At 64.5% G+C, this 104,041-nt stretch overlaps 2 protein-coding genes across 4 annotated transcripts; one reads left to right on the top strand and one right to left on the bottom strand.

Annotated features, from left to right (window-relative positions):
• On the top strand, positions 24,534 to 52,426 carry MUC6 (mucin 6, oligomeric mucus/gel-forming). The gene is given in 48 exon segments (XM_021082474.1): positions 24,534 to 24,682; positions 27,310 to 27,372; positions 27,689 to 27,929; positions 27,999 to 28,125; positions 28,391 to 28,481; positions 28,557 to 28,666; positions 28,833 to 29,040; positions 29,225 to 29,347; positions 29,578 to 29,698; positions 29,796 to 29,934; positions 30,029 to 30,133; positions 30,212 to 30,284; positions 30,369 to 30,506; positions 30,716 to 30,877; positions 30,951 to 31,045; positions 31,121 to 31,253; positions 31,330 to 31,579; positions 31,662 to 31,714; positions 31,811 to 31,920; positions 32,318 to 32,469; positions 32,564 to 32,705; positions 32,779 to 32,889; positions 33,218 to 33,403; positions 33,487 to 33,726; positions 33,860 to 34,016; positions 34,158 to 34,301; positions 34,510 to 34,572; positions 34,976 to 35,008; positions 35,335 to 35,520; positions 35,612 to 35,824; positions 36,408 to 36,680; positions 36,766 to 37,439; positions 37,714 to 37,944; positions 38,013 to 38,483; positions 38,485 to 39,610; positions 39,781 to 40,046; positions 40,245 to 40,595; positions 40,752 to 41,102; positions 41,259 to 41,616; positions 41,766 to 41,995; positions 42,064 to 44,646; positions 44,803 to 45,153; positions 45,310 to 45,540; positions 45,609 to 48,698; positions 48,852 to 49,082; positions 49,626 to 49,857; positions 51,946 to 52,048; positions 52,249 to 52,426. Coding segments are annotated over 48 exon segments (15,357 nt in total). The 5' UTR covers positions 24,534 to 24,624.
• AP2A2 (adaptor related protein complex 2 alpha 2 subunit) lies at positions 54,403 to 102,332 on the bottom strand. 3 transcript variants are annotated; one of them, XM_021082580.1, is made up of 22 exons: positions 102,071 to 102,293; positions 88,042 to 88,110; positions 78,992 to 79,134; positions 77,332 to 77,525; positions 75,535 to 75,664; positions 72,109 to 72,210; positions 71,149 to 71,257; positions 70,116 to 70,266; positions 69,521 to 69,689; positions 68,047 to 68,184; positions 65,281 to 65,463; positions 64,685 to 64,782; positions 64,170 to 64,401; positions 63,920 to 64,093; positions 60,801 to 60,961; positions 58,767 to 58,849; positions 58,101 to 58,190; positions 57,425 to 57,548; positions 55,717 to 55,833; positions 55,564 to 55,633; positions 55,338 to 55,472; positions 54,403 to 54,779 (listed from the first exon to the last, which is right to left on the bottom strand). In XM_021082580.1, the coding sequence occupies exons 1-22, from the start codon at positions 102,135 to 102,137 to the stop codon at positions 54,702 to 54,704; spliced, it is 2,817 nt and encodes a 938-aa protein (XP_020938239.1). In that variant the 5' UTR covers positions 102,138 to 102,293; the 3' UTR covers positions 54,403 to 54,701. The 3 variants fall into 3 exon arrangements, with proteins under 3 accessions (XP_020938239.1, XP_020938241.1, XP_020938240.1); XM_021082581.1 differs by having other exon boundaries at positions 54,406 to 54,779; positions 70,116 to 70,263; positions 102,071 to 102,332; XM_021082582.1 differs by having other exon boundaries at positions 77,332 to 82,274; positions 102,071 to 102,288.

Raw genomic sequence — 104,041 nt, 5'->3', positions numbered from 1 at the left:
GAGCTCCCTGAGCTTGCCCAGCCAGAGACCACTCACAGCGACCCCAGGAGTTCTCTCGATCCCACCCCAGGCTGCCCATCACTTGACGATGGCTCTTTGTCATAGAAGCATGACTGTACTTTTTGGGGAACCCAGTATGAGTAACAGAAAATCAGGTCCCTGGAGTTCCCATTGTGCCTCAGTGGTAACGAATCCGACTAGGAACCATGAGGTTGTGGGCTCGATCCCTGGCCGCGCTCAGTGTGTTAAGGATCCGGCGTTGCCGTGAGCTGTGGTGCAGGTCACAGACACGGCTCACATCTGGCCTTGCTGTGGCTCTGGTGTAGGCCGATAGCTGTAGCTCTGATTTGACCCCTAGTCTGGGAACCTCCATATGCTGCGGGTATGGCCCTAGAAAAGGCAAAACAAAAGAAAAGAAAATCGGGAGCCTGGTTGGTGTCACAGCCCCAGTGGAGGAATCCGCTTCTTCTCCTTCCTGGGGTTCCCTGAGGCCAGAGCCCCTTCCACCTGCACCCCTAGCAAAGCTGCCTCTTCCATCTCCGGTACAGTTAGGCTGTTTTGTCACATTTCTGCAGTCATCCTGGGATCCCCTGGCCTCCAAATTAACTCTTGTGTTTTGCATATACTAACGTTCACTCTCTGTGCTGCAAAGCCCTGCAGGTTTTGACAAGTGCAGGGTGTCATGTGGCCCCCTGACCGTGTCACAGGACCTCCTTGGCCCTAAACCCTCTGCTCTCAGCCCTCAGCATTGACTGATCTTTTTTTACCATCATCATGGTTTTAGCTTGAATATGTTTTTATGATTAATTTTGTCTCTAATTGCTAAGATAATTCTAGAATATCATGAAGCCACTATAAATGATGGCTATGATTTTACGTTGCAATAAGGAAAACATTAGGATTCACTGGGGTGGAAAATACAGGACAGGGAGTTCCCACTGAGTGCAGCCGGTTAAGGATCTAGCCCTGCCACAAGTGTAGCTTGGATTCGATCCCTGGCCCAGGGATTTCCACGCTGCAGGTGCAGTTTAAAAAAAAATTTACTGAGGTGTCATTGATGCAAAATAAACTGCACATGTTTGAGTTGGTTTGATCGGTTTTGACTTAAATACATAGCACACACTGAACCCCAGGCCACCCCCGGGACAGTGAGTGTGTATCACCGAGGAGAGCTCAGGCTCGTCCCCACTGCCCTGCTTCCTGTCCCTGCAGGTTAGTTTGCATTTTCTGGGATTTTATGGAAATGGATCTTTGTGTCTGGCTTCCTTCACTCAGCTTAAAGGCAGCGAGGTCCATCCACCTTGTCGCATATGCGTCGGAGCTCATTCCTTTCCATGCGTCAGTTTCCTTTGTGTGGAAAGAAAACAGTAGGCTCAGCCCCTCACCCGCTGCCCGTCTGGGCTGTTTCCAGCCAGAGGCTGTCACAAGAAACGCGCCAGGAACCCGTGTGCAGTAGTCCTTGTCCGGACGTGTTCACTGGGAGCCGAGGGTCTGGGCCACACAGCAGGTGTCTGCTCCGCGTTCTCAGCAAGCGCCAGGCTGTCTTCCAAGGGGGTCGAGCGCCCGCCACGCAGTGATGGATAGGCCTTCTCGCCACCGGCCGGCTAAGGAAGTCGAGGCTCTCGGGTGCGTTTCTCTGCTTTGGGGAAGTGTTTGCTCACATCTTTTGCCCCTGTGTATCGGGTTATTTGGGTGGGTTTTTATTGGGCTTCGAGAGTTGTTTCTATAGTCTAGGTTCAGTCCCACAGCAGAGCTGCACTTGGCAAATGTGTTCTCTCTGCTGGGGACCTGGCTCAGATCGTCCGTGTCGGGAAATCAGACACAGGCACGCGGGGAGGTCTCGACAAGGCTCTTGCCTCCTGCGAAGGGCGCGGGGGCTCAAAAAGCAAAGAAGCAAAGACCCTCCCTGTTGATCCCTAGCGCCAGGGATGGAGCTGTCCCCTTCCCACGGGTCGGGTCAGGGCACACATTCCTCTCCCTTGGCTCATTTGAAACTCATTGTTCCTGGGAGAAGAGGGAACGAGGAGGGGGTGGCAGGAGGGTGTCTCGGCTGAAAGGGGAGCAAAGTGGAGTCGCCAGGATCTCCTTTGATGGAAAAGACATGAGGCACCGTCCGCAGATCTCTGCGGCTTGTTGTGTCCTTCTCCTAACAGCCTCTTGCAAAGCAGAAGGGTTTCGCCTTGATGAGGTGCAAATGGATTAGAGGGCACAGGTAGGAAACCTTTGCCTCGCCTGGGGTCACGCACATTGCCGCCCACACCTTCCGCTAAACGGATGAATTTGAGGTTTCCACCGTATCCATCCTGGGACCCTTTGGCTTGTGGTGCGAGGCATGGCCTGAAGCTTCCTTTACCACTCAAGGGCAGCCCGTTGTTGCAGCTCCTTCTGTGACCAGGCTCTCGTGGGTCACGGCTCAGCTCCCGTCTAAAAATTTACTTGTTTATCTAGCAGGCGTTTATTCCTGGGCTCTCCTTTCTGTTCCCTTGATCTCCTTGTCCGTCTTCGTGCTCCCACCGCACGGCTGTTTACTGCAGCTTTATAACAACTGCAGTATCACCTGAGGCTCTGACTTCTTTCCTCTTTTCCAGAGTCGGGTGGCGACTCTCCGTCCTGCGCCTGCCCTCGCTCAGGATTAAGGATCCAGCGTTGCCGCAAAGCTGCAGCATAGGTCACAGACACGGCTCAGATCCCGCGTGGCTGTGGCCGTGGGGTAGGCCAGCAGCTGCAGCTCCGATTCGACCCCCAGCCTGGGGACTTCCCTGTGCTGCAGGTGCGGCCCTGAAAGACCAAACAAAACAAAACGAAACCCCCCAAAAGCCTGCTGGTATTTTGGCAGAGATTGCGTCGAGTGTATAGACCAGTAGAGACCGGCTTGGGAAGAGTTAGATCTCAGCCACCCTGGCTCCTCCAAACCGTGAACGAGGCCTCTCGCCTTGTGTTTAGATCTTTAATTTCTCTCAGCAACATTTCAGTTTCACCGTCGGGTCTTTCCTGCCTTTTTTCTCTAAGGGTTTCGGTTTTTAGGCTGTTGTAAGTGGTCCCTTTCCATCAGTCGCTGAAAATAAAATCGATTTTTAGGTACTGACCTTATTGGCCTTTACAACCCCGACGAACTCACCCGCTAATCATAGTAGCTTTCTGGAAAATTCCAGATCTTCTCCGCAGACGGTCCTGTGACCTGTGCTTTAAGGCAGCTTCTCGTCCTCTTTTCCTGTCTGGATTCTTGTCTTCGATTCTGTGTCTTCGTGGCTGCACTGGCAGCGATTTCCAGCACGAGGTGGATCCAAGTGTAGCGTGGACACGCTCGGCGTGTGGCCACTTCAGGGAAAGGCAGGGGGCTCCGAGGGGGATGCTGCCGCGGGCAGGACGCGTAGACGGCCTCTCCCGGGCTGAGGATGTGCCCTACCGTGTGTCGTTTGCTGGGAGATTGTGTCGGGCAGCGGTGGTGAATCTTGTGCCTTTTTCGGCATCTGTTGGGATGACGGTACAGTTTCTCTTCTTTAATCTGGGAATACTGTGAATTATATTGACTTATGAATATTAAACCCACCACGTACTCCGGGGCGGGGGGGGGGACATTTAGTTATGATCTTCATACACTGCTGGACTCGATTTGCTGAAATTTAGTTTTGACTTTCCGCCTCTGGGTTCCGGGTATGAGCCTGGAGCTGTGTGCTGCCTGCGTGGTGCGGGCGCCAGGGGAACGCTGCTCTCACAGAAAGAGCTGAAGACACGCCTCCGTTTCGGTCTTTCTGGAAGAGTCTGGCGGAGTCGGTGTTCCTCCATCCTTAGGTGCTTGATGGAATCACCCTGAGGCCGGCCGGCCTGGCGATTCCCTGCGCCGAGGTTTTTGGCTTTGTTTTGTTCCTGTTTCTTTACTATATCAGGCTATTTGCTCATTCCTGCTTCTTGAGTAAATGCTGCCTTTCGCGGAATTGGCCCATTTCATCCGAGGTGCTAAACGCATTCGCAGAAAACTAAGCCTAGTGTTCCCTCGTTGCCCACACTCCACATCTGCGGCGCCTGCGGCGACATCACCCCTCTCGTTCCCCACGTGGGTCATCTGCATCTCTGCTTTGCTCCGACGGTACCGACCTTCCCAAGGAAACAGCTTCTGGGGTTGCTGCTTTTTTCTCCAGTGCTTTGTTTTCTGCCTCGTCTTGTTAAGAATAACATTCCTTTCCTCTGCCTGCCTTGAACTCCATGTTCTCTTTTTCTTTTGTGATTTTTCCGAAGATGCGATCTCTCCTGTTGTAGCTGCGTAGTGCCTGAGGGGACCCCAAACACCACCGCTCCTCCCCGAGGCTCTGTCTCCGGGGCCCCCAAAGGCCAGCTCATGCCACCTGCTCTCCAGGCTCTTTCTGGCCTTTGGACCCCAGACAGACCTCGGAAACCCGCCCTGTACCAATTCCTGACCCAGCAGAAAAAGGCAAAACGCAGAGGGCTTCAGCTCAGGGCTGGTCACACAGGTGCTGGAGGCCCTGAGGGGCAGGAAGGGGCTTCCGCCCCCAGGCCTGGGGGGAGCTCAAGGGGAGAGGGCCAGGCTGCCCAACGGAGCCTGGAGGGGGCGGTCGGGAGGGTGGGCACAGCCAGGGGTGGGGCTGCGCACGAGCCGCAGTGCCAGCAGGGACTCTGCCACAAGCTGGAGGGGGCTCAGAAGTGCCTCCTCCCTCTCCCCCCTCTCCACAGTGCTAGCCAGGGAGCCAGCGGGCCCCAAACCTGGTGGGTTCAAACCACAGCCCTGGAGAGATGACGGATGATACACAGACAAAGAGCTGTGATAACAGATGACAAACAGATCGACGGGACGGTAGACAGACAGTAGAAGGATGTATACACGGACGGATGTTCGGATGGACAGATGAGATGTGTGTGCAGCTGGCTCTTCCCAACACTGTCCACCAAGACGGCCTGCAGACAGGACGCCTCCAGGCAAGGATCATGCCCCGGGCCGGGGACTTGGTTCTCAGCACCAGCCTCCAGCCTCCAGCAGCCCGGGCTCCCTGGAGAAGCAGCTGAGCCTCTGGGCAAGAGCGCTGCGACTACCTGGAGCCGCATTTTGAGGTGTCGGACAGTAAGGCCGTGGTCAAACCGGGTGCAGATCTGTCAACCCACAGAGGGGCGCCGCTGGCGGCCGCGACAAGCCTTGGAGCCGCAGAATCGGAAACTGTGACACGGGATCCTAACCCGCGGAGTAAAACGAATATCGAGGCCATACGAATACACACCGTTGAATGAAGGGGAAGGACCATCTCATTCTTACAGAAAAACTGCAATCGATTTGTGTAGAGGAAGAGACGGAGAGAGAATTCCCCAGAGAAGAGCGGGGGAGCCGCTGCTCGCGCGGCCGCTGGCGCTGCGGTCAGGAGGCGGGCGTGCGAACGGAGAAGCATCTTCCTGCGGGTGCTCGCTAGCTGCTCAGTGGGAAGGCGGTAGCTGCAAGGAGGAACTGGCAGGCACCCCTTAACCGAGTGCGGGTGGTTCTCACCACACCAGCGGCAGGACCGGAGGCCACCCACCCCCCACCCCCGTACGATGCCCTGAGGGAGCGCCCCCTCCAAACCTTCCCTCCCAATCTCAGCAAGCACCCGGCTTGCAAAACGCCCTCCACGGCCCCTCTCAGGGTCGGGGCCCGGAGCCAGGAGAGAAGGGCTGGCGTCTCGGGTGGGCGGGGCCCGAGGACGCACACCCCTCCCACCCACTGGGAGGGTCCTGACGGCGTCCCCGCCACCCCCCGGGGAGTCCAGCACCTCCACTGGTCGCAGCCTCGGGGGGCGCTGTTCCCTGCCGTCCAGTCCTCCTGGCGGGAGTTGTGGTCGCGCGTGGGGTCGCTGGACCCGGGGTGGCCCAATTGGAGGCTCTCACCGCCAAAGGAAGGTGGCCTGGGGACGGACTGGACGGCAGAGCCGAGGCGGCGGTCAGGTTATAGGACGTGCACCTGCTGACCCTGCTGCTCTGAGACCGGAAGTGGGCTGGACCCCCGCGGAGTTCTCGCTTCATCTGGACAAGGGAGGGGTCCCAGGCGCGGTGAACAGACGTCTAACCAGAATCGGAACAGCAGAGGGTCTCGGCCCCTCATTCCGTCCAGCTCAGACCAGTTCTCAGACCCAGAGCCCCAAAGAAAGGGCGGCCGGGGCCCCTGAGGAGGGGCCCTGGGGCGTCGCCGGACGTGGATGCCGTGGGTGCTGTGGGCCTTCCTCCAGCCTCCCTGGGGGCCCTGCAGCCACGGACTGGCACCTGCACTCTGGGGAAGGGGGTAGTGAGACTTGCTAGGGACTGCTGGACACGGCTCTGAACTGGCACCATTTCCAGGAGACCCCAAAAGTCCCCGTGGCCCGCCTGTCAGACGGGGTCTCCTGGAGGCCAGTGGGTGGGGCAGCTCCAGCTCAGGTCCACCCACAGTGCCCACTGGACCCTGACCTCACCAGCTCCTGAATGGAGGGTGGGACTCACTTCCTGGGCCTCCCTGAATGTCACCTGTCACAGAGGGCAAGGGGCAGCAACAAACACGCCCACACCGAGAGCCCGCCTCCCAGAAGGACGCAGGACAGTGAGACCTAGTGTTTGCCTCAAGTTGGCAGTTGCTTTAGAGGAGGGCGTTTCCAGAGTCCCGGGCAGGGGTGCAGCAGTGAGCCTGGCTGGCAGAGGGAGGGGACTGAGTGTGGGGGCCCCAGGCTGCAGACACAGCCCTGCCCTCCCAGCTGGTCCTCTCTAAGCTGCCACCACCAGGAAGCTCTCGGCTGCTGTCCCACGAACGGGGCCTGGATGGGTGAAGGGTCGTGGGGCTAGGCTGTGCCGCCCCGTGACCATGGCCATTCAAAACTAAGCTCCTGAGAGCCCCCGTCGTGGCTCAGCAGTAATGAACCCAGCTAGGGTCCCTGAGGAGGTGGGTTTGATCCCTGGCCTCGCTCAGTGAGCATTGCCATGAATAAGCTGTGGTGTAGGTTGAAGACTCAACTCTGATCCCACGTTGCTGTGGCTGTGGGGTAGGCCGGCCGCTGCAGCTCCAATTCAACCCCGAGCCCGGGAACCTCCATGTGCTGCAGGTGTGGCCAAAAACAAACAAAAAAAACAAGCTGCCAGTGCATATTTAATGTTTAATTACATGTCCCCAGTATACCATGAGAGAAACGAGGCCACAAAGCACGCTCGGGTGGCATAGCCAGGGCGAGGGAGGTGCGCCCGGCAGGCCCGGTGGCGCCACGAGACCTGCGAACACCCTTTAAAGCTCGCCCCGACCCCGGGAGGGCATCGCCAGCCCACCTGAGCCAGCCACCATGCCTCCAGGAGGCCAGTCCGCGTCAGCCCGCCCGCCAGCGGGCAGACCCTGGCCTGCAGCTCCAACGCCAGGGCTCTGTCCCCACACGGCCAGATGGCAGGCACTCCCTCTCCGAGGAGCCCCGCGGGCGGCCAGTGGTCCCTCTTCATCCCGCTGCCCCCCATTTTTCAGCTCATTGCAAGGGACACAGAGGTGGGCTCAGGGCTCCGGGGCAGGTGCAGAGGGGCCCTCCACCCTCAGTGGGGACGGTGACAGGCGACCAGGCGGCTGACGGTTCAGAGAGATAACGGTACTGAGTAACGAGAATCGGATCAGCCGTCCCTGAGGCGTCCAGGCACAGCAGAGCCAGGAGGCAGCACGTCAGAGCCCTGGACGGCGGTCCGTGTCTCGGCTTCTGTGCTGAGCGCGCAGGGCCTAGCGTCCCTCCAGGTTCCTGCCGCATGAGTCGGGTGAGGAGCGAGCCTGGGCAGGATGACATTTCAAAGACGCAAAGGGCCAGGCCGGCTGCGGCTCGCCCAAGGCCATAAACGCCTGCTTCCTGTCCTGGCTCTGGTACCAGCCTGATGCCATCACACAGCACAGAGAAGACGGCAGTGTCAGCCCCAGCTCGGGCGGGGCAGGGAGGCCTGGTCCCCAATCCCCGCCAGCTCTCCAAGTCCTGGAGAAGCTCTGGGCACCCTCCTAGGGCCAGAAGACCCCAGGACTCCCCGTCCTGGCAGGTCCCTGGGGCCTCTGACCAGTGAGGGCCGCAGGAGCCTGGGTGGGAGGCTCAGGCAGGGGAGGGGCCTGGTCTGAGAACCAACCACAGGCTCTGCGGCCTCCAGGCCAAGCCCCCGGCTGGCCAAGAACGGACTCAGGCCAGAGGCCAGGGCCGCACAGCCACCAGGCTGGCCGTTGTCCAAAGGACAGACGAGAACAGGCATTGGCGAGAGAGTGCGGAGAAGCTGGAAGCCTGTGAGCCGCTGGGGGATCGTGAGACGGCGCGGCCGCTGTGGCAAAGCGCGGGATGGCGCCTCAGAACCTTTAAAATACAGCTGCCCGTGGACCTGGCATCTCCACTGTGGGGTACATCCCAAGAGAATTGAAGCACAGACTCAAATAGGTCCCGGCACGCCCATGCTCACTCAGCATCCTTCACAGCAGCTAAAGTGTGGCAGCAGCCAAGGGTCCGCCACCCACGAGAGAACACGCAAGAGGAGGAGACTGACCAGCTACAGCGCGGATGGACTCGGGGACACTGCGCTCACAAAAGGACAACCACAAAAGGACAGCTCCTGTCTGCCTCCACTCACGAGAGGTCCCCAGAGGCGTCAGATCCACAGAGACAGGGCAGAGGCTGGGGGAGGGGATGGAGTGAGAGTTTAATGGGGCAGAGGAGTTCCCGTCATGGCGCAGTGGTAACAACCCAGCTAGGATCCTTTAGGACTCAGGTTCGATCCCTGGCCTCGCTCAGTGGGTTAAGGATCCGGCGTTGCCGTGAGCTGTGGTGTAGGTCGCAGGCAAGGCTCGGATCTGGCGTGGCTGGGGCTGTGGCGTAGGCCGGTGGCTGCGGCTCCAATTCAACCCCTAGCCTGGGAACTTCCATAAGCCGCGGGTGCAGCCCTAGAACACACCAAAAATTAACGATAATAATAATAATAATAATAATAATAATAATACACTACATGTAACATAAATACAGTTTTACCCCCAAAGACTGTATCTTCCAAGCCAAAAAAAATTCAGAGAGAAGAGTGGATGAATGCACGTGTCTGCAAACATCCCGCCATCAGGCTTCCCCGCCGCCGCCTCTGCCACTGCGCCGCCTTCGGGCTGCCGGACGCGCCGGGGCTGAGGTGTCCGGAGACCTGTGTCACACAGGTTGGCAGCGGGAAAGGCGGGAGCAGGAGAACAGCCTTTTGGGGAAGCGTGGCCCCTCCTGTGATCCACACCAGAGCCTGCAGGCCCAGGCCCTGCTCGTGGAGCCCTCGGGCCGGCCGCCTGCCCCGCCAGCGCCAGCGGGTCTCCAGCCGCGAGGTCGCTGTCGCATCGCGCCCCCGCCGTTTGGAAAGCACGGTCTCTCGTTCGGCATCCACGTGGGCCTCACGCTCTGCACCGGTGCTCGCTCTCGCAGGAAGGTCTTCACCGTGAGAAGCTGACCCGCTGACGGTGGCGGGTTCCAGAATTCTCATTCCCACCAGGGCTGGAATTTACCGCAGCGCCGGGGACCCACCGTCTGCTGCTTGGCTTGGTTTGAGGAAATCGGCTGCCAGGAAGCCAGGTGCGCACGATGGGCGGTGGTCTGTCCCGCCGCAGCTGGGCTCGCCCGGAGCCCCTCGCCCTCCCGGAGCCCCTCGCCCGGAGCCAGCACAGCGGGATGCCGGCAGGTCCCCAGGCCTCGAGCTCCAGGCCCGGACTGGACCCAGCTCAGCTGGGAAGCTCTGCCGGCTCATCCTGAGTTCCCGCGGCGCCGCCTTCCGCCCGGGCCACGCGGGGACCCTTGCCAAGGGGCCCACAGCTCACCACTGCGGCCTGTGCACCACCCGTGCCAACCCGAGCCCAGCAAAAAAGACAAGTTCCTTCTCAGCCTAGTGATGAAAATAGTTTAGCGCTCTCAGCCTCCCCCGCAAATGTCCTGGGGACCCCAAGGGGCTCGTGGGCCAGCGTGGAGCCGGAGACACTGTGCGGCCTGACCCAATCGCGAGAACCACGGGGGTTGAACACGGCACCTCCCCTCCCCCACCGGCCCCGTCAACACTAACACGCCCAGCGGTCAAGTCTGACCAGCGCCCTCCCCCACGCAGGCCAGGGCCCTGACAGCTGGCTGGACTCGCGCCAACCCTGCTTTTTCAGGCCTCAGTTTCCTGCCCGGTCACCGCTGGCCTCTCCAGGCCTGTGCCACACTGTTGGGTGGGGTGGGCGCTGCACCTGCAGCCCCAGGAGCCCAGCCCCCACCTGTCCCTTCCCCAAGCCCGCGGTGAAGCCTGCCACCCTCGCACTCAACGGACAAACAAAGGTGCCCGTTCCCGGGAGCCTGACAGCTGGAGGCTAGGCCGGAAGGCAAGTGGGCCAGGGAGGGGCCCTGTCCACGCCGCAGCCCCCGCCCTGCCCAGTTTATGGCCAGGTCCTGTTGGGGCCCTTCCTCCTCCCGGACCTTCTGGGAATCAGCCAGGGAGCCCAGCGGCCAGGAGGGCACCTGCTTCTCGCTTCCCTGGCCAGGCATGGAAACAGGAGCAGGGGGGTCCCCCCTGCGGTGCGGGGTGGATGCGGGGAGTGGAACCCAGGGCGAGGCGCACACAAGCACACACTGGGATGCGGCCTCAGTGGGGACCCACCTGCCCCCCTCGAGCCTCCCCAGTGTCACATCAGCTGAGACTAAAGACGAGATGGGTGGGGCGAGGGGTGGGGGCCACCCAGAGGGATCCGGGGCTGCAGGGAGGGAGGTTAGGGTGGGCCTACTGTGGGGGGCCCAGGGCTGGGTCTGTGGGCCAGACTGGTGGCAGGAATTGGGGCCAAAGGTAGGACGGGGAATCGCATGAGGGAGGGGCGTTTGGGTGAGGAGCCCGGGACCACCGTCAGCCACCAAACACTGGGACACGCTGCCACAGCAGCCCCCTCCCCAGGGTGCCCACCCCACTGGTCAGCTGGGGGCGCCCTCCAGGAGGTGGGGGAACACAGGCCACATCCAGCCGACCACTCCCTCCCTCTGTCAGGGCCCAGGGAACCACCAGGGGGACCGGCTGCCCTCAGGCCCAGAGCTGGGTGGGGCCCTCAGGCATCTCCTTAACAGCTGAGCTGATCCTGGGTGCCCCAGGGAAGGCCCGAGATGCAGAGACTGGGGGCACCCAGTCTCTCCAGCCACAGGTAAGAGCCCCTGGGAACTCGTTTCCTCCAGACCCATCTTTGCACGGGGGGGGGGGCAGTGTCCACACCCCCCACCTCCCACAAGCCTCTGCAAGTAGCTCAGCGGCGGCCAACCTGGGGGCACCGAACTGCTGGGCTCCTTGGAGGGAGGGAGGAGGAGCCCTGCCCAGGCGCCCCCAGGTGAGGAGTGAATGTTCCTGGGGGGTCCTCGAGGCCAGCGCAGGGCTTGCTCCGGGTCCCTCCCTCCCTCTGTGTGCCCTGCAAACAGCTGGCACTCAATAAGCTTGCAGTTTCAATGGCAGAAGGCGGCCACTGCGGCATTTCCATGCCCCTGTGTGACTGTCACCTCCTGCCCCAACTTGTGGCCTCTAGTCAGCAAGTGCCCTTAGGAGTGGGCAAGCTGCAGGGAGGGCACAGGGTCCTGGCGGGGGGGAGGCGGCAGGAGGAGAACTGGCCTCCGGTGTCTGGGGTCCCCAACAGGAGCTGCCCCTTCTGCACAGTTACAGGACAGGGGGTCTCGGACAACTTGGGCCCACAGGGTCCCTCAGGTCCAGCTGAGGGCCACCTTCTACCCTGGAACCCCATACAGGCCCAGCCAGGCCCAAAGGTCCCAGGAGCCCTGGCCCCCGGCTCCCCGCCCCCCTGTGCAAACCCTGTCGTCCGCCCACCTCAGTGTTCCCTCTGGGCCCTGGGGGCTCCTGCAGCCAGACGTGCAGGGAACTCGGCCCTACGCAGCCCCGGGTGTGCCTGCAGGGTCTCAGCGGCCAGTGCAGGTCCACACCTCCGCCCACTGGTCTGGCCCGGCGGATGGAAGGCTCCAGGAGGGAGGCACTAGCGATGCAGATGGTCTCCAGCAGGTGGCGCCCAGCGCCCGCACATTTTCCTGGAGGGGCGCCTGCGCCTGCGCACACATGTACCTGCCGCCGGCGTGCTTCTGAGCCCTGGGCGGGCGTGGGCGCGAACACCCCCACTGGGAGGGTGTGTGGGCGTGGCTTGCGCGGGCTGCGCCCACGCCGAGGTCCGTCTGCGTCTGTCCGTCTGCGCCCCTCGACCTGGTTTGGGGACTGGGGGTCAGAGGACACCCTGCAGTCACCTGACTCCACCAGTCTCGAGCCCCAGGCCCCATGACTGAGGCGCCAACTGCTGCCGGGTCTGCTGCGTCCTGCACGCGGGGCAGGCGCATAGGCTGAGCCCCTGGCTTCCTCCTGTAAGGCCTCTCCCCGCACGGCCTTGGACCGGTTCCCGGTCTTGCTCATTTGCACGCTGGCCCTCAGCACAGTAAGGGCCAGGAAGCATGGTTGGCTCTAAGCGCCCTACGCAGTGGGGACTCCTCCCCAGCTGGTCTGACGGCCCTGCCCTGGTTGTGGCCCGGGCCTTCCCCGGCTTGCCCTGCGGCAAGAAGGGCCGCCCATCTCTGACCCTGTCCTGGGGGACCGGGGCGGCAACAAGCAGGTGCAGCAGAAACTCCTAACATCTGGCCAGATGAGCCCACGGAAGGCCAGTGGGCGTCTGGCGGCCTCTCTCCTGCAGAGAGGGGCCCTGTGGGACCCAGACACCCTGGGGCCTCTGCCTGCAGCCCCATTGGGAGGGTCATGGCTCTGAGATCTCAGCCCCCGCTCTAGAAGTGTCTTCATGGACTAGGCTACCCGGACGTGGCTGGCCTGGGCCGCTCCCAGGCAAGCCACAGGGGCAGGGTGAGGGTAGAAGGGTCCACACTGGCAGTCAGCTCCTGGGGCAGGGGACGTGTGTGGGTTCAGAAGTGCCCAGAACCACCGCCTGAGCTCTAGGGGTGGGAAGAGGTGGGACCCTGCCTGGAGTCGGCCATGCAGCGCCACCCCCTGGCCAGGCACTGAAGCTGGAGTCTGCCTGCCTTCTGGAAAGGGGGCCTGTCCTCCCAGGTATGGCCACGCCCAGCCTGGGCACAGTGAGAGTACAGGAGAGCCTCTGACGTGCCCATCTTCCTGCAGAAGGAGGCACCCAGCTGGGGGGTGTACCCATCTGTGGTGACCACCCCCCCCGCCAAGGAGGGGCCAGGGCCCCACGCAGCAGACCCAGAGCCGGTCCTGGAGCCAGGCCTAGTGACGCAGTGCGGCTAGAGCAGGGAGGTTCCTTGTGCGCAGGCTTTGAGGAAGCGGATGTGGCCTTTGCACCAGCAGATTACAGAGCAGGCCGAGCGGGAGAGTCAACAGAAATCGCTCAAGGAGCAGCTGGGGGGACCTGCCGTGCCCATCACCCCTGGGTCAGCGTGACCCCGCAGGCTGCAGCACCGGCCAGGGCTCCCCCACCAGTTGCAGACCTGAGGAGGGCAGAGCCCAGTGCTGGCCTGTAGATGGGCTACAGTAGCGGCTGGTATCATGTCCAGGCTGTTATCTTTGCCCGGAAGCCCACCCTTGTTCTGCAAGCCGTGAGTGTCCAGTGAGGCTGCAGCCAGAGGACTGGGGGCCGACTCGGGCCAGCAAGGCCCAGGCCTGGGGGTGCCACGTTCATCTCAGTGGTGCACAGGAGGAGAGGGGAGACGCCTACCCTGCGGGTGGTCCCCCAGCAGGAGGGGGCCTAGGGCGAGAGGTCCCTCTGGAGGCCCCCAGCAACATCCTGGCAGGACCCCCTGAGATGGCTTCTCCTTTGGGATGCTCGTCCAGGACGTTTGCAGGATGCAGAGTGTGGACAGAGCCTCGGGAGGGGCAGGCCTGCCCCACCCGCTCCCCACAGAGACGAATGAGACGCACCACAAGGTAACCCCCAGAAGAGTCTCCAAAGGGCAGAGAGGCCCCTGCACGTGGCCTCCCGTGGGCACCCACAGATTCGCAGGTCAAAGTCCTGACCGCCCACGTCTCAGACCTGACTTGCAAGTAGGGTCCTGGCAGATAAGTAACTGCTTGAGATGAGGTCGCCCTGGAGCAGGGTGTGCCCTGATCTAATATAACTGGTGTCCTTAAAAAAGAGGGAACGTTTGAGGCAGACACCCGCACAGGGAGAACACCATGTAAAGATGGAGGCAGAGTTGGGGAGGTGCGTCCGCAGACCAGGGGACACTGGAAGTGGGACGGAAGCACCAGCCTTGAGGGTCAGTTGGGAGAGACCCTCCTCCCAGCCTCACGGGACCAACTCTGATGACACCTGGATCTCAGGCTTCAGCCTCTAGAACTGGGAGAAAAGAAAGTCCAGGTGCTCGAACCACCCATCCTGGGGCAGGTCCTCTGCCCTGGAAAAGCAGAACTCTGCCAGAGGAGTGCGACCTGCCGGGACACGGGGGAAACAGCAGGAGACGCCCTGAAGGGCCAGTGGCCAACAGGCTGTGGGTTTGGACGCAGGGGTCCATGGGGCAGCGTTTGTCTTCTAGCTGCTTTTCCACACCTTCCCGCATTTTATTACTGACCATGAACCACATTGGAATGTTCTGAGATTCTGTCTCATCAGGTTCTTCCAATTTCCAAAAAGAGCAGCACAGACTGGATTCGCTCTTGCCTGGAACGACTAAAAGATGGAATGGGATACGTGAGACAGCAGTCGTCAAGACACTGGAGGTCAGGCAGGGAAGAATGGGAATCACGGAGGAGATGGGACCTGCACCCGGGGAGCCCTACGAGTTCCTGGATCGCTGCCCTGAGATGGTTCAGAACAAGGTGCAGGGAGGGGACCAGGAGGGGCTCTGCTGAGACCTTGGAGATCAAGGCAGCTGGAGTTCAGGGGATGCTGGAGAGAACGGGGCCGCACAGAGTGAGCCCTGGGTGGGCAGAAGCCCCCAAGTCCCGCCGGGCAGGCCCTGCAGGTGAGGAACAAACCTGAGCTGGGAGGAGCCACCTGCAGGGACTGGGGGAGCAGCAGCTGGGTCCCCACGGGCAGGGCACAGCTGTCCCCCACGCCTTGCTGGGGATCACAGCGCAGGGCATAGAAGGCTTGCCAGCCTTGCCTGGACTGGGCACTGCTCCAGCCCCATCTGAGAGGTCACAAAAGTAAGACCCAAAAGACAAACTGTACCCATGTAGTTAACTGTGTCCAGAACAAAAACCTCAAGAAGCTTTAGAGGAAGACAAAAATATCCAGCTCCAACAAGGTAAGATTCGCAATGTCTGACACCCAATCCCAAAGTACCAGGAAGACAGAGAAAAAGGACTGTTCAACCCACAATCAGGAGAAAAGCCAGTCATTCCAAACCAGCCTGACTCCAGCATGGGTGTTAGAATTAGCAGACAAGGACATTAAAACAGTCAGTATAAATGTTTGGGGTTTGTTTCTTTAGGGCTGCACATACAGCATATGGAGGTTCCCAGGCTAGGGTCTAACCAGAGCTGCAGCTGCCAGCCTACGCCACAACCACAGCAACGTGGGATCTGAGTCACATCTGTGACCTACACCACAGCTCCCAGCAACACTGGATGCTTACCCCACTGAGCAAGGCTAGAGATCAAACCTGCGTTCTCATTGGTACTAGTCAGGTTCATTACCACCGAGCCACAATGGCAACTCCTAAAACAGGCACCACAACTGTATTCCCTGTGTTCAAAAATCCAGAGGTCCGACTATGCTTGACTGTGTTTAAGCAGAGACATGGAAGACATTTTTTAAAAAATCCAAGTTACAGTTCTCTTGATGAAAATCACAACCCCATAGGAGAAGAAAAATGCCCCAGAGAGGTTAACATCCAGTTAGACTCTACAGAAGAGGAGGTTAGTGAACGTGAAGACACAGCCATAGAACCCATCCGAAACAAATCCCACAAAGACAAAAGAACCCAGAGATAAACAGGTCATGAGTGAGCAGTGGGGACACTTTAAGTGGTTTAATTTACATGTAACTGGTTCCACAAAGGAGAAGAAAGACAGAAAATAGACTGAAGAAATCATGGCCAAAATTTGCTCCAACTTAACCAGAGCCAGAAACCCTCAACAGCCCTAAGGTCAAGAAACATGAGACAAATCATCACGTTGCCCAAAAGAAAACAGGGAATCTTAAAATAAGCTGGAGGGGAGAGTGTCTGGCAAAGGGGAGCACACCTGATGGTGGAAACTGGCAGAGCAACAGGAAAAGGAACCTTCCAAAAACAGAGGCAAAGCGAGCACGTCCTCGGACATGCCGCCTGGCCAAGGAGGCCCCAGCTGGTCCTTCCCCAGGTGGTGGTAGCACGGGGTCCCACACAGACACGGAAGCATCTGAAAGGCATTTTCACAGATCAACCTACACGAGGTTTTGCTTGTTATTTAAATCTCTTTAAAAGATAACTGAGCGTTCCCGTGTGGCTCAGCAGAAACGAATCTGGCTAGGATCCATGAAGATGCATGTCTGATCCCTGGCCTCGCTCAGTGGTTAAGGATCCAGCCATGTGCTGTGGCATAGGTCGCAGACGCAGCTCAGATCTGGTGTGGCTGTGGCTGTGGCGTAGGCTGGCAACTGCAGCTCCAATTTGACCCCAGGCCTGGGAAACTCCATGTGCTGCGGGTGCAGCCCTTAAAAAGGACAACAACAATACAAAAAACGGACTGGAGTTCCCACCGTGGCTCAGCGGTGACAAACCTGACTAGCATCCATGAGGATGCAGGTTTGATCCCTGGCCTCGTTCAGTTTAAAGATCTGGTGTTGCCGTGAGCTACAGTGCAGATCACAGGTGCAGCTAGGATCCTGTGTTGCTGTGGCTGTGGTGTAGACCGGCAGCTGCAGCTCCAATTCGACCCCGAGCCTGGGACCCTCCATATGCTGCAAAATGCAGCCCTAAAAAGACAAAAAGGGGAGTTCCCGTTGTGGCGCAGTGGTTAACGAATCCGACTAGGAACCATGAGGTTGCAGGTTCGATCCCTGGCCTGGCTCAGTGGGTTAAGGATCCGGCGTTGCTGTGAGCTGTGGTGTAGGCCGTCAGCTACAGCTCCGATGAGACCCCTCGCCTGGGAACTTCCATATGCCACAGGAGCGGCCCTAGAAAAGGCGAAAAAAAATTTTTTTAATAAAAATAAATAAATAAAAAGAGAAAAAAAGACAGAAAGACAGACAGACAGACAGAAAAAGCGGGAGGGAGAAAAAAAGATACCGGGTAAACAAAGATAAGCTCAGCATGGCTGGTGAGGGTCTATTACTGTGGAAGTAAAGAGCCCACGGAGGGCGCAGGGGACACACCCGCCTGGCATCTCTGAAGGTGGCAAATGCTGCAAACATGAAACCACTCAGATGCCAAGAGGAAGGCTTATGGTGACTATAAGGTAGCAAAGGAGGTAGTTGAATCCTGACACCTGCTCAGTGGATCCACGGGATGGAAGGCAGACGGGATGGAAGAAATAAAACACAAATAGCCCGACAGTGGTTTTAACCAAACCGTCTCAATGATGGGGTCAGAGGAAGCCTCCGAAACTCCAGGAAGAAGCCCTGGATGGTCCGGCTGCAGGAGAAAGCAAGACGCCTCCCTTGAGCGCCTGAAGAAACCTCCCTAAACACAAAGGGCCACATCGGCCCTTCGTAGAGGGGGCGGAAACAGACGAACACCTGCAGGGAAGCGGGTGTAGCCCTGTTCACACGAGACGGGGTATCGCCAGGGGTAAGGAGGCCCCTGTGAAGTGATAAAGTCTGATCCGTCTTAGACGCAAACTCCAACAGCACCATCCAAAACTGAGCAGCAGGCAAATCATCCGATTTTTATCATTATTTTTACTATTTGTTCCAGTACAGCGGGTTTACAGTATTCTGTCGGTTTTCTTCTGTGCAGCTTGGGGACCCAGTGACACGTGCATGTACACATTCTATTTCTCCCATTATCAGACGCCATCGTAAGAGACTAGACGTAGTTCCCAGTGCTGCACAGCAGGGCCTCAGTGCTCACGCACTCCAGAGCGTGCATCCATGAACCCCAAATTCCCAATCCCTCCCACTCCCTCCCCTGCCTCCTTGGCAACCACGAGCCTATTCTCCAAGTCCATGCTTTTCTTCTCTGTGGAAAGGTTCCTTTGTGCTGTATATTGGATTCCAGGTATAAGTGATATCATATGGTATTTGTCTTTCTCTTTCTGACTCACTTCACTCAGGATGAGATTCTCTAGTTCCATCCATGTTGCTGCAGATGGCATTATGTTATTCTTTTTTATGGCCGAGTAGTATTCCATTATGTATATATACACCACAGCTTCCTAATCCAATCGTCTGTCCATGGACATTTGGGTTGTTTCCATGTCTTGGCTACTGTGAATAGTGCTGCAGTGAACATGCGGGTGACTGTGTCTTTTTCAAGGAAAGTTTTGGCTGGGTACATGCCCAAGGGTGGGACTGCTGGGTCATGTGGTAAACCATCCAGTTTTTAAAATGTGCAAAGATTTGAACACGTGACCAAAGACGACACACGCATGGTGACGAAGCTCAGGTATGTGAGATGCCACCCCCTGTACAGATGGCTAAAACTTGAGACTGACCTGCCAGGATGTGGGGAAACCAGAAGTCTCATCTGCAGATGGCGGGGTTGCAAATGGCCTGGTGACTCAAAAGCAGTTTGGTTCAAAAAGCCAGACGGCAGCTGTGCGGTCCAGCCACGCTGCACCCAGGCACTTCCCCGAGAGACACAAAAGCATGCGCTCACGTGAGGTTTACACACCAGCTCCGGCAGCTCAGTAGGTGAAAGTCCCAAACCGGAAACACCCCAATGGCCACCAGTAGGTGAATGGAGGGGCAGACTGGCTAACCCAACCGGGAGGTGCTGCTCGGCCATAGAATGGAAAGAACAACCGGGTCAAAATCTAACATGGATGAGGGAGTTCCCTGGTGGCCTAGTGGTTGAGGATCCAGTGTTGTCCCTGCAGCAGCTCGGGTCGCTGCTGTGGCGCAGGTTCAATCCCTGGCCTGGGACCTTCCGCATGCATGGCCACGGAAAAAAGAACCCCCCCCCAAAAAAATGGATGAATCTCAAGAGTAATTTCACTCAAAAAGCTGAATGGAAGAAGGTAGGCCAAAAAAGGACCTGTTGCGTGACTATTTATACAAAATTCTGGAAAACGCAAACAGGTCTGCAGCTGCTGTGCGTGGTGGAGAGGTTGCTGCCAAGGGGGACAGGACACTCTGGCGGAGGGAGAAGGGGTGGCCGTCCCGAAGGAGGTGACGACGTTTGGGTTAAGGCTGATCAGACGGAACTCGTTTATTGCTCTGCACGTATCGCAGGTTTTACAAACTGCAGGTTTGCAGGGACTCTGCGCTGGCAGCCATTCTCCCAACAGCATGTGCACTTCGTGTCTCCGTGTCACATCCTGGTAATTCTCACGCCAGTCCAGGCTTTCTCACCATGATTCTATCTGCAGCGACCCGTGACCAGTGGTCTTTGCTGAGGGCCCCAGTGAGGGTTAGTATTTATTAGCAAGAAAACATTTTTAGATTTAGGGTGTGTGTGTGTGTGTGTGTGTGTTAAAGAAATATTGCTATTGCACTTGTAATGGACTCCAGTAGAGGGAACATAACTTCTACACAAGCTGGGAAACAAAGTGACACGTGACTGGACACATAGTGACACCTGCTGTGAGGCCATGTCTGGATCAGAGCCCGCCATCACCTCCCAGTTGTGCCCATATCTGCTGATTTTTGTGTGTCTGTTACACGCTGGTAAAGCTGTTAAAACAAAATTACACTTTGGCCACTGGACAGAGGAGAAGCAGGAGTGGGCGAGAGAAGGAAGGCTCCATCCTGTGTCTCTGGGCCCCGACGGCGCCCCTGAGCCCTAAGGATCACGGGGACCCGGGACCCCGCTCTGCGCCTGGAGAAGGCGGGGCAGCAGCGGAGGGCGGGCTTCTGCAGAGGGGGTGGACGGGGTGCCGGGCAGCATCTCACATCCTCCAGGCGGCGTCCGGCCCCCACCACTGGCCCGAGCCCCTCCCGCGTGTGGCCTCCATCGGAACCTCTGTGGAGTGAGCAGGCGTCAGCACCAGGCTCTGGAGCCCCCGCAGCGGTCGCTGCACGGGCAGCCCTGTGGCTCCTCGCTGTCCTAGGCCTGCAGGTACCCATGCGACACCGCGCATGGAGGCCAGCGAGATACTGTGGCCTCTGGTCGGCAAGTCTGGGCCCAAAGGCTCCCCGGGGCCGGAGCCCGGCCCCACGTGGCACACACTGAGTCTCCGTGACCAGCCACGCAGAGTGGCCCCCACAAGCTGGGGAGCCCTGCCCGTGCACCTAAGTCTCGCCCCTGCCCTGCTGTGTGTGCAGCCCCCTCCCCCAGCCGCCCTTTCTCCCCGGTTCATCGGCTCTTCCCACCCCCTCGCCACTCCAGCCCCCTCCAGCCCCAGCCTCTCGGTTTGTGTTTCCCCAAAACTCTGACCCCAGGGATGGAGCCAGAGGTGGTGATGTTTCGAGGGTGGGGCCCCAAAGGCAGAGACACAGAGCTCCCGTCCCGTCTGCCCAGGAGGCACCAGAGGACCCCTCCCCAGCGCCCGGCTGGGCACATGACCACGGACCCCAGTGTCCAGGGCTGTGGGAATCGCGTGCGAGAGCTGCCCGCCAAGGGCTCCGTTCAGCCTGACCCTGACACCCCCCCCCAAGAGCGCCGCCCACCTGTTCCCCTCCCCTGAGCTCCAGGGGAGGCACCTGTGCCCTGAGACCTGGCCCTGGGACCCTTCCCCGGTCACACACTCGGTAGCCGGCCACCCACTCCCTCCCCAGGGCCCCTGCACGGCCACCAGCGAGAGCAAACACTCAGGGCCCGCCACGTCCGCGCCTGGAGCCACAAGCCACCGATAACCCCTGGCCTGCATGTGGTGTTCCCCGTCCGGCTGGCAGCCCAGCCCCGGACCCCGCCTGGCCGGCTTATCTGTTTGTTTTTTACCCAACATCCGCTGGCGCTCAGCACAGCACCCGCGCCGGGCGGGGGGCCCGTGGACATCCAGGGGCTGGGGGCGCGCCCTCTCGGGGCCGGCACCGCAGCCCCCCGGCTGGCCCCAGCTCGGGGGTGGTGGCCTCAGGCCGGAAGCTGCCATCGTCGGCAGTCCCTCCAGCACTGTGGGGCCCTCGGCTCAGCCCGGGAAGGAAACAAGTCACCTAATGAGCAACGTGACAGGAGCTGGGCAGCCTCCAGAGGGGCAGCCCCCAGGTACCCCAAGCGGTGGGAGAGGGTGCTGGTCTGAGGGGCTGGCTCTGCCCACAGAGGAGCCAGAGGGGCCCTGACCAGAGGGCTGGTAGGTTGCACAGAGCATCCCGGTGCTGCCCAAAGGGACAGACCGCAGCGCCTCCCCCAACCCAGCTAAGGTCCCCCCAGGAAGGGCCGGGCGGCCAGGACCCCATCCGACGGGCTGCCTGGGCTGCAGGTGGGCACCCAGCCCCAGGCCTGCCCTCCCCACCAAGCCCACGGCAGCTGCCAGGAGGCAGGAGGCCGCTCCAGCACCCTCCCCGGCGCCCCCATGACCCTCGCCTGTGGCCCTGGCTCACTGGCCCCACTCTTGCCCCTGCCCCGGCAGGGTCGATCCCAGCAGCTCAGGACGGGACCCCAGAAGGGCCAGTGAGAAGCAGGACTTGGCCGGGAGGGGACCGGAGGCAGTGGGAGCAGCAGGTGAGGCAGTGGGTGTGACAAGGAGCGCCCAGGGCCACGCTCGGCCAGGGCTCTGCGGCATCTGGTCAGTCATCGGCCCTCAGGCCAGGCCGTAGAGGGCCCAGGTGGCCATCCCTGCCCGCGGAGCCCGGCTCAGGGCACTGGCTCCTCTTGGCCTCGCAGCTCCTGCACGACAGAAGGTCAGCCGGCGACCGCTCAGCTCCGTCATCTCAGCACTCGTGGTCGTTACAGCCCCCAACTGCCACAGGGCCCACCCCCTACATAGGAGCGGAGTGGTTAGTGGGGCCAAGCTTCAGGGGCCCTGCCCGCCCCCAGGGACCCCCACATCTGACAGGTGGGGCCCAGAGGGAGCTGGGCCCCAGGCCCACGCTGGAGCCCTTGGCAGCATCGGCCGGCAGGGAGGGCCAGTGTCCTCAGCCCGGCCCTGGGCCTCAGTTGCAAGTCAGATCAGGCTGCGCAGGGAGCCACGGCCGAGGGGACAGCGCCCACTCTCCCAGCAAGCCAGGCAGCTGGAAACAGTGCTCGGGCCCTCTGCCTGGACACTGGGCCCTGGGGCTGGGGGACAGGGCAGAGCAGACCTTGGCCAGGCCTCTGGCCCCCGCAGGCTCCCTGCCTCAGGCCGGCCGAGCCCTGGGGGGACACAGACCGAGGGCGAGGGCGAACAATGGCCTGCGTGTCTGGCCTTCCGCTTCCCGAGGCCGGCCAGCGGGTCGCACTCTTATCGCGCAGCCCGCGGAGACAGTGGCCACAGGACGGCAGCACACCCTTATCTCCCGGCGGTTTGCTCAGCGCATTCGAGTGTTCCCAGGTCAGGGACAAAAATGCCCTTTGCTGTGACTTCCTGCCAAACAAGTGCATAGAAAGGGACAAGGGGCCCTGCAGCCCCACCCCCGGGACGGGGCAGGACCCACGCCAGCAGCGCTGAAAGGCCAGAGCCATGCGCTAAGTCGGCCCCCAAGGCGTGACCCTGTGTGACAGACCCTGGGCCAGGCAGTGTGGTTTCCGGGAAGCGCAAACCAAGTCACACGCACACAGGGGAGCTTCTGTGGGACAGGCCGCGGGCAGCCCAGTGACGTCCAACCTTGCCAGGGCCACACCTGCACCCCTAAGCTGCCAGGGGGCGGGTGGGGCCACCCCTGCCTGCCACGTGCCCCGGCCCCCTCCCAGGCCCTGTAAGTGGGTGACCCAAGAATGTCTCCTGCTTGCCCTGAGGCATGGGCCCCCTCTGGGTGCTGGAGACACGACACCTGAAGGGGGCTCCTGGGGACCGTGCCAAGGCCCCAAGGTCGGGCGCTTGCTGGGGAGGGGGTGGCAGGGGCCGCGTGGCTAGATGGAAGATAAAGCAGTTGGGGACCTCGAGAGGTTCCGGGCAGAGCCATGTGGAACCCGAGCCAGGCCCTCAGCCCCATCAAAGCTCACGGAGAGCAGCTTCCCATTAGAACAACTCTTTCCGTTTTTCGTCTTTTGAGGGCCACACCCACGGCATATGGAGGTGCCCAGGCTTGGGGTCCAATAGGAGCTCCAGCCACCAGCCTACACCACAGCCGCAGCAAAGCCAGATCCGAGCCGCGTCTGTGACCTACACCCCAGCTCATGGCAATGCTGGATCCTTAACCCCACTGACTGAGGCCAGGGATCGAACCTGCGTCCTCATGGGTACCAGTGGGGTTCGTTAGCACTGAGAGCACTGAGCCACGAAACTCCTAAAACAACTTTCTGTGAGAATTAACATTGACTGAAGGCAAACACACAGCTTCCCCGAATGCAGGCACCGCGCCCCCGAGCTGTGCCAGGCCAAGCAGAGCTGGCCGGTCTGTGGCGTGGGGAGCTCGGGCTGGGGAGGAGCCCCCAACACACACTCTGCGGAGGGAGCCTGGGGTCCCTGCGCCAAGTCTCTGGGGGCCAGAACCTCCCTCAGGAAAGGGCAGCCCCTGTGCCAGCTCCCCGGGCTCCCACTCAGGGGCAGGCTGTCCTGCAGAGGCTGGACCCATGCCTGCGAGAGGGGGCAGGGAGGACGAGAAACACCTGTGCCTCCACCTTCACATGACCCGGACCCGGAGCCGGACCCGGACCTTCGCAGGGCCGGCCTGTGCCCTGTCTGTGGACAATGCCCACTAACCCCACCTGCTTCCTGCCCCCCGGCTACCCCCAGGAACCACGCCCTGCTCTTCTGCCTGGGGAAGCCAGGCACCCTGAGACTGGCACAGGACCCCCACAGTGATGCCCATCAGATGGGCAGCCCCCGAGCCCCCGACCCCCGCCAGGCTTGAAGCAAGCAGCTCAGAGCCGTGGGTCTGGAAAAGCATATAAGTAGAGGGCAGAGCTGAGAAGGGGGGGGTCTCAGGACCGAAGCACCCGAGGTGCCCGCCGGAGCCCCAAAGCCGGCTGCCCATTGGCAACATCCTCCCACCTGGGACCGTGGCCGGAGGGCAGTCTGGACCGGCCTGACCTCTGGCGGCTCCTGCCCTGGGTGTCTGTCCCCCGAGGGCGGGGGTGGCCTGTCCAGGTGAGAACGGCCCCAGGAGCTACCTGTGCAGCACCCTGGAGGGGGGGCCAGGCCTCGCCCTCCACAGGCCCTGGACGAGCCCCCTTCCAGTCCCCAGGGTGGGGTTTAGGCATCCATGCTGACTGCCCGCACTGACCCCCAGGAAGAGCCCTGGCCAGTCCAGCCGGGGGTAAACACTGGGCGAGTTTGCAGGACCCTGGAGGCCATGCACCGGCCCCCTGCTCAGAGGTGTGTGATAACGGGGCCGCTGCCCACTGAAAATTTTCCAAAGGCCAGTCCTGATAAAGCAGCGTCCAAGATCCTGTTTGGCCACCACCGTAGCTGGCCGGCCGTGGCGATGACGGGACCAGAGTGTGGGGAAGCAGGCAGGCGTGGCGGGGGCAGGGCCTTCAGCCCCCATATAAGGCCCCCCGGGCTGCCACTCGGGCTGCACAGGTGCAGCCGGCCGGGCGTCCCACGGTGGAAGGGGCTGGGTCCAGCAGCGACCTCTCTTCTCCTGGCACCATGCTCGGGCCCTGGCTGCTGCTGCTCCTCTCCTGTGGGGATGCCCTGCTCGGCGCCGGTGAGTGGGGCCCTGTGGGTGGCACACTGGGAAAGTCTCCCACGCCCTCCGGCCTCGCCAGCTTGGCCAGAGGTGGGCTGGCCACGTGGACACTGAGAGACGAGGGCAGGAGGGGAACCAGCCCGGGAGGCCCCTGCTCGTTCGTGGCCATGGCACCCTTGCCAAGGCCCAGCCAGCAGGAGTCCGATGGTGCAGGGGCCGCGTGGGGCAAGTGCCCAGGAGGAAGGAGGCTGTGTTGGGGCAGGAGGCCGGCTTCATGCACTCCCTCCATGGCATCAGGGGTGGCAGACACAGGCGACCTGGGGCAACGGCGCTCGGAGCCTGGCACCATCCCTCTCCCCACTGGGTCCTGGGGGCAGCCAGAGAGCACTGAAGTGCGAAGACTCACAGAGAGACCTGGCCCAACCAGGTCCCGTCCGGGCCTCACATTCCCCGCCTGTCAAATGCCTCCCTTCGGTGTGACCGCTGTAAGGGTCAAAGAAGTGGGAGGCTGGACAGGCCGCCCCACCAGGGCCCACCCATCCGCCACTGGGGCAGGGGTGCCCTTCCTCCTCCCCGGGGCCCTTCGGCCAACCACCCCAGGCATCTCTGATGCATGGCGGGGAAGCAGCTTTCACCCCTGAGGCCAACCCTCGGAAGGGGCCAGCCCGGGTGCCCCCTGCTGGCCAGGGTGCCCCCTGGTGCAGGCGCCAAGCCTTCGGCCCCTTCCTCAGAGCCCTGACCTCTGAGTCCAGAGGGACTCGTTGCTGCTCCCTCGCTGATCCTTGCCTCTCTGGCCCCTCCTGGAGGCCCCACAAGCCTCAGCCGGGCCCGGCGCCTGGGGCAGGCTGCCAACCCCGAGTCCCGCACTCTCTTGTGGGCCCTTTCACCCGTCCTCACGTGGAGCCCCTGCCCTGCTCACCGGGCACCCACTCACCGGGCAGCTCTGAGCACTCAGGACCCCTGCTGGCCAAGGCTGCCTCCCTGAGCCTGAGCACCCCCAGACCTGGACCCAGAACCGGTCCAGGTGGGAGGTGCCTGGGAGCCAGCCTAGGGGTGCAGGCCTGCAGGTGTGCTGAGGAGCTTGGCTTTGGGGAGCCGTGGGTCCAGGCTGAGTCCGCGGCGGAGGTGGAGAGATGGGGCCTCCACGTTTCTGCAAACGCTCTCTGAGCGCCACTTGCTCTGCTGCAAAGAGGGGGTGCCAGGCGGGCCCTGCCCTCCCAGACACGGGGCTCCCAAAGAGCGGATGGGACGTCAAGACCCCGGGGCAGGGGCTCCAGGACGGAGGCCCTTGAGCCAGGCCGGGGTGGACCCAGAACGGGCAAGGCGGGCAGAGCTGCCAAGCATGCAGAGGGAACGGTGTGTTCTCTGGCCACCACAGGGCCGTCAGGGGCATGGCCAGCCCAACCGAAGGCCCCGCGGGTCAAGGGCCAGCGCCTGTTCTGAGGGTGGTGGGAAGCCAGCCGGCCCTGGGGAGCAGCGGTAGTGCCGCGGGCCAGTTTTCGGACAGCTGAGGCCACCGGGCAGGGGCTGGGGGGGCACCTGGCAGAGCAGCGGACAGGGGACATGTGACTGGGGAGCTGGCGTCTAGATACAAGGAGGAGCAGTGGTGAGGCCGCCCCAAGGGACCGGCGGGGCCGGTGGCGAGCCGGGGGAGGGCCCGGGTGCGCCCCTGCATGACCGGTGCCCCAAGGAAGGAGGACCAGGTGGCGCCACCCCCCCAGCCTGGGACCCCAGGGCCATCAGGCAGGCGGACCTACTCCCTGATGTCACCCAGGAACCCACAGAACCTGGGGCCAATGGGGCGCAGTGGGGAGCGGGTGGACGCGGGCCCTCGGGGGCTGCATATGCGGTGATGGGCCTCAGGGCCAGGCCACGGGCCGCAGTAGGACTATAGCGGCTGAGGGGGAGGGGGGAGGCGAGGCTGGCCAGGGCTTCCTGCCCCTGCCGTGTCACCGTGGCAAGTGTCGCCAGGCATTTCTCTGGCCAGGGCCACCAGAGTCCCAGGAGACTGACCGGGAGGAAGGAAGCAGAACCAGCCCCTTCCAGGGCCCAGGACAGGGAGAAACATAAGCCTGCTGAGTGGCCTCAGGCCTCACCCTGCCTCTCTGAGCGGCCTGCAGAGTGGGCGGGACTCGAGGGCAACGGCCCTGCCAGGTTCTCCCCCACTGGCACACCACCCGGCCCCTCTGGGCTCAGGGCTCCCACCTCCCACAAGTACCACTGTGAGGCCGTGAGGCTGCAGGAGGCCACGGAAGCCCTCGGAGCCGGCAGCCTGGAGCCCTTCACACGCCTGTTCGCGCCACACCTGGGATTTTTGTCAAACCCGGAGGGCCAGGCACGACTGCGGAGGCGGAGGGACTGGATGCCAGGGAGCCTGGCCCGGGCCGGTGTCCAGCCCTCTCCACTCCCCGGGACCTGCTGGGCCCCAGCTCACCCGCGGTCCGCTCGTGGCCCTTCTGTGCCTGGACTTGGCCTTCCTGAGCGGGGCCTGGGGGCGGGGCTCATGCCCGCTGTGTCCCCAGCCTGCAGGTGATAGCTCAGATGGGTCCCTCCAAGGGGACCCCGTGGGGAACAGTGGGGAAGGTGAGCCCCGCTCCCCGCTCAAGAGCCACCAGCCACCCTGACCACGGCTCCCGTCCACACAGGTCTGGATGACAGCCCCTCGGCGCCCCCAGGCCTCCAGAGGCTGACAGACTCCCCGCAGACAGGTGAGGACCACGGCCACGGCCCTGCTGCCGGGTCTGGGGTTCCCCAAGGGGACCCGGCGGCCGCAGCACCACAGCCACCCCTGGCCCGGGGCGAGACAAGCCCGTCCTGCTGCGGGCGGCGGGGTTGGGGGGGTCCTGCTGGAGGAGCTGAGCTGCAGCTTTGCATCCCACAGACCCCACCTCAAAGCTGGAGGAGGGGGGCCTTTCCCCACCACCCCAGGAGGCCTGGAGGTTGAGGCCTCTGGTTGCCTGGTGTGGGCTCCCCGCCGCCCGGGGGGGACGCTGGGCTCCAAGACCCTGCCCACGCTCCCCGCAGCTCCAGACAGGGGCTGGTGCTCCACGTGGGGGGCCGGCCACTTTTCCACTTTCGACGGCCACGTGTATGACTTCTCGGGGACCTGCAACTACATCTTCGCGGCCACCTGCGAGGACGCCTCATCCACCTTCAGTGTCCAGCTCCGGCGAGGGCCCAGCGGGAACATCTCCCGGGTCATCGTGGAGCTGGGGGCCTCTGTGGTCACCGTCCAGCAGGGGGTCATCTCTGTCAAGGACGAGGGGTAGGTTGCGGAGCCGGGCCGGGCAGCTGGGTCCCTGAGGGGGTGGCCGCTGACGGTGTGGCCCCGCAGGGTCGTCAGCCTGCCCTACACGAGCCACGGGCTACAGATGACGCCCTTCGGCCAGAGCGTGCGTCTGGTGGCCAAGCGGCTGGAGCTGGAGCTGGTGGTCGTGTGGGGCCCAGGCGCCTACCTCATGGTGAGGACATTGGCTGGGTGGGGGCTGCTCCTGGCGCTGTGCGGCGGGGCCGGGGTGGGCAGGGGCCTGCCCGGGAGCCTGGGCTTTTGGCGGCTCAGTTTCCCACTTGAAAGCAGGGAAGACCCAGCAGGAAGAGAGGACCCGGGGGCGGTGGCGGGGGCCGGGGGGACGCGGGGGCGGCGGGGCGCGCGGCCTGCCCGGGAGGGTGCTCTGGGCAGCTGGCAGGCCGCGCCCCTCCCGCCGCACGGTGCTCCCTGACCCCCAGGTCCTAGTGGAGAAGAAAAACGTGGGCAGGATGTGTGGGCTGTGTGGCAACTTCAACGGCCAGCGGACGGACGAGTTTCTGAGCGAGGATGGTAGGTGGCGGGGGGCGCAGACCCCTCCCCGGCCCGGCGCCTGTGGCGCTGACCCCATCCCTTCCCGCACCCCAGGCAAACTCCTGGACCCCCACAAGTACGCCGCCCTCCAGAAGCTGGACGACCCCAATGAGATCTGCTCCTACGAGGCCATCCCCAGCCCCCGGGGCCTGCAGGCAGGGCACGTACGTGAGGTGGCCGGGCTCCCGGGGCAGCGGGGGCCCTTCAGCCCGGTGGGGTCCAGGCCACAAGCCAACACCCCCCACCCCCAGCCTTCCGAGTCACGGGCGTGGTGCGGGCCCTGGCCTTGGCCCCCAGGCTGAGTGATGACGCGAGCGGCCCTGTGCCCAGGCCCAGACCTGCTCCCGGCTGCTGACCCTGGTGGCCCCCATGTGCAACGTGTCCAAGGAGCCGTTCCTGCTGAGCTGCCAGGCAGACATGGCCGCGTGCGCCCAGCCAGGCTGGTACAACTGCAGCTGCGCCACGTTGTCCGAGTACTCCCGCCAGTGCAGCATGGCCGGCCAGCCCGTCAGGCCCTGGCGGGGCCCCGGCCTCTGCTGTGAGTCCTGGGAGCGTGGGGGGGAGGGCAAGGCCACAGACTCGACACCCCAAGTGCCCCCTCGACCACGAGGCAGAGGAGACCTGGGGGGCAGGGGGCCCGGCCCGAGTCCTGGGCCAGGGCGGCGGTGGGTGGGGGGCCCCGTGCCACCGGCGCCTCTCACGGGGTGGCTGCGGGCCCACAGCTGTGGGCGAGTGCCCAGCCAACCAGGTGTACCGTGAGTGCGGGGAGCCCTGCGTGCGGACCTGCTCCAACCCACAGCCCAGCTGCTCTGGCTTCTGCACCTTCGGCTGCTTCTGCCCGGAAGGTGAGGCAGGCCCTCTGGGACCTTGAAACGCCCGCCCTGGCCTCCAGGACGCCCTGTAGGGCACGGGCAGGGTGAGGGCAGGCAGGGTGAGGGCGGAGGGAGTGGCTCTGAGCGCCAGGCAGGCGGGGCTGCAAGGCAGGGGGGCTGAGGGCGCGGCCCTCCTGGGCGGCCCTGCAGGAGGCCGGGAGGGCGTCTCCTGGCGGCAGCCCCAGGAAGCCCCTCTCCTGCAGGGACGGTTCTGGATGACAGCTCCAAAAACCACAGCTGCGTGCCTGTGCCCCAGTGCCCCTGCACACGGGGCGGGGAGGTCTACGCCCCCGGGGAGGCCACCACAGCCGCCTGCCAGACCTGGTGAGCGGGGCAGCTGGGAGGGTGTGGGAGTGGGCCGGGACCTGGGCACCCGCCCCCTGCCTCTCCAGGCCCTCTGGTCATACCTCCCCCGCTGCAGCCGCTGCTCCGGGGGCCGCTGGGAGTGCGTGGAGCAGCCCTGCCCCCACCGCTGCGCCCTGGAGGGCGGCTCCTTCGTCACCACGTTCGATGCCAGGCCCTACCGCTTCCACGGCACCTGTACCTACACCCTCCTCCAGGTAGGGTGCCGCCTCCACCTGGGGGCCTGCCTTGGGCGGGGGGTCCGTCTCCAGGAGCACCTGGGCCGCTGTGCTGAGCCACCGCTCCCCCCAGAGCCCCCAGCTCCCCGACGGGGGCGCGCTCCTGGCCGTGTACGACAAGTCTGGGTACTCGCACTCGGAGACCTCCCTGGCCGCTGTCATCTACATGTCCAGCCAGGTGAGGAGCCCCGTCCCGCGGTCCCCTGGGGGTGCTCCCCGCCCCGCCCGCCCCCATGACCGGCCACCCTCCTTCCAGGACAAAATCGTGATTTCTCGGGACGAGGTCATCACCAACAACGGGGACACCAAGAGGCTGCCCTACCACACCCGTACGTCGCCCCGGCCCCGGCGGGCGCCCCGGCCCCCCTGAGCCTGGCCCCAGGGCAGGCCTCGCTGAGCCCTCTGTCCCGCAGGCAACATCACGGTGTTCAGGCAGACGTCCACCCTCATCCAGATGGTCAGCACCTTTGGGCTGGAGCTGGAGGTCCAGCTCAGTTCGGTGTTCCAGGTGTATGTCACTGTCGGGCCCCAGTTCAGAGGCCAGACCAGAGGTGAGCCCCTTCCCCGCCAGCTGCCCCTCCACCCAGCTGCGCCCTCCAGAGGAGAAGGGGCTGAGCAGAGCAGAGCCCTGACCCGCAGGGCCAGCGCTCGGGGCCCCAGGCCAGCTCCAGGCCGGGGGCAGCCGACCGTGGTTAGGGCAGGGGAGGGGCTCTGGGGGGTGTGGGCAGGACAGGTCCCACCCTGAGGCCCGCCCACCCAGGGCTCTGCGGCACCTTCAACGGGGACACGACAGACGACTTCACGACCAGCATGGGCATCGCCGAGGGCACCGCCTCCCTCTTTGTGGACTCTTGGCGGGCGGGGAACTGCCCGGCGGCGCTCGAGCGTGAGACCGACCCCTGCTCCATGAGCCACCTCAACAGTGAGTGCCGCCCAGGGGGGGCTGCAGGTAGGAGGGAGGCCCCAGAGGGGACCTGACCACTCCTGCCCCCCAGAGGTGTGCGCGGAGACCCACTGCGCGGTGCTGGTGAAGACGGGCACGGTGTTTGAGCAGTGCCACGCCACCGTGGACCCCAAGCCCTTCTACAAGGTAGGCAGTCCTGCGGGTGGGAGCAGTGCGGGGGCAGGGGGGGGGCGGGCACCCACGGCCACCGTCTGCCCGCAGAGGTGCGTGTACCAGGCCTGCAACTACGAGGAGACCTTCCCGCACATCTGCGCCGCCCTGGGCAGCTATGCCCTCGCCTGTGCCTCGCGGGGTGTCCTGCTCCAGGGTTGGAGGAGCAGCGTGGACAACTGCAGTGCGTGCGGGGCTGGTCGGGGGGCGGGCGGGGGAGGGGGCTGTCCCCCCGCGGGCCTGACTCTGGGTCCCCACAGCCATCTCCTGCACGGGCAACCAGACTTTCAGCTACAACAGCCAGGCCTGTGACCGCACGTGCCTGTCACTGTCCGACCGCAAGGTCGAGTGCCACCCTAGCGCCGTGCCGGTGGACGGCTGCAACTGCCCCGAGGGCACCTACCTGAACCACAAGGCCGAGTGCGTGCGCAAGGCCCAGTGCCCCTGCCTCCTGGACGACAACAAGTTCCTCCTTGCCGGCCAGTCCACCGCGGTCAACGGCGTCATCTGGTGAGTTGAGCGAGGGTCCTCAGGGCAGCCGCCCGGCCAGCAGCCTGGCCCAGGCAGCACTCACGCGGCCTCTCTCCTGCAGCCACTGCATCAACGGGCGACTGAGCTGCCCGGCACGGCCCCTGATGCTCTTGGGTAGGTACCACGGCGGGGCTGGCAGGGCTGGCGGGGCTGCACCGCGGTCGCCTCGGCTCTGCTGAGCCCGTCCCACCCGGGCCCTCGTCTCTGCAGCGACCTGCTCGGCCCCCAAGACCTTCCAGTCCTGCAGCCAGAACTCCGAGGACAAGTTTGGGGCGGCCTGCGCCCCCACCTGTCAGATGCTGGCCACCGGCACCCCCTGCGTAAGGCTGGTGGAGCGAGGGCGAGCACGCCCCCTGGAGGGCGGTCCCTGCGGCCCAAGGATGCTAGGGACAGCGGGGGCGGGACGTCCCACACAGCGGACACCCCAGAGCTTCTCCCCGGGCCCACGGGAGGATTTCCGCAGACCCCTCAGGAAAGGCGGGCCCTCCTCTGTCCCCGCCATCCCGGGATGAGCGTGACTATGGGCATGGCCACCTGGACTCTCGTCTGGGGGCTCCCTGAGGACCGTGCGCCAGAGGGGCTCTGCGGGGCCGAGAGGCTGGAGCAGCTTTGCTACAGAGGCCCAGGGCAGGGCGGGCACAGGGAGGGGCCTGGGGGGGAAGGGCCCAGGGGCAGGAGCAGGCGGGGCCACCTCCAGGGCCGACCCTCCTCCTGCAGGTGCCAACCAAGTGCGAGCCTGGCTGTGCCTGTCCCAGAGGGCTGTATGAGAACGCCAGCGGGCAGTGCGTGCCCCCCGAGGAGTGCCCGTGCGAGTATGGGGGCGTGTCCTACCCCCGGGGCGCCGAGCTCCACGCCGACTGTAAGAGCTGGTGAGTCACAGCCCCCCCCCAGACCCAGTGGCCCGCTGGCCTCCAGTCCTCGGGGGCCCCCCCAGGTCAGGGGTCATGACCACTCCTCCCACAGCGTCTGCTCGAGGGGGACGTGGACCTGCCAGCAGAGCACCCGCTGCCCTTCCACCTGCACGCTCTACGGGGAGGGTCACGTGGTCACCTTCGACGGGCAGCGCTTCGTGTTTGACGGCAGCTGCGAGTACATCCTCGTCACCGTGAGTGCCAGCCCGGGCCAGGCGGGGGCCGGGGCTGCGGGGGCGGCTCCTCCTCAGCGCCCCCTCCCCACAGGACGGCTGCGGCGCCAGCGACGCTCAGCCCACCTTCAAGATCCTGACGGAGAACGTCGTGTGTGGGAACTCGGGCGTCACCTGCTCCCGGGCCATCAAGATCCTCTCGGGGGTGAGCGCAGGAGGGCGGGTCCCGCCTCCCCTGGGGCCGTGGAGCCTGGCTTCTCAGGGCCACCCTCGTCCACACGGTGGGCAGCAGCGTCCCCCTGGAGCTGGACAACCGCGTGGAGGGGAGGGGTCTCGCACAAGCCTGACCTTCAGCCCTCGGCACGGTTTCAAGGATGTCCTGGAACCTTCCGCAAACAGCGGGCCCCGGAAGGCAGGCCCCCAGCCCAGAGCTTGGCCCCGCTTTGGAGCGCTCAGGCCGGCAGGCAGACCCGGTGGCGTTTCGTGGCCGCCCAGGATGGGGGCGGGCAGCCCATGACGGTCGCACCCCACAGGACCTGTCCATCGTGCTGGCGGATGGGAACTACACGGTCAGCGGGGAGGACCCCGGCGTGCGCTTCCGGGTCAAGGCCGGCTCCCTGCACCTGGAGCTGGACGCCACCATCGGCAGCGCCTACAACCTGAGCCTCATCTGGAACAAGCACATGACCGTCTTCATCAAGGTCGCAGGTGCCTCCCAGGTACCGCCGCCCGCGCCCCGCAGCCCCGGGAGCGGGGGCGGGGGGGCCGCCCACCTGCCCGCCTGACGCCAGCCCCCCCGCAGGACACCCTCTGCGGCTTGTGTGGCAACTACAACGGGAACATGAAGGACGACTTCCAGACGCGCAGCAGATACGTGGCGTCGAGCGAGCTGGAGTTCGTGAACTCGTGGAAGGAGAGCCCGCTGTGCGGCGACACCACCTTCACGCTGGACCCCTGCAGCCTCAACACCTTCCGCCAGTCCTGGGCCGAGCGCAAATGCAGCATCATCAACAGCCAGACCTTCGCTGCCTGCCACAGCCAGGTGCGCCCACGCCCGCGCCCCTGCGCCCGTGCCCCACCGCTGCCCAGGAGTGCCGAGGGGCGGCCGGGACGCTGCGGGCTGGACGCTGCAGCCGGACACTGAGGATCGGGACACTGAGGGCCATTTCCCGTAGGTGTACCACCTGCCCTACTACGAAGCTTGTGTGCGCGACACGTGCGGGTGTGACACCGGCGGAGACTGCGAGTGCCTGTGCGACGCCGTGGCCGCCTACGCCAAAGCCTGCGTGGACAAGGGCGTGTGCATAGACTGGAGGTCCCCGGACTTCTGCCGTGAGTGCCCCACTCTCGCCCACAGGCTTCCCCGGGGCCAAGGCAGGGCTGCCCAGCAGGGTGGGGTGGGTAGCGGGCCGTGCCCCCCCAGGAGGCCCTGCGGAGCGACCACAGCCCCCTGACTGGGCCCCTCCCCCGCAGCCATCTACTGCGACTTCTACAACACCCACGCGCAGGTGGGCGGCGGCGAGTACCAGTACACCCAGGAGGGCAACTGCACATGGCACTACCAGCCATGCCTCTGCCCCTCGTGGCCGCAGAGCCTCCCGGGCACCAACATAGAAGGTACCTCACAGAGGAGGGGACACGAGGTGGGGCCGGCAGGAGCTGGCGGGAGGAATGCGGGTCCAGGAGAGGGGACCCAGAGGGGGCAGCCACAGCTGGCTCAGGGGAGAGGCGGGGACAGACGGTGGCGATGGAAGCAAGCCCCGGGGGCGGGGGGCGCGGGCCCCGGGCACTGAGGTCGGGCCCTTCTCTGCACCCTGGCTCCCAGGCTGCTACAACTGCTCCCGGGACGAGTACTTCGACCCCGACAAAGGAACATGTGTGCCATGCGGTAAGCCTTGCCCAGCCTGCTGCCCCCAGCCCCCTGCTCCCAAGCCTACACCCCTGGGGTGTGCAGACTCCCAGACACAAGGGGACAGCCCGGCCCTCGCCTCCCGGCCCTCCCCACACACCCACATCCACCTCCAGCCACAGGGCAGACCTGGGCCCTGCGGGACTGCCGGGTGGGTGGGGCCAGCCCTTCAGGAACAGGCGGCCTGGGGGGTGCAGGACAGCACCTGCAGCGACCCTCGCCTGGACACTGGGGAGAAGGAAGGGGAGAGGAGGGGGAGCAGGGCTCCAGGCCCTCCCAGCTAGCCCCAGCCCCCCTGCCTCTGGCCTGGGGTCACGCCTGGAGGCGCCGAGGGCCAGGCAGGTGGGGCCCAGGCAGGCTCCTGACCAGCTCTCCTCCGCAGCACCGCCACCCACCACGCCGCAGCCCACGACAGGTGAGTGCACTCATGCTGGGTGCCGAGGGAAAGCGGGCTCTACTGCCGGCCCTCCCCTGGCATAGCGGGCAGCCCCCGACAGCTGGGCAGCAGCCGGGCCCCAGTGATGGCCTGGGCTGGGCCATCTCTGCCCGGTGGGGGCACGGAGCTGACCAGGAAGTCGGCCGAGAGGGGACAGTGGGCCCGGCTGGAGCCCAGCTGGGGGCCCACGCTGCCCTCTGAGGCCCCCAGCCGCGGCGTCCTGCCCGCAGGCAAGAGAGGGGTGTCCTCCCAGGGGGTGCTAGGTCAGCCCCCGGCCCCGCAGTGACGCACATCTGCCCCTGCAGGGTCGCCCACCACCGCAACGCAACCTGCCTCGGCCAGCACGGTGGGGCTCAGCTCCCCCAGCCCCACAGCCACGCCTGAGGCCCCAACCCCGACGCCCAGCCTTTCCGCCACGCCAACAGCCCCCTCCTCCACACAGCCAGGAACAGCCCCGACCACCGGGACAGGACCAACAATCTCCACTGGAGGTAAAACTGGGCTGTGCGGGCCCTGCTGGGGGAGGGGCCCCCGCAGGAGCCTGGATGGGGCTGGAGACGTGCCGGGCACTGTTCCCCGCAGAGTCATCAGCAACCACCTCTGCTGTCACCACACGGGCCACACCGACACGGACTCCCACGGCTACACCGAGATCAACAGCCACGGGACCCACGGTGACCCGGGCCACAACGCAGCCCACAGCACCCCCAGTCAGTGTGGCCACGCAGTCCACAGCTCGGTCCACGGCACGCACCACGGTGCCCGTCTCAGGGACCGCCACAGGGCCCATCACGAGTAAGCACCACCACCCATTCCCACAGAGGGGCTGTGGCCACGCTGTCGGGGCTGTGACCAGGTGGGGTGAGATCGGGGCTGCCATCTCGCTGATCACGCTCTGCTCCCGACATCTCCATGCGCCCCTGCGCCGCAGCCACTCCTGCCCAGGGGACCCACAGGCCCCAGGGGACACACTTGATCCTAAAGGCCTCAACCAACTACAGGCTCCGACTCTGGGGCTGGGGCCGAACCTCCGGTTCCCCTGAGAGCAGGTGAGAAAAAAAGCCCCTCCGGAGCCAGCGACAGATATGCCCCAAATGGACGGCCCAGGCAGACGAACAGTGGCCACCTTGGGTGTACGGGTGAGGGGACAGAGGCCAAGGAGGCCTGCAGGGGAGGATCTAGAGAACCCACATCAGGCGGTAGCAAGGACCCCACAGAAGGACGGGGTGTGGGACAGCAGAAAGCACGCATGTGAATTGCACCAGGGGGTGGCATGAGGCAGGACTGAGGAGAGCCGAGAAAGTAAGGGGTGGGGACAACCAGATCGCAGCCCCGGAGAAGGAGGATAAGAGGGGGACTGACACTGCGGTCTCAACAGACTCGGCAACTCCGCACTGGACCGAAGAAACCCCTGTCACTGGGAAGACAGAGCACACGGAAACGCCACGACCACTGGAGACCACGACAGGCGAACACACACGGCACAGCACACTGCCAACAACCACCAGCGGAACGGGCAAGGAAACCAGCGGGGCCACGACATACTCAGCATTCACGGAGGGGCCACACACCAACACCCAAACAGCCACACACCCGCCATCCACCACACCCGCCACCCCACTCTCCCTGCCTCCACCACCTCCCGCGCACTGCTCCCCCCGAACCCCCCACGACCACCCCCCCCCCCCCCACCCCAACCCCCCCCCCCCCCCCCCCCCTCACGCCCCTCCCCACAGTCAGCGCCCCAACACATCCACCCTCCCTCCTCCACCGAGAGCCACTGCACCGCAACGCCATCCACTCCTGTGCCCGTCACCGCACGGTGCCCACCCCACGGCCCCCACTGACAACCACCCTCACCCTGACCACCAACACCCAGAGCCCGCCAGCACAACCCCAATCCCCACGGCCACCGTGCCACCCTCCCCTTCACCTGACCACACCGGCCCACGGCCACACCACGCACCACCAGCTCCCCCAGCCCCACCGCAAGCACTCCCACCCCTCACGCACACGGCCACGGCCACCGTCACGGGCACACACCCCCTTCCACCACGCCCTCCCCCCACTCTTCCTGCCTCCACCTCCTCCCGCGTCACTGCTCCACCCACCGGAACCCCGCCACGACCACCACCACCCACCCAACCCCATCACACTCCCAGACCCCTCCCGTTACCCAGTCCACACCCGCCACCGCCTCCGTCACGCCAACCTCCCGCACAGTCAGCGCCCCAACACAGTCCCACCCTCCCTCCTCCACCGAGAAGCCCACTGGCACCGCAACGCCATCCACTCCTGTGCCCGTCACCGGCACGGTGCCCACCCCCACGGCCCCGCCACTGACAACCACCCTCACCCTGACCACCAACACCCAGAGCCCGGCCAGCACAACCCCAATCCCACGGCCACCGTGCCACCTCCCCTTCACCTGACCACACCGGCCCCACGGCCACACCACGCACCACCAGCTCCCCCCAGCCCACCACCGCAAGCACTCCCACACCCTCACGCACACGGCCACGGCCACCGTCACGGGCACACACACCCCTTCCACCACACCCTCCACCCCCACTCTTCCTGCCTCCACCACCTCCCGCGTCACTGCTCCACCCACCGGAACCCCCGCCACGACCACCACCACCCACCCAACCCCATCACACTCCCAGACCCCTCCCGTTACCCAGTCCACACCCGCCACCGCCTCCGTCACGCCAACCTCCCGCACAGTCAGCGCCCCAACACAGTCCCACCCTCCCTCCTCCACCGAGAAGCCCACTGGCACCGCAACGCCATCCACTCCTGTGCCCGTCACCGGCACGGTGCCCACCCCCACGGCCCCGCCACTGACAACCACCCTCACCCTGACCACCAACACCCAGAGCCCGGCCAGCACAACCCCAATCCCCACGGCCACCGTGCCACCCTCCCCTTCACCTGACCACACCGGCCCCACGGCCACACCACGCACCACCAGCTCCCCCAGCCCACCACCGCAAGCACTCCCACACCCCTCACGCACACGGCCACGGCCACCGTCACGGGCACACACACCCCTTCCACCACGCCCTCCACCCCCACTCTTCCTGCCTCCACCACCTCCCGCGTCACTGCTCCACCCACCGGAACCCCCGCCACGACCACCACCACCCACCCAACCCCATCACACTCCCAGACCCCTCCCGTTACCCAGTCCACACCCGCCACCGCCTCCGTCACGCCAACCTCCCGCACAGTCAGCGCCCCAACACAGTCCCACCCTCCCTCCTCCACCGAGAAGCCCACTGGCACCGCAACGCCATCCACTCCTGTGCCCGTCACCGGCACGGTGCCCACCCCCACGGCCCCGCCACTGACAACCACCCTCACCCTGACCACCAACACCCAGAGCCCGGCCAGCACAACCCCAATCCCCACGGCCACCGTGCCACCCTCCCCTTCACCTGACCACACCGGCCCACGGCCACACCACGCACCACCAGCTCCCCCCAGCCCACCACCGCAAGCACTCCCACACCCCTCACGCACACGGCCACGGCCACCGTCACGGGCACACACACCCCTTCCACCACGCCCTCCACCCCCACTCTTCCTGCCTCCACCACCTCCCGCGTCACTGCTCCACCCACCGGAACCCCCGCCACGACCACCACCACCCACCCAACCCCATCACACTCCCAGACCCCTCCCGTTACCCAGTCCACACCCGCCACCGCCTCCGTCACGCCAACCTCCCGCACAGTCAGCGCCCCAACACAGTCCCACCCTCCCTCCTCCACCGAGAAGCCCACTGGCACCGCAACGCCATCCACTCCTGTGCCCGTCACCGGCACGGTGCCCACCCCACGGCCCCGCCACTGACAACCACCCTCACCCTGACCACCAACACCCAGAGCCCGGCCAGCACAACCCCAATCCCCACGGCCACCGTGCCACCCTCCCCTTCACCTGACCACACCGGCCCCACGGCCACACCACGCACCACCAGCTCCCCCCAGCCCACCACCGCAAGCACTCCCACACCCCTCACGCACACGGCCACGGCCACCGTCACGGGCACACACACCCCTTCCACCACGCCCTCCACCCCCACTCTTCCTGCCTCCACCACCTCCCGCGTCACTGCTCCACCCACCGGAACCCCCGCCACGACCACCACCACCCACCCAACCCCATCACACTCCCAGACCCCTCCCGTTACCCAGTCCACACCCGCCACCGCCTCCGTCACGCCAACCTCCCGCACAGTCAGCGCCCCAACACAGTCCCACCCTCCCTCCTCCACCGAGAAGCCCACTGGCACCGCAACGCCATCCACTCCTGTGCCCGTCACCGGCACGGTGCCCACCCCCACGGCCCCGCCACTGACAACCACCCTCACCCTGACCACCAACACCCAGAGCCCGGCCAGCACAACCCCAATCCCCACGGCCACCGTGCCACCCTCCCCTTCACCTGACCACACCGGCCCCACGGCCACACCACGCACCACCAGCTCCCCCCAGCCCACCACCGCAAGCACTCCCACACCCCTCACGCACACGGCCACGGCCACCTCACGGGCACACACACCCCTTCCACCACGCCCTCCACCCCCACTCTTCCTGCCTCCACCACCTCCCGCGTCACTGCTCCACCCACCGGAACCCCCGCCACGACCACCACCACCCACCCAACCCCATCACACTCCCAGACCCCTCCCGTTACCCAGTCCACACCCGCCACCGCCTCCGTCACGCCAACCTCCCGCACAGTCAGCGCCCCAACACAGTCCCACCCTCCCTCCTCCACCGAGAAGCCCACTGGCACCGCAACGCCATCCACTCCTGTGCCCGTCACCGGCACGGTGCCCACCCCCACGGCCCCGCCACTGACAACCACCCTCACCCTGACCACCAACACCCAGAGCCCGGCCAGCACAACCCCAATCCCCACGGCCACCGTGCCACCCTCCCCTTCACCTGACCACACCGGCCCCACGGCCACACCACGCACCACCAGCTCCCCCCAGCCCACCACCGCAAGCACTCCCACACCCCTCACGCACACGGCCACGGCCACCGTCACGGGCACACACACCCCTTCCACCACGCCCTCCACCCCCACTCTTCCTGCCTCCACCACCTCCCGCGTCACTGCTCCACCCACCGGAACCCCCGCCACGACCACCACCACCCACCCAACCCCATCACACTCCCAGACCCCTCCCGTTACCCAGTCCACACCCGCCACCGCCTCCGTCACGCCAACCTCCCGCACAGTCAGCGCCCCAACACAGTCCCACCCTCCCTCCTCCACCGAGAAGCCCACTGGCACCGCAACGCCATCCACTCCTGTGCCCGTCACCGGCACGGTGCCCACCCCCACGGCCCCGCCACTGACAACCACCCTCACCCTGACCACCAACACCCAGAGCCCGGCCAGCACAACCCCAATCCCCACGGCCACCGTGCCACCCTCCCCTTCACCTGACCACACCGGCCCCACGGCCACACCACGCACCACCAGCTCCCCCCAGCCCACCACCGCAAGCACTCCCACACCCCTCACGCACACGGCCACGGCCACCGTCACGGGCACACACACCCCTTCCACCACGCCCTCCACCCCCACTCTTCCTGCCTCCACCACCTCCCGCGTCACTGCTCCACCCACCGGAACCCCCGCCACGACCACCACCACCCACCCAACCCCATCACACTCCCAGACCCCTCCCGTTACCCAGTCCACACCCGCCACCGCCTCCGTCACGCCAACCTCCCGCACAGTCAGCGCCCCAACACAGTCCCACCCTCCCTCCTCCACCGAGAAGCCCACTGGCACCGCAACGCCATCCACTCCTGTGCCCGTCACCGGCACGGTGCCCACCCCCACGGCCCCGCCACTGACAACCACCCTCACCCTGACCACCAACACCCAGAGCCCGGCCAGCACAACCCCAATCCCCACGGCCACCGTGCCACCCTCCCCTTCACCTGACCACACCGGCCCCACGGCCACACCACGCACCACCAGCTCCCCCCAGCCCACCACCGCAAGCACTCCCACACCCCTCACGCACACGGCCACGGCCACCGTCACGGGCACACACACCCCTTCCACCACGCCCTCCACCCCCACTCTTCCTGCCTCCACCACCTCCCGCGTCACTGCTCCACCCACCGGAACCCCCGCCACGACCACCACCACCCACCCAACCCCATCACACTCCCAGACCCCTCCCGTTACCCAGTCCACACCCGCCACCGCCTCCGTCACGCCAACCTCCCGCACAGTCAGCGCCCCAACACAGTCCCACCCTCCCTCCTCCACCGAGAAGCCCACTGGCACCGCAACGCCATCCACTCCTGTGCCCGTCACCGGCACGGTGCCCACCCCCACGGCCCCGCCACTGACAACCACCCTCACCCTGACCACCAACACCCAGAGCCCGGCCAGCACAACCCCAATCCCCACGGCCACCGTGCCACCCTCCCCTTCACCTGACCACACCGGCCCCACGGCCACACCACGCACCACCAGCTCCCCCCAGCCCACCACCGCAAGCACTCCCACACCCCTCACGCACACGGCCACGGCCACCGTCACGGGCACACACACCCCTTCCACCACGCCCTCCACCCCCACTCTTCCTGCCTCCACCACCTCCCGCGTCACTGCTCCACCCACCGGAACCCCCGCCACGACCACCACCACCCACCCAACCCCATCACACTCCCAGACCCCTCCCGTTACCCAGTCCACACCCGCCACCGCCTCCGTCACGCCAACCTCCCGCACAGTCAGCGCCCCAACACAGTCCCACCCTCCCTCCTCCACCGAGAAGCCCACTGGCACCGCAACGCCATCCACTCCTGTGCCCGTCACCGGCACGGTGCCCACCCCACGGCCCCGCCACTGACAACCACCCTCACCCTGACCACCAACACCCAGAGCCCGGCCAGCACAACCCCAATCCCCACGGCCACCGTGCCACCCTCCCCTTCACCTGACCACACCGGCCCCACGGCCACACCACGCACCACCAGCTCCCCCAGCCCACCACCGCAAGCACTCCCACACCCCTCACGCACACGGCCACGGCCACCGTCACGGGCACACACACCCCTTCCACCACGCCCTCCACCCCCACTCTTCCTGCCTCCACCACCTCCCGCGTCACTGCTCCACCCACCGGAACCCCCGCCACGACCACCACCACCCACCCAACCCCATCACACTCCCAGACCCCTCCCGTTACCCAGTCCACACCCGCCACCGCCTCCGTCACGCCAACCTCCCGCACAGTCAGCGCCCCAACACAGTCCCACCCTCCCTCCTCCACCGAGAAGCCCACTGGCACCGCAACGCCATCCACTCCTGTGCCCGTCACCGGCACGGTGCCCACCCCCACGGCCCCGCCACTGACAACCACCCTCACCCTGACCACCAACACCCAGAGCCCGGCCAGCACAACCCCAATCCCCACGGCCACCGTGCCACCCTCCCCTTCACCTGACCACACCGGCCCCACGGCCACACCACGCACCACCAGCTCCCCCCAGCCCACCACCGCAAGCACTCCCACACCCCTCACGCACACGGCCACGGCCACCGTCACGGGCACACACACCCCTTCCACCACGCCCTCCACCCCCACTCTTCCTGCCTCCACCACCTCCCGCGTCACTGCTCCACCCACCGGAACCCCCGCCACGACCACCACCACCCACCCAACCCCATCACACTCCCAGACCCCTCCCGTTACCCAGTCCACACCCGCCACCGCCTCCGTCACGCCAACCTCCCGCACAGTCAGCGCCCCAACACAGTCCCACCCTCCCTCCTCCACCGAGAAGCCCACTGGCACCGCAACGCCATCCACTCCTGTGCCCGTCACCGGCACGGTGCCCACCCCCACGGCCCCGCCACTGACAACCACCCTCACCCTGACCACCAACACCCAGAGCCCGGCCAGCACAACCCCAATCCCCACGGCCACCGTGCCACCCTCCCCTTCACCTGACCACACCGGCCCCACGGCCACACCACGCACCACCAGCTCCCCCCAGCCCACCACCGCAAGCACTCCCACACCCCTCACGCACACGGCCACGGCCACCGTCACGGGCACACACACCCCTTCCACCACGCCCTCCACCCCCACTCTTCCTGCCTCCACCACCTCCCGCGTCACTGCTCCACCCACCGGAACCCCCGCCACGACCACCACCACCCACCCAACCCCATCACACTCCCAGACCCCTCCCGTTACCCAGTCCACACCCGCCACCGCCTCCGTCACGCCAACCTCCCGCACAGTCAGCGCCCCAACACAGTCCCACCCTCCCTCCTCCACCGAGAAGCCCACTGGCACCGCAACGCCATCCACTCCTGTGCCCGTCACCGGCACGGTGCCCACCCCCACGGCCCCGCCACTGACAACCACCCTCACCCTGACCACCAACACCCAGAGCCCGGCCAGCACAACCCCAATCCCCACGGCCACCGTGCCACCCTCCCCTTCACCTGACCACACCGGCCCCACGGCCACACCACGCACCACCAGCTCCCCCCAGCCCACCACCGCAAGCACTCCCACACCCCTCACGCACACGGCCACGGCCACCGTCACGGGCACACACACCCCTTCCACCACGCCCTCCACCCCCACTCTTCCTGCCTCCACCACCTCCCGCGTCACTGCTCCACCCACCGGAACCCCCGCCACGACCACCACCACCCACCCAACCCCATCACACTCCCAGACCCCTCCCGTTACCCAGTCCACACCCGCCACCGCCTCCGTCACGCCAACCTCCCGCACAGTCAGCGCCCCAACACAGTCCCACCCTCCCTCCTCCACCGAGAAGCCCACTGGCACCGCAACGCCATCCACTCCTGTGCCCGTCACCGGCACGGTGCCCACCCCCACGGCCCCGCCACTGACAACCACCCTCACCCTGACCACCAACACCCAGAGCCCGGCCAGCACAACCCCAATCCCCACGGCCACCGTGCCACCCTCCCCTTCACCTGACCACACCGGCCCCACGGCCACACCACGCACCACCAGCTCCCCCAGCCCACCACCGCAAGCACTCCCACACCCCTCACGCACACGGCCACGGCCACCGTCACGGGCACACACACCCCTTCCACCACGCCCTCCACCCCACTCTTCCTGCCTCCACCTCCTCCGCGTCACTGCTCCACCCACCGGAACCCCCGCCACGACCACCACCACCCACCCAACCCCATCACACTCCCAGACCCCTCCCGTTACCCAGTCCACACCCGCCACCGCCTCCGTCACGCCAACCTCCCGCACAGTCAGCGCCCCAACACAGTCCCACCCTCCCTCCTCCACCGAGAAGCCCACTGGCACCGCAACGCCATCCACTCCTGTGCCCGTCACCGGCACGGTGCCCACCCCCACGGCCCCGCCACTGACAACCACCCTCACCCTGACCACCAACACCCAGAGCCCGGCCAGCACAACCCCAATCCCCACGGCCACCGTGCCACCCTCCCCTTCACCTGACCACACCGGCCCCACGGCCACACCACGCACCACCAGCTCCCCCCAGCCCACCACCGCAAGCACTCCCACACCCCTCACGCACACGGCCACGGCCACCGTCACGGGCACACACACCCCTTCCACCACGCCCTCCACCCCCACTCTTCCTGCCTCCACCACCTCCCGCGTCACTGCTCCACCCACCGGAACCCCCGCCACGACCACCACCACCCACCCAACCCCATCACACTCCCAGACCCCTCCCGTTACCCAGTCCACACCCGCCACCGCCTCCGTCACGCCAACCTCCCGCACAGTCAGCGCCCCAACACAGTCCCACCCTCCCTCCTCCACCGAGAAGCCCACTGGCACCGCAACGCCATCCACTCCTGTGCCCGTCACCGGCACGGTGCCCACCCCCACGGCCCCGCCACTGACAACCACCCTCACCCTGACCACCAACACCCAGAGCCCGGCCAGCACAACCCCAATCCCCACGGCCACCGTGCCACCCTCCCCTTCACCTGACCACACCGGCCCCACGGCCACACCACGCACCACCAGCTCCCCCCAGCCCACCACCGCAAGCACTCCCACACCCCTCACGCACACGGCCACGGCCACCGTCACGGGCACACACACCCCTTCCACCACGCCCTCCACCCCCACTCTTCCTGCCTCCACCTCCTCCCGCGTCACTGCTCCACCCACCGGAACCCCCGCCACGACCACCACCACCCACCCAACCCCATCACACTCCCAGACCCCTCCCGTTACCCAGTCCACACCCGCCACCGCCTCCGTCACGCCAACCTCCCGCACAGTCAGCGCCCCAACACAGTCCCACCCTCCCTCCTCCACCGAGAAGCCCACTGGCACCGCAACGCCATCCACTCCTGTGCCCGTCACCGGCACGGTGCCCACCCCCACGGCCCCGCCACTGACAACCACCCTCACCCTGACCACCAACACCCAGAGCCCGGCCAGCACAACCCCAATCCCCACGGCCACCGTGCCACCCTCCCCTTCACCTGACCACACCGGCCCCACGGCCACACCACGCACCACCAGCTCCCCCAGCCCACCACCGCAAGCACTCCCACACCCCTCACGCACACGGCCACGGCCACCGTCACGGGCACACACACCCCTTCCACCACGCCCTCCACCCCCACTCTTCCTGCCTCCACCACCTCCCGCGTCACTGCTCCACCCACCGGAACCCCCGCCACGACCACCACCACCCACCCAACCCCATCACACTCCCAGACCCCTCCCGTTACCCAGTCCACACCCGCCACCGCCTCCGTCACGCCAACCTCCCGCACAGTCAGCGCCCCAACACAGTCCCACCCTCCCTCCTCCACCGAGAAGCCCACTGGCACCGCAACGCCATCCACTCCTGTGCCCGTCACCGGCACGGTGCCCACCCCCACGGCCCCGCCACTGACAACCACCCTCACCCTGACCACCAACACCCAGAGCCCGGCCAGCACAACCCCAATCCCCACGGCCACCGTGCCACCCTCCCCTTCACCTGACCACACCGGCCCCACGGCCACACCACGCACCACCAGCTCCCCCCAGCCCACCACCGCAAGCACTCCCACACCCCTCACGCACACGGCCACGGCCACCGTCACGGGCACACACACCCCTTCCACCACGCCCTCCACCCCCACTCTTCCTGCCTCCACCACCTCCCGCGTCACTGCTCCACCCACCGGAACCCCCGCCACGACCACCACCACCCACCCAACCCCATCACACTCCCAGACCCCTCCCGTTACCCAGTCCACACCCGCCACCGCCTCCGTCACGCCAACCTCCCGCACAGTCAGCGCCCCAACACAGTCCCACCCTCCCTCCTCCACCGAGAAGCCCACTGGCACCGCAACGCCATCCACTCCTGTGCCCGTCACCGGCACGGTGCCCACCCCCACGGCCCCGCCACTGACAACCACCCTCACCCTGACCACCAACACCCAGAGCCCGGCCAGCACAACCCCAATCCCCACGGCCACCGTGCCACCCTCCCCTTCACCTGACCACACCGGCCCCACGGCCACACCACGCACCACCAGCTCCCCCCAGCCCACCACCGCAAGCACTCCCACACCCCTCACGCACACGGCCACGGCCACCGTCACGGGCACACACACCCCTTCCACCACGCCCTCCACCCCCACTCTTCCTGCCTCCACCTCCTCCCGCGTCACTGCTCCACCCACCGGAACCCCCGCCACGACCACCACCACCCACCCAACCCCATCACACTCCCAGACCCCTCCCGTTACCCAGTCCACACCCGCCACCGCCTCCGTCACGCCAACCTCCCGCACAGTCAGCGCCCCAACACAGTCCCACCCTCCCTCCTCCACCGAGAAGCCCACTGGCACCGCAACGCCATCCACTCCTGTGCCCGTCACCGGCACGGTGCCCACCCCCACGGCCCCGCCACTGACAACCACCCTCACCCTGACCACCAACACCCAGAGCCCGGCCAGCACAACCCCAATCCCCACGGCCACCGTGCCACCCTCCCCTTCACCTGACCACACCGGCCCCACGGCCACACCACGCACCACCAGCTCCCCCCAGCCCACCACCGCAAGCACTCCCACACCCCTCACGCACACGGCCACGGCCACCGTCACGGGCACACACACCCCTTCCACCACGCCCTCCACCCCCACTCTTCCTGCCTCCACCACCTCCCGCGTCACTGCTCCACCCACCGGAACCCCCGCCACGACCACCACCACCCACCCAACCCCATCACACTCCCAGACCCCTCCCGTTACCCAGTCCACACCCGCCACCGCCTCCGTCACGCCAACCTCCCGCACAGTCAGCGCCCCAACACAGTCCCACCCTCCCTCCTCCACCGAGAAGCCCACTGGCACCGCAACGCCATCCACTCCTGTGCCCGTCACCGGCACGGTGCCCACCCCCACGGCCCCGCCACTGACAACCACCCTCACCCTGACCACCAACACCCAGAGCCCGGCCAGCACAACCCCAATCCCCACGGCCACCGTGCCACCCTCCCCTTCACCTGACCACACCGGCCCCACGGCCACACCACGCACCACCAGCTCCCCCCAGCCCACCACCGCAAGCACTCCCACACCCCTCACGCACACGGCCACGGCCACCGTCACGGGCACACACACCCCTTCCACCACGCCCTCCACCCCCACTCTTCCTGCCTCCACCACCTCCCGCGTCACTGCTCCACCCACCGGAACCCCCGCCACGACCACCACCACCCACCCAACCCCATCACACTCCCAGACCCCTCCCGTTACCCAGTCCACACCCGCCACCGCCTCCGTCACGCCAACCTCCCGCACAGTCAGCGCCCCAACACAGTCCCACCCTCCCTCCTCCACCGAGAAGCCCACTGGCACCGCAACGCCATCCACTCCTGTGCCCGTCACCGGCACGGTGCCCACCCCCACGGCCCCGCCACTGACAACCACCCTCACCCTGACCACCAACACCCAGAGCCCGGCCAGCACAACCCCAATCCCCACGGCCACCGTGCCACCCTCCCCTTCACCTGACCACACCGGCCCCACGGCCACACCACGCACCACCAGCTCCCCCCAGCCCACCACCGCAAGCACTCCCACACCCCTCACGCACACGGCCACGGCCACCGTCACGGGCACACACACCCCTTCCACCACGCCCTCCACCCCCACTCTTCCTGCCTCCACCACCTCCCGCGTCACTGCTCCACCCACCGGAACCCCCGCCACGACCACCACCACCCACCCAACCCCATCACACTCCCAGACCCCTCCCGTTACCCAGTCCACACCCGCCACCGCCTCCGTCACGCCAACCTCCCGCACAGTCAGCGCCCCAACACAGTCCCACCCTCCCTCCTCCACCGAGAAGCCCACTGGCACCGCAACGCCATCCACTCCTGTGCCCGTCACCGGCACGGTGCCCACCCCCACGGCCCCGCCACTGACAACCACCCTCACCCTGACCACCAACACCCAGAGCCCGGCCAGCACAACCCCAATCCCCACGGCCACCGTGCCACCCTCCCCTTCACCTGACCACACCGCCCACGCCACACCACGCACCACCAGCTCCCCCCAGCCCACCACCGCAAGCACTCCCACACCCCTCACGCACACGGCCACGGCCACCGTCACGGGCACACACACCCCTTCCACCACGCCCTCCACCCCCACTCTTCCTGCCTCCACCTCCTCCCGCGTCACTGCTCCACCCACCGGAACCCCCGCCACGACCACCACCCACCCAACCCCATCACACTCCCAGACCCCTCCTGTTACCCAGTCCACACCCGCCACCGCCTCCGTCACGCCAACCTCCCGCACAGTCAGCGCCCCAACACAGTCCCACCCTCCCTCCTCCACCGAGAAGCCCACTGGCACCGCAACGCCATCCACTCCTGTGCCCGTCACCGGCACGGTGCCCACCCCCACGGCCCCGCCACTGACAACCACCCTCACCCTGACCACCAACACCCACAGCACTTTCAGCACCACGTCCATCTCCACCTCCCTCGTGAGCCTGTCTGCGTCATCTCCCCAAAGCTCTACCCTCAGCCCTCTGTTCTCCTCTCCAACCTCCCGCTTTCCCAGCCAAAGCCCTTTCACCACTTCTGTCCCTGGGTCCCGGCCTCCACAACCCTCTTCCTCCTCTTCCCCCTCCTCCACACTCCCTCCATTGCACACCACTTCCCCTTCTTCTTCTCTCTTGTCCTCCCACACCCCTCCTTCGTTCGCATCCTCGTCCTCATCTTCCTCTGCTCTTTCCACTTCCGCTCTGCACAGCCCTTCCCTGTCCACCCCCCTGAGCACATCACACACAGTCTCTCCGTCCACCACCCCCTCTGCCCCAGCCGCCTCCACGCCCACCTCCTCCTCCCCGTCGCCTCCGTCCCACCCCACGCTCCCCACCTCCACTCTGCCCATCACGAGTCCTCTGTCCATCTCTTCCACCCTGTCCCCTGTCCCCGCTTCCAGCACCGTACCCCTGTCCACACCCAGGACCACAGCCAGCAGCCCCGCTTCCCCCACTGCGTCCTCGCGGTCCACCACCTCTCAGTCCACCTCCCTCACCACCCGCGCCCCCGACCTCAGCCTCCTGTCCTCCACCTTGCGGGTGACAACCATCCCGATTTCTCCGGCCACCAACTTCACCACCAGACGGCCCAGCACCACCAGGTGGCTGACCACTGCTTTTCTGAGCAGCTCCGTCACTGTGCAGCCAAGCTCCCCAGTCTCCCACACGGGCCACTCCATATCTTCGCTCAGCACCTCTCTCCCCAGCTCCCCAGGTAAGTGACCTATCCGTAGGCCCCGCCCCGCCATGCCCCCAGTACACACCCCTCCTCAGCCTTCTCTCTGCCTTCTGGACCACACCCTGGGTCACTCCCACGTGTCCCCGCCTTTTCTTGTCCCCTCATACTTCCCGATGACCGTGCGGGTGCCATCTCTCCCCCAGCTGTGCTCCACCCTCTGTCGGGTGCCTCAGGCCACTGAGAGGCTGAGCAGGCCACCACGGCAGACGTGTCTCCTCCCCTCCCCCACAGCCGTCCCTTCTCCTCCCTGGGGAGGGCAGGGCAGCACAGGCACTGCGCTGACTTGGGGGCGCACACAGGTGGGTGGGCGTCCCGGCCTCCCCTCTGACCAGTTAGTTGCCTTGTGCCCAGGCGTGCCACTGGACGTGAGTGGCTGGGGCCCGGTCTGAGTTTGGGGGCCCCAGCTGTGCCCAGCAGTGCCTGGGAAGGACAGGGCTCCCCCGGCAGGCCACCTCCGAGTCCCGCCCCACCTCTCTGCAGCCCGTCCTCTGCCGCGTGCTGCCCCCCCGGCCCTGCGGCCTCTCCCAGCCCTTCTTGACCAGGTCCCAGCTCCTTTCTCTCCTCTGCTCCAGGAACATTCCCTGCTGACTCCAGTCTGGCAGAAATCGGTGCCTGGTCTTCCCCCGGAGGCCCCCTTTCCCACCGCAGGGCCTGTGTCAGTCCTGCACCCCCTCCATCGCGGCCCCTCCTCAGCCCCTGCTGCCGCCCTGGCCTCCCTCCACGAAGGCCCCCCGGCAGCCTTCCATGGCTGCTCTCTCCAGAGCTCGGGGAACCCTGAGTGTCCCTCATTCCAACCCTCCCATGATGCAGAAAGGAGGCACGGGTCTCACCCCCGCTGGCCACTGGGGCTGAGCTGGGACTGGCAGTCGGGCTCCCGGGTCCCAGGGCTGGCACCTGCCCGGGTCTCGGTCTGCAGGCAGCCTGCCTGCCCCGGGCCTGCCAGAGCCCACATGTCCTCCGGGCACACCCCTCCTCTGCTTTCAGGTGCTCCCCCCATGAAACCCATCCCCCAGACCAGGGTCCCCTCACACCCCCAGCCTTCTGTCCACTGCAGGACGGCGTTGGAAATGTGGTCCTTCTCTTGTGGGACAAGGACTGTGTGCAGGCTGCCCATGAGGACGGGGTGGGAGGCTAGCAGGGGAGAACAGCTGGAGGCCACAGGACCCAGAGCGAGGCAGCCAGAGCCCTGTCCCCCAAGCCTCTCCTTCTCACCCCCAGTGGAAAAGCAGGGCAGGCCAGGCTCGAGGCTAAGGGGGCAGCTGGGAAGGCAGGAGACACGGTCCCATCTCTGCTTTTTCCCTCGCGTGCCACACTGGCAGTTCCTAATAGCAACACTGCTCAGCCAGCCACCAGGGCACCAAGATGACACGTCCCTACAGTCTATCCATTGGCACAGATGCAGGACAGAGCTCACAGCAAGTCCCCTAACTCCCACCAAGTACAGACCCCTGCAGGGAGCCCTTGTGATGCCATCTGTCCCTTCTGGGGACACTGTCATCCGGCCCCGTCCCTCCCACAGGTACTGGGCCCAGCAGCAGACCAGAAACACCTGTGCCCACAGGTTGGTGTTGGGTTGTGAGGGGAGGTGGCAAGAGATGCTGGGGGCTGAGTGTAGCTCAACCAGGACTAGTGCCGGGGATCTGCCACGTCCTCTGAGAAAACCCGTGACATTGGGGGACTCCCAGTACAGCCAATTTCCAGGAAGAAAGCACACAAGCACACAAAACCTCACGTCAGGCTTTGTTCCCACATTAAGCCGGGGCATCTGAGCTCAGGGGGCTTGGACCGAAAGAGACAGCCTGGCCCGGGGCCCAGGGCAGATACCACTGTGGGCAGGAGGGGCTGGCAGGTACCCAGACCAGCTAAGCGCTCAGGCAGCTGACAGGCCACCCTCAGCAGAGCCACCACTACCCACCATGCCCCACAAAGAGGGATTGAAAAACCTGAGGCTCTGAGCCAGGTATGTCCGCCCTCGAGGGGACCAGGCACAGGGCCCCGAAAGGCCACACCTGCTCTCCAGCCTTGCCCTGGGCGACCGTCTGACCTCTTCCTCTCGGCTCGCAGGGACTTGCAGCGTGAAGGAGTTCGAGGAGGAGGTCACCTACCAGGGGTGCACAGCCAACGTGACAATGACCCGCTGCGAGGGCGTCTGTGCCTCCTCAGCCAGGTGAGCGGTCAGCTCAGGGGGTCTCTGTCGGGTCCCAGGCCTGGAGCCGCCTTGTCCCCCAGAGGCCCCGGGAGGAGCAGGAAAGACCCGCCTGGGCACCCGCACAGGACAAGGGGTGGCCCGTCATCGGAGAGCGGGGAGGGCGGGACCCCGGACCCTGGCGGCCCCCTGATCCTCGCTCCCTGCCGCCGCCTTCGCAGCTTCAACACGGACACCCTGCAAGTGGACACCCGCTGTGGCTGCTGCTACCCCGTCAGCTCCTATGAGCAGCAGCTCGTGCTGCCCTGCGCCGACCCTGGGGCACAGGGCCAGCCGTTGACGCTCACGCTGCAGGTGTTCCTCCGCTGCGAGTGCAGCCCCCAGCACTGCTCGGGCTAGAGGCCGCCCGCCGCCCGGCCTCGCCCTCGCCCTCGCCCTCGGAGGAGGCTCAGAGGGCCAGCCCTGCAGCTCCCGCCCAGGCCCAGGCCTCCTGGCCGCACGGGGCACCGTCCCAGCCTCGCCCCCCGTCGCCCCACGGCCCCCTTCAGTCCCGTGGGGCCGGCCGCAGGGTGGGCGCGCAAAGGACGGCCGCTCCGGGGGTCCTGGGCGGGCAAGGCCCGGGGCCGGGAAGGGGAGGGGGCACCCCCGCCGCCCGCCGTGAGCAGATAACAAATAAACTGGCACTGGTCAAGGCTCAGAGGCTTGCCGTGAGCTCTGTTCACGTCGTCTCCCCCGCTGCTGGGTGCTCCGCACCCCCAGACCCACGCCCACCCGTGGGGTGGGACCAGCACCAGTGAGGGCCCCGCCCCCGCAGGACCCTCTCCCACCAGGCCCTCGGTCCCAGGGGACCCCGCACATCCATGGTGGGGGCACCCCGTGTGAGCTCAGGAAGGGGCCTGGGCCCACTTGTCCGTGAGGCCAAGGCCTCCAGAAGGGGCGCCCGCGGCATGGGCTGGGGGCGGGGGCGGGGGCCCCAGAATGAACCCCTCAGGCTCCACCGCGCGGCCTGAACCCAAGCACAGGGCCCAAAGCCCGACACCTTGACGCACCTACACGTCCAGCCCCGCGACCAGACCCAGGTTACGATGCTGGCCCCGCGCCGGCCAGGCACCCTGCCCGGGCCGCTGGCGCTCACGTGGCCCATGGGACGGGGCCTGGGGCTGTCGGCCGGGTGTCTTTCCCTCCCAAGCCCGCACGCGCGCCCCTCACCGTCCGAGCTTCCCCCGGGAGAGAGCACGCTCTGCGGGAGGACGCTGCCCAGCGCGTGGGTGTCTCCAAGAGGATGGAGCACGAGCAGGAGGGCCGCTCACACTGGGGCCTGGGACCGAGCACCATCCAGCAGCTTGGACAACAGCAGGGCTGCACCCGGCAGCGCCTATGCAGGGGCGCAGGGGCGGGGACCTTGAGCTGGGGCATCCACGGTGCAGTGGGCCCAGCACCCACACGGCCATTCCCCATGGTGGCCTCCCCAGGACCTGGACCTTGGCAGACGGCCACTGTGCGCCCGTGCCCCCCGTGGCTCTGTCCCTGGCACATCTAGCGCTGGGTCCCTGCTGGAAAACCAAGGAACAACAGGGCCGGGGGCAGACATGTCCATTTAGGACAAACCCGCGGCCTGTGCCTGCCGCCCGCCTGGCGTGTCGGCCACTCGGGGACACACAGCATCGCGAGGCACGGACACGCAGCCCGGCGGGCCAGCGCAGGGTGACAACCCAGGAGAGCCGCATGCAGGGGGTTGGCACCAGCTTAACCCCGCACGGCCTCTGCTTCCTGACCACACACAGGCCCCCGCCTCTGACCACGCGGGCCGAGGTCCACAGCTCCGCAGCCTGCAGCGGGGACTCCCACATGTGAGGCCGCTGCACAGGGAAGAGACCGGCTCGGCTTGAGGAGCCGCTCCGCTGGCCCACGGCGAGCCCCGCCGTCACTAACCGGCGCCCGTCCTGGGCCTGAGACTCAGAGAAGCGTGAGGTTAGGTACACACGTGGTCTGGAGCCACCAGGACCCCTCCCCACTGCACATGAAGGGGCTCGGACGGTTGCACAACCCCCCTCTAGGGGGCGGGTGCTGGGAAAAGGAGGCGGGGTCCCACCCAGCCAGGCCACACGCTCTCCTCGACAGCCCTCGAAGACGCGCGTGGGGCGAACGCCTGGGTTCAGACCTCGGCCCCCAAGGCCCCGGCACTGTGCTCACCCCCAGAGCCCGGAGGACAAGGCCTGGGCCGCACGTGGACCCGGCAGCCCCGCCCCTTCTCCCACGTCTCCCACACCCGGCGGGCGCCGCCCAGCACAGACAGAGCGCCCGCCTCTCTGCTCAGGGCTTCAGAGATGAATTCTCAGCAGGACAGCAGCAGCACCTCAATAAAACTTCCAAAATTCTCATTTTCAAACTTCTAATTTCCCTTTAATTTGTAGATTTAACCCCAGAACTGTCCTGATTTCCATCAAAGTCCACCCCAGGATCCGTGCCCCTCGTCCTGGCTGGCAGCCGGCTGAGTCCAGGCCGAGGGGTCTCTTCGTCAACCGCACAGGATCCCACCCGCCCCGTCGGGGACGGGCCGCGGCAGCGGGGAGGGCCTGGGCTGCGACACTAGACGAGGTGTTTACTCGCAGCACGAAGACGGGGTGGAGACAAAGAAAAATGCAGAGCCGGCCCGACCCTCTGTCCTCGCTGATTAAAACTGTTCTGAGAGCAGTTCGCACAGCCTCTGCGAGACCGTCTCTCTGCTCGTCCTCAGCGTGAGTCGGTACATCTGAAACAGAGGGCACGGCGGGTCAGGGCAACAGAGCCCTCAGAGCCCCTGCTCAGCCAGCCTGAAGACGCCCTGGTTCCACGCGGCACCACGCTGGCTTTGGGGAGCTGGTTTACAGGCTGGACAACAAGGGCCTGGGCACATGTGTACCAACCCGACCTCCGCGTACGCCTGGTGGGCTGTGCGGCAGCGCCCTGGCTGGGAAGCAACGCAGCGGCTTCCCGTGAAACGACCACACGCATCCAGAGTTCTCATCGTGGCTCAGGGGTAACGAGCCCGACTAGGATCCAGGAGGACATGGGTTCAATGCCTAGCCTCGCCCAGGGCGCTAAGGACCCGGCGTTGCCGTGAGCTGTGGTGTTGTCACAGACGCGGCTCGGACCTGGCGTGGTTGTGGCTGTGGTGGAGGCCGGCAGCTGTAGCTCCGATGCGACCCCTCGCCTGGGGACCTCCAGATGCCGCAGCTGTGGCCCTAAAAAGACCAAAAAAACCCAAACCAAAACAACAACAAAGCACAACGACTGGGGTGTACTTAGCAGTTTCCTCAAGGGGCTTAACCTGGGCTTGCAGATTTGGCTCCAAACGCAGCAGGCACCCAATCTGGCTGGTTTTGGTGTGTATGATGCCTGCACCCACAAAGTTTGCAGGGTTCGGATCCACGTCCTCCAGGAGTGCAGAGCCAAAGCCAATAATCTGTGCGCAGAGTTGAGGGTCAGAGGGGAGCTGGCGGCAGCCGCAGGGCCCCGGCCGGGCCCGACCCCGCCCGTCCGCAGCGAGGCGCTACCTTGGCTTTGGTGACCTCCGTGTCCATCGGGTGCTTCGCTCGGAAGATGCTCTGCACCTCCTGCTGGGGACTGCGAGGGACAGAGGCCGCGCCGCCAGCTGAGGCCGAGACCCAGAGGCCCCCCACCCGCCCGGGGACGGGCCGGCCGCTCACCTGCTCAGCTGCTTCCAACGTTGGAAGAAATCCTGAGAAGCCATCTCTGTGGGCTGGAAAAATTTGTTGAGTGTGATTGGCAGCTTAACGGACACGTTCTGAAAGGTTCCCCCGTACCTGCGAGCAGCGAAGAGACAAGATGCAGAGAGCAGGTGGCCGCAGGAGCCTCCAGGCCGCAGCGCCCACCCCCCCCCAGGGCACCAAGGGCCGAGAGCTCTGGGAGGGCGCCCCGAGCCCCGGGGACGTCCCGCCGACCGCGGACAGCGCCACCTCTTCCCCGTCCCCGGCAGCGCACACCCGGCAGCTCCTCGTCGGCTGAAGCGGTGTGGGTTTCTTCTTCCCAGGAAAAGACTCAAGAAAAGAGTCTGAGGAGTTCCCGTCGTGGCGCAGTGGTTAACGAACCCGACTAGGAACCATGAGGTTGCGGGTTCGATCCCTGGCCTTGCTCAGTGGGTTAAGTCTGCAGCGTTGCCGTGAGCTGTGGTACAGGTCACAGACGCAGCTCGGATCCCGTGTGGCTGTGGCTCTGGTGTAGGCCAACGGCTATGGCTCCAATTCAACCCCTAGCCTGGGAGCCTCCATATGCCGCGGGAGCGGCCCAAGAAAACGCAAAAAGACAAAAAAAAATAAAATAAATAAGAAAAGAGTAAGACTACAGGATAAAACACAGGCCTCACCCGCCTCGTCCCCTGAACTATGCCAAGCACACTAGCTTCTCATTGCTGTGCGTTTAGGGCGTGAACTTCAGGTCGCTATGTAGTAACGCTTGAGAACATGCTTTCCCACAAAACCTTACAAACGTCCAACTGGGAAGGCTGTTCACACACTCTCCTGCCGTCACTTACATGACAAGAACACGGAGCTCCCGTTGTGGCTCAGGGGTTAAGAACCTGATGCTGTCTCCCTCAGTATGCAGCTTCGATCCCTGGCCTCACTCAGTGGGTTAAGGATCCGGCGTGGCCGGAAGCTGAGGTGCATGTCACAGATGAGGCTCAGATCCCGTGTTGCTGTGGCTGTGGCGCAGGCCGGCAGTCGCAGCTCCAATCGGACCCCTAGCCTGGGAACCTCCATGTGCCGTGGGTGCGGCTCTAAAAAGAACAAGAAAGAAAAAGGACAGGACCAGACAAGCTACAAAAAATCATCTAGGAGTTCCCGTCGTGGCGCAGTGGTTAACGAATCCGACCAGGAACCATGAGGTTACAGGTTCGGTCCCTGCCCTCGCTCAGTGGGTTAAGGATCCGGCGTGGCCATAAGCTGTGAGCTGTGGTGTAGGTCGCAGACGCGGCTCGGATCCCGCGTTGCTGTGGCTCTGGCGTAGGCCGGCAGCTACAGCTCCGATTCAACTCCTAGCCTGGGAACCTCCATATGCCACGGGAGCGGCCCTAAAAATGGCAAAAAGACAAAAAAAAAAAAATCATCTAAACAGCATGCAGGCTTGAAGGGCAACCACGTAGGCGTGCGCAGACAAGGCGCTGGCCCCGGGGCAGCCGACCGGCCGCTGCCCACGGGCCTGCGCCTGCCCCAGCCCCCGGCCCCGCAGGGTGGGCCCCTCGGTGTCTCACCTGGAAGCACTGGGCCTGGAAGGAGGCGCCCCGGACCCTAGGCGCCCTCTCGCCCCCGCCCCCACAGGCTCCCTGCAGCCCCCGCCGACCACACCCTAGGGAGGAGGGGGCAGTCCGGCAGGCGCGGCCGGCGACCCCAGGCCCACCTGAACTGGACGCTGAGCACGGGCGCCTCTGCGAAGTCGGACAGGCACTCTATGTTGACGGCCTGCTGCACCTGTGCGCCCCCGTCCACGGTGGGGCCCACGGGCTGGGTCCGCAGGCTCAGATGTGCGAGGGTCAAGGAAGCCGGGGCAGCGCGGGGAAGGCGGCCGGCCAGGCCAAGTGGGCCCCAGGGGCAGAGGCGCGCGGGGGAGGGGGGGGGCACGTCCTGATCCGGCCGCAGCCTTCCACGCGCGCCTTTGCAGCGACCACCCACACGTCGGCCTCTAAGAGTCTGAGTGTGAAACACACTCCCCTAACGCAGGAATGGCCAGGCCGCGCTGCGTCTCCGTGGCCCAGCCGGGCCTTCCCCTCACCTCCCCGAGCGGCCCCCGCGCCAGAGCGGACATCTGGGCAGCGAGGCTGACTGACGGTGGCGGGAGCAGCTCACGTCCCAGGCCTCGGGCCTCAGGAGGTCTCAGGCGCCCCGGCCCTCACGCTGCCTGGCGGGGATTGGAGCTGGGGGGCCAGGCCAGGCCTGCGTGCCCCTCCCAGGCGGCGCCCGCACACCCGGGGCCCGGGAGGGTACCCTGAGGCTGCAGGCGCGTCTTCCTACCCCTACACAGAACCTCAAAACCCGCCTCTGGACCCCGGAGGGCCGGGGCCACGGCACAAGGATATTGGCCTGGAGGCCGTCGGAGCAGACGAGCGTGGGCGTGAAGCTCAGGAACTGCGTGGAGGTCTTGTTTCCGTAAAAGATGAACATGCGACCTGGGAGGCGGGAGAGCCGGCTCGCCAGCGGGTCCTCGGCGCCCCGACAGAGACGCCGGGGGCGCCTCCGAGCCAGGAAGGGCTGAGAGCCGCCCATCCTGGACAGGATGGCAGGGGCAATACCCTCCCCGAGCTCAGAAGCCACGGCCAGCGTCTAAGCCCCCACCGGCCGAGGACGAAACCGCCCCCTGGGTTTTGGGGGCCCCCCCGCCTCCCCGCCTGCCCCGCGTCTAGACCAGGCTGCAGGCGGGGCCCAGAGATGGGAAAGGCTGGGGGGAGGGGGCGCAAAAAGCCTTTGGAGTTGTTTTCGGGGGGGGGGGGGGTCGCTGGCCGCGCCTGCCGCATGTGCACGTTCCTGGGTCAGGAATCAAACCCACGCCACAGTGGTGACAACACTGGATCCTTGGCCCGCTGTGCGGCCAGGGAGGCCACCCGCGGTTTTAACTGCTTGTTTTCCTGTTGTTGATTGGGAGTCTTCTACACATTCCAGAAACTAGACCCTTATGAGATACCTAATCAGAAAATACCTTCTCCCCGTAACTTCTAAGAGACGCTTCCACTCAGTTAAACACATACCCAAGTTCTGCCGAAACTCGGACTTCAGTCCAATTTGAAGCAGCTGGTTTTCGAACAAGACTCCGTTATTCTTACAGACAAACCTGGGGACAAGAGACAGCGTGTGACCCACCCAAAGCCGCCGCCCCAAATACAAAGATTCGTTCTGAGAAAGGGTGTAAAGAACACGGGGTCCGGCAAAGCCTCTCTGGGCCGTGAGGGGAGGAGGAAAACAAGCCCGAACAGCACGAAGGCCCCCCGCTAGAGACGGGCGCGACCCGAGACGTGGCCCCGGGCCAGGGTCAGTCCTTCTGCTCCTCACCAAGCGCCCGCCAACCACCTGCGGCTGCCCGCTGACTCAGGACAAGGGCTCCAGGGCACACGCACACGCTCAGGTCGGACCGCAGGCTCGCCCTCCACCAGGCACCGGCCTCCAGCCTGCGTATGGCCAACAGCCCCGCCTGGCTGCCCCGCGGGCCACGCGGCCGATGCCACTGAGCCCTCTCCGCCCCGATGTCCCCGGCGCTGGGAAAACTGGACGCCACGTGTAAAAGAAGAAGAGCAGAACACCTTCCCACACCACATACAAGGATAACGCAAAAGGATTAAAGATCTAAACGTGAGATCTGGACTCGTACAACTCCTAGAAGAAAACATGGAAAGCAAAGAAAGCCCAGGAGTTCCCGTCGTGGCGCAGTGGTGAACGAATCCGACGAGGAACCACGAGGTTGCAGGTCCGGTCCCTGGCCTCGCTCAGTGCGTGAAGGATCTGGCGTTGCCGTGAGCTGTGGAGCAGGCCGCACACGCGGCCGGGATCTGGCGCGGCTGCGGCTGCGGTGTAGGCTGACAGCTGCAGCTCCGATGTGACCCCTGGCCTGGGCACCTCCATACGCCATGGGTATGGCCCCGAAAAGACAAAAAAGTAAAGGATGGATAAAGATGTGGTGTGTACGGACTTGGGGGCACCACTCAGCCATGAAAGAATGAGACTTCGTTATCTGCAACAACACGGACGGGCCGGGAGGGTGTCACGCTGAGCGAAGTAAGTCAGGGACAGACAGACACCGCGGCAGCGGCACACGTGGACTTTGAAACGAAACGAGGATGACGCCGCAGGACCAAGCAGACACCCAGAACAGGCTGGTGGTTCCCAGTGGGGTGGGGGGAGCGTCTGAGACGCACCCAGTAGGCAGATAAGCTAAAAGGACCTACGGTGCAACCCACGGAAATAACCCCCTCTTTTATCACAACTTTAAGTGGAATAAAATCTTTAAAGCTGGGAACTGCTCTGTGGTACATCTGAAACCAGTAAGTGCATCAACCATACCTCAGTTTTTTAAAGTCTGTTTTCAGCCCGGGACAGAAGGCGAGCAGCACTCCAAGCTGCCCGGCCCCAGCCGCTTCCAGCCCGCAAGGCAAAGAATTAGCCGCGCTGTCGACCCAGAGACCAGGGAACCGTAAAGGAAGCCCTCTGCCGTCCTAACTCCGCTGGCGGGGTCCCTGGAGACTCAGGTCTCCCTCGGGCTCCCCCCGCCCCGGCGGGGTTTCAGATCAGCAGAGAGAGGGCAGCGTGAGGAGGGCAGAGGCCCAGGATCCCCAGAGCCAGAGAGATGGGGGAGCCGACATGCTGGGAGGAGCAGCCTGGGATCCGTTTTGAAAACGGGGAAAGGGGGCAAAGCCGGCAGCAGGAAGCCAGGCCCGTGGACGGACGCAGGTCGGAGAGAGGCAGGAGGCGGGCGGTGGAGACGGCGCTCAGGAGAAGGCAGCGCCCTGCCCCTGCAGAGCGTTCCTGAGGACGAGGCCAGGGGCGCCCGGAAGGCAGACCCGTGGTGGGAAGCCAGGGGAGGCAGGGCGGCTCGAGGGCAAGAGCGGGGAAGAGGCCAGGGACGCCGAGGCCACAGGGGCCCCAGCAAACAGGACGCGGCTGGCGGCCGGCCCGGCAGAGCCCGGGAGGGCCCGGGAGGAGGGCCCGGCGGAGCCCGGCCGTGGCCTGGGCCGGGGGCCAGGGCAGAGTCGTCCCCCCCGCCCCGCCCCCAGACACGGGAGACGGCCTACCTGGCAAAGTTGTCCTCGGAGCCCGGAGCCAGGGGCGCGACAGCAGAGGGTGAGTCTGAGAACACGTCCACGAGCAGCCCGCCAGAGGAGGGGGGGGGCCCCGCGGGGACCGGGGGCGCGGCCCCCAGCCCCAGGAGGTCCGCTGACGGCGATGGTGTGGACTGGAAAACAGGGACGCAAGGCAGGGTCAGTGCAGAACCTGCTGGGCACAGCGCCGGGCCAGCCCGGGCTGCTCCCCGCCGCCGCTCCAGAGAGGGGCGTCTGGTTTGAGAAAGACACACGTGCCTGTCGCTGACCACCATGCAAAGCCTGGGGCGGCGAGGACCACAGGCAAGTGACTTATCAGGGTGCGCTGGTTTTTGGTTTTGGGTTTTGTCTTTCATCTTTTTAGGGCCACACCCATGGCATACGGAGGTTCCCAGGCTAGGGGTACAATTGGAGCTGTAGCCGCCGGCCTGCACCACAGCCACAGCCACGTGGGATCCAGGCCACGTCTGTGACCTACACCACAGCTCACGGCAATGCCAGACCCTTGACCCGCTGAGGGAGGCCGGGGATGGAACCCGCGTCCTCATGGATCCTAGCTGGGTTCGTTAACCACTGAGCCATGACGGGAACCCCTGGGGTGCCCTCTCAAGCACTTTTAACTTTTGTCCTATCACAGAGAAAGAGTAGATAAAAAGCCTGCAGGAAAAAAAAACTGGAAACAAATAGCTGCTTTTCAACGCCAGGCAGCCGACGAAGAACCAGCCCCTCCCAAACCACTCAGCACACTCCCCCCCCCCACCCCCCGCCCAAGGCCCCACCAGCTGCCCAGAAAGCAGACGCCCACACGCAGGGCCCGCATCTGCCAGGCACAGAAGCTCCAGAAATGCGCAGCGTCTGACTCCCGCGAGGAGGGTGTCGTGGGCAAGGACCAGGAATGGGAGAGCCCCTCCCGGGACCTCAGGAGGCGGCAGCCGGCAGCCGGCAGCAGCTCTCGCACCCGCCTCCCACCACCAATGCCGCCCTGCTGCTGAAAGCCAAGGGCCTGCTCTCTTCCGGCCCTGGGCACCCGCCAGCCTCGCCCTCAGCCCTGCAGCCAAGCTGAGCTGGGCGGAGGACTCAGCACGCGAAGATCACACCTCAGTGTAAACAAGTGCTTATTCCGCTTCCCTACTCAGAGCGTCGCACTGAATTCCTGAAAACTCACCTGCGTCGGCAGACGCTCTGACGTGTGACAGTCTACTTTGAGACAAAGACGCCCTTATCAAACTGGCAAAGAGCGTGTGGGTCTGAGTGGCGGGAACTCTGCCCTGTGACGGCCCCTCCGTCCCTGGGGCTCCAGGGCGGGCAGTGTGAGGCCGACCCCGGGGCAGAAGGCGCTGGCTAGTGGGGGGCTCGTGGGTAGAGCCGACAGGCCAGGCCGGACTCCCCAGCCAGCGGGTGGCCAGGAGGCGGCGAGGGGACCAGAGAAAAACTGGCCACACCGCCGTCAGGGAGGGTCTGGGTGAAATGGCCCGCAGGTGGCTCCTGGCCTGCGCAGCACCTCGGGACCCGCGCCACAGGCGGGCGCCGGCCTCCCCAGGAGCCCGGCCACCTGAGGGCGGCAGGCGAGCGCGGGCGCCTCAAGCCTCGCTAAAGACCATACGAGAAAGGCGTCTGTCATGGCAGGACCACCTGCAGCCCGTCGGGTCATCTCCCCTCCGCCTCCTTCCACCCCGGCCCCTGAAGAGCGGCTCCAACGCCCGTTAAGGTAGGAAAACCCTTCTGTGCGACTCACCAAACACGCACCGCAAACGGGCTAACAGACAGAAGCACGGCTGTTCTGCCGGGAGGACGGGAGGCCCGGGAGCCACTGCCCCTCCCCGACGCCACGGCGGGCTCTACCCTCCTCACCACCTCCCCATTTTAGGACTCGGGAGACCCTCCCCAAGGAGTTGGCAAGGTGCCCCCTCTGCACAGGCTGCACCTGCCCCGGGCGCCAGCCCAAAGCCCCGGGAGAATGGGAGTCTCCCTCCAGACGCCCAGCAGAGGCGGCCCTGGCACCGCAAGAGACTGGAGATGCACAGAAGGCGAGCCGGAGCCAAGGAGCCGACCTCTGGGACCGCCACGGAGAAACCCCCCCCCAGCACGGCCTCTGATCCTCAATCAACACCATCCTGGCCCGTGCTACACAGAAGATGTCACAGGTAAGCATATAAGCGCCAGACACCGCAATGCCGCTGTGAAGAGGGCCCCCCGCCCCCAGGCTGGAGGCAGGGGCAGGAAGACTCCAGGACAGAAGCCCAGTCCCTTTGCTGTCCCGTTCCCCTGCCTCCGGGCCTAGTCCCCACTACCCCACCCTGAGGACAAATGAGAACCCCCATCCACGGCCTCCAGAGGGCGCCTCTGGAGAGAGCATCAGGACGCAGGTGGGGGCCCGAGGGCAATGGCACCCCAAGTCAGGTCCAAGCTCAGGGCTCATGGTGGTCCCGGGGCAATGGCGCACACGGGGGTGGGGCGCAGACCCCCCCAGAGTGCCAGGGCTCAGACACAGGCACACTGTGGACCCACAAACCGCCCAGGCCCCATCTGCAGGCACGCAGGCACACGGCACCTCTGGGACGTGTCCTGGGCCCCCTGACATCCCCCTGCCACACCAGCATCCAGGAGGGAGAGACGGCTCTCCAGGCTTCGGTCCCACTGGACGGAAGGAGCCGGTCGCGGAGCCGTGGGACCGCCACCCAGCAGCGCGACAAGCCTGCCCCCAGGCCCCCCACCCCAGCTAGGGCGAGAAAGGAAGCAGGCCACTCTCAAGCTGGCATCTTCCCCCAGCAACGCTGGGGCCACCTTCCCAGTGCCGCCGGCTCTAACCGGCTCTCCACTGAAAACCTCCAGGGGCAGAGGAGGGGATCCGCCCCAAGCCGACGCGGAGAGCAGGACGGGCCCGCAGACAGGTGGGCCAGAGCGTGAGCAGGCGGCCTCACCAGAGCCCAGGCCACACAGAGCCGACTCTGAGCCAGGCGACGCCTGCCAGGCTGGAGAGCTGGCCCAGGTGTCGGTGTCAGCCCGCCGCCGACAACCGTCGGGGCTCCCGGGGCTCAGGGACCAGCTGCCCCAGGAGCTCGAGCAGGGTGCACTGTCAGGTGGGAACGCACCGCAGCGCTGGCGCTGGCCGGGGCAGGCTCGGGGCCCCCGTTGACGTCGGCGCCCCTGTCCCGCTTGGCCTCCTCCAGGTCTGTCACCGTGCTCGGGCCCTTCTTCCTCTTGAGCTTGGCCAGGATGGAGGACTCGCGCTCCGGGAACGGGGGCATCTCCTCCAGGACGGTCGCCTGGCGGGAAAGCAAGCCAGGGTCAGCGCCACGGAGGGCGCCCGGCTTCCGGCCCCGGGCGGGGGGCGGTGCCCACCAGGATGTCGGTGCTGGCCACGGTGCTGAGCCGCAGGTACTCCACGGCCCGCTGCTGCAGCTCCACGTCGGCGTTGCGCAGCTGGCTGTCGCTGCGCAGCACGTCCTGGATGGTGCCCTTCACCTCCGGGAAGAGGTTCACGAACTTGATGTACGTAGACAGAAGCAGCGCCCTGGTGGGGACGCTGCAGAGGTGGAACTTGGAGTGCAGCAGGTTAAACTGGATCAGCGGGCTGCGTGGGGGCACAGAAGGGGCACAGGTCAGCCCCGGGGCCTGGCCCAGCCCCCAGGCGTCCCGCAGCGAGGGAGGGTGGGTGACGAGTGACTCAGGAGACCGGCCTCCCGCTGAGGCCTCGGCCGCGCCCTCCCAGCTGCGGGCTGAGTGCGGGCTGCCCTTGGCAGGGCCTGACCCCCGGCCACATGGCCCTCCCAGCAGAACCCCGACGTTCCACCCGGGCCACCAGAGCCAACGCAGCCAAGAACCAGGGCGAGGGGCTCCCAGCGCCAGGCACTCACCTGGATCGGGGGTCTCCCGCTATCAAGTTCCCAAACTCCCCCAGGACGTAGCCACCCACTTTGACCAGGTTCTCGTGGCACGCCGGGGCCTGGAGGGCCTGCAAAAGGGTGCGTGGTGAGCAGGGCCACGAGCGCAGCGCAGGCCGGAGCAGCCGAGCCGGGAGCACGGGCTCAGCCGCCTTCCTGTGGAGCGCGGCCCCCCACGCCAGCCTGGCCCCCGGAACCCCGAGCCACTCCGGGCACCCGTTCCGGCCCGTCCGCCCTCCAGGCCGCCTCGGCAGAGGGGGCAGGAGCAGGGCAGCCCCAGGGCCGCGGCCGAGGCCGCCCCCAGCATGGGAGCGGACCCCCACCTGACAGGCAGGCCCAAGCAGGGCCAGCGCCTGGCAGTACCCGCTGCTGCCCACGGGCCGGCCGAGGCCGCGACCCCGGGCAGCCTCTCAGTCCGGCGCCCTCTGGGTAGCCAAGCGCGCCTCGCCCAGGACCGCTGTGCGGAGCTCAGGGCGAGAAGGGACGGAGGCCCCGCCGAGGCGCGGCGCTGCGGGGGTCAGGGAGTCGGGGGCGTGGGGGCGCGGGCGGGGGGGCGGGCGCCGGTGCACCTCAAACACGGTCTTGGCGGCGTAGCCCTGCGCGTCGTCCCGGTTGACGACGATCTGGATGACGCGGTACCAGACCTCCTCGCTCACGAAGTCGCCGGCGACGCGGATCAGGCCGAGGATGGTGTCCACGTACCACGTGTAGTCCACGGCGTACTTCTCCGCCAGGACGGCCACCTTCAGCACCTGCGGAGGACGGCGCACTCACCGGCCCGCCGCGCCAGCTCGGGGCTTCGGAGGGCCGGGCCCGCGGACCAGAGCGGCCAGCAGGTCCTCGAAGGGGCCCGGGAAGCTTCAGGCGCACAGAGGCACTGGAGACCACCAGCCACCTCCTCGCGGAGGGTCTGAGGCTGCCGCACTGGCCGCCAGGCACGCGCGCCGAAGGGGAGGCTCTCGGGAGCCCCAGGAGGGCACGAAAAACCCCACTGGCAAAGGGGCCATGCTCCCCGGGGCCGCTGCTCTCACCAGCTCCCCTCTCCTCTCCATGGGAGACCCGCCCGCTGCCCAGGGGCACCCACTCCAGGCCACTGAAAGCAAACCGCTGGCCTCTCCAAGACACAGGCTCTCCTTGCCCTGAGCCTGCCCTCCACAGCACGAGCTGCCACCCTGACAGCCCCCCGCCTGGCTCCACCTCCCGACTGCACCCTCAGCCCCTGCTGCAGCCCGGCCCCCCGCCACCTGCTCTGCGCTCCCTCTGGCCTGTCCCGAGCCCCGTGTCATTCTGACACACCCTTGTCACTGCCCTTGGCCTTGTCCTTCAAGCCCAGGACTCGCTCTGACGCCGCACACTCAGGGCCCCTCACAGTCACCCTGGCCGGTGTCCCTGCTGCCGCCACCCTGCCATGGCGGCCTGGCTCCCAGGGACCTCTGCACCCTCATGCTCTCCGGCCAAGGTCCCTGCCCAGGTCACTGCCACAAGTCCTCCACGCTCCCTGACAGAGACACCTCCCAAGCCCCCAGACCCGAGGCCCCGCTCTGCCCGTCCTCACCACCTGCTGCGGGCAGGGGCGCTGAAGGCCCAGGTGTGGAGGCCCCGCAGTGCGCAGAGGTCGGGCTGGCCAGGCAGACGGACAGAGCACAGGCCCAGGACCTGAGAGCAGTGATGGCCGCGTCCTTGTGTCGGCGAACTGGGCCGAGGACGGGCACTCGCCAGTTAAGGGAGTAAGAGCCAAGGTGGAGCCCACCAACACGCGGGACCTCAGAGCCAACGCAGTCACACTGAAGACGGCGCCAGCTCTGCCCAGGGCACCACGTGGCAACAGCCCCCCCGGCCCTACCCCACCCGGAGGCCCCCTCCCTGTCCTGTGCCCTCCACATACCCTGGCCCTTTTTCCGGCTGGCTGACAGCTCAGTCAAGGGCCACACCCTCTGAGAGGGTGACAACCTGCTCCAGGGCTGCCCATGCTCCCTGAAGCTTGGCCATCAGCCCTGAGGGGCCAGCAACCGGCCCCTGGACCAGCCACAGTGGCCACAGCATTGAAAAAATAAACCCAAGCATCAGGAGTTCCCTTTGTGGCTCAGTGGTAAAGAACCCCACTAGCATCTAAGAAAACATGGGTTCCATCTCTGGCCTCGCTCAGTGGGTTAAGGATCCAGGGTTGCCATGAACTGGGGTGTAGGTCACGGATGCGGCTCGGATCCCGCATTGCTGTGGCTGTGGTGTCGATTCAACCCCTCGCCTGGGAACCTCCATGTGTCATGGGTGTGGCCCTAAAAAGACCAAAAAAAAAGAGAAAGAAAAAATTGACCTGAACATCTGACTCTGGGCAGAGCCACGTGGCTGTCACTTTCAAACCAAACGCCAGCCGAGAGCGGCCCTGAGGGTCACTCACGGCTCTGACCCTGGACACTCGCTCCACAAAGGACCCAAGGGGCCTTGGCTGTGCTCTGCCCCCAAGGAAGATTAATGCTTTTCCAAGACACGGAGGCTCAGGCCGCTGCACACGAGTCCACGCCGAGCCCCAGCGGCCCTGCGGGAAGCACGCCAGACGCGCGGAGGTCCAGGCCTGCTGCTCTCGGTTCCCAGGCACTCCGGCCCCTGGCTCTGCGCCCCCGACTGTCCCTCAACAGTGAAGCCCGCGGGGCGCGCGGGGCACGCATCGGGTACGCCTGCCCGCGCTGCAGTCGGCCAAGGCCACAGGAAACCAGCCACCGTGCAGCCGCAGTGCCCAGGCCTCTCCTTCCAGGGTCTCAGGAGCCCCGAGAAAAACCCGCCAAGCGAACGAAGATGAATGCAAAGGCACAGGTCGCGTGGTTCTGCCCCGGAATCTGAATCTGTGCTGCCTCGGCCACAGACCCGAAGCCTCCCCTGGGCCCTGGGAGGTGGGCAGGGCCGCGTCAAAGCCACTCTGAGAGACTAGCAGGCTGGACGCAGGACACTGACAGAAAAACTAAAGCAGGAATCTCTTACCGCAGCTGGCAGACTTGCAATAAAGTCTGAGGAACAGAGTTCCCGTCATGGCTCAGTGGTAATGAACCCGACTGGCATCCATGAGGACGTGGGTTCAATTCCCAGGCCTCGCTCAGTGGGTTGAAAGATCCAGCGTTACCACGAGCCGTGGTGCAGGCCGCAGACACGGCTCGGACCCCATGCTGCTGTGGCTGCGGTGGAGGCCGGCAGCTGCAGCTCCGATTCCACCCCTCGCCTGGGAACCTCCGTATGTCGCAGGTGTGGTCCTGAGAAGCAAAAAAAAAGTCTGTAGGACGGAACCAGAGACGAAGCAAACGCTTTGGCTGAGACTCGCGCGTCGTGAAGCCACCAGAACTCACAATCTCCTCTCGAATAGAGTAGTCGGCCGTCTCCAAGTAGCTCAGCATCTCGGCCACGATCTGCTGGGCGTTGCTGCGGTCGCACATGGCATAGAGCAGGTCCACGGCCCGCTGCCGCACGCTGACGTCCCGCTCCGTCTGGGAAACAAGCCCGAGGCAACAGCCGCGTGAGCAAGGCCCGGGGGGGAGATGGCGGCTGGCCATGGCGCCCCACGGCGCCACCCACAGCGCCCAGGTGAGCCAGCCCCCCCCCCCCAGTCCTCAGCAGCCCCTCTCCCTTCCGAGACTCACCATCCAACCCCAGGGACGCCCCCAGGCTCGGGGCCTGCAGAGCCGCTCACAGGCCAACTCACCACCCCCGTGCTCCTGCGCTCGGACCAGGCAGCTCTGGGCCGGCTGGGCTCGCGCTCCGGCCCCCAAGAGGGGTCCGAGGCCTCCCACGGTGCAGTCACAGACCGGCCCCTTCCGCGTGGCCCGGGAGCCGGTGGCAGTGCTGGGTCCCGACCCCACCCCAGACGCGCCCGTCAGCTCTGCCCTGGCACAAGGCCGCTGCGCAGCAAAGGTGAGAGGCGCTGCTGATGGGCCGAGCCCTCTGCACCCCAAGGACGGGCTTTTCTGCCCCAGGCACCAGAGGAGATGCCAGAACCACGCAGAGGAATGAGAAACCCCAGAAAGCTACATTCGAACCTTCGTGTGGCCTCGTGTTCAAAACACAGCAAAGATGTCTGTTAAACACGCGCACACACGAAGAAACAGGGCCGGCCCGACCCTCCACTGAGCCCGGGACCAGGACGGGGGCTTTGACAGCCTCCGTGCCCGCCCGCAGCGACACGGCCGCGGCCGACCCTGGCGACCCCGGCGAGCGGAAGACCTCGGCTGCATTCCCACCTCTAGAATCTCAGCTCCTTGAAAAAAGGGCATGTTCTTTTGCAAAGAGTGAGTTTTCTTGGAGACAAGGACAAAATATTTTATCCTTCTACCAAAAAGAAAAGTTTCCATCAACTCGAAAAAACATTTTTTTTTGGCTGCTCCTGGGCACATGGAGCTCCCGGGCTAGGGATCACACCCGAGCCACAGCTGCGACCTGCACTGGAGCGGCGGCAACACTCGAGCCTTTAACCCGCGGTGCCCGGCTAGGGATCGAAGCTGCATCCTGGAACTGCAGAGACGCTATGGATCCCCTGCGCCGCAGCAGCAACTTCTATCAAAGCCACTTTTTATTGTGACGCTGCCCACATGCAAGATGCAGTGTCAGCTGCCCTGTGTGGTGACGGCCACCTTGCAGGTGGCCAGAGAACTGCCTGGGGCAGGCGAGGCTGGCCAGACCCACTCTGGGTCCAAGCTGTGCAGCCGCCTGTGACCCCCTGGCCCTCACCAGCAGCTCCCCGCAGCTGCGGCACCCAGGACCAATGACCCGGGGGGCGGGGAACCCCCCACCCCCGCAGCGAGGTGGCACCCGGATCAGCACACTCGCCTTCAGGGCGTTGGTGACCGTCTCGATGTGTGTCTTCACGGCCTCGTGGGAGAACTCGGAGCTGGCCAGGGTGCACATGCTCTCCAGGGCCAGGTAGCGCAGGTTGGTTTCCCGGTGCTGCAGGAACTGGCCCAGCTGGTTACACGCGCGGACGAGCAGGTTGGGCTCACTGCACGGACAGGAGAGGTGCTGGGAGGGCCCTGCTGCCTGAGGCGGCACACCGCCGAGCACGGGCTCCAGGGCCCCGGAACTCAGACCCTGGGTCCCATTCCCTCTGGGCCTCACGCGTACCAGAGCTTTCCCAGCGCATCTGCAGAAATCTGTGCCCCCAGGAGGCTACACGCAGCCAAGGCACCAGGACCTGAGCCTCTGCCCTGAGCTCAGGCAGGTGGCACTCGGCTTCATCAAGTCGCGGCCAGGAGTGGCCTCTGGGCCAGAGAAGCCGCCTGGCCACTGCCACTAAGAGACGCTCAAGAAAGACGCACAGGTGTGGACCCAAAGGAGGCCACGGACTCAGGCGAAATCCCTGCCCTGTGCTGGTGACACTGCAGCCTTTGAGGCCGGCTGGGCCCGTCGGGAGCCCCCCGCCCCGCACCTGTCATGGTGGATGACGAGGCTGATGGCCTCGAAGAGCGCGGCGTTCTTGGCGTTGGAGTGCTGCACCTTCTTGGACTTGGGCGGTTCCTGGGCTTTGTTCAGAATCGTCTCCAGGCACTCGGTCAGGCGGCCTCGCACGGCAGGGTCTTCTGGGCAAGACAGACGGCTGTCGGCCGGGCTCCCCTCGCTGCACCGCCCGAGCGTGGGTGACCCTCGCCTCACAACCAACACCAGGGCCGAGGCTCCCTGTTCGAATCACGCGGCCACTTCAACGAAGAGGCTGCGGCAGCTCGGATAACCTCGTCCCTCTCGTTTCTCTTTTTTGGCTGCCCCGCTGCACGTGGAGCTCCCGGGCCAGGGATCAGATCCGAGCCACAGCTGTGGCCATGCCAGATCCCTGAACCCACCGTGCCGGGCCAGGGATCGAACCTGCCTCCTGGCCCTGCAGAGAGGTGGCCGATCCCGTTGCGCCACAGCTGGAACTGCAGCCTCGGACAATTTCACACGGTACCTCACACCCCCGCGCAGGCCGCGACAGGCGGCAGGCCCGCTACAGGGCGAGCAGCTCACACCGCCACGTGAGAGACTCGGGAGGAAAAGCGCTCGGCCCCAAACCAACGAGGACGAGACGTAAAGACGCAACGACAAGGCCGTCTCTGTCTCTACGGCAAGTCTCACTTCTACCCAGGGCTCTGCCCCGCACTCGGCCCGCTCGCCAAACGTCGCGTCTCGGAATAAGACACGAACGGTGTCTCGGGGCCCGCGTTCAGGTGACACACGTCGTTAAGGTGACTTAGGACATGGGGTTTCAAATGGGTTTCAAGACTTATTCTAAAAGATTGTTTCAAAAACCTCTGCAGACCTGGCACTGCATCTGCCTGTCTGATGAGCAGAGCCAACCCCAACCCTGACCACAGCGGGAGCCTCCACCAGCTGCTCCGGGACAGCAACGCCCGAGGCTCGCGATGGCAGCGGCCGGCAGGATCCTCAGGCGAGACCCAGGGACGGGGCGTCTCTGCCACAGCTGGTACCTGGGGGCGGGTAGCACTGCAGCAGCCTCAGCAGCTTCACGGACAGCCAGGGGGCCGGCACGAAGTAGTACGTGTAGTCCTGGAGGTCCGTGGAGGCCGACGTCACGATCTGCAAGACAGCGCAAGGCCGCGGGCGCTGGGCCGGTCGCCGAGGGGCCCTGCCGCAGGGCCCCCAGGCACGAGCGCCCAGACCGTGTCACACCCGCACTGCGGCCCAGGCGCCAGGAAGAGCCGCCTCTGCTGCGGGAGGGCCACCGCCCCTCCAGGGACCCGTGCCGCTGACACCGACCCGAAACCTCTCCGTGAGAGATGACGGTCACTTGAAGGTCAGAAACAAGGCGGCCGTCACCTCCCACCCTCGACCCTGCGTGGAGGTCGGAGCAGGAGCCGCAAGGCAGGCACTTTAAGCCAACAAGGACTGGGGAAGGAAGAGAGTCGTCCCTGGCCACAGACGGCAGGACGGGGTACAAAGACGCAACGCCATCCACGTACAAGTCATGGAAACTGACAGCTAAGCCGGGCAGGGCTGCTGACGTCAAGAGAAACAGTCAAAAACCAACTGCATAAGCCAGCAAACAGTATGTTACGATAACATTTTTAGGAGTTCCCGCCATGGCGCAGTGGAAACAAATCCGACTAGGATCCATGAGGTTGTGGGTTCAATCCCTGGCCTCGCTCAGTGGGTCAGGGATCCGGCATTGCTGTGAGCTATGGTGTAGGTCGCAGACGCGGCTCGGATCCCACATTGCTGTGGCTGTGGTGTAGGCCGGCAGCTACAGCTCCAATGCGACCCCCAGCCTGGGAACCTCCATATGCCGGAGAGCGCAGCCCTAAAAGACAAAAGACAAAAATAAGATAAAACAGAATACCAAAGACCTTGCACTCAAAAAAGCAAATATATTCACTGAATAAAAGAACTAAGCCCCAAACTCGGAGCTCCGTGCCCGCCCGCAGACCTACTCTGCTCAGCCTAGAGACGGCCAGCGAGACAGAGGTCTTGAACTCCTCCGGGTTCTTCTGCGCCAAGGTGGTGATGAGGCTGGTGGCCGCAGTGACCACCCCCTGGAAAGAAGAGGACACGACAGCACACATTCAGAGGCCAGGCCGAACACCTGAAGCCCGCCTCTCGTTTCGAACTCATTTTCCGAAGAAAACTTTTCGAGCAGCAAACGGACGGCCCACGGCTCCCAGGGACCATGTGATCGGCCCTCCATGTGTTTAGACACGGAGACGGCACACAGGGGTTGCTTCCTTTTTCTGGCTTCTCTCTGAAAACTGGGAAACCTGCAACTCCTCAGCAAAGGCCAGCAGCGGAGGGCAGCGGCTGGGCCCCCGTCTCTGCCCAGCTCCTGCCTGGCTCTGAGCACTGCCCCGGGTTAAGCACTGTGTGTTGGAGTTCCCATCGTGGCGCGGTGGTTAACAAATCTGACTAGGAACCAACCATGAGGTTGCAGGTTCCATCCCTGGCCTCGCTCAGTGGGTTAAGGATTCAGCGTTGCCGTGAGCTGTGGTGCAGGTTGCAGACGCGGCTCGGCTCCCGCGTTGCTGTGGCTGTGGTGTCGGCCGGCAGCTGCAGTTCGGATTAGACCCCCAGCCTGGGAACATCCATGTGCCGCAGGAGCAGCCCTAGAAGAGGCAAAAAGACAAAAAAAAAAAAAAGCACTGTGTGTGGACCGCCGGTTCAGATTCGCTAGAATCGTCGTGACTCCAGCGTGAGAGGGTGGAGACAGTGGCTTGAAACGCCCGTTCTTCCCCTTCTCGAAAAGCGGGCCAGCCGGGCCTCCTCCACCGGTCCCAGCAGCGCCGCAGTCCCGAGGACCGCCGACCTCCCCAGGGAGCCCCGGTGGCGCTGGCCTCCGCACGCGGCCCAGGACACTGGCGTTTCTTCCCAGCAACTCGGTCTCCGGCAGGGAGACGCCGGTCAGGCCCAGGAGGCAAACAGGCAAGAATCAAAGGCGAAGCCAGGAAGCTCCCCGAGGAACAGACGGAAACCGGCCTCGTCTCGCGGGCCAGCAGCCGCCTGCTGAGCGGGCGGGGGAGGCGGCAGGGGCCCTGCGGCAAAGAGGCCGAGACGAGGAGCCGGCGAGCCCCACAGCCGACCTCACCCGAGCCACCGCCGTGCGAGTCCCCCGGCTGTGCAAGGACACCACGAAGGCCACGTCAAAGACGCGGCTCCAGCTGCCTTGCGGGCGGTCCGCTGGTCGGGGCAGCGCGTCCAGAGCCTAAGGAACGCGGCCGGCACGGCCTGCGGGCTCCACGGGCAGAGGCTCGCTCAGGACCTGGCCTGGTTCTCCAGGAAGCCGCGCGGGCGGTGAGTGAGTGAAGCAGGCGAGGTTGTGACAGAGCCGGGCTGCTGAGCGCAGGGTCTCCGCAGGCGGCATGGACAGGAGGGGGCTGGGGGCCCACGCGGCCCGGGCAGCTCCTCCCGCTCCTTCATGCTCACGCCCCCCCTCCTGCCCCCCCGCCAGCCTTTGGGCCCCATCTGGCATTGCACCGGCCTGGCGGAGGGGCTGCACATCAGAGACCCCACTCCCTAACACCGGCCCTGCTCCCGCTCACAGGGACCCCCCCCACACACACACAAACACCCGAACACCCAGGGACCCCTGACCTTGAGACCCAAGAAGCCAAATCTTGGGCCTTCCGTGGCAAAACCAGGAGGTGTATGACACGGAAGCCGTGGCCCACGGACGGCAGGCCTGCCGATGAAGGGACAGCCGGCAATGAGGCCGGCCCGCCCCGGCTGGCTGCCAATGCCCCCCACTGTCCACTGCCAGCAGGGCCCCACCAGGAAGGGCCAGGCAGTACCCTCGGCAACAGAGCCACGGACGGGACGTACAAAAGCAAGCCCAGCAGCCAGGGCAGAAGCACAGTGTCCAAGAGGGGCCCGGCCGCCCTGGGAATGCAGTGCTCCGGGCGGACGTCCGCCGGTGCGGGCCTGGGCGCCTGCCCCACGTGGCTGCAGGATGCTCCCCTGACAAGCAGGAGTGAAGCCGACAGGTGCCAAGACGCACAAAGGGCAGCATGGCACCCCCGGAGGCCCCCGCCCCACCTCCTCTGCTCCTGCCGGTGGCTAGCGGTTCCAGACAGCAGCCCAGGCCCTCCGTCCACTCCAGCTTCCAGCCTGGGCCTGAGTGAGGCCAGCCAGTCTCTCTGAGCCTCTCTCCTCATCTGCAAAACCGGTGAGAGGCCCGCGATCTCCAGCATCACCGCCTGACTCCACGGGCAGAGTCTGAACCCTAAGAGCCCGAGCGCGGCCCCGTGTGTGTGGTCAGCACATGAAAGCTGCAGGCACGGTGCTCGGGCCCGGGGCCCCTTCCCGGCAGCACGGCCGGGGAATGCCCGCTCCACGCTGGGGAGGCTGCCCCATGCGACCCCCACGCTCCCGGTAAGCGTGGGAAACGGGCTGTGCCCCCGCGACATGCCAGCACCACCACCAGCTCCCTCCCAATCCACACGCGGTAATCGTCTATTTTTAAGTTAATCTTGTTGTCTTTTTTTAGGGCCACGCCCGAGGCATATGGAGGTTCCCAGGCTAGGGCTCCAACTGGAGCTGCAGTCGCCAGCCTATGTCACGGCCACAGCAACACCAGATCCAAGCCGCATCTGCGACCTACACCACAGCTCACGGCAACTCCAGATCCTTAACCCACTGAGGGAGGCCAGGGATAGAACCCGCCTCCTCATGGATGCCCATCAGATTCGTCTCCACTATGCCACGGCGGGCACTCCGAGTTAATTTCTTTTTTTTTTTTTTGGCTGCCCCTGCCACGTGCAGATTCCCAGGCCAGGGATAAAACCTACACCACAGCAAAGACAACACCAGACCCCTAACGGCTAGGCTGCCAGAGAGCTCCTCAAGTTGATTTTTAAGGCGGATTTCTCTTCTGGGGAAAAAAACGAAGTAACAGCTAACAGTGCAATGGGACACTCCAGGTTGAGTTTCGATTCTCTCACGCACAACCCAACCCAGGCGGACGAGGCCCCTCGGTCCAGCGCCAGCTTCTTGCTGAGCCCGCCTTCCGTTTCACGGCGGACCAGGGCCTGGAGCGCGCGGCCAGGCCAGCCACAGCCACTGAGCGGCCCTCCGCTCCCCGTCCGCACCTGTGACGCGGGGAGGACCCAGCCTGGCTCGTGGGCTGGCTGTGCAGAGGAGCAAGGTGCAGGCCAGAGCTGAGCGGGGGCCACGGGGCACCCCCACGACAGCCCGAAGCGAGGCACATGCAGCGAGGGCTACTCCTGGAAGTCTCTGTGCCCAGCGAGAGGGTGAGCCCGTGCCCCACGGCAGGGGCCCCAGGCTCCAGCCACGGGCTGTGCAGGTCGGAAATGACACAGCCGCCCCCCGACGCTGTTCTGAAGGGGGAGGGCCCGTCTGCAGGCACCTACCAAGTGCTGGTCGTTGAGAAGGTGCACCACGCGGGACGTCCAGTCGCCCATGGGGACGAGGTCGGGGGACGTCCTGTACAGGCGCAGCAGGCACAGGGCCGCGCTCTGCTTCACGCTGTCCATGGTGTCTCTGCAAGAGGGACGGCACGGTCACTCCGGGGCTGCAGAGGCACCCCGTGTGGCCCCCACACGCCGAGCGCGGCCCAGAGCTGCAGAGAACTGCCCAGAAGCCCCAAGGAAGCAGAGGGTCTCCGTGCCGCCTGCGCCTGGACAGTGATGGACAGCCATCAGCTCCAGGGGCCGTCTCCCCAGGCCTGGGCCTCGCCCCGAGCGCGGCCACAGAAAGGGGCCGAGCCACCAGCCCCCTGCTCGTCACCGAGGCGGCAGTTCCGGTCCCTGGTACCTCCCAGCGGCTGAGGGCAGCCTTGGCGGTGCAGGCTGACAGTCCGCTCATGTTCCGGTGACGGAGTTGCGGCATTTCTCACAGCGCACATAATTACACCCAATCCCAACCGGCAGGTGTCTGAGCACCTGCGCGGCCACGGAGCCCCGTGTCCCCGACCTGCATCATGACCGGCAGGGGCGGGAGCCCTCCTGCGCCCCCACTGCCGTCACGCACCTGCCCAGATCCTTGCTGCCAAAGCCCTGGAGCAGCTGCGTGCAAAGCCCGCGAGCTGGAAGCCGCACGGGGAGGCCGGCGGGGACACGCAGGTGCCCAGGAGAGGGGCACCTGGAGGTGCTCTGCCCCGGCTGTAAGGCCGGCTAAGGACAGTTTCCAGGGAGCTGCCCCCCACCCCCCTTCCCTAACCCCAGCCCAGTCCGGCTGCGCAGCCAGGCAGGCAGCAACCCTGCCATGGAGGGCCCCGGTGGGGCCGTCCAGACATGTCTGGAAGGCGCTCCCTCCTGGCTCAGTGGGTTAAGAACCCGACTGGGACCCATGAGGATGTGGGTTCGACCCCTGGCCTCGCTCAGGCGTTGCCGTGAGCTATGGTGTAGGCCGCAGACACGGCTCAGATCCTGCATGGCTGTGGCCGCGGCTGTAGCAGATTCGAACCCCTAGCCTGGGAGCCTCCCTCTGCCGCGGGTGTGGGCAGAGAAAAGAAGGGAAAAAACAAAAGAGATACGTCTGCAAGAACCCGTGCCCAGGCCCGGGGCCTGCCAGCTGAGCGGGGCTCCTGTCCCGTGCGGAGGGACGAGGAAGGCGTGGGGCCGTCTCTCCCCCTCGCCTCTTCTTAGCTTGCTCATTCCCCATGGGCCCAAACCGAGATGAAAAACCCCTAAACTGCCCGCCGTTCCAGAGCAAAGAGAAGTCCCTCTACTGAGAAGCTCTCTCCTGGAGGCGGACACTCTGGGGACGAGGGCGGATGCCTGTCCCTCTGGGCCCGCGCCACACACACCGGGCACGGCGGGCAGCCGTGCCCTCCAGGATGGCCCGGCGCTGTTTCAAACGGCTTCAGAGCCGCCAGCCCCCGGCTTCCCTCCAAACGACAGAGGGGGTTCCTGAGGACTTGGGTGCGCGACGGCTGCCTCAGTCCCGCCTCCGGGAAAGGGCCAGAAGTGGCACCGTGCCCGCAGGCCACCGCGTGCCCTGTGAGGCCCCAGTGCAGGTGGTGGCTCCACCGGCTCCTCGGCAGCTCCGGGGCGGGAGGGCCTCTAAACGCTCTGCGTCTCCATCTCGTCCTCTCGGCGCCGCACCCGACGGGGAGGGCCCGGGGCGGCACCGTCTCTGAGTGGTTCCACACTGAACCACTTCACGCGAGGGGGAAGCGCATTTGCAGCCCGGCCCCGGACGCCTACCCGGCTACAAGGATTTTCGGAATCTCCCCGGCAAAGGCCTCGGCCATCTCGCGGCTGCCCACGTTGGCGATGCAGTGCAGGGCCAGGCCCATGAAGGTGGGGTTGCGACTGGCCAGGTCGTTCTTGACGGCATTGTTGATCAGGCGGATGAGCTCGCTGTTGGAGTTCACCAGCACGGAGATGAAGAGGTAGCCCTGGGTGCGGAGACAGGACAGAGGCTCGGCCCACAGCGCGCTGGCTGCTTCCAGGCTGCCCTGCGGGCCCGTCCGCCTTCCTCCCGCCGGGGAAGGTCTGGGGACGAGCCCAAGAGGCACCGAGGCGCTGTCCGCACGGGATCAGCCACCTCGGTCCCCCGGCCCCACGCGCGTCTCGCCGGTGACCTGCGCGCACCGCCGTCCCGAGCAGCCTGGGGAGGGGCCTCGGCTGTCACGCAGCAACTGCGGGACGTCCAGAAACGCAGCTGCCGGCCGCCTTCCCTCTCTCATGAATCCGCCTCTGGCCCCGGCTTCCCCGGGTTCCAGACTGCGTCACCCCCACGCCGGGACACTGAATTCTCAGCCCCCAGGGGTCTCGGGAGAAAAGCGGGCCAGGGAGCTCGCCGCCTCCTCCGAGTTCCCACCCTGCTCTACCTCTGGCTGTCCTTCTCTGCCCCCGCCCGCCTCGTCCACCCCGCGTCCCGTCTCAGCCCAGGGAGCCCTCCCTACCGCCTCCCGCTTCTCAGGGCCCGGGGAGCTGTAGGCGCGTCCTTCGCTGGGCACCGGCCACAGCCCCGGCCTCCCGCCTGGGGTGATGCCGTCTCCCCACCGCAGAAGAGCAGGACCCACGCGCCCCCGGGACCCCCCGGCACACTGCAGGCTCCACAGCAAAATAAATCCTGCTGAGCAAGTACTAATACTTCACAAAATTCCGGGGGCACCTGGGGTATCTTTTCCGTTTCTGTAAGTTAAGTTTGTGGACAAATGGGAGGAAAATGTTACTCTCTAACACTCAAGAAAACCCAGAAATCATCCTACTCCAAGAGGACGCAGGGCCGACGTCACCCAGCCTGCGAGGGCCACAGCTGCCCGGCACCGGTCCCGCCTGGGAAGGCACGGCAGTGGAGGCGCGGCCGCCTGCCTTTGGCCTCTAAACCGTGCGGCTGCGGCGCCCGCTGCGAAAACAAGTTGCACGAGGGGCCACAAGGGGAGCGGGGCTGTGAGGTGCCGGCGAAGGCACGGGGGGAGGGACGCCGGCCCCTCCCTCGGGGGCAGGCCTCGTGGGGACCGGCACGCGTCATGTGGGACCTGCTGGGTCCGGGCCGCGCCCACCCAAACCCACAGGAACCCCGACTCGGTGGAAGGTGGAAGCAAAAAGCAAGAAAAGGAGTTCCTGTCGGGACTCAGCCGAACGAATCTGACTTCGGACACAGGTTCGATCCCGGGCCTCGCTCAGTGGGTTAAGGATCCGGCGTTGCGGGAGCTGTGCTGTAGGCCACAGACGCGGCTCGGATCCCGCGTGGCTGTGGCGCAGGCCGGTGGCTGCGGCTCCAATGGGACCCCTCACCTGAGACCGTCCATGTGCCGCAGGGGCGGCCCTAAAGAGACCAAAAAAAGGCAAGAAAAAAACGGCCCCTTCTCAGGGGGCCCCGGGGGCAGGGCCGAGCGCCGCGGCCGCCACTCACAATCTGCTTCTCGGTGTATCTGTTGGAGCTCAGCAGGTTCACGGCCTCCATGTGGCCGAAGTCGATGTCGTGGCCCAGCAGGAAGATGAAGAGCAGCTTGCACACGTACTTCTTCTTGCTGTAGCCGTCCAGAGCCTTGTCACCTGCGGGCAGGGGCGGGCGGAGCAGGAGGCAGGCGGTGGGACACAGCGCCAGCCCAGCCAGCACACGGCGGCGTGCACGGTGGAGTCCCAACGTGTCCCCGCACGCCACCAGTCCGGACGCCCACCCGACGGCAGGAGGCCCGCCCCCAGACGGACCCGGGCAGATGCAGGCAGGCGGCCTCACTCCAACTGCCCATGCCCCTGCCGGGCCACCCTGTCTGGCCCGGGAACTTGGCCTTTTAAGTGCTTGCGAACAGGCAGATCAGGCTTCTCGTCGTGGCTCAGCAGTTACCGAGCCCAACGAGGAACCGCGAGGACACGGGTTCGATCCCTGGCCTCGCTCAGCGGGTAAAGGACCCGGCGTTGCTGTGAGCCGCAAACATGGCTCAGATCCAAGGGTTGCTGTGGCTGTGGTGCAGGCCGGCAAGGGCAGCTCTGATTCGACCCCTAGCCTGGGAACTTCCATATGCTACGAATGTGGCCCTAAAAAGCAAAAAAAAAAACCCACAAAAGGACAGCTGAGCAATGCTGTCTCCAATACCAGAAGCTGTCATTTCCCCCGGGAAGTGCGGGACTTGTCTAGCCAACAACAGAGGGGACCGCCTGGGAGGCTGGCCGTCTTCCGGGCCAGGTGCTGCAGGACCCGACGCAGGGTCCCTCCCACAGCCCCTAAGGCTGGGCGCTGGGGACACCAGAGGCAGCATCTGAGGGCCGAGCACACTGGAGAGTCAGGCCCACGGCTCGGGGAGAGCAGCTAAGAGCCTTGGGCCGGACGTTGTGGGGGGGGCGCTGCCGGGACCTGGGGGGGAAGCCAATGCCATGAGGCCATCTGGGAACCTCACAAGTACCTCGCAGAGTCAGGGACCAACCCAGGTCCCAGCCCAGAGAGGAGGTGACAGGTGACCCTGGCTGAAGCCAGGCCCTAAGGAGCACAAGCTCGGGGGGGGGGTGGAAGGGGTGTGCTGTACCCACAAAGGGGACAGACAGGGAAACTGGTATGTCTGGGCCACAACCCAGCACAAGCGGAGAGAAGCCACAGCCCCCAAGGACGCCTGGCCCAGGCCTGCTCTCCCCAGGCCTGGCAGAGGCGGCCAACGCGCAGCTGGCCCCTCCCCTGGCACCTGTCCCCGCAGGACCCTCCTGGTCTCAAGCGCTTCTCACCTGCTCGAGTGACCCCGCAGAAGCCTCTCCCTTCCAGCCGCCCACCTAATGTGGCCTGCACCCTGGCTTCTCTGAGCTGCCCCCGGGCTCCAAGGAGGCGACTGCAAATCCATCCTCTGGGGCCACCTGCTGCTGGTCCTGCACCCTCGAGGCAGTGCAGCAGCTCCTCACAGCGCCGTCCCCCTTGCCCTCGGTATGGCCCGCCCTGGCACCCCTGAGCGAGGCCACCCTCCGCCGGTCTGGTGTGGGCCAGGGCTGTTGAGATTCCGGTCATCCCCACTGCTGCACCGAGGCCCTTCTATTTGCCAGGGGGATGAAGACAGTGACACCCACACCCCTGACTGCTGGGAAGGTCCCAGGGGAGCAGGTAGGAAAGGCCACAGACCACACGTTCACCCCAACAGAGGACCGGGGCTCCTGCCTGCGCCCCTCAGGGCTGGCACAGAAGGGAAACGTGCCCCCTTGTCCTCCAGTGGCGGCTGGAGGGGAGGACAGGTGCCCTTCCATCGCCTGCCAACTGCATCAGAGCCAGGCCAGCCCTGCAAGCGCCACCGGCACTTGCCCCTCCTGCCTGAGCCACTCACGCCTCTCGGGCCCTCACCCATCCCTTCCGCCAGCGGCTGTGGCCAAGGCAGCCCAAGGTAACTGCTCTTTAGGGCAGAGAAGGGTCGCCAGCCCAGCCTGGCATCCAGAAGCTCTGTTCATGACCCAGGAAGCCTCGTGAGACATGGGCTCGCCCTCTGTGCCTTAAGGACAGGAGCCTCGTGCGACAGCTGTGGCCTGCGACACGCAGGTCTCCAGCCTCCTGCCTCCACGGGGGCGGGCTCCCAGCCCACTGCGAGACCTGGACCCGACCACCCCCAGGCAGACCCTGACAAGTAAGAGGCCGGGAAGAGCCCACAGGTTCCCCTGCAGCTGCAGCCCCCACCTTCTGTCCCTCGGGAAGTGCGCCCAAGCTCCAGAGACCAGTCCTCCTGGGCGACGCTCCCCTGAGCCCCGTCTCACCCTTCTCTCCCGGAGCTGGGCGCTCCCCGAGCATCCTGTGATGCTCGGCCAGGTAAGAGCCGACTCCGAGCCTCCCTCCAGCCCCACCTCAGCCAGGAGAGGCTCTAGAACTGCTCACACCAGAGGCCTAACTCTTCCCTCCCCAGGAGCCCCACAGACCTGGGGCGTCCTCTTGACTCGCCCCAGCACTTACTGAATCCAGCTCTTTAAGAAAAGGAAACGAGGAGTTCCCATCGTGGCGCCGTGGAAACAAATCCGATTAAGAACCATGAGGTTGCGGGTTCGATCCCTGGCCTCACGCTCAGTGGGTTAAGGATCTGGCGTTGCCGTGAGCTGTGGTCTAGGTCATAGACGCGGCTCGGATCTGGCGTGGCTGTGGTGTGGGCCGGCAGCTGCAGCTCCGATTAGACCCCTCCCCTGGGAACCTCCACATGCCACAGGTGTGGCCCTAAAAAGACAAAAAGACCAAAAAGGGGTGGGGGATGCAAATTAAAAGCACAGGGAGGCACCACTGCACACCCACTAGAAAAACTACGGTTTAAAAGACGAACCACGCCCAGCTCTGGCAGGGCTGACTGTGGAGGGCTGCGGACTCAACACGGCTGCTGGGGGCACAAAACAGGACAGCCCCCCGACGACACGGCGCATCCTCAACAGGTCAGACGCGCGCGTCCCAGGAGTGACGCCAAGCCCCATGTGCCAGTTCACAGCAGCTCCAGCCGGCAGGCAGCACAGAAACAGCCCAGACGTGCACCCTGGTGAGCAGGCCAGTGCCGTGGGCAAAGCCCGGAAGCGCCACGCCAAGTCACAGACAGCAGACCGCGAAGGCCTCACCACACGCTCCTTCCCCGTGAGATTCCCAGAAACGGCAGAACTCCGGCGGCAGAGAGCAGCTCCGGGCCTGCGGGGGCCGGGGAGGCGGCCAAGCGGAGGGACGCAGGGCTCGCACTGCGTGCAAAGGTTGTCTGTCTTGTCTGTGGGGTGGTGACACAAATGGTGGCTTTTGGCACGTATTTACCAAAACTCAAATTCTACACTGAAAATGAGGGCATTTTACGGAAGGTTACATCCCATAAAAACAGCCTTTTGAAAAATTACTCTGCCATTGGCGTTTCCGTTGTAGCTCAGCAGTAGCAAACCTGACTAGGATCCCTGAGGACGTGGGTTCCATCCTGGCCTCGCTCAGTGGGTTAAGGATCCGGCGTTGTCGGGAGCTGGGGTGTAGGCTGCAGACTGGCTCAGGTTCTGCGTTGCTGTGGCTGTGGTGCAGGCCGGCAGCTACAGCTCTGATTCCTCCCTTAGCCTGTGCACTTCCATATGCCTCGGGTGCGGCCCTAAAAACAAACAAAAAAAATTACTCTGCCAAAATATCCCAGGAAAAGAAGAAGAGCAAAAGATGAAAGAGATGGGCAGGTGACAGCAAGCGGTGCCACCGGGCGGCAGCACCTGGAGGGGGCAGAGCAGCCCTGCACGTCAGCGCGGCCGCTGCCCCCACGAAGCGGTGGGTCTCTGCCAAGTCCCTCTGCGCCTCCGGGGCCTTGTTATTGGTCTTTCGACCCTTAGCACCTGGACCTGCTGGGCCCAGCAGCGAACCAGCAAATTCCTGTCGCTACGGGGCAAACTCCTGAAGCCCAGCAGGAGAAGCACCGCCGAGCTTCCCGACGGGACCGCCCAATGCCTGTTTCCAGAGGTTCCAAGACTGAGCAGGGCCAGTTCATGTCCCAGGAACGGCTCCCCCCACCGGAAAGCCCAGTGGCATCCACGAGCCCCGGTTCCCGCCCAGGGCTCTGCCCCCAAGACCCCAGATGGCTCTCGTCCAGCCCAGCGGCCCTAGAGCCCACCTCCTCCTGGGGGAGGTGGGAAGACACCGCCACCGCGGGGCACAGCCTCCGGCGTGGCAGACGGCCAGGCTTCCCGAGGACGCCCCTGGGCGTCCCCAGCCCTGTCCACAAGCCGGCCCCTTCCTCGGCCTGCTGCCAAGTACTTCAACCTCCGCGGACGTCCACCTCAGCCCTCGAGACGCTGCCCTCACCCAGCGACCTGGGCACCAAGCTGCCCGCTCCCGTCGGGCCCGGGACGGCCGGTCTCCGGCCTGAAGCGCGCCCCCGCCCTCCTCTAGCTCAGGCCTCTCCTCCTCGTCGGGAAAAGGTCCGATCACCTTCACTCTGAAAGGAGTTGCGGACACAGCCTCGGCACCATCCTGACAGGAGCGGCGTCCCCGCGGCTCCGGGGACACCCCCGCGCCGGCCACACCCCGCCGGCCCAGCCCGGTTTCCTGTCCCGCTGTCCCAAGTGCGCGTCCAGGTGCGGACACGGGCTTCTCCCTCGCTGTGGCCGTGCTCGCGGCATCAGCGGTGGGGAACGTCCGTCACGGTGGTTCCACTTCCTCCCGGGAGGGGACCAGGCCCTCCGACCTCTGTGCCCGGGGGGCTGTCTCCCTGCCCACACGGACCCACCGCCACCTGCCAGGCACGGCCCCCACCCGAGCTCCCCATCGCAGTTGCTCATCTTTCAGTTCTAGAATCTCCCCTCGGTCTTACTGCAAAATCGGCTACGTCACTCTTTTTAACCCTTGCCAAGGCCGCCGCTGAAATGTTCAAAGGCGCTTCTGTCCCCGTGAGCGCGGTGCGCCTAGTTCTCCACCAGAGTCTGGACCCGCTTCCGTTGTCCGTTGTCTCTGCCAGCTCTCGCGCGGGACCCCGATTCTCAGGGGGCCTCCGCATCTGCGACGATGCTGGGCAGCATCCTGGAAAAGTGCCCCGTGGGCTCCTCCCAGCCGACGACAGGCACAGCTCCCTCGAGAGGAGCGGGTCCCTCCCTGGCGTCCCGCGGAGCGACCCAAGGCCAGACGCCCGCTGCAGGCCTAGGGCAGGACGGCATCCGTCCCCGGCCGCTCTCGCCCGAAGGGCACAGCCTCTGGGGCCTCAGGTCAAAGGAGAAAAAGGTCTCGCTTTGGTGGGCTCTGGGCTGACCACCTAGACCCCAGCTGCTCGACTGCAGCCCGCGGCCACCAGAGACCGGGCCGGGGGCGGGGGCAGCCTGCCTGGCCTCCACCTGCTGGACGGCACAATCCCGGCGGACAACCGCCGCGCTAGACCTGGAAGTCACGGAGAGCCAGGCCCCGTCCCAGGGCTGCGCTGGGTTAGCCAGCTCCCCGGCGCAGCGTGAGGCCCTGCTCGCTCTCGCAGGCCCTGGAATCCGCCTCTCTTCTCGTTACTGCAGGACACTTGCAAGCTGTTTTCAGCGCCAGGCCTCTTCTATGTTTTTTGTCTTTTTAGGGCTGCGCCTGCAGTATATGGAGATTCCCAGGCTAGAGGTCCGATTGGAGCTGTAGCTGTCCGCCTGTGTCACGGCCACAGCAACTCAGGAGCCAAGTCATGTCTGCAACCTGCACCACAGCTCACGCCACGCCAGATCCTTAACCCACTGAGCGAGGCCAGGGATCGAACCACATCCTCATGGATGTTAGTTGGGTTCGTCAACTGCTGAGCCACGACGGGAACTCCAGGACCAGGCCTCTTCTTAAGTTGGTTCCACTGGAAGGACTGGTCTAAGTCTGCACTGTCCAACATGGCAGCTTCTAGCCTCACGCAGTGGCCGTGCGCTTCGCACGTGGCTGCTCTGAACTGAGTGTGTTCTACGCGTGACATTTCAAAGTCCTGGCACGAGAAAAACTGCACGTTATCTCAGTAACTTTTTCTGTTGAGTACCTGTTGCAGTGATGATATTTTAGGCATCCTGGGTTAAATGAACAATATTAAAATTCGTCTCGCCTGCTTCTTTTTCGTCTTTTTCAAGGGGGCTCCTGGAGAATCCAGAGTCGCACGTGTGACCTGAGTCGTGTTTCCAGTGGACGGCCCAGACGGAGACGCATCTGGAAGCGCCGTTGGAGCTGCCATGCCCTCCCTGCTGAGGGCAAGGGGCAGGTTTCCTCGCGCCTGCTTCCTCTCAGGACCCCCGGGGCTCCATAACTGCCAGCTGCTCGACGGAGCAGAGGGGCCTCCCTCCCCACCCAGGAGGGGCGGCTGAGGCAAGAGAAAGCACCTTTAGGGCCATGACCCCTCCGCCACACACGCTGAGCGCTCGCTAGGAGCCCCCCACCCAGGACCACGCACGCACGCACTTCCACACCCGGACCCCCTGCCGCCCCGGCAGCAGACCCGCTGCCCCGCGTGACGGCTGGAGGGGCTTCACGCTGTGGCCCAGCGGCCCAACACCCCCACCCCGGGCCAGACACCACTGGCGGGCGACCTCCACTCCGAAGCTCCCTGAGGGCGAGGGACAAGCCTGGTGGCCCGTGGCCTCTGTCTGATGCCTCCCCCGCTTCTCACAGGGTCACTTGGTCGATGTTCTGTCCCCACCCCCCCGAGCCCGGCCTGCGCGCATCAGCAGCCCACGGAACAGCTGAGGGAAGCGGGGCAGGAGGAGGAGCCTCTGACCAGGTAACCGCTCGTGGCCCTCCGAGCAGGCGCCATCGGGGGCATCGGGGCGGCTTCCCTCTCCGCCTCTCCGCCGCCGCCCCGGACGCTCCCTCCCGTGAAGGACCCTTCACCAGAGACGGCGGGTGCGCGCGGCAGGGCTGCCACCCCAGCTGTCCCCAGGGAGCCGTCCCTTACACGACACCAGTGAGGCGCTCCCTCGGGGCGCAGGGGTTAAGGATCTGGCTTTGTCACCACTGGGGCTCCGGCTACAGCTGTGGCACAGGTTCAGGCCCTGGTCTGGGAACTTTCACATGTCACAGGTGCAGCCAAAAATAAAAACACAAACCCACCAGCGAGACCCCCCCGCCCCAGAGCAGCCCAAACCCAGGACAGGACGTGGCCCACGCCAGGCGGGTCTGCGGCACCAGCGCTCATCCTTCCCTGGGGACGCAGGCGGGCGGCCGCTTAGGAGACAGCCTGGCGGTTCCTTACAAAACCAAACATACTCCCGCCGTGTGCTCGGCGCTCGTGCTCCCTGGTATTTGCCCCGAGAGCTGCCAACGCAGGACCACCGGAGACGCTGCCCAGCGAGGCTGAGAGCAGCTTCATTCCCAGGTGTCAAAACTGGGAACCAGCCCGACGTCCCCCCACAGATGAATGGCACACAGACGGCACTCAGACGACGACGGGGCGGCATTCGGCCCCGAAAGAAAGGCGCTCTCCGGCCGCAGCAAGGCGTGGAGGAGCCTCGGCCGCACCCGACGGAGAGGGCAAAGGCGGCCGCGGCAGGGGTCCACCTCGAGGACACGTCGGCCAGCCGAGGTGCAGCTCAGGGCGGCAGAGGGTTCGGGACGGCCAGCAGAGGAGGGGAGGGTGAGTGGGTCTCGGGGCTGTGGGCGGGCGCGGGACCAGCCGGGAGCACATGTCCCATGCGTCTGGCCACCCGCAGACCGCACAGCACCCGCGTGAACCCTAAGGCCAAGAGTGGCTTTGGGTGACGATGACGTGTCCGGGCGGGCTCACAGCGTCTCCAGCTGCTGGTGGGGAGGTGGCAGACGGGAGGCTGGCCAGGGGTGGGCACATGGGGGGACACACGACACTCTGCACCTTCCACTCCATTCTGCTGGGAACCTAAAACCACTCTAAAAAATTCTTCTTTTTTTTTTGTCTTTTTATGGCCACACCCATGGCATATGGAGGTTCCCAGGCTAGGGGTTTCATTGTCGCTTCAGCCGCCAACCTATGCCACAGCCATAGCAACGCAGATTCCGAGCCAGATCCTTAACCCACTGAGTGAGGCCAGGGATCGAACCTGCAACCCCATGGTTCCTAGTCGGATTCATTTCTGCTGCGCCACAACGGGAACTCCATAAAAAATTCTGAATTTTAAAAAGGGTTTAAGCAATGAAAGTTATAAACAAAAGTATATATTAGCAAATCATTTCACACACAACTTCACACGGTTTGCAGAGCTTCCAGAGGGTCCTTGGGCCTGGTTAAGACTGAGACACACTACTCTCCCAGGGGCTCAGCAGCATCTATCGACTGTCACAACCCAGCTCCACTAGTTGCTGCGTCGTCTGAGCACACAGGACACCCATGCGCACGTGCTGCCAAGGCCCCAGCCTGGCTCTACGGCACCAGCCCCTCCTCCGCGCAGCTCTTTGGGGCAATTTCAGCCACTCTCGCGGCTCAGGTCGGCTCAGAGACTTGCACCAGGTCTCTCTCGTGGAAAACCTACCTGAAAAACGAAGGCTGAAGGGACCGGCCAGTCTCATGGACACAAGTCCCAAGACTGAAAACCTACACTCGGCCCTTCTTCCAGCTGAGGAGGCTCAGCGAAGGTGGCCGCCCCCAGCCCCTCCGGAGAAGCCGCTCCCTGAGCGGCAGGTCATGGGAGCTTACGCATCGACCTGTGGCGACACCTCCAAGGAGAAGGGCTGAGGTCTGTGCCGCCCTCCCTGCCTGGGGCTCGTCCTTGGCCCCGAGGCGTCTCGGCTGCTGGCTCCCACCCTCCTCGGCCTCCTGGAGCAGAGCCCGCGGGTGGAAGTGGCCGCTCTAGATCACTGTCCTTGCAGCTCCAGGCAAGGGCGGTCCTGGGAAGGGCCGTCATCGGATCATCTCTGCACAAGCCATCGGATGACTGAGGCACACCCGCGGGCCTGACTCTGACCACTTTCATCCCAACACAGCCACGACCAAAACGACACTCAGACCGTAGCCTTGGTTTAAAGTGAGGAGAAAAAAAAGCTGTTAAAAGATTAAGTCCCTGCTGTACGAAGGCTACAAGAGAGCGTTTCCTAACAGAAAACACACTTACCTTTAAATTTTGACCTAATGTTTGCCAGCTCTTTGTTTATTCTCTTTATTTCAGCTTCTTTACTTTTGCCTAGAAAAAGAGAGGACAAAAATGCATCTTGCTTTAAGTGATTTCTAAACAAACACCCACCCCTGACCAGACAGACACGGCAGAACCAAAGGCAGAACCAAAGGCAGAACCACGGCTCTCAGGAGCCCAGGAAAGAAGCTACCAGCCCACACTGGCGGCCAGCCGGGGGCAGCGGAGGCAGGAGCCAGGCTCTGACAGCTGCGGGCAGCCGCGTGGTCAGGACCGCAGCACGTCTGCGAGGCCCCAGGGACAGGGGCCTGCCCCCCGGAGCCCGCGTTCAGCCCTGCCTCCCTCATCCTGCAAGTGGAGCCGCGCCAAGGCCACCGAACAGATTCCACGATAAACCGCTACCGGCTAAGGCTCTGTCCCAAGGCGGACTTTTACCGCCACGGATGACACTTAAAGCATAAGGTCTGAACGACTGTAGGCGTCTAACTGTCCTTCTTCATGAAATTCGCCAACCTACACAACCTGCCAAGTCCTCTTTGATAAGAGTCAAGGAAGTCTGGGAATTAGCCATCATATTTTAAAAGGGTGGAAGGCACATTATACATGCGACGGTCAAACTGCCCCACGCCCCACGCCCGCCTTCCTGAAACGAGGATGTGCGCGTGTGCAACGGAGATGGGACGGTGCCCAGGCTGGCTCCTCCGTGACTCCACGCAGAAACAGCCTGGGCCACGCATCTTAGCAACGCTGTAAAACACAACAAACCGGAGTCCCCTGGTGGCTCGGTAGGTAGGTTAAGGATCCAGCACTGCCGCTACGGTGGCCCAGATGACGGCCGTGGCATGTGTTCAATCCCTGGCCTGGGAACTTCCACACACACACCCCGAAAAAACCAAAACACACAGCTGCCCATCCCGCAGGATCAGGTGAGTCTTACGTTCACACTTGTGGGAACCTCCACCACTTTTCGAGAGCCGGAGTGAAGTCTGCCATGAAAGACCCTCTTCCGGCAAGGCCTGGGTTTCCCGATTCTCCTCCCGGGGAGCGGGGCTCCCAGGGCACCCCCCCAAGCAGCGCACCGCAGACCCGGCGCTCACAGACGCCCGCACGCTCGGCTCCCCTGGCCTCCTCCAGACACGCCTCTGAGGTCGCCGCCCTGGAACTGCTCTCACCTCCCGCTCCCCAGCAAGGAACTGCCCTCTCCCTGGGACACCCCTCAGGCCCCCCCGACACCCCCATCTTTTTCTACTAGCTTTTGCTAGTACACACATCTGCCGCACTAACGCAGGACCCTTTCCCACCGGGAAAGGCCCGGTCAGGGCCTCCCCCACCAGGCCCGGTTCCTGGTGCCGGAACTTAGAATGAAGCCAGACTTCCTGCCCCTGGGGAGCTGCCATGCCAATGGGGGAGAGGGAGGGGGCTGGGGGTCTTTAACAAAACAGGCACAATCCAGTCAGCTCTGTGCAAGGGGCGTGCAGGCCACGAGGAGAGCCCGACCCCGACCCTGACCCCGACCCCGCTGGCAGCGAGCAGCTGCCGGCTGTGCCCGGTTTCCTCGTCTCTGAGAGGACAACCCTGTGCCCCAGAGGAAATCACTTCCCAGCTCTGAGCACCGTTCCCGCAAAAGGGCGACCATCAGAAACGACAAGACCCCGGGCCGTGCGTCTGGGGGAGGGAAGGCGGGGGAGGGAGAGCCCCCCCCCCCGGACCCGGGGCCTCACCTGGCCTCCCCCCCGCCCCCGAGGGACGAGGGACAGAGAGGGCCACAGAGGCGGCAGACAGAGGCGGCAGACGGGAGCGGGCAGAAAAGCCAACCGACTCTGCCGCCAGCCCCCCGACGGCCCAGAGACGAACTCCGCAAAAGACAAGCAGCGGGCGGGGAGGGCTGAGGTCACACCCGACACACAGAGATGACGAGAAGAGACGAGCAAGGAGCAGAACGACACCCCGACAGAGAGAGACCGACGGCCCCACAGGCCGGAGCCAGGCTGCAGCCCCCAAGCTCAAAACAAGCTGGACGAGTGAGAAAACCAAGAAGACACGTAAACCTCCACAGAAAAACTCAGGTATCAGGCAAGAGAAATCACGTCCACCAGAAATGTGTGTGATCATTTCAGGGAGTTCCCCTGTGGCAGAGCAGCTTGGGGATCCAGTGCTGTCACTGCGGTGGCTCAGGTCAGTGCCGTGGCAAGGGTTCAACCCCTGGGCCGGAACTTCCACATGCTTCGGGCGGGGCCCAAGAAAGAAACATGCAAATCAAGCAATCGACTTGATAGCCACCAGATTCATAGCATCTCCCACCCCCAAACCATGTAAGAAACGCAGGATAAAAAGAGAGGGAAGAGAAGAACAAACAGACATGGCAGAGGGACAGAGGACGGAAAGACAGAGAACCACCTAAATTAGAGAGAAATGAGGGGTGAAGGCTTCAGGAGAAGGCAGTAAACACTGAAAATGCACCGGATGCAGCACGTGGACAGCAGGCGCCCCTGGGGAGGCACCTGCACAGCGGGACAGCGTCAAATACGCCATCTGGGAAAGCCTTCCCAGGGCACTCCCGCTGTCGCTCAGCGGGCCAGGGTCCAAGAGGTGGGGGTTCGACCCCTGGCCTCACTCATGGGTTAAGGATCTGGCATGGCTGAGGCTGTGGTGTAGACCGGCAGCTACAGCTCCAATGCGAAACTAGCCTGGGAACCTCCATATGCCACAGGTGTGGTCCTTACAAAAAAGAAAAAGGAAGGAAGGAAAGAAGGACAAGCTTTCCAGAAAGTAAACAAAAGAATTAAAACCACACCCCATACCTGGGAATATGAGCCCCAAATTGCACATACCAATGCACATCCTAATAAAGTTACTGAACTTTAAAGAGAAAAGTCTTTCGAGTATCTGAGGACAAGACCAAGCAGCTGGTGCAGAGGAAAAGCTGGTCTGTCTCCTCAGCCCTCAGACCCACCCGGGCTCAGGTCTGGGCTGGACCGCCCGGCTCACTAACTGGACTGCTGCCTCGGTGCTCGGCACCCAACAGCCTGGGGACCGAGGACACCCGCCCACAAACCCCGGCCCTCGCTGGAAGGCGGCGGCGGCGTCCCGCTGCGCGGAGCAAGGCTGTGTCTAGGCGGCAGCGCTGCACCGCCCTCGGGGACCCCACCCGCGCCCAGGATGCTCTGTCCAAGGTGAGGCTTTCAACAGAGGCGAGTGTGACGGCGGGAGAGACACCTGCACACAGACCAACACGCCGAAGTCTACCAAAATGCCCTGGCAGGCGGCGGCGTCACTGGCATGACCAATCCACCCGCACACGGTGAGCGCACCCGGAGAAAGGTGCCTGGGACAGCAGGGCCTTGGTGGAGAAGGCCGGTTCCTGCCCCCCACGCCGCGCCTCCCTCCAGAGCCAGCCGCCCGCACTGCTGGGAGCAGATGCAGCAACGACCTGACCCTTCTGGGGAAGGGCCTGGTTTTGGGAGACGGAGAGGTTTCCGCAGGGTGAAGTGTCAGCACGGGCACCTGGCCGGCGGGCTGAGCCCAGCAGGGCAGGCTCGTCTCTTCGCCACCTGCCCGGGCCCCACCCAGAACGTGGTAGGTCTGTCGGCCACAGAAGACACCCAGCGCCGAAGGGGACCCCACAGCAGACTCAGCAGTTCTGCGAGCTAATGAGTAACCCAGAGCAGCCCACAACCACCACCCAAGCGAGCTGCAATCTGCATCCAGTAGGGAGCAAAGAATGCGCTCTCTGGGGACAGGTTTTGAAAGAAACTCTCGAATTTTTTTTTTTTTTTTTTTTTTTTATCTTTTTAAGGCTGCAGCCGCAGCCTATGAGGTTCCCAGGCTAGGGTTCAAATGGGAGCTGTCGCTGCAGGCCTACACCAGAGCCACGGCAACACGGGATCCGAGCCTTGTCTGCGACCTACAGCACAGCTCACGGCAACACCGGAGCCTCAACCCAATGAGCAGCAAGGCCAGGGAGCAAACCCACAACCTCATGGTTCCTAGGCGGGTTCGTTTCCACTGTGCCACGAGGGGAATGCCAGAAGCTCTGGGGTTTTTAGAACTACTGCCCTGGCCATTCCTCCCAGGCAACATACGCTGGTTATTGACTTCTTCTTGTTCGCAAGCTGAACGCGTCAGATGACACTGTTGCTATTCCCGGACCAGCCCAATCCAAACCGGGGTGCAGGAGCCCATCCCAGCTCACGACAACCAACACACCAACCCTCCCACATCTTACGGCAGTGAGAGTACGTCTTACACTGAAAACAAAATCTGCTCAAAATACAGAATTTAGTCCAGGTACAAAAGGATTTCGTGGAGTAAGCAAAAGCCCAAAATTGACCAACAAAAGCCTATTTTGGAGGAAAATATCGCTGCTAAAACCACACTGAAGGCGGGCTGCACAGAAGTCAACAGCAAGCTCTAAAACCAGGCCTGGAATTCCCACAGTGGCAAAGGAAACTATTAAAAAAAAAGACAGTTCACAGAATGGGAGAAAATCTTTGCAAATAAGAAACGGACAAGGGATCTCCAAAATACACAAACATGGAGCCTCTATCAAAAGAACAAAACACCCCATTAAAAAATGGGCAGGGGGAGTTCCCATCCTGGTTCAGTGGTTAACGAACCCAACTAGCATCCATGAGGTGGCGGGTTCGATCCCTGGCCTCGCTCACTGGGTTAAGGATCCAGTCTTGCCGTGAGCTGTGGTGTAGGTTGCAGACGAGACTCGGATCCCACGTGGCTGTGGCTATGGCTGTGGCTGTGGCTGTGGTGTAGGCCGGCAGCTGGAGCTCTGATTGGACCCTCGCCTGGGAACGTCCACGTGCTGCAGGTATGGCCCTAAAAAGAAGGAAAAAAGAAGGTGACCATTCCACTCCATCCCCACGTGCCCCAGCCATCGGCACCTCCAGCAGCAAAGCCGAAGCCACCGCGCTGTCCGCCTGCCACCCTTGCTCCTCTGATCTCAACACAGAAACCAGAACGAGTTCATTAAAGGCAAAAGTAACTTAGACCAGAGCACTCCGGCGCTGAAAACCTCCAAGGAATTCCCACAGGGCCGCCTCGCCTGCCGCCCCCGCCCCTCCGCCCGCGCCCACACTGACCGCCCTGCCGCCCGACCTCGCCGTCCCCAGGGCCACGGCCACGACACCGTCACCGAGGGCTCCTTCTCCAGAAGCTCCCTCGGCTCCCTTCCAGGTCGCCTCCCCACCTCCTCACACCCCATCTTCTCCAGGCCCCCCAGCCTGCCCCCCCCCCCCGCTCTCTATTCCGCTTCCCTACTTTCTCCACGACAAATGGATGAGGGGAGAGGTGTACAGGGAGAGATGTAGTTTTTCTCATTTATCTTGTCTGCCTAGTCTCACAAAAATTAGGTTTTTCAAAGTTTGTCCGTTTGGTTAGGCACTGGATCCCTCGTGCCTAGAATCACACCTGGCACACGGCAGACGCTCAACAGGTGTCTCACATAAGTGAATCACACAATCGTATCAAACCTAAGAGGAGCTCCCGTCGTGGCGCAGCGGAAACGAATCCGACCAGGAACCATGAGGTTGCGGGTTCCATCCCGGGCCTGGCTCAGTGGGCTGAGGATCCGGCGTGGCCATGAGCTGTGGTGCAGGTCACAGATGTGGCTCGGACCTGGCATTGCTGTGGCAACAATGAGAACCTGGGAACCTCCACATGCCATGGGTACGGCCCTCAAAAGACAAAAAAATAAAACAAAATAGAATCCAGAAAAATAAAGAAACAAATTTTGGAACATACACCTTCAAAACAGCCTTTCCTCTTGGGACTGTATCAAAATTATAGCAAAACAATAAGAACGTAGCATGAAAAACATACAGTAGCTTTGCGGCTACTTACAAGGGCGATTTACATTCGACCTGCAGCAAGTGCCACGTTAGAGAGCACACGCCAGGTGGACAGCAGCTCCTGCCCCGCCATGACCAGCTTTCCCACGAGACACTTCGCGAGAGACCTCCGCCCCCGCCCCCGCCGCACGGACCACGTGCTCCCGAAGCCGAAGGCCGAGCCCCGGGGACCAGACGACCTTGCGCCCACAGAGCCTCCAACAATGGCCCCGCACAGCTCCCTCCTCCGCGATCTCAGCGCCTGGGGAAGCTGGACGTGCCACTCCGAGCAGGACAGCCAGTTAAAAGGCAGGGCAATGACAGTCTGAAGCAGCGAATTCGAATTTCGCCAACAGAAGCTGCAAGCGAACTGCTCGGAGTCACGGAGACGGGCGGAGCCGGCGGGGGGGCAGCTACTGCTGACCCTCGACCGGCAGCTCAGCCGTCTCAGTCACAGGACCCCTCCCACGGACGGGCGGGCTCTGAGCCGGCTGCACTGTATAAGACCAAAGGAAAAGCTACCAGACTACATTTTCCAACAGCAACGAACGCAATCCAAAAGTATTCAAAAATACTCATTTATGGGAGTTCCCGTCGTGGCGCAGTGGTTAACGAATCCGACCAGGAACCATGAGGTTGCGGGTTCCATCCCCGCCCTTGCTCAGTGGGTGAAGGATCCGGTGAGCTGTGGGGTAGGTTGCAGACTCGGCTCGGATCCCGCATGGCTGTGGCTCTGGCGTAGGCCAGTGGCTACAGCTCCGATTCGACCCCTGACCTGGGAACCTCCATATGCCGCGGGAGTGGCCCAAGAAAAGGTAAAAAGACCAAAAAAAAAAACAAAACAAAACAAAAACTCATTTATAGCTCTATTTTTTTCTATTGTGCTTTAAAAGACTATCCAGGGGGTTCCCATCATGGCGCAGTGGGAACAAATCCGACCAGGAACCATGAGGTTGCGAGTTCAATCCCTGGCCTCACGCAGTGGGTTAAGGATCCGGCGTTGCCGTGAGCTGAGGTGTAGGTCGCAGACGCGGGCTCGGATCCTGCATTGCTGTGGCTGTAACATGGACCGGCAGCTGTAGCTCCGATTCGACCCCAAGCCTGGGAACCTCCATATGCTGTGAGTGTGGCCCTAAAAAGCAGAAAAATAACATAAAACAAAAGACTCTCCACGTGCCCTTCCCCCACGCTGCTTAAGCTGTGGTCAAAACACACGTACCCTCTCAGCCACGTCATGCCAAGGAAGGCTGGCCACAGAAAGCACGGACGCAACTCCCAACGCAGCCCCGCCGCCCGAAGGAGCTCGAGGGCCTCTAAGAACACGAAATAACCAGTCCTCCTCGGACGCCCTTCTGCTTGGAAGAGACTTTAAAGGAAACAAACGCCTTGCAATGCAAAACAAACCCCAAGCGACCCGCCTTGGTCCCTGGGGTCCCCGCTTTTAAGCAGCCCCATAGACAGACTCCAAACCCTGGCATCGGTGGAAAGCACAACACAGGGAGACGGCCTGAACCCAAGCGGCAGGTGAAGCGAAACCACGCGACTCTCACGGGTTAAATGCCGGGAAAGGGAGACTCAGCTCCACGGGCACGACGATACGCAAAGGGGCGGGAGAAGAGGGGCGGCACCAGGACGCCCCCAAACACGTGGCCAGAAGTTTCTGCCCTAAACGAACACACCCAGCAGGGCCGGCCCTCACCCCCCCCCCCCCCCCCCCCCCCCCGTTCCTGGAGCCACCAGGAAGCCAAGAGAGCGCCTTGGGGATGGCACCGAGCCGGGGAAGCGGGTCTCGGCCTCGCCACCGAGACGGCCTCCCTGTTGGGCGCACAGGGCGCAGGCAGGCCCACCACCGCCCCAGGAGGAGCGTGGCCCAGCGCACACCCATGGGCCTCCCACCTTCCACCTGGTGGCACCCACCCCGGTTGTCAGCTGACGGTGGGCCCGGCCTCCCTCCTCCCTCCTGCGTGGAAGCGGGAGAGGCAGCGGGGCCTGACCCTGACCCTGACCCTGACCCTAAACCCTGACCCTGACCCCTAACCCTAACCCCTAACCCTAACCCTGAGGCCCAGCACCGAGGGGAGGAGCTCCCGCTGGGCGGCAGGGGTTGGCGGCATCTCTGCAGTCCCAGGACGCAGGGTCAACCCCGGACAGGGGCCAGCGAGTGGGTGAAGGATCTGGCAAGGTTGCCACAGCTGTGGCAGAGGGGGCAACTGTGGCTGGCATCTGATCCCTGGCCCCGGAACTCCATGTGCCACGGGGCCGCCAAAAAAGGAAAAAACCCTTGGGGCAAGGATGGGACTCGCCTCTCCCTGCCTGCCACCAGGCATCGTCTCAGTCCTTGACCCAGCTCGGGCCCCAGGGCCCCATTTTAAAACGGGGCCGCTTCCTCCTTCGACAGGATTTGTCTTCTGCATCTTGGCCAAGATGTGCAACCCGCCGTCCACCACAGAGGGGAGGGCTGACCTCATCACGCAGCCTCAGCTCCCACCTCCACCAGAGCCCGCCAACCGGGACCCACCCGCCCTGAGGCCCTGCTGAGAAAACCCTTCCCACCGCTCCTCGCGACACGTCAACTGTGTCAGCGCCACACCAAAGCCAGAAGCACTGTGAAGGCAGATACCAGAATCAGCAAACACCTTGGGAAAACTGCTCGCTTCTGTTTTCTAATGGAGTACAATTCGATTTATTTTGTTAGGCTGGGAGCAGAGTTATTTAACTTACTCCTGCTGCACCAGAGGCTGACAGAAGCCGTCTCATGCCCCGGTGGCTCAGGGGGTAAGGGTCTGGCGTCGTCGCTGCCGTGGCCTGGGTTCCATCGCTGACCCAGGAACTTCCGCAAGCCGCCAGCACAGCAAAAAAAAAAAAAAAATCCGAAACAAAAAGAAATACTTTCTAACACCCACTGTGGTGTCGAAATTAAACCCCAGTGCAACCTCAGTCAGGCCAGACTCTGTGCCGGGGCGGGGGGGAGGCACCCACGGATGCCAGTCATTTCATCACTGACTGGGGAGCGGAGGGTGGACCAAACACGCTGATGGAAAAAGAGTGCTCGGCAAGGCCACAGGCGGACAGGACCCCTTCCTGAAGCGGCCTCGGAACTACCTTTCAGAGGTGCCTAAGCACCTGTGCCCCCCGTTATCCCCTCTGCCCTCCCCTCCTCCACACAGGGGACTCCCTCAGGACGAGGACCCGCCCACCCTGTGGGGACCCGAAGGCAGCAGGTGCTGGGTAGGATGCAGGCACCAGCAAGAGCTCACCTCCACTCACCTGCAGGCACCCGGCGGGGGGCCACACGCTCGCTCCCTCCCTCCGAACCCCAGAGAGGGACAGGCCCAGAAGCCACCCCTGACCCAAACCTGAGGCCCATCTGCCCCGGAACTCACAGCTGCTCCAGCTCAGCCTTTAGGAGGAGGCACAGCCGGGACCTTGGGCCATAGGCGGGCACCCCCCCCACCCCCGCATCCTGGAGGCACAGCTCGCGGGCAGGGGGACCACACAAAGCTTCCTGGCAGCACAGCACCAAACAAGCTGACCACAGATTTCCAGAAGAACTTTCAATTCTTGGAGCCTTAGAAGTTTTGAAACCTGAGCTAAGGGAGGACAGCCTCAGGCCCGAGAGCCTGCGAGTGACCCTCAAGGAAGACAGAGCCCCTCCTGCTCCGGGGCGCCCGCCTGAGCCCCTCAACTCACATGCCTTTTCCGACCACACCCCTGAATCTCCCCCTTGGGGCCGACTGATTTTTTGGAGCCAGGAAACACCATCTAATCCTACAATGACACAGCCTTTCCAATAATTCCGCAACTACAAAATCAAATCGTGACACACGTTGTTGCCAAAAAAAAAAACAAACCTCACCACAGAGTGAGAATCATCCTAAGAGGAAAGAGAAATAACCCGCTTAATTAGATGTCTGGCATGAGCATGTAGTCCTCGCCAGGACGCCCCAACTGCCCACAAAAGACAGCGACCCTCAGAGCAGCCGGAGGGACACACGGGGAAGGAGACACAGGTAATTCCTAGAAGCCGCAACCACCAACCTTGGCAGCAAAATTCAACCAGACCAAACACTTCCTTCCCCTGCAGCCGCCTCGTCACATACTTCCTAAGTCAGTTTCTAAGGAATATAAATTATGCATAAGCGTGCAAAAGAAAATGCAAGAAGAGCATTTTTTACAAAAAGTCAGCATTTTTTAAAAGCACATTTTTTTAAATGTAGACAAGACTAAAATAAAGCTTAACATTTTTAAAAGCCTCTAAAAGTTAAAATGCAGACTGACAAACCGATTCCGACTTTTACTACTACGCACAGGAACCAAGTGCCAACCCTACGTCTCATTTCTACACTGAAGTTTAAGCTGAATTTAAATTTTTACGTTGGTTCCTCCATGTCCAATTTATGACTCACAACAAACGGAGTTTTACAGACAAGTGAAATTTTCAAAGCTTCGTCATGCTAAACACCCAAAGGAGCGCCCAGCCCCAACACAGATAACAGAATCAGAGGCCTCAGGCCGAGCGACAGGCACACTGGGCAGGGCACCGCCCGGCGCCCTACTGCCCCACTCGTTCAGCACTGCGCCCCAGCGCCGCGGCCCGCCTGCTCCCAGAACAGGGCAAACGCGCTCCCTGCCAACGCCCTTCCTCCGACTGCGGGCCCGGAGGGAGGGGTCAGGCGAGAGGCCTCCAGGCGCGACGGAAGGTCCAGTCACCTGCGCCGCCCCAGCCCCGCCGCCAGCTGCCGGGAGGAAGCCACGGCCACCGCGCCTCGCCCTCTGGGGCGCCCCAGTTCTTGGGGTTCTTGGGCCGTCGCCTCTGAGTCCGACGACGCTCTCAGCAGCGTCGTCCCTGCTCGGCCTCGGCCTTGAGTTGACGCGGAGGCGGCAGCGGCATGAAGCACCGCGGCGCCCATGTGCACGAAGGTGACCAAATGCCAAAGCAATCGAACAACTGGCAACTCAACTTCACCTTCCCGATTTCAGCACTTCCTCCGTTTAGACGCCGATGCTCGAACACAGTGGCACTGCCAGAGCCTGGGGGGCCTCCGGAGCTGCGCCGCACAGCTTCACCCGCGCAGCACCCCCGAGAGTGCCCATGGAGACCAGGTCAGAGGCTGGAGCCAGGCTGCCCGTGCAAGTGCAGCACAGCCATGAGGATGCACGTGGCTGGGGGGCAGGCCGGCAGCTGCAGCTCCACTTCGAGCCCCCGCCTGAGAACCTCCACCTGCTGCAGGCGCGGCCCTGGAAAGAAAAAGGAGACGGACCGTTGACGAGAGATGCCCACCTCAGAGGCCACTGAAGAGTGCTCCCTGCCCACTTCTTTGCACCTTCCTAGGGATCTGCATTTGCTTCAGAATAAAAAAACACTTAAAGGGAGTTCCCGTCATGGCTCAGCAGAAATGAATCCGACGAGTACCCGTGAGGACACAGGTTCTATCCCTGGCCTCGCTTAGTAAGTTAAGGATCCGGCTGGCGTTGCTGTGAGCTGTGGTGTAGGTCACAGACGTGGCTCGGATCTGGCACGGCTGCGGCTGCGGTGTAGGCCAGCAGCTACAACTCTGATTCAACCCCTGGCCTGGGAACCTCCATATGCTGCGAGTATGGTCCCAAAAAAAGCAAAAAATACTTAAAAACTGGGGCTAAACAAAAGGATTAGAATCTTTTTAACGTCGATTTTAAAAAAGGAATGAGAAAAACAGTTTACTAACTCCCACACATTGAGCTCGCATCAGCCAGATTCCGTGGCCCCTGGGTTGAAGACAGTAAGAGCGGATCGAGCTAAATTTACGGGGCGCTGAGCTGGTTCACCACCTGCGCCACGGAAGCACCACGGGCCCCTGTGGCACAGGGACACCGTGCACGGCACCTGTCAAACCCTGGAGCACAGGCAACGCTGCCAGGCCAAGAGGAGCCACAGCCACAGCCCCTCCGGCCTCCCAAGAGTAAACCGGGGGGCTCGCTCCCTTCAAGGGGGAGGTTTAAGAGACTGCGGGGCGCGGAAAGGTAAAAGGGAGCCGCGAATCACAGCCTGAAGCGAGGCCGCAGCTCAGCTGAGGACACGCGGGCTCGGCGGCCGTGGTTTCGGGTCACGCACGGAGCGGGTGCCCTCTCCAGACGGCCTGGCAACCTCGGCCACCCTCACGGCACGAAAAGAGCAGGCACACAAAACCAGAGCCAGGCAGGGGAGCGGGAGCGGGACGGCTCTCCGCCACGGAGGGCTCAAGCTGAGCCCGGCTCTGACCTGGGTTCGCTTTCCAGCCCCAGCGCGCACACGCGTCTGGGGCGCAACCTCGCTGCCGCCGGGAGCTCGGCGGGGCCCCGTGCGCGCGGGGCCCTTTAGACACACCAGGCCCAGGATCACCGCCTCGTGCCACCTGCCCCGGCGCCTTCACCGCCCTGCCCCTGCGAGCAGGCCGGGGGGCGCGATGAGCCAGCAGCCGCAGCCCCCCTCGTGCAGCTTCCCGCAAAGGAAGAGCTCGGCGCGGTGACCAGCGACAGCTAACAGGACAGTGAGGTCGGAAAGCCGGTGGGGGGGGGGGCTGTTGCCCGCGCCCGCCCGCTGAAGGTCCTCCAGGGCACAACCGGTCCGACTCACTGGTCCACGCCAGTGGCTCTCAAAGCGAGGTTGCGGGGGGAGGCGGCTTGGGGAGGCACCTTTGCCCGAAGGGCGCCAGCTGAAACGTCTCTGGCTGACACCGCGTCACAACTGAAGCAAGAAGAGCCCAGGGATGCTCCACCCAACGAAGGACGAGCCCCGAATGTCCTGGCGTGGGGGTGGGGAAAGTCTGTCCCCCCATCAGTCCACGAGCCACGTCCCTGCCGTGAGGCAGACCCAGCCCGGCCCAGGCCTAGAAGGCGGGTGAGGAGGTGGCCAGGAAATCGGGTTTCGATCTCAATGACCCGCCATCGCAGCTTTCCTCCAAAGTGGAAGGACAGCGACCGGCGGGCTGCGGCGCCTCGGCCAAGGCGTCTCTGAGGCCGGGGCACACGCGCCCCCCGCCTTCCGGACGCGTCAGGGTTGGGAAGGCCACCGCCTCGGGAGCGAGCGACGCGGCCGCGGAAGAGAGGGTCCCAGAGGGGCCGGTCTCCACACCGAGCTCGTGCGGAGAAAGGGCAGGGACCGAAGACCTAACCTCGCTCGTGTGGGCCTCCATCCCGGGGAGGGGGGACCAGCAGCATCTACCAGTAGGTGAAGCGAAGCGTTTCCCAACACACGCAGCAAACCTGAGGCCTTAAACCCACCGTCAAACATCTGGCCGCTGACAACTAAGAAATAAGCCGGGCAGGAAACTGGCTTGGTGTTTATTTGTTTCATTAAACAAAGGGGACATTACCTGAAAACGAACAGGCGTTTCCGCCGCCCAAGCCAAATTTTCTGGCGGACCCAGCCAGGGTGCACCCACAGGCCTCCCGCCCGTTGCGCCTTTTGAGACGGATTTTTCCCCTCCGGGGGGACTCGGGCCGCTGAGAACGCCGTCCGACCAGCTGTCTGGTCGAAAACCGCAGGCCGAGCCGTTCCCCCAGCCGGCGCACCCCCCGCCGCCCGGGCCCAGAATCCCCGGGGAACAGGTCATTTTAACCAGGGCCTAATACGCCGCAGAAGCCGGGTCCACGGGGCAAGACACGGGTTTCGCTGTGCCCGCTCGCAGCGAAAATCCGCGCTGTTTTGGAAAATGCTGGGTTAAATGCTCCATTACTAGAAAGACCGGCGGACTGCTCCAGATGACATCATGCTGGGGAGGGGCGTCCCCGCCAGACGCCCCTCGGCGGTGCCACAGGCCCCCGCGCGGGTGGGGGACGCCGCCCCACACCCCGCACCCCGGACCCCCGCCCCTCGCCCGCCAGGTCCACGTCCTGGGCTCCAGCTCCGCACCCCCGGACCCCTGCCCGCCAGGTCCGCGTCCCAGCCCCCAGGAGGGCCCCGCCCGTCAGGTCCGCGCCCCAGCCCCAGCCCCCAGCCCCCGAAGTCCCCTGCCCCCCAGGTCCGCACCTGGGACCCCAACCCCCAGCCCCCGCCCAGAGGCCCACGTCCTGGACCCCAGCCCCGCACCCCCAGGACCCCCGCCCGCCAGGTCCGCGCCCCCGATCCCAGCCCCCGAAGGACCCCGCCGGCCAGCTCCCCCAGCCCGGCCTGCGCCCCCACCCCGCTGCCCCCCGCAGGCCCAGCCGCTCACAGTTGCGGATGTCCGAGATGAAGACCGCCAGGCCCCGCATCCCGTCCCCCTTGGACACGGCCGGCATCTTCGGGCCCGGGGAGCGGCCTGGGCTGGCGGGCCGGGAGGAGGAGCGGGCAACGGGCTGCGGGAGCGGGAGCGGGAGCGGGGAGGAGCCGCCTCAGCCGAGCCGCCTCAGGCTCCAGCGCCGCTTTCGGGGCCGCCGCGCGCGCGCACGCACGCACGCTCGCAGCCGCGCGCGCGCACGCGGCGGCGGGCGCGTAGAGGCGGGGCCGGGCCGGGCAGGGGCGGGGCCGGGCCGGGCAGGGGCGGGGCCGGGCCGGGCAGGGGCGGGGCCGGGCCGGGCAGGGGCGGGGCCGGGCCGGGCAGGGGCGCCGCAGGTTCGCAGATTCCCGTCCCCGGCCCTGACCGCCGCCCTGACCGCAGCCCCGGACCGCTCACGGCCCGGCCCGGCCCACAGCCTGGGCAGCCTGCCGCCGGCCTTGAGGGCCGCGCTGCACATCACCCAGACTGTCCAGGTCCGCCCCTTCCTTCCCAAAGGAGGAAACTGTCACCCCCAACCCCTGACAGCACCAGGTGACCTGGACCCAGTCTTTCTTGCTTGTTTTATGGAGGTTCCCGGGCCAGGGTTCGAATCACAACTGCAGCCGCAGGCCTACACCACAGCCACGGCAACACCAGATCCAAGCCACGTTTGCACCCTGTACCATGGCTCGCCCTCATGACAAACCCGAACCCACTGAGCTAAGCCAGGGATCCAACCCACACAGAGACAACGTTGGGTCCTTAACCGGCTGAGCCGCAGCAGGAACTCCCAGGGCCCAGCCTTGAATCTGATTCCTCAGTCATCACCTTCGCCGTTCGCCACTGTTGCCACCACCCACCTCAGCAGCCTGCAGGGGTGTGGCCCACCTGCAGTGCCCTGCAGGGACCTTGAGGGGCACAGACCCCCAGGGGGTCTAGAGAGCAGATGGCCCTGCCCAGCTCTCCTTCGTGAAGCAGGATAGCTCCGAAAAGGGTCCTCAGTCCAGGGTTATCCAGGCTCTGTACTTGGGACTGGCCCAGAGCCAACCTCGCTCACTTCCTGGGTTCCCTGGGTGAACCCTGGCAAAGAGGCCAGGTTCCCACACGCCAAACACCAGAGCTCTGGGCCTCTGGAACCCCTGAGGGAAGCCCGAAGCCCTGGAGACCTGAATCCTCATAAGGCAGCAATTTCACCACCTTCCAAGACCTTCCAAAAGGCTGGGCCAGAAGAGGGCTTCCTGGAAGAGAGACACACACACACACACACACACACACCCCGCCCCCCCCAGGGCCCGCTTCTCCAGGCCTGGAGATGATCTTACCGTAGCCAGGTCAGAGGACCGAGACAGGTGGACCCTTATCCACCCCCAGCAGCCGCTCACAGGGCAGGACAATACCGAGAAGCTGCAGGGGCTCCCGTGGGGCATGGACAGAGGGCAAGCTCCTTCCACGGTGGAGGGGCCTTCTCGGAGCAGGGGCTGGGGGACGGGCAGGCGTCCCCCTCTCGGTGCTCACTCTGGGCTCTCCAAGCCTCCTGGGAGTCCTACAAGTGTGTGCTGGGGGCGGGGGAGTCCCAAAGCTGATAACACACGGAGGGCTGTGCCAAAGACCCCAGCCTCCTGCGGTGGTGCCTTCAGCTGCCCTTCCCATCAGTCAGCAGGCTGCGGGCCTGAATGATACCACCCTCCCTGACCACAGTCACTCCTCAGCGAGGGACAGGCCATTTTCAGCAGCGGGCAGTGCTTCATTTCTTGGGTTTTGTGAACCGGACATGTGCCCCGTTCTAGCCATTGGCGGTTCCCAGGCCATCTTCTTTCTGTGGCCAAGCGGGGGAGGCCCCTGCACTCGCATTCTGAAGGAGAAGCAATGAAGGCCGGGGACCCCAGAGCCCACAGCATGGCCTTGGTGACCAGGGGGTCCTACTAGCTGCTGTGTCTCAGTTCCTCC

The sequence above is a fragment of the Sus scrofa genome, chromosome 2 (assembly GCF_000003025.6).
Source record: "Sus scrofa isolate TJ Tabasco breed Duroc chromosome 2, Sscrofa11.1, whole genome shotgun sequence".
Lineage (NCBI taxonomy): Eukaryota > Metazoa > Chordata > Mammalia > Artiodactyla > Suidae > Sus > Sus scrofa.
The sequence above is the reverse complement of the archived record's forward strand: the minus strand, read 5'-3'. Positions and strand labels throughout refer to the sequence as shown.

What these genes read in the sequence shown, in the direction of transcription:
- AP2A2 (XM_021082580.1), bottom strand. Translation starts at nt 102,137, where the DNA reads ATGCCGGCCGTGTCCAAGGGGGACGGGATGCGGGGCCTGGCGGTCTTC. An exon ending in ACTCTATTCGAGAGGAGATT is followed by an intron (nt 65,464 to 68,046) that starts GTGAGTTCTGGT and finishes CGTCCTCCGCAG; the next exon opens with GTGCTGAAGGTGGCCGTCCT. An exon ending in CGTTGGAAGCAGCTGAGCAG is followed by an intron (nt 55,634 to 55,716) that starts GTGAGCGGCCGG and finishes TGTCCCTCGCAG; the next exon opens with TCCCCAGCAGGAGGTGCAGA.